Source organism: Sorghum bicolor, chromosome 10 (assembly GCF_000003195.3).
Source record: "Sorghum bicolor cultivar BTx623 chromosome 10, Sorghum_bicolor_NCBIv3, whole genome shotgun sequence".
In the NCBI taxonomy this organism is placed as follows: domain Eukaryota; kingdom Viridiplantae; phylum Streptophyta; class Magnoliopsida; order Poales; family Poaceae; genus Sorghum; species Sorghum bicolor.
This window is the reverse complement of record NC_012879.2, coordinates 5,910,011-6,037,311: the sequence shown is the minus strand read 5'-3', so window position 1 is coordinate 6,037,311 and position 127,301 is coordinate 5,910,011. Positions and strand designations below refer to the sequence as shown.

The window sequence follows — 127,301 nt, the reverse complement described above, 5'->3', positions numbered from 1 at the left end:
CAGCGAGCAAACTGCCACCGTGCTTGGGCAGCCGACTGCCCCAGCGGTGCCCTGTGCGCTGTGTGTTGGCGAAGAAGAAGAGGGAAGAAGAGCAGAGGAGAAGTTTGAGGAAGTTCGGGGTGGAGGCCTGAAGCTTGACAAGCGGGGACCTGCTGCTGCTGTTGCTCTGTAAGTGAAGAGGAGGCTCTTGTTACTTGTGCGTACTAAAGTGATTTAGACTTGCCTGTGGGGGAACAGATTTGGGGAGGAAGATGGATGCAGGGAAAGAGACAGGAAAGCCAGGAGATGGTGAGGGTAACAGCGGAGGTGAATCACTAGTTACTAAGACTGAGTTGAAAGAGGAGATAAAGTCGATGATTCAGGGGCTTATATAGATGAATCTGTTTGGCCCTAGGGAGGTGCGTGAGCTCAAATTGGAGCTCATCCCAAATGATGTGAAGTTAGAAGGAAGTAAGAATTATTTGAGTTGGGCTAGAAGAGTGCAGGTGATACTAGGAGGAAAGGGGTAGAGAACTATTTGAGGGAGGATTGTGTTGAGCCAGCTAACAAGCTCAGCCCTGAATGGAGGGCATGTCACACAACAAACTCTACCATAGTGGCATGGTTACTGTCATCCATGTCACCATCTGTTAGTAAAGTGGTGGAAGCTATGCACACTGCAGCACAAATATGGAAAACTCTGAGTAACAGATATTCTAAGCAGGGAAATGTAATGGTGATGATGGAGATTCAGAACAAGGCCGATGCAGTGAAACAAGCAGGAAGATCAGTGGAGCAATATGCGAGTGAATTACAGTACTTGTGGGGAGAGTTGGATCACTATGCTCCACTCAACATGAGAGATCCACAGGATGCCCACGAGGTTCAGAAGTGGATTGAGGACAGGAGGGTGACTCATTTTCTAAAGAACTTAGATCCTGAGTTTGAGAGCAGAAGGGCTGCGTTTTGCCACCAGGAGAGTCTCCCTACCATGGAGGAGGCTGTGTCAGCCATGGTTATTGAGGAGAGCAGACTGAGGATGATGAGTAGTAACAATCCTGTAAAGTCGGCCTATACCTCAGTGGCGGAGAGAAAGTGCTACAATTGTGGAGAGGAGGGACACTTGAGCTATAATTGTCCCCTTCCCAAGAGCTATGGTAGTAGAAGTGGAAGTCGTGGAGGTCGTGGTGGTGCTCGTGGTGACCAAGGAAGTCGTGGTGGTCGTGGTGGAGGACGTGGCAGAGGCCGTGGTGGTACTCAGGCTAATGTTGCTAACTGGGAGAGTGGTTCTCAGATCACTACTGCTACCGCAGGAGATTTTCCATCTGTCACCCTAACTGGGGAGCAAGTCAAGCAATGGGAAGAATGGCAAAAGATGAAAGGATCTGAAAGTTCCAAAACCACCTCAGATGGTCCTATGATTGCCACCACCAGTCACTTTGGTAACTTTGCCAACTATGCCCATTTGGGCAAAGGTACTCAGGCACAGGCACTTGCATCCACATATAGGCATGGCATAGAATGGATCATTGATTCAGGGGCATCCAAGCATGTCATAGGCATATCTAGTTCTTTTAAAACTTACACTCCTCACTCTTATTCTGAAACTATTCAAACTGCTGATGGCACATCGCAATCCATTCATGGTGTAGGATCTGTAGAGTGCACCCCATCACTTTACTTATCATCTGTCTTGCATGTTCCTTCTTTCCCAGTCAACCTCCTCTCTGTTAGTTCACTGGTTGATCAATTCAAATGCATCGTTATATTTGATGAAAACATTTGTATTTTCCAGGAGAAGGGGACGGGGAGAGTGATTGGGACTGGAATCAGGCATGGGTTGTGGATTATCAACCAGCAGAACTCAGCATTGGCAACAGTTGTTGGAGCACAGGAGCGGGAGATCTACTTGCTTCATTGTCGGTTAGGACATGTGCCTGAGCATGTAGAGTTATCCCTTGCACAAAGTAGAGAAACTAGATCTAATTTTGGAAAACCTCCTGTGCGATATGGATTTGAGCACCTTAGTACAGATCATGACATTGCCAACTTCCTCTCATACTCTCACCTTTCACCTGCATATAGAGCTTTTATTGCATCTTTACAAACAGTGCCTATTCTAAGGGACTGGAAGTGTGCAAAACAGGACCCCAAGTGGAAGGCAGCAATGGAGGAAGAGATGCATGCTCTTCAGAAGAACAAGACATGGGAGTTAGTCCCACTTCCAAAGGGAAAGAGAGCTGTGGGGTGTAAGTGGGTCTTCACTGTGAAGCAAAACCCAAAAGGAGAGGTGGACAGATACAAGGCAAGGCTAGTTGCAAAAGGGTATAGTCAAACATATGGCATTGACTATGATGAGACCTTTGCCCCTGTGGCAAAAATGGGTACTGTTAGGACCCTAATCTCCTGTGCAGTTAACTTTGGTTGGCCTCTACATCAGATGGATGTGAAGAATGCATTTCTTCATGGTGACTTACAAGAAGAAGTCTATATGGAGATTCCACCAGGGTTTGCTAACAACCAAACCGCTGGCAAGGTGTGTAGACTAAAAAAATCACTCTATGGATTAAAGCAATCACCCAGGGCTTGGTTTGACAGGTTTAGGAGGGCAGTATGTGGTATGGGCTACACTCAATGCAATGGTGATCATACGGTCTTCTATAAGCATAGGGGATCATTCATCACTGTTATGGCGGTGTATGTGGATGATATTGTGATTACAGGGGATGATGTGGAGGAAATCAGATACTTGAAGGAGAATTTGGGAAAAGCCTTCGAGGTGAAGGATCTTGGACCGCTTAAGTATTTCCTTGGGATTGAAATTGCTAGGTCACCTAAGGGGATAGTTCTTTCTCAGAGGAAATATGTTCTTGATCTGTTGACAGAGACTGGGATGCTTGGATGCAGACCGAGCAGCACTCCTATTGATAGGAATCATCAAATAAGTGCTGAGTCTAGAGATTCTTTCAACAAAGAAACGTATCAAAGGCTAGTTGGAAGATTGATATACCTGTGCCATACGAGACCTGATATTTCTTATGCAGTGAGTGTGGTAAGCAGGTATATGCATGATCCTAGAACAGGACATATGGAATTGGTCCACAGAATATTGAGGTATCTAAAAGGAACACCTGGAAGAGGGCTATGGTTCAAGAAAAACATGCACTTGGATCTGGAGGGATTTTGTGATGCTGATTGGGCAAGCAGCAGGGATGACAGAAGGTCCACATCTGGTTATTGCGTGTTTGTGGGAGGTAATCTTGTCTCATGGCGCAGCAAGAAGCAAGCAGTTGTGGCGCGGTCTACTGCAGAGGCCGAATATAGGGCAATGGCATTGAGCCTGTGCGAGATGTTGTGGTTAAAAGACTTGTTGAAGGAGTTGCGGGTGTTGAGGAATGAGACCATGATGCTTCATTGTGACAATGTTGCTGCAATCAATATTGCAAATAATCCGGTTCAGTTTGACCGCACCAAGCATGTTGAGATTGACAGATTCTTCATTAAGGAAAAACTTGATAGTGGGGCTCTAAGGCTAGAGTACGTAAAATCACGTAGTCAACTAGCGGACTGCTTTACTAAGGGTTTAGGACCTAGTGAGAATGAGTTGAGTTGTAACAAGATGGGCATGATAGATATCTTTGGTCCATCTTGAGGGGGAGTGTTGGTGTAAATAGAAACTTGTAAGAAGGTCCTTATGTAAAGTGGAACAAAATGAATAGAATGAGGGTGGGTGTCCAACACACCACCAGAAGCTTCCTAATCTCCAAATTGCAACATTAATCTCCCATCGCCCTTCCATTTATTTCTATAGGGTGGGAAGTACTACTACAAAATCGTAGCATGGTAAAAAATCAATGTCTATAGATAGTTTTCGCAGCCGCCTCTACCCAAGAGCTGAGCAGGTGTCATTATCGACTGCCCTTGAAAATTAATTTCCAGGAATGGTCAATATTATCAACCGCCATTTGAGATGCATATTGAAGACTACTAGGATTATTCCATTTAACTACTTAAGCCAGGTCGGCCAAGAGAATGATAAACTAGTTTAAATGGGGTAATTGGGGCTGTCCATCACAACAAGTTCATCAACATATATTATGTCCTATCCTTTTCGCACAATCAAATTGCCATTTCAATGTGAACTCACCGTCAAACTTCTCCCTTGCATTTCATACGAGCTCACTAAAGCTAGGTGGCATATGAAACAATTCCACCTCTTACATCGCCGTCGTGGTGCGACACAATTGGGTATGAAATTTTTATCATAGTTCAAGCATATAATAATAAGTCTACCATATAAATTTTACCACAATTGAACCATAGGAACTACATATATGAATTATTTGAATTAATTACAGAAAAATATAAATTTAAAGTTACAGCAAAAACTATGTACTAAATTATACCATATTATATATTCATTGTGTAGATCTACTCATCAATAGTCCAACAAAATTATATTTTTTATTTTATGTTTTCCTATGATTTAAAACCACTCTCTAAACCACTCGATGAGGTTATTTGACAGGGGTTTTGAAAATTTAACGGGTAGAATATCCAGTTTTATAATTTTTGGGATGAAGTATTTTACTCTAGATATTTTGGGAGGGTTATGTAGACTTTTTTCGGCTGACGAGTGACTGCTAGTAGATTATACGGCGAGGTGTGATCTAGACTCTAGTGTACGTGTACACTCTCATGGTTAGCTTGTTCTTTCTTGGTCTCCCCGGCCGATCAATCGAATTCGTGTCGTGACTCGTGAGCGTACGACGAATGATCCGGTTCAAATCGTTTGGAAGGCACTTGGGACAGCTGGCCGGTAGCGACGCCATTCCCCGCTTCTTTTGGGGACGGAACGGAGGGGAGACAAGGAGTGTAGGTGGCCCCGCCAAACCATCGAGTGCGACCGATCCCTCTTTTTTTAAAAAAAAAGCCATCCTGCAAGCTTTATTCATCTGAAAACATTGTTACATCGTTTGATAAAAGAGGAATAATACAATTAGAGGGTTCATCGACCCAAATACATGAAACTTTTGACATAAACCCTTGCTGAGCTAGCTCATTGTCCAATTAAACATGATACAAAGACCGATTCCAAAATAAATTAGAATGCAACGTGATTCCACGGTCCACCACTCTCTTCCATACTTGTACGAGTTATATATGTTCATATATGGTACAAAGTTCGTTCACAGTGCATGACACTATTTATTCTTGATAAATCTCTTAAGCATTGCTACCACTGAAATGCATGACACTATTGTTGATAAATCTCGAAGCGTCGCTACCATACGAGTAAAAGCAGTGCGGTGAGTGCAGTTCCAACCACAATACGAAATTCGATTCTCAGACGAGTAAAATGCCTGACGTGATCACTAGAGATCAGTCGTAAGTCATCCATGTAATGTAACCACCCAAACGTGTGATCACTATAAAGATCAAACGTGTCGTAGCAGAGGGCAGAGGTCTTCCAGTGCTGCCGAAAATCAGAGCTCATTACAAGTCTTGCAACTATCACCAAACGTTCGGCAACAAGTAGCTATTGCTAATCAATTCGTCAAATGGGTACGGAACAGAAGTCCAGATTCAACCAATGAAATAGTAAGAAAACAGCAAAGAACCGAGTGACTTCATCACACCCAAAATATCCTTTGTAAAAACAACCGAGTGAATTCACTATCAGATGCTGATGTTTATAAGCTCACAGGTAGCCCGTAACTCGTGTCGACCCAAATTCTAGCCGATTGTCCGGAACAGTATCAGCATTTTGTGATGATCACCACAAAGCGATCGTTTCATACCACTTCACAACTATTGGCTGCAAACTACAGAAAGAGCTGGAAACGCAAGGCTTAAGACAGGACAGCCATCACATCCGACGCTCTCAACACAATGTAGCCCGTGCCATCAGCGCCCTTGAACTCGCTCCCTGCATACTTGGAGTACAGTACCGTGCTGCCCGCCGGCACTGACAGTGGCTGCCTCTTGCCTTCCTCGTCCAGAGGACCCGGGCCAACAGCTACAACCTGCAGCGACGAAACAGAGCTTTAGCTCATGCATTCGCCTTTTAACGTCCAGACCTGAGCTTTAGCTCATGCATTCGCCTTTTAACGTCCAGACCTTGAATACTTTGCTACTGCTATCTCCTATACTTGTAGTATCTTGAGGTATCGAATCCTGCAAGCTGCAACTTACACAACCATAGAAGAGAAATACAGGCAAACTAGTGGCAAGAACTCACCGTTCCGATGGACGGCTTCTCTTTAGCTGTTTCAGTGAGGATAAGGCCCCCAGGAGTTTTCTCTTCAGCTTCTGCAACCTGTCACGGCATGCCACGAGAAATGTAATTAAAGGCTAGATATGCTGTACAAGAGCAGAATATAGTAACAAAGACAAGTAACAAAACTTAAACCCAAAATATAAACATCTGTGAGAAAATTGTAAAGCGACAACATCTCAGTTCAACAAAGCGCTAGAGTGCAACAAGTTTAAACCAACGAGACGACAAAACTATTAATTTATGAATACCTTGATGAGAACACGGTCATTGAGAGGCTTCATATCCTTCGCATCATCTGTCTCAAGAATACCGATGACATCGTCTTCCTTGAGAATAAGATGCTTTGAGTCATTGAATTCAACCTCAGTGCCAGCATACTTTGAGTATACTACTTGTGCTCCAGTCTGAAAGACGAAAGAATACACATTAAGGCCAAGCATTTCATGGGCAAAGAAGGAAAGAGTGGCAAAAAATAAGCATTTAGGCAGTAGTACACATGAAAACTAGGCTGACAGCATTACATTAAACATCATCCAACTAGTCTGCTAGTAAATTTAGACATACTTGCTACACTAAAGCAGTCAAAGCTACAGCTAAACTGCAGGAAGCAACTTTGGTAAAAACAAAATTTCCTACATAGGCTGAGCTTGGTTTATACTAAACTCATTCTGTTGCCACAAGTCCCTAACTTGAATGCAAAAAAGGAGCATAAGCGTTAAGGAACATATTTGTACAACATGAAGTTCAACTCATAAGCAACCAAATATCCATTTGCTCATCTTCAGGACTGCACTAGAGACATTTCTCTCAGCCCCAAATTAACACTATTCATCAGGAACTAATACAAATTTGTCAGTTGCAATTATAATAGCAATTATAATAGAACAGAATGCAAAGCTCTTTCTGTGCATCAATCAGCAGAGTTAGTTTTGAGTTGTGCATCCCCGGTCCCAGAAGATAATCTGATTTGACCAAGGCATAATGAATGGTTCTTAATATGCAAATGGAAAATTGTCAGGCCTTTTCGAGAAAAGATGTTTTCAGTCAAACTCATCCTTATCCCCCACCCCACCCCCACCACCCACAAACAGAATTTTAGAGCTGCCTGGTCCAAAGCATGGCCAAAAAATTAGGGTTCAAGCCAAAGTATAGAAAAAAGCTTTACTAACCCAAACTTGGTAGTACCAACACATGCACACGCCATATTGAGATGGACTGGAGTCCAAAGCAACCGAAGTACCAAACTAAATTTGGCCAAGAATTTTACCCATGTTTACTTTTGTCACGTTTAACTAGTCCAAATTTTGGTGGGTATTTTCAGCACCATTTGTAGGACAACCAAAATGTAGCTTGCTCCAAAGATTGTATTAAGTTCTAGCTTGACATTATGTGGATACGAGAACCTTGTCTAACTACAACACAGTGCAGTTCTATCCATCCAATTCAGGTGTATGTTCTGTAAAGATCTTGAGGATTCCTATGTGCAAACCATATACCTTTTCGAAAAGCTTGGGAAGGTTATTTCCACACACAATAAACGGTGTCACGTCATAAAAGATTGTGAGCAATGTGATGCAGACACACAGAAATTGCTATGTAACTAAGAGTTAGCACAATTGAGATAGAGCAACCCCTGAGTTTCCTTGCTAGTAACACTCACTTAGTCACTTGAGATTCTTGTGAGAGGAACCATGATCTATATAGCTAAGAACCTGGCAATGGGGTGGCTGATTCCATGTATTTAGAAATAAACTAGGGGTAGTTAGCTATAAATATGCTGATGTAGTGATGTGAGGGTTGCTAACTTGATTGCTGATCTAGCAGTCTAGCAAAGGAACTTCAGGGTTACTCAAACTCAGTTATACTAGCTTGCTGTTGCAGATACACCATGCAACGAATTAGCTATATCTTTTGCTTTGCACTTCCAATGACTACTCTAAACTCAGTTATACTAGCTCGCTGTTGCAGATACACCACGCAACGAATTAGCTATATCTTTTGCTTTGCACTTCCAATGACTACTCTAAATCTCACAGGTATGGCTTGTATCTAAGCAACATGTAACAAATTAGCTATAAGGAGGAAAAGAATAGTTCTATAGTACAATTATCAGATACACAAGAGTACCTACTAACAATAAGAAAAGTAGGATTATATAGGTATCACATGACTTTTCCAAGGAAAAAACTCCAATTTTACCATTCTCTTGACAATTCAGCATTTAAATTTAACAGTGTGTTCTTGTTTATGCAATATGAAGCCTACTAGTGAGCATCAAATCCTGGTCAGCACATTGCATTAAATTAAGTTATGGCTACGAGCATGGAACCTCATCTAATCATATCCATATTTACCAATTACCACCAGCAATTCAGAACAGGGGCATATGTATTAGACATTAAAAGTTACTAATCCACCAGAAACAATGATTTACCTTTATATCAACCGCTACTTTCTTGTCTCCAATGGTCCTTCCCTCTCCAACAGCAACAACCTCACCTCCTTGTGGTTTGGTCTGGGCGGTAGATGGAAGCAAGATGCCACCAACTGTCTTCTCCTCTGCGGCACCAAGCTTCACAAGCACCCTATCTCCCAGAGGTTTCAGTGAAGTGTACTGCAACATGACATCACATTAAACTCAAATGCTGCAAGCTATACACAAGCATACTACATTCAACAAAACACTTGGAAGTGAATCGTGAGCATTCATGCTAAAATTGGGCTCACAGTACAACCCAAATCCACAGACTACGGCTGTATACCTTTGGGGTGACGACGGTGGCAGCCTTCACGACCAGGCTACGGACCGAGCGCCTTGACGAGCAGACCCGGAGAGCTGCGGGCTGAGAGACGAGGCTCTTGTTCGTGAAGGCCACAGCCGCGACTCCGGCACCAGAGAGCTGCACGGACGACATTCTCGAGTGCTCTCTAAACGATTAGAAGCTGCAGTTTCAGACAGACAGACAGACAGACAGACAGACACTAACTGAGCTTAAATTGGTCAAAAACCAACCTAATATTGAGGGCAATCTCACAACCATCGAAATCTCAATTGAAAATGAACTGCTCATTAGTCAACCAACCAATCCCCCCCCAACATTCACAGGTAGAGCAGATTAGAGTCCACTCGATCCACGCACATATGAGAACTCATCAATTAAATCAAAGCGCGCCTAGTGCAGTACCAAAACACCGAACTGAATCTACACGCCGATCCACAGAACGAGAAAAGAGGAACCCCCAATCGGAATCGGATCGGAGTACGTCAAACTGAGCCCCCCCAATCCCACTCCTAAGCCCGCCAAATCCAACGCCAAACAAGCGAGAATCCCAGCGGGTGGTACCTTATGCCTGGGGTTGCTTCGGAATCCGGCTGCCGTGTGCGAGAAGCGAGTTGGGGGGGCAGAGGATGGGAGAAGATAAACCCTATGCTAGGAGAGGAGAGTATAGAGAGGTAGAGCAGCGGCGCTGGCGAGCTAAAATCCCAGCCCGCACTTTTTATCCCCAACGCTATCGCGTCCGCTGCGCCGCGGCCGCCCGGTTACCCTGCTCCGATTTGGGCTTGCGCACGGGAGTTTCGATGGATTTGGGCGGGGTAAGCTGCTCCGGCGGTGTATGGTAGCGGCCTGTGTACCGAGCGGGGTTAACCGCTTGGCCTGTTGGTTGGTTGGTGGTGCCTGCCTGGTGCGTACTGCGTAGAGACCGGATGGTTCTAGAACGTCCTGGGGACTGCATTTGAAATGGGCCAGACGCAGCCTTGTTTAGTTCACAAAAAATTTTAGGTTAGGCCTTAGGCCTTGTTTAGGCTCTGTTTAGATTGAGGATAAAAATTTTTTTGGGTGTCACATCGGATATGTCGGAAGAATATCGGGAAGGGTTTTTAGAAACTAATAAAAAACAAATTACATAGCTCGTCAGGAAACTGCAAGACAAATCTATTAAGTATAATTAATCTATCATTAGCACATGTGGGTTACTGTAGCACTTAAGGCTAATCATAGAGTAACTAGGTTTAAAAATTCGTCTCGCGATTTTTAACCAAACTGTGTAATTAGTTTATTTTTATATCTACATTTAATGTTCTATGTATGTGTCCAAAGATTTGATGGATTGATGCAAAATTTTTGAGCGAGTAACTAAACAGGGCCTTAGTTCCACCCAAAAAAGCCAAAATTTTTCAAGATTTCCCATCACATCGAATCTTTAAACACATGCAAAGAATATTAAATATAGATGAGAATAAAAACTAATTGCACAGTTTGGTCGAATTTTACGAGACGAAACTTTTGAGCCTAGTTAGTCCATAGTTGGACAATAATTACCACAAACAAATGAAAGTGCTACAGTGTCGCGAAATTTTTCCCACAAGGAACTAAACACGGCCTAGTTCACTCCAAAAACCAAAACTTTTTCAAGATTTCCCGTCACATCAAATCTTGGAGCATATGCATGAAGCATTAGATATAGACGAAAATAAAAACTAATTGCACAGTTTAACTGTAAATCACGAGATGAATCTTTTAAGCCTAGTTAGTCCATAATTGGATAATATTTGTCAAATAAAAACAAAAATGCTACAGTGCCGAAATTCGAAATTTTTTCGGAACTAAACTAGGCCTTAGATATTATACTACTTTCATTTATATTTAGTAATTATTATCTAATTATAGACTAACTAGGCTTAAAAGATTTATCTCATAAATTATAGACAAACTGTGCAATTAGTTATTTTTTATCTATATTTAATGCTCCATGCATACGTCTAAAGATTCGATGTAAACGAGAATATTTTTTTAAAAAAAAAGTAAACCGGACCTTAGTTCTAGCATGTAAATTTTTGGAGTGTTAAGTGTTACATGGGATGTCACAAAAGGTGTTTGGATATTAATAAAAAAATAAATTATAGAATCAAATCATGAGATGAATTTATTAAGCCTAGTTAATCTGTCATTAGCACATAGGTTACTGTAGCATTTATTATTAAATCATGAACTAATTGGATTTAGAAGGTTCATCTTGCAAAATAGTCACAAATTGTGTAATTAGTTTTTTTTAGTCTATATTTAATATTTTATGCGTCAAAATATTCGATACCATAGGATATAACTTTTGAGGAATGGATTAAACAAGTCCTCGTCTTTTTCTAAGAACATCCAGGAGCTTTCAAAACACACTACCGATCTTTACTTTTTAGTAAGATAAAAAAATTGCTCTGCAACATACTCTCTCTGTCCTAAACTAGAAGTTGTTCTTGCTTCATGAGAAGTCAACTTTTTAAAATTTTAACCAATTATTATATATAAAAGAGTATTAATATTTATAATATATAATTAGTATCATTAGTTTGATAGTTGAATATACTTTTATAATAAATTTATTTAGAGATGTAAATGTTGTATGTGATTTTTTATAAACCTAATTAAATCTCATAATGACTTTTATTATAGGACAGAGAGAGTAACTCACAATCTTTCCGCACCTAGTAAAGTTCACCTAGTCGCACAGAAACGTATCGATCAGCTAGGGAGGTGGAAGAATATAGAAAAGACATACATATATTGATAGGGGTGAGTATGTGTGCATATTGTGGGTGTCTGCGTTGTACTGTATAATTCTAAAAAAATGCTCCTAAAAAATTTAGCCACTTGAAAAACTCATTGATTTGCCAATTCTTGTTTTGAAAACTACTACCTCTATGACAAAATAGAAGTCATTATCAGAAGTTAGTTTTTCTTAACTTTAGCCAACTATAGATAAAAATATTAATATTTATAATATATAATTAGTATCATTAGATCCTTAAATATACTATCATAATAAATTATATTTTCTATAAATCTAGTTAAAGTTGAGAAAGTTTACATGTATCTCATAACAATGAAAAAAAAGCTCCAAATTCTTTTTTTCTCAATCTCTTTTCTATTTTTTATCAAGCTCCACTCTCCCTCAGAGAAAGAGGAGACTACGATAAGTTTTTTTTTTTCTTTTGTATTGGTTCCTAACGTGGCCCGTTTGGAACTGGACCGTCCAATCGATTCTCGCCAACAATAAGAATGAAATCAGCCCAGTAGGTTGCAAGTCCTCTGTATCCGGCATAACGGCTCCGTCGTAATCGTAATAGGTTTGCAAACAGAGGCTGCGACTGAAAACATATCCCAGAATGCACGCTAGCTCTGCATTTCTGCCTAGGTGACTACGGACAAGCGGGAGTCAATGTTCTGTACTCCAGGATTCAAGACTTGATAGTGGGGCCATCTACAGAATGCTAAAGGCTAAGGACGGGAGTCAATGTTCTGTACTCCATTATTCAAGGCTTGATAGTGGGGCCATCTACAGAATGCTAAAGGCTAAGGGACAGCCGGCATCTGCAAGTGCTACCTTCATTTGGAAGTCCTTTGCACCACCGAGAGTACAGCTGTTCATGTGGTTGCTCTCACAAGATAGACTCCATACCAGAGCACTCCTAATGCGAGAGCATATCATTGATCACTCAACTTGTGAAGTCTGCGGGCAGCATGAAGAAACTCAGGCACACATCTTCTGCTCCTGTGGTTTTGGCAACCCAACTTTGGAATTGTCTGGGTATCGCTGCTCCCCTTCAACCAGACAATGTCACTTCCTGGCCGCGCCCGGATATGATCCCAAGTGAAGGCTTCTCTACCTTCATCGCCCTATGTTGTTGGCAATTGTGGAAGTCCAAAAACAAAAAGGTCTTCAGGAATCAAGCCACCGGATTGAATCAACTACTGCAGCAATGCTCGGCGGTTTCAGTCCAATGGGGGTTCAGACTCCAACCATCCAAGCGCCATATTGTGCAAGCATGGGAACTAGCCTTCGAGTCGGCGAGACAAGGGGAAGGATGAGTGTCTTATTTTACTAGATTTCGATCTGAACTTTTCTGTACGTATCTAAACTTCATCAGTTCGATGGAGATGCAAAAGTTCAATGACATTAGGCCATTCAGGGCCGATATGAAATACAAAATACTCAGGTGGGGAGCGACTCCCCCCGTTGACACTCAAAAAAAAATATTGTTCAACGGTAGACATTTCAAGTGTTATTACGGACCCATCTAAACTGCAAATATATCCGATACTGAATCAAATTCTGTTGCAGATAGTCAATACAATTTCTAATTTTCTACTAGTACTTCAGTGGTGAAAGTAGCACACTGGAGCAATTACAATGGGGATTGCGAGTTGCAAAATCAACAATTACAGTTATACAGCACATATATACACTGAGATAATTAAACAATTCTGTAAGATTACAATGAACGTAGGTCCCAATAAGCACAGTAGATTCTCAACTTCAAAGAAGTCTTATATCCCCCCACCCACCCAACATACAGACAAAAAAAAGGAAAACTAATATGATTATGTTGAGTAATTACCCGATTTCAGTGGAACAAAGCGTCAGCCGTCAAGACCTCTAAAATATGGCAGCTCGCTGAACAACTTCTGCAACAAGCTTTCCATCGACTCTGTCAGTGAGTTGGCTCTAAGTAATACTTCGTAGTTAGTTAGACGTGTATTTCACTTCTTTAACCCTAACTCTCAGTAGTATCATTTAAAAAAATTGGTAAGAAGCATATTGGTATGTACGTCAGGCCCTCCATGCATTTGCGTCATCAGAAGCACTACAGGCTTGAGTTTGAGGGATGCAACCAAGGTCACCATCCAAGCTCATTTGTTGTACTTCAGCAGATGATAATATTTTAATGCTCTTGACACAGCTTACAAACTCCCTGCAGGCCAGGATTTTCAGATCATCAGAAATGTAACAGGTTAAGGAAACACCATGGTTAGGATGTACCAAAGAGATGAAGGAAACAGAAGTAGGAACTTACTCCCAGGGGTCATCCCCGACAAGAAGGATGTCATTTTCATGATCAACATAGACCAGCTTCCAATCCGTTCTGTAGGGGTCTTCAAGCTGCCCTTGAATACCAAACATGCATGCAAGATCATGCCGAAGATCTTCATAACCTCGATATCGTGTTATATCAATTGATCTCCCAACAGATCCACGCTTTTGAACCTTCAAATCAAGATGAGTGTAAATATGATTGCACTATTATTGGATAACTGCACCACTGGGTATCAGTTTGGCACATCGTAACAATTGAGGAGTACTTAGTAAATATAATGAGCAGAGTATTCAACCGAAGACCAAAACAGGGTCGTAGAGCGGTAATGCTATCACAAACCTTAGTATAGACACTTCAAAATACTCATCAATGCTATATGTATGGGAGTAAATAAAAATTCATCGTCCAGCTTAGGCCCTGTTTAGTTCCCCACCCAAAATTTTTTCATCCATCCCATCGAATCTTTAGACACATGCATGGAACATTAAATGTACATAAAAAAATAAACTAATTACACAGTTTGGTTGAAAATCGCGAGACGAATCTTTTAAGTCTAGTTACTCTATGATTAACCTTAAGTGCTACAGTAACCTACATGTGCTAATGATAGATTAATTATGCTTAATAGATTTGTCTTGCAGTTTCCTGACGAGCTATGTTATTTGTTTTTTTATTAGTTTCTAAAAACCCCTCCCGACATCCTTCCGACACATCCGATGTGACACCCCAAAAAATTGCATCTCCAATCTAAACAGGGCCTTAGAGCTACATGCACCCTACATCAGGTCACAATTTATCCCATTTATGCAATGCTGGAATGGGAACTCCAAGGTGGCATGCAAATATTTATGTTCCTTAGTGCCATCCAAATGGCTTTCTAAACACTAAGTATTCAACTACTCATTTGCATACACTGATCAGTTCAACCCAAAAGCTTAAGCTGATGATGAATGGTGGAGAATTCACTTATGCTTCAACACTACCCCTCAAATGAAGGCTCGCTCCAGCCTCATATATGAAATAGGAGTGGGTAACAATTATTTTATTTAATTGTGCTAGCCAGGATTGGAATTTGAGACCTTTAGCACTAATGCCATATTGAGTAGCATGCACAAAAGGTTTACACCTTTGACCCTATGGTACTATATTGAATTGCATGAGCCAATCAGTTTAACCTAAAAGCTTAATGATGGAGAAGGGTGGACAATTCACTTATACTTCAACACTAATACTACACTGAATACACACCTATTTATTAGTTGGTGAAAACAAGGTTTTCTCATGAATTTGCAGGAAAATGTTCAAATTATTATTAAGAAAATAAGCATAAGAAGGCAAGCTATTATGACTCCACTAGATCTACTACTAAGAGAATATTAGAATACTTCATGGTTTTGAGAGCGTGACACATACAGGTATGCATATATAAATGCATTCTTAGGTAAGTGTTACCAAGCAACCAACCTTGGTGAAGGTTCTCATCCGTTGTGTTTGACTATTCCACAAACCTTGGCTTGCCATTCCACCATCAGCAACAGCAACATCACTTGAACATCCAGGCTTGAAAGACATGTCAGGCACACCAAATGACTGGGAGCTGAATGCAGCAGAGGATAGCTCGTTCTCCACATCCCTATGATCCCTTTGTCCAGTAGGTAGATTGCATATACCCTTTCCAGACGACATCCCTCTTGACAACAGGGCATCGGGCATTAATGTATCCACATTTTCCGCAATAAGAAAATTCTCTCTTGGATCAACTTGAACATTGTTATCCAAACAAACTGGAGGAAAGGAAAAGCCTTCTCGTGGGCTCTCATCTAAACAAAAGGAGGTAGCAGATGACGCATCAAGTTGATCTGAAGCTAGATGACGATTAGGTGCATGAACCGTTTCTTTACTACCTTGTATATCATTCTTGATTCGATTATCTGATTTACATTGAATTTCCTGAAGCAAGTGCTCAATTTGGGGTGTTGCTGGCATCTCAGGCAAGTTTCTGCTTCCTTGGTGTGCTCTACTCAATGAATTTATTGGGGAGATACGGCTGCCAGATGGAGCTGTTGAGCTGGATGGTTCTTCACTCTCAGCGAGTGCTGAGTGTGATCTTACAAGTTGCTGGGGTGTCAGGGATCCCGTCGTATGGTTCAAAGGTGTTTGCTGCAAATGTTTGAGCTGACCCATGGCATCAGCACCACCCACCTGATGTTGAAGAACTTGTTGCTGGAGAATTTCCTGGCTTTTCTGAGACAATTGTTGGATCAGCTGGGACTGATGCTGTGGGTTCAGTTGAGATAGCAGATTTTGTTGTTGAATCTTTTGAAGCAGCTGCAGCTGCAGTTCTGATTGTGATAGCTGTTGTAGTTGAGGTTGTTGACTTTGTAGGAGTGCCTGCTGGTATTCTGCTGTTTGTTGCAGCTGTGAAGTCTGAGTTAATTGTGATTGCTGCAAAGAACCCATCGCTGTTAGACCTGGTAACCCTGGGCGCTGGGTAGGTGACTTGGGTAAACCCAACTGTTGTAGCTGAGATGAAGATGGTTGCAAAATATGGTTTAACAATTGTGCTTGTGAGACAGCTTGTCCACCTGAAGGCTGTTGCTCTTTCAGCTTGTGCTGGTCCGATGACTGAAGACATGCAGTAGCTTTCAACTGTTGCTGCGGCTGTGATTGTTGCCGTTGGAGTTGTTCTTGCTGCTGCTGCAAGTGAATGGCATTTTGCTGCAACAGCTGGGCTTGCTGTTGCTGTAGAATCGCAGAACTTTGCTGCAGCGGTTGGACCTGCTGTTGTTGCAATACATGGTGAGGCTGTTGCTGGTGTTGAGCTAATGAGTTAATTGCAGGGTGGTCCACTTTCGAACCAGCCTGTAAATTAGGTAAGCCAATATTTTGGGCCTGCATACTCAATCTTTTTGTTGGATCTTCACTGACACTGCCTATCCCATCCTGCATACCCAGTGCATTAGAGGTCAAGTACTGCGACTGTACAGCAGGGGCAGCAGTTGCTAGCATCTGAGGATTTTGCTGCATAGCCATCCATTGAACTAGGCTCAGGCCTGGAAATAATGCATTTTGGACATCTTTCAGGGCAAAGTCATCAGCAAGCCATGGCATCGCTCTTTTGAAAGCACTCTCAACCTCGCTTTCATCATCTGCAAGATTCGTTTTATAGAAGGACAAAGTATATCTTCAGAAAAATGAAACAGTGCAAATAATAGATGCATGAATGTTGAATTGTTGATCAAGAAGTGACTCCAACACAAAGATGACAAGCAAGTAGGCCAGTATTCCTGCTCATAGTTAAAAGTCTAGTTTATACATGAACAAGAAGCAATGACATTTAGGAAAGGGAATCTCCGTGTCTATGCAACTTATTTGTGATTTTCAACAAGAAAACAACACTTCTTGCTGGTAGTTTATGTATCAAGGTTATAGACAAGAAAAGGTAAGAACTAAGTTCATGAAACAAATTTTCGCCAACTTAAGTATACAGGGTCAGGGCCACATGATAGTCAATCGGTTTAACAAATGCATGACAAAACAGAATTAAAAAATATGATAACGCCAAATTGTGTTTTGCATTATTTTTTGTATGGTCACTTTTTTTACAGGCATGTATGTAATCCTTTCATCTGAGGTGTGTGCGTGTGTGTGTGCACCCGCGCGCAAGTGTGTGTTGTCCTCTCTTCTATCAATGCAATGATGCGCAGCTCCCCTGCGTGTTTGAGAAAATTATTTCAGATACCATAATATTATTTGTACCTGGCATTCCTGGCTGCTTAGGAAGCTTTGGCCTGAAAAATGGTGGTGGGCATATATAAAATGGTGTAGCAACTGGTTCAATCTCCCATATCGAAACACGGGTGCGCCTCTCAGATGCAGTTGATTCATCCCAACCAACCTGAAGTGGAAAAGACAGATGAAGTCAGATGAATCTGCCATCCTTTTGTGCTAGTCTTTGAAACTCATTTCCTTACAGTGTCAGGTAAATCTTATATAAAATCTAAACATCGGGGTTGACTCGTGTAACTCCAACTTTACTTCTTGACCCAACTAATTTCTTACTGGATGTAGCTGAATTAAATGGATATCGCTGCAGATTAACATGAAAAGGAAGTTGAACGACATACCTGAAGGTTTCGCCAATGAGAATTCTTCCACCGCAGTGGATCTAAGTCGCCAATGCCTGTGATCGTGCCCATGTATCTTCTTACCCCTGAATCCTCTGTCTCAAAGAGCATTCTGAATCGCATTCCAAGGGACACTTGTGTATACAGAGCCTTATTGTATTTTGCTAAAGGGATGACAAATTCCGATGGGCTTGCCCTATCCGAAGAATAGTATGATTCATTAGCCTAAGTACTGGCTGAAAGTTCCAATAAGGTACAATTAGCAACTAAAATACCTTGGGTTATAGAAAATAGTAAATGGGCTACTATTTGCAGCAGCATGGGCTGCTGCTGCCAGGATTCCAATGTGCATGCTGTCGCATGATAAAACTGATGATGACAGAGCTGGTTGGGGTCTGCTAGCACGCCTTATACCTAAGAGAAGCTGAGATTTCTCATCCCTGGAAAAAATGTGTAAGATCAATGTTTTCTGTAACTATCTAGATACACAAACACACTTTTTAATGACTGGAATTAATTATATTACCTTATAAAGAGAACTGAATCACCAGCTAACAACCTTTTTGTACTGACGAAGACACTCCAACCGGTTGTCAAAAGATGCCTCTTCGGTTGACCTGCATGTGCAGGTACAGTATAGTGATAAGTACAGAGCACCTCTGATTTATCAGACATCATGTCCTAGTACAGATTTCCTTAAAAGTTTCATGAAAAATTGGAATTCTAATATCTGCTAAAGGCCAAACATAAATAGTGCACACAAAAAAAAATCCGGCAGCGTGCATAACAATTCACATCCATTACAGTACAAAGTTGTTGTATTATTTCAGTGAACGGCAATTTTCAGTACCTCGGTAGATATGTCGAAATTTCCATGAAATATCATGCAGATCCTTGGCAATGAGCTCTTGGGCTGGTGGTTGCATCGTAAAGTCCTATCGAACATGTTACCCTGGTAAGGGAGGTATTTATTGCATCTGATAAATTCATAGATCCATTAAAGTTATTCCAATGTTATGCAGAAATATTGCATACTAGTGGTGGAAATATCTTCTCAGCTGCACGGCGTGGCACTGAGAATCCCCCATGCGTACTTGTGTCGCTTGCTGTCAGCGTCTTGCAAAAGAATTCTGTTGGTTGTTTGTTTTGCTTCAGACCCAGTTCAGATGCCAGCATTGCGTCTCGATCATACTAGATGCATTGAGAAAAATAATTTTCATTTCCACTTAAGAAATCAACAACGAAAATAACTTCTCTCAAAAAGAATGCTGACATACTTTGTTCACAGGCTGAAGCGTCATCTGGGCATAAACTTCATCGGTTTCAGAATCTGCCTGCACAAGAAATATGTTTGGTGTGCCCAATTAGTAAAACACATACTGCTCACCTCCCAGGCTGTCTCGAAGAACCGGGTAAGGGTGGTTTAAAAAATAAGATGCAGCACAAGAGGATAAAACTAGATGCAGCACGAGAGGATAAAACTAGCATTGACATACATGTAAGGTGAGACTTAAGAGCTTGCAGATCAACTTAGAAGGCAGAGATGGGTAGCTGGGGATGGTGTCCAGCTCCTTATGCATTGAAGCAGCAACCTGATACAGAATTACCAAAACAAGAAAATTTTCAGAAAATATTCCCTGAATCAACTCCATTCCTCCTACACACTGATAAATACTGCACCTGCTCGCTATGGCCCTGCGGGAAGTACACGACGAGACTACCCACCGGGGGCAACGACACCAGGGGCCCGGCACAAGCATGCCACAACTCCGAGTTGATGGGTTTCTTTTCCCCTGGTTTTTCAAATAAAAAAAAAGGAGCCAATTATTACACTGCATCCCAGATCAAGTAAAGAAGAATCATGAATCAAATTCCTCGCAATTAACCACAAGCAAACAGCAGCAACAAGGAGTAATAACTGCGATTACAGACAGGTGGACAGCTCGACTGTGACGATCATGAATCATGGAAAGATCACAAGATGTTGTGAATTGAGCAATGTAAAGGTGGCGCTGAAATCCATGAGAAATTGGACTGCAGCAAGCAAGCAAAGCAAGGAAAACCTCACCTTCGGCGGGGCTGGGAGTGACGCCGCCCGATCCCTGATCCTTCATCCCGCCGAGATCCTGAACCAAATCCCACGACAGGATACGCGAATATTCACCCCCACCTTCTCCTACCACCACCACCACCACCTTTTACGAACTGCTAGTGTCCGACGCCCTGCTTTTCGACGAAAGTGAGAGCGCGAGGCAATTCGGGGTACAAAACTCGGATCAGCGGAGGAGCAAGGCCTAATAAACTCAGGCGCCGTGAGAATCCGGCCAATGAATCTTCGCCGCGCACCAGCACACGAGCCGCCGTGCCAAGGCGCCAGCTCATCCACGGCGCTCTCTGAAGCTTCCGCCGCCTCTCGCGAGCCAGGCCTGCGCGTTACTCCCGGCGGTCTCAACACGCCGTCGGCCGAGGCGCGGAGGTGGTCGGTCGAGCGAGCGCGCGTGGGATGGGGGGAGCTGCGCGAGTTGGCACTGGGAAGCAACGGGGAGGGGAGGGAGAGAAGGCGGAGGAGGGAGACAAGCGGGGTTTAAAAAAATGGGGGACGCGACGAGGGCCGCGGGGCGCGGAACCGGGTGGTGGGGGCGGGGCTGGCGCTGTGCCGCGGCGGCAGCAGCGGCAGGGGTGGAGTAAAGAAATGGCCGCGGCGCGCGCGAGGGGGGGAAGCCAGCAGGTGGGCGCTGGCGTGCCGCGCGCAGCGGCAGGCGGCAGTGGCGGCCTCCGGACTCCGGTGGTTAAAAAATACGGCTAGTGGCGCCGTGGTGGCTGGTAGCTTCCGCTTCCGCCCCACGTACGCGAGCGGCGGGCACCGCCGCCGGCCGGGCGCCGGGGCCCGGGAGGACGGCCGCGACCGCGACGGCGACGGGTGTGGGGGTGGTGCCGGGCGCTTGTGCGGGCGTGTCGGGCCGGTGCCGCGCCGAGGAGGGGGCGCGGACGGCGACGGGCGGTTTTGTTGGCTCGTGCCGGTGCGAGGGGCAGGGAGAGCGACGCGTGCGTGTCGTGGTCGCGTGCGGGCGAGTCACACGGGCGGCACGGCGAAAGCGTGAGGGGTGGGGCAGCAGCAGCGTCGTGGTCTAGCGGCGCACGGAACGGGCGTGGCGGATGCGGCGTGTCGATCGGTCGCGCTCATGTCACAGGCGTGGCGAGTTCGTTTCGTCTGTCTGGCCGGTACCGGTTACATCTATTTACTCGTCGTTGCAGATGCGACATGGACGAGGGCAAGACCGTCATCTCGCAACTGTGTGATGGATGGTTTTGAGCATTTTCCCGACTGAAATTATGCGTTTGCGCGGTTGCGGCACTAACATGCATGACTCGGTACCTGAGTGTGTGCTGCCTTGATTCACCCGATGCAAGATACTACAGTCTACAGGTAGTACACTTGCTAGCTTCAGATGCACTGATCATGCTGTGATGCAGTGCAGTACAACGAAAGGTAATCTCTCCTTTGGACTGGATCCGCCCCACGCCACGGATCAGCAGGTGAGCGGTGCGAGCACGAGCACCAGCGCGTCAGTCACTGCGCTCGCTCGTCTCCCTCTCCGAGTCTCCGTACGGCGCGCCCGGGCTCGTGCCGCTCCTCGTGGACTTCCCATGTCAACGTGCACCGGGCGTCTGCGCCCGCCTCGTCATCAACACACGCCATCATGGGCCCATGCATGGCGTGCCGGCTGCCGTCCCGTGCGCATACCGGAACACGCGAACGCATGGCGGCGCTGCTGCCGGTGGTGCGGTAGTACTGTTTATTGCGGCTCCCGCACGCCCCGCGCGCGGCGTTGGACGACGTACGGGGACGGGACGGAAGCGACGTCGGCAACGGTGGTGCCGTGCTAGCTGGTGCTGCGTCGTCCCGCGCCGATGCGTGCGCCTGCCTCACGAAACCACTCGTGCATGCATGTCACGGGGCAGTGGCGGACAGTGACAGGAACCAGCGAGTTCGATCAAGGGATTGAATAAATATGACAGTATTTTTTATTGTAATAAAATATACATAATATATATTTGAAGAATTTTTTTTAAAAAAAAATATTACACTATTTTTTACCAAAATCATTATTTTTGAAAAAAAGAGTGAAATTGATATTTCTTTTATTATAAATATTAATATTTACATAAGTATTTAAAGGAGCGACTGGACTTAGAGAGTCACTGCCTATGCTAACCCTCCTGGTTCCGCCACTGGTGGAGCCAGCCCGAGACATGGTATTCGATATAAAAAAATAATACAATATGTTCATGTAATTCATAGCTTGAAGGATTTGGTATAGGTGCGGGATCTTTTTTTTCTTTTTCTTTGTAGCTTTTCTTCCACATTACGAGACAGACATGCTAACACCTATAACACTGTAACACATAAGGAAACCGTCCCTGCATGAACCAACTCCAAACTACGGATGCTCTCGGTATCGAAATAATTGAATTACTACCTTTATTCTAAATAAAGGTGCACTCTCGATCTTGAACCAAGCAGTTTTCCATAGCTACCATTATCATCTACTAGAATTTTCGTATAGAACCCGCCCGCTCAACCGATTTGTCTCAAGTTGTGGGGATGAAACAAAATTTATCACATTCACTCACACTTAACATGATATTTCTTTTTTCCTCCCAAGGCCGCAATGGTGCTCGAGGTAGCTGCGAGCAGTGGCGGAGCTAGAGCAAATACGAGATGGGTGTGTTTGCCTTGTGAGTGCATAAAATTTTACTGTATGAGTGTGAATATGGTGAAAATTTGATCATAATCATTGTTTTTTGATATTTTTGTGGGTACACTATGGAATTCCTTTCATGGTACACTAACATGCAACCGTAGACATATGTTGCAACCTCTCATTTTCAATTTGTTATATTCATGTCCTCATGGTTCGTGTGATCGTCTAGCAACTTATACCCCGTATGGCATTTCTCGGATAATTGTATATTAACAAAGGCAAACGACTTCCATATGGCATGTCTCACCATTTTTATAGATGTCTCTCTTGCTGCCTGGCTCTGTTAATCTAGAGATTGTCTTTCAACATCCGTTTTGTAGTAGCGAAGAAATTGATGGAGTATCACTTACTCCCCCCCCCCTTCCGTTGATGCTATACAGAATTTGATCTATAACCTAGTTTTCCCGTGAACATTGAATGTGTAAAAAATCATAATAACTAGCACTTCTTTCTATATAAATTGTTTTATAATTCTAGCTACTTTGTTTTTTAATATATGGAATCACACTCTGTAGGATTTAAACCTACGACATCGGGTTGAGACCCACGTTGGGCCTTGTTTAGTTCCCAAAATATTTTGCAAATTTTTTCAGATTTTCCATCGCATCAAATCTTTAGACGCATGCATGAAGTATTAAATATAGACGAAAATAAAAATTAACTGCACAGTTTGGTCGAAATTGACGAGACGAATTTTTTGAGTCTAGTTAGTACATAATTGAATAATATTTGTCAAATACAAACAAAAGTGGGTACTATTCATATTTTGCAAAATTTTTGGAACTAAACAAGGCCCAAATAAGAGCACTTTCAAAAAAAAAACTTTTCTATTCCTAACGTTAGTACACGTGTTTGTAGGAAGTGAGTCTACCTCAACTAATTGGGTCGGAAGTGTGGTCACACATCCAACCAACTAGGTTAAAGTCCTCTCTCAGCTTGAATTTAGATGTCTATTTGATCGTTTTAACAAACAGAGTATATAAAAGAGCATTATACACAAACTCTATCTTCTAAATTTAAACTTTTTTAGTCATCTCGAAGGTAACATGCATCAAATACCAATCATTGACCCCCATAATTTGGCCAGACAGCGCAGACTATGTAATCAGTATGAAGAAGATCTTAGACCTGCAGGCTCCAGCCTTCCTCTGTTCTCCACTTCTCCTCACATGCCGAATCCAAGAAGATGGCCTAGCTGGAGAGCAGCAAATAACTAACAGGCAGCTGCAGAACCCCCTTCTTACTCTTTTACTTTCTAATCATCTACGTAATGGAAGATCAAATCCGGTGTGTTTGGTAATGATGCACACCATGTTTAACTAATCTGTGTTGTCCAAATCATCATCAGAGGTAACAAACCGACACATGATGATATTTATAGCCCCTGCTGTACTGCACTTGTAGTGGAATCTAAGTACACACAAAGTGCCGTTGCCCAAAACTATTGGTTGTTTTTGTTCAGTCCACCAGCTGCCCAGCCCGAAATGGCCTAACTTCAGCACACGGTCCTGAGCCAAAGAACGAACCTGGAGGAGGCGGGATACATTATTACACATGCATGCGACGATTCCTGCCTGCCCTGCCTGCAACGTACCGTGCACGCGTCCGAGAGGAGGGATATCGCGTTAGTGCATGCATGCAGTGGAAATCCGCGCGCGCGTGCAAATATGCCCGTGTCCGGTCACGAACCCGCAGGCGCGCTCGGTGCTCGGAGACCTTGTCCCGGTTCCCGTCACTTTCCGCGCGCGCGCACCGCTGCCTCGTTGTTTCACGGCAGAACGAACATGCGTGCATGCATGGACGCTGGACATGGACTGTGCGTGCCGTGCATGTATTTGGACCAGATTTGGGCCTTGTTTAGTTCTCAAAAGATTTTGCAAAATTTTTCAGATTCTCCATCACATCAAATTTTTAGACGCATGCATGAAGTATTAAATATAGACGAAAATAAAAACTAATTACACAGTTTAGTCGGAATTGACGAGACGAATCTTTTGAGCCTAGTTAGTCCATGATTGGACAATATTTGTCAAATACAAACGAAAAATGTCAATTTCACAAAATTTTTTGAAACTAAACAAGGCCTTGGACAAGCTGGTTTGCCCCGCGCGCGGCGAGCAGCCTGGAGCCTCGACGACGGCGTATGTAGCGCCAGGACAGGGCCGGTCTAGCGCCTGTAGAGCAGGGACCCGGCAGCGCATGTGCGGCGGCGTCAGACAGACTGCCAGAGGGATCGTCGTCGCGCGCTGCTCGCCGTCTCGCCGATGGCTGGCGCCATGTGCTGCGCGCGCGGGACGCGTACAGATACGATGCGTGCGTTGCGTTAGGACTTGGACCACGGCTTAATTTAATTTAGGGGATGATGGAGCAGTTAGCTAGCTTGATCGATCGAGCAGCTGCTTTCCGGGTAGGGTGGTGACCTGGTGGTGGCCGGGGTGGTCCGTCCGTTTGTCCCGCGGCTGCTACGCGGATCCACGACCTTGTGCCGCCGGCGTGCCGGTGCTGCAAGAAAGCGAGCTAGGCAGCTTTTTTTTTGCAGGGGTTGGTTGGTTTCCCACCTTTTGTGACATGTCACCTTTGCAATTGAACTCCCTCACCTCACCTCACGCATCTGGCATCTGTTTCGTTCTCCGTAGCCGGAGCGAGGCGAAAGGAGCTAGACAGTACGGATGTACGTGCGGGCATGTGCGGATGTACGTACGTTCTCTTTCTGTGACGTACGTACGGCTTTTCAGCTGGGATCTACTACTTTCTGTGACGTAGGTTGCTGGTTTCGTTTGAGATTATCTGTTGAATTTATTATTTATTTAGTAATTTTTTTTATAAAAAAATCAGTAAATAGTATTTTCAGCTATATTTTATCAGCCAAGCGAATGAGTTCGGGTGATTATATGTTATATGTTCAATTATTCTACGTGTTTCAGCTGCGGAGAGCTGTGTGTCGTCATGTCGGCATGCTGACGATGCATAGCTAGTCACTGTTAATCCAGACGTACTAGCTAGCTCAGTCTGTCTGTCTTACCGTACGTACGTTGCAGTAACTGCAAGCATATGTGACCGTGGAAGAAATTAATACCGTTGCGTTCAAAAAAAAAAGAAATAATAACCGTTGAAACACACCCCTTAATAAACTGCGACAGAGTTTCAGATATCGCACAGGAAGCAGCAAGATTAGCTAACGCAGAAATCGTAAAAAAATATATCTGCATTTCGTATCGGAATCTCTTAAGATCGATCTCAACAGCTGAGTTTTGCTAGGCTGTATGGTCTGTGACCACAAGCTAATGCTCCAACTTGGTTCTAATCAACGAGAGACAGGTGAGCACTGCAAGCACACCGTCGTTAGTTGTTGACTTTTGACCCGGCCGGATCGGCACGTCTGCATACTGCATGCATGATTCGATCTTCTGACAAGATGAACAGTGCGTGGCACAGGACGCAGCAGGTCCGTGGCGCAGGTTGCAGGTAGCTCGCCATGCATGTGCCATGTGGAGTACGTGGCATTTTCATGACTTTTAAAGGCATTTTTAGACGCCTCCAGTAAACAGTGTGGTATAGAGATCTCTGTACCCATATCGTTGCAGGCCGAGCGGCAAATCCTCCCAGCAGATGAGATCGACACGACGGCACCCGAGACTCGATGCATAAAGTGGTAATGTTGCATGCATTGCCAGTCCTCCTAACCGGGCTACCCGTCATCTTGTCCTAACTCTTAAGCGCTTGATCTGGGGACCTTTCGTGGTTAATGCTCCGGCTGGTGTCGTCTACCTCTCTAGGACTGTAGCTCGATTGGTCGACCATATGGGTAGCTAGGCCCATGCTGCCCTTTTCAGCCCGGCTATATGTTCAGGTTCAGGACCTCTATATAGTTAGCCCTTGACCTTCGTGCATGCATGCATGGGCTGTCGAGAAGAACTGTCAACTGTGCGTCGCCCCGCTCGTGCATGCGAGTGACATCTGAGCTACTCTAGTGCTCTCCCTCACCCTTCAAAAAACAAACGCATGGTTTAGTTTCCAAATTTTTTTTTAAGATTTTCTATCACATCAAATCTTTAGACATGTACATAGAGCATTAAATATAGACAAAAATAAAAACTAATTATACAGTTTGCCTGTAGTTTGCAAAACGAATCTTTTGAGCCTAGTTAGTCCGTAATTGAACAATAATTGTCAAATACAAATAAAAGTGCTACAGTAGTCAGAGCCAAAAAATTTTGCAAACTAACAAGGCCAAAATGTATAGCTTTTTCCTGATACAATCACTATTCGGCGCACACGACGCCCCCGCACACCAAAAACGAAGAATGGGGCGGGGCAGGGACGGGGACGGGGGCAGGGGCGAGCGGTGGGCGGAGCGGTCGACAGCGGTGGATGAGGTGGCAGCAGCGCTGCCAACGAGGGCAGAGGTTAGGGTTAGGGTTAGGAATCTCTCTCTCCTTAGCTATAGATTTTGGTCGGCCGGCCTAGCGGTGGCCACGACACAGAGGTGGTGGTGGGTTGGCCGGCGGTGCTGCCATGCTCGGTGGCAGGACAACCGGATGGGCGGGATAGGCGGCGAGGGCGAGTGTTCGACAAAGTTAGGGGAGGGCGGGCTCGTCTAGCGGGGGTTAGGAGGTGGGCGGGGTGGTCAACGACGAGGTCTCCGGTGGCCTAGGCAGTGGTCGAGGTGGGGCGAGTGGGGCAGTGGCTCGCTATGGAAGATGAACAGTAACACAGGGGAGGAAGCCGAGCGGGGTAGGCATGTGTTGCAGCTATTTGTCCTAGCGCGCGTTGAGAAAGAGTCATGTTTTCCTAAGAGCAACTCTAACGGTTTTGCAATTAAGTTAGGCATTCTTGTTTTTTTTTGGAAAAAGTCCAAAAGTTACTCTCCAACGGTTTGGCAATTAGCATTGACAAATTTGGCAACTTGACAAATGGAGGGTCAAACTGTGCATATATGCAAAAGTCTGCGAGGCCTGGCATTGGTGTTTTTGCGCGTGTATCCTTCTCCCGCGCGCCTACTCCTTCTCCCGCTCGATTGGTCTGTGGTATCGCCATCGCCCACCATCCAAGTGGTCGGCTAGATGCAATCGCTAGCAATATCGCGCGGATGGCGGCGACGGAAAATAGCCAAGACCTGGCGACGATCAAGGAAAAAAACCACACGAACTGGCAGCGGCGTGCGAGGAAAAAAGACATGGACAACGTGTGGGTCCATAATTCTATTTCTTTAGAAAAGAATTATGAAGAACGGTTGAAGATAAACTCTTTTTAGCTTTGTCATATTCATTTGTGAGTTGGCAAACTCCGTATTTTGCCAAAAAAAAAAGCAAAATCGTTAGAGTTGATCTAAGCAAGTCAGTCTCAAAGATGACTGGACCTAAATCTATGCTAAGAAATCGAATATCGTTAGATTTATTATTAAATATATTAACCTAATTTCATACTATTTTATATGAACTTAGTTATATTTAAGAAAAGTTTACTTAGCCTAATCTATAATTACTTCTATTTTTGGAACGGAATGCTACATGCTAGGGCCCGTCCAGAGAGCTCAATTATCGTCATCTCATCAAAATCAAAAGAAAGAAAAAAAAAACAGACCTCATACTTTGTGCAGTTGTGCTGTGCTGCCTGAAAGCCTGGATTTTGGGTTCGGAAAAAAAAAGACCACTTCGGTACGATGTTCCTGTAACGAAACCAAAGCAACAACACAGGCAGGCTTCGGCCCACATCGTGTATACTTTGGGCCTCCGTTTCTGTCGTGCGATGGGCTCAGAAAGTGGCGATGCATAATTTTTTTTTTACTTTTTAGCCTTTGTTTTGAAAAAAATTCATATTTAAACCCTCTGAAACTTAAACTCATATTTGGACCCAGTAGGTCAGCGCGCAGGACTCGTGGCTCCGAGTTTACACATCTCGGCGCCACAAATCTTGGCTCTGAGGTGGTTACTCGCGTATAAAGTGGCAGCATATGTGCCGATGACGTGGCTGGTACCTCGGAGCCACAGATCTTGGCGTCGAGCTCGGAGCCAAGATCTGTGACTCCGAGCTCTAATTTAAAAATCATCCCTCAGCTTCTCTATCCGACCGTGATCTTATTGTTATACTTCCTTGCTCTCCTCTACCTGCCGAATCTCTACTAATCTATAAATTTAGCCTTAAAAATTTGGATTTGATCCGTAGATCTTTGCTAGCAAGGTAATCTCAGTTTCCTCCTTATTTTTTACGTATTGATTTGGTATATATTACTTGTATTTTACAACCCTAAATATATTTAGTCTTGACAGTGGTTATTTATTTTTGTATTATGTAACGGTAGAATGCCAAAGCGTGGGGAAGCTAGTAACATAAATTTAGTAACATAAAAACTTGGATTTGGTATCGCTTTATATAAATTTAGTTAATTTTATTTTTTTAAAATTTTACAATACAATTTTGTGGAAAAGAGGAGCCGAGGAGGCGTGCTGGGATTCGAGATTGCTCCGCTGCTAGCGCTATGCCCGTTGTCGCGACTCGCGGACGTGCCCACTCACTTTTTGTTTGTGATATTTTTCTCTTGCACATATTCATTCCTTTTATTTTCGTTTCATCCTAATTATTTGCTGCCACTTGCCATGCATGAACAAAAAAGTTTACTAATCGTTCTAAAACCTTTCAATACGATATGAAATAGTTATAAAACTTTTTTGAAAAAAATATATAAGCTTGTTTATATTAATCCATGCTCATGCATGATATATAGTCATATAACACGTAAGTATTACAAATTTATGTTTAATACCTACTGCTGATAAATTTTGTGTTGTTATGCATAAATAGTTTATTTAAACATGCACCAAATCGTCAAATATCGGTGGTAGACCTTGAAGTGAAATATTGAGAGGCTAATGGTGCTACCATAAAAAATATATTAATATCTAAGTGTGCTGTTCACTAATTAGTCAATAGAAAAATCTCAATGACTAGGTAGGGCAATGCCATCTTAGGTATATACTAACCTCCTTTTCTGCTCAATATATGTTGGATTTTTCTTACCAGAGAAATATATTTGTTTACCAATGTTTAAAAAACAGTGAGTGCTTACAATTATACTATCTATATTGATATGTCAGAACATTTTAGTTAAGAAATATATACTTGTCTAAAGAATACTTAGCCATAGACGTGATCATCCATGATGTATCGGAAGCTCAACAAAAAAAAAAAAAGACAATTTTCATCATAAGCAACTACTGAATTAAACTATCCTAGGTTCATCAAAAAGGCATAGTTCTGAAAACTTATATTTGAATGACTTTTTTCAGGCATGTTTGAACACCTGAAAACTTAGATGTATAAAAGTGTCCAAAAAGTATTTTCCCCGGTAGTTGAATAACCAAAAACCTATAGGTTCCATGTAAAAATTCTCACAAACAGAAGTTTTTCCAAAGAAGTTGGCATGGCGACATTTCATGGAGAAAAAAAACTCCTGAGAAGTTGTCTGGATAAGTTTGTGGAGAAAATGCATGGTGGTCCATAGACCATAGAGAATCACTCGCTGATTTCCTGGTGCGCGGGCGCTACAGCTACCATGGGCCATGTCTGCTTTCGGTCGCTAGCCCGCTGCCAGCAGCATCTTTGAGAACTAGTAGTAGCAGTTGTTCGTTTGAGCTTCTCAGCCGAATCTATTAGCTATTTAATAAAGTTTTTCTTTCCCAACAAATCAGCTAATAGTATATCGTGGTTTATCAGCCAAACCAATGAAGACCTACAGATGGCAGTGAAATCTTGGTGGCCTGGGTCCGCTCGTGCAGTCCATTCCAGTTCCAGCTAGCCCACGTGTCGAGCCGCTCGAGCCACAGGTGAAGATCCGTCATGGAATTCTCAAATCAGCCTTCCGGATCCGGATCCGTCATAGGTGTGCTGTGCTGTCCTGTCCAGCAATTCGTTCCACAAAACTCGATCCGTCAACGCCGCTGTTAACGTACTACACGGTACACCTGTTGGGCCGGCCGTGCTGGTTCCATCCCGCAGGTTTGCTGCGTGCGACCTCTTTTTTGGGAACGCCGGAACGGCCCAGGACGGAATGGAACACACGTAGTACGGTGGTATACATAGGGCCTTGTTTAGTTTCCAGAAAATTTTGTAAAATTTTTCAGATTTCCCGTCACATCGAATCTTTAGACACATGCATAGAGTATTAAATATAGACGAAAATAAAAACTAATTGCACAGTTTGGTCGGAATTGAGGAGACGAATTTTTTGAGTCTAGTCAGTCCATGATTAGATAATGATTGTCAAATACAAACGAAAATGCTACGGTGTAGATTTTGCAAAAATTTTTGGAACTAAACAAGGCCATAATCCTGAGATCAGTTCCGGTTTCTCCCGTGGCGAAGACGAACCCAAGGCCGCACAGTCTTCAGTAACCAGTGGCAATGCGGGCCTAAACATCTTGCAAAAAACGAGGCAAGTGCTGACCCACCAAATTAAAACAGACACAAGCCCTGTAATTAATTCGACAGTAGTACTTACTACTCCAGCAGTGAAGACAAGAGAAGCCTGCAGTACAGTACTCCAGTTTCGCTGACAAATTCCTGCCCAACCCAACCGAACCCACCGAACATTTCCTGCCGTTCATGACGCGCCGCCGCCTTGCCCCAATTGAATGCTGCGAGTGCGGCCGGCGCATCGACGAGGCCGCCAGCAGGCCACACGCCGGCTCGACTCACGGATCCCCTACCAAACGTCATGAACGGCAGGAGGAATGCTTCCAATTGCGGAGAAACCGAGGGAACCGGTACAAGCATGTGCTGCGTCATGCGTGCACGATATGGAATGATCAACGACAACTGATTGTTTAGTTCGTAAAAAATTTTGCAAAATTTTTTAGATTTCCCGTCACATCAAATCTTTAGACGTATGCATAGAGTATTAAATATAGATGAAAATAAAAACTAATTGCACAGTTTGGTCGGAGTTGACGAGACGAATCTTTTGAGCCTAGTTAGTCCATAATTGAACAATATTTATCAAATACAAACGAAAGTGCTACTATTCATATTTTGCAAAATTTTTTGGAAGTAAACAAGGCCTGAGCGAGTGACCACAACCGTCGTAGGCCGCATCATGTCAGCACGTCGCGAAGATTTCTTGATTGCCGTACGTCTGTGAATTTTATAACTTCCATATGTCAGCACGTTGCGTAAATCTATCTATCTATACACCTAAATCTCGGCTGACACCGTTGCCAAACGGCATAGAGGTGAAACGTTTCTAGCAGAAATTAACGGTTCCAAGTGATTCTCACTTTTGTGCCTACGAATATGCATCACTGAAAACGTGGTTTCGTGGTGATTCTAATTTTATAGACGAATGATTTGGTGATTCTGATTCGTGATCCGAAATGTTTTTTTTTTGAGAAAATATGGATTTGAAACGTTTCTATGAGAATCTACGAGGCACCGTACCACTATGGATTTTATAACTTCCACATGCGCCACTAAAATTGCTAAATTATCTTGTGAACCACTAAAAATTAATAATATATCCCATGCGTACCATTTCTCTTTATCAAAAAAAAGTGTACCATTTCTGATGTGTTTCTGTGTTAAGGTGGAATTAAGTTGCTACGGAAAAAATGCATTTGCCTCTCCAATAGAATAATGAAGTAATATTTTTTTGTTTCCATTAGTTGCCATGTTCATATTACACAAATATGACAACAAAATATGTGAAGCAAATTGAGAGCTAATAATATTACTGAACTAATTAATAACAATATAGTCCAACAGTACTTAATCTTTTACATGGTTGGAGTGATGCCATTTTCTCATCTAATGTAAGAAATGATCAGCAAAATAATATGTCGTTAGACAAGCACATGGGCCACATGAGTACAATACGTTTCTCATCACACATGCCACATGAATGTTAGTTTTTGATAACATAATGGCAACCTAGTCTCATCACAGAGACCTAGACAACTATGACAAGACACATATGCGACAAGAGTGCCAATTTCCTCTATCACACAAGACACATGAATACTAGTTTTTGATGATCTAATCTCATCGCACAGACCCAACAAAATAAGTCATTATTAGTTGAGATATTCATTATAGAAGTTTTCTTTTGCTTCTAGTAGACATTGCATCGCTTTCACGAGTCTTCCTTCTGGTGCACGTTGCACGACTTTGTGGTGCTCTCAAAGATTGCTTCTTCTTTGTTTGAGGTGTACCCTATGTCTTCTCTGCCTTTGCCTCCCCTTTCGCAAGCAAGATAACAATTTATCCTGAGGTTTGCTTGCTTGCCGCCAACTTAATCCCCGTTAAGGCGGACCCTATTAGACAACAACCTCATTAGCCTTGCAAGCACACAAGGTCGGCCTTTACGACATAAGCACTAGAATAAAGCCGATTAATCACCAGGGATCTCTCCGAGCCTCCTTGATTTTACTAGAGTTGCTCTTATGAATATCCCATGGGTATAGGCATAAAGTCCCTCACAAAGCCACCGATCGGAGCCCTCGCACAATCACCAAGCGATACTCAATGATCCACCACGACACCAAGCCATCTAGATGGTGACAACCACCAAAGAGTAATAAGAGCTCCACCATGAGAACAAAATCTCTAGTGTCACGAGATGCAGGCACTCAATTGCAGTGTAATAGATCCTCTCCAACCTCACGGGAATGCGATCAGAAAGTGTGCAAGTGAGTGGGAGGTGTTTCTCAAACACAAGAATATGTAGGTATCAGCCCAAGTGTCCAAGAGAGTGGCCAAGCTTGGCCAAGGGGGCTATTTATAAGCCAAACATTCAACGGGTCGTTCGAAGATACTGCACAGAAAGTGTATGCACCAGAGCTCACAATGGAGAGCCTCAATGGTGCTCTTAATGATTATACAAATGAAAATACTACAGTACCTATAATTTTTTTCACCCCAATAAAGCCAATCTCAATGGGGAGTTTCATATCCCAATTTCCAACGCATCTAATTTTGGAAACAATGCAGAAGAGTTTTATGGGGATGAAACTCACTCTGCTCTCATGAAACTCTTATCATCTCTTATTTCATTAATACAGTGCCACATCAGCATATTTAATGCCCATAAAACTCTGATGAAATCACAATGAGACCGGTCTAACTAAACAAGGCCTCAGACACTCACTATGCTCTCGTCTAAAATGTCAAAAACAGCACCTGCAAATTATTAAAGAAAAGCTTACTAAAATTCAAAAGTTGCATTGAAATTTGCCAACCTAACAGTGTTTTCTTAGCTTTTCAAAGCACTTCGTTTTAACAAACAATGGTCAAAATAGGAGCGAATATTACTATTCTCTTTATTTTAAATTATAAGATGTTTTAATTTTTTAGAAATATTATTTTTACTATATATCTAGACATAATATATATTTAAGTGCGTAACAAAAGCTACGTATTTAGAATAAAAAAATATCGTTCAGTTTGTAATGAGGAAGTACAATAAATTATCCAAATTCATATTATAGAGGCATTCATCATGGATAAAAAATAGCCTTTTTGTGTGGAAAGGAGCACTCGACGTATAGCACGATCCAATTATGGTACATCTCTACGTTTAGAACTTAGCAACCATGTTCCTCAAAGAGAATGAGAATGTGGAATAAGAACTAGAACTTGAGACGATATTTGTGAAAATCTAAATATTTTTAGAACAACTTTTTTTTTTTCAGAAAGGAACGTGGTAATGTTTCACTTTTCCGGTTGCTAAGGTTAAGGCCATATAAAAATGATGCCAACTGAAACTCAATCGAGAGCCAATTGATGAAACTCAAATGTATCATCATCATCTGCGAAAAGAAATATAAAGGAGTGGCTTGAGCGTTCCGTTTTTTTTTTTAAGAAAGGCAAACCAACCACATAAACTTTGCAATGCAACACGCATCACAAGGGTAAACAAGAAGTTTCCGTTGCAAAGCCCGCCCCGTTCCGTTGAGAACGAGGTCCGTCTCCGGCGCCTCCAAAGACCAAAGTCCCACAGCGCCAAAGCCCAAACCCCCTGTGGGCCCACGACCCCATCCTCCATATACACACGGGCAACGCTTCCGGCTCGCAGCCAGCAGGACACCACTCATCTTCTTCCCCCCCCCGCCTCGTTTCCATCGCCGCCACCCTCTCCTCCTCCTCCCCCGTCCCACCCCCTCGCCGCCGCCGCCACCGCCGTCGCCATGCAGAGCCTCCTCCTGCCCACCGCTGCCGCGGCCCCGGTGGCGGCTCCGCGGGGCCGGCGGAGTCTCCCGGGGCGCCTCTCCGTGCGCGCCTCCGCGACGGCGGCAGCGGCGCCGCGGCGGGAGACGGATCCCAAGAAGCGGGTGGTGATCACGGGGATGGGGCTGGTCTCCGTGTTCGGGAACGACGTAGACGCTTACTACGACCGCCTGCTGGCCGGGGAGAGCGGCATCGGGCCCATCGACCGCTTCGACGCCTCCAAGTTCCCCACCCGCTTCGCCGGCCAGATCCGGGGCTTCTCCTCCGAGGGCTACATCGACGGAAAGAACGACCGCCGCCTCGACGACTGCCTCCGGTACTGCATCGTCAGTGGCAAGAAGGCTCTCGAGGCCGCCGGGATTGGCCTCGGCTCCAAGCCCATGGAAAAGGTAGCTAGCACTGGAAACACACCTCGGACTGCTTTTGTTTTAAATGCTGCACTTTTACTACCAAGTAGAGCTGTCAATTGCCTAGTTACGTTGTGATCTTTCCGTCAGATATAAACTGTCCTGTGGTATTGCGCCTTTTGATAAATCAGGGGACGTTGGTTGGTTCATTGTGTGGTGGTGACTACAATTTCCTTTTCTTTGGATGGAGATGTGATCTCCGGGGATAGTGAGATTCGTGACCTTGATGGGCTTAGATGCATTGGCGCCGAGTAGTGGCAGGATATGCCATCTTAGCTTGGCCCGAGGAGTAGCACTTGTGTTCAGTCTAGACTCTGAGATTAACCATCTTGATAACACATATAGATATCGTGCGGCAAGAAATAAAATGTGCCATCCTGGATGATCGAATGGAGTTTGAAGTTGACACGGTTCTTCTGGGTTTTCAACTCTTTGGTGCATAGTAGGGGAAGAAGATGAAGCTTTTCTTAGGGATCGGAGTTGGTGAATATTAGTATTTGTTTTTTTAGTGCTAGATACTGAAATAAGGTGTTTTGGTTGTAAATGGTCTCTGAATTAATTCTTGTCTGACTCCTGAACTGGGGAGCATTGCTTAATCTAAAGAGCATTATGACATACATTTTCAGCAGCGAATTGATCATGTCTGGATTTGTGCAACAATGCTAAGTTTTGTCTGTTTGGCTAAATGAGCACATCAATTTACATTGCAACCGTGGTGTCTTAGAGGGCAAAAGGGCAAATGTCTTACAGTTAGAATGGTATTTTTGGTGTGGTATCTGATATAAAAACAGGGTGACTCTTAAGAGCACTCCCAATGCAAGACTCTATCATAGAGTCCAAGACAATTAATTACATATTATTTATGGTATTTTGCTGATGTGGCAGCATATTTATTGAAGAAAGTGGTAGAAAAAATAAGACTCCAAGTCCACATTGTTCGAGGTAATAAATAACTTTAGACTCCATGATAGAGTCTGCATTGTGAGTGCCCTCATGGCATAGATAATAAGGTGTCCTTTAATGTCACTCAAAGCCAATTATGTGTGTATTGGAAGTTAATATTGTGATGTGAGTAACATGCCTTCGGTTGGTTCTTACTTTCAAGGTAAAAAATGGAAAGATTACATAAATCATGTCTGCTACAGTGCCTTTTGAAAATTCATTTAAACTTAGTTGAACTCAGTATGATATATTTGTGACTAGTCTTAACTGAAACAAAGTAGTAGTTGTACTGTTGCTTTCTAAAAAGCAGAGGAATTTTCCTCCTTTAAAAAAAAACAAAGTAGTAGTTTAATTAAAAAGAATGATTGACACAACAGGTTTAATTCATAGTAACATATGAGGTTTGCGAAAATCTGTTGTTTCATTCGATGATTCAATTGCATTATGGTGATTTTTCTAGCAAAATATTCCCTTCTTCCAGGCATATTGTTGAAGGATAATGTCATCAAAAGTATATTTTAACCTTTATTTTGTCTTAGAATATTGTCAATCTCTACAAAACCATTGTCGTTTTAAAAGTAGTTCGAGTATAAATCTATTGTTGTAACTTTTGTACCCTAAGCACAGATAATTTGACTAGTTGTTGGTCAGGTTTACAGTGTTTGAATTCTTCAAAATAAATCCCCTACAGGTCAGAGGGAGTAGCATTTTTGGATTATATCAAATTATTTTCTAGCACATCAAACTTTAGTTTGTACAGTGTCGATAGTAGTTTGATCTGCTAGTTTAATATTTTTACTAGTCCTATAATATTTTCACACTGTTGATACTTGATATTACATTTTGTGCTAATTGGTAAAACATTCTCTCCGACAGATTGACAAGACCCGGGCTGGTGTGCTTGTGGGCACTGGTATGGGTGGCCTCACGGTGTTTCAAGATGGTGTTCAGAATCTCATTGAGAAGGGATACAGAAAAATAACTCCTTTCTTCATCCCATATGCTATAACAAACATGGGTTCTGCCCTGCTTGGAATGGACATTGGTTTCATGGGTCCAAACTACTCCATCTCAACTGCCTGTGCTACCTCGAATTACTGTTTCTATGCTGCAGCAAACCATATCCGTAGAGGAGAAGCTGATATAATGATAGCTGGTGGCACTGAAGCTGCAATTATTCCAATTGGTGTTGGTGGCTTTGTTGCCTGTAGAGCACTGTCACAGAGGAATGATGACCCGAAAACAGCATCCAGGCCTTGGGACAAGGATCGTGATGGTTTTGTCATGGGTGAAGGAGCCGGAGTCCTGGTATGATATATTAACATTATCTGATATTTTGTTAAGCCTATAAACTGCAATTTTTTTTGTTTAACAATTTGTGAAGAGTAACTTCCATTCAGTTCTAATGCACCCAGGGTCTATCTCTGCTGCTCTAATACTTCAGTTGCGATGAATGTTTTCTATAATCTATATTGAATTGATAATTCATCTTCTGCCTTGTATATTCTTATGGCACAATGATAAGATGTTTCATGCTTGTCATTCCTTTTTGCCATGGAATTATGAATTTTCTATCCATTAATTAATATTCTAATTTCTAGTTCTTTCAATCAATTTGGCAAAGGTCATGGAGAGCCTAGATCACGCAATGAAACGTGATGCACCAATAATTGCGGAGTATTTAGGAGGTGCTGTGAACTGTGATGCTTACCATATGACTGACCCGAGAGCTGATGGTCTTGGTGTTTCATCTTGCATCAAGCAAAGTCTCGAAGATGCTGGTGTGGCACCTGAGGAGGTAGTATGAATTTTAGTTGTTAAAAATACTTCTTCATTTCATATTTGTTCCATTATGCTTAACCTTGTCTGTAACTCTGTACTTTCTAGAGTGACAGTTGTCCATGATTCTTAAATAGTGATCCATGGCATGGTTGTCACACTTTTGGTTCAGATATAATTTTCACTCATCTAGCTGGCATGTAACTATACACTGTAAATGCCAATTCCTTGTACATTTCACAGTTATATGTTTTGCCTTGATAAGCTGGTTCTGACTTCGCGAATCCTTTGAGGAATCTTAAGTAAATGGAACACTTACAAACTATTTGCAGGTCAACTATATTAATGCTCATGCAACATCAACCCTTGCTGGTGATCTGGCAGAGGTGAATGCCATCAAGCAAGTCTTCAAGGACCCATCTGGGATCAAAATAAATGCAACCAAGGTATTTCAGCTTATCAATATTATTTCAAATATTTATTCATATCCCCTTCCTGATGGTTGATGTGATCTTCCATTTGCAGTCCATGATAGGACATTGCCTTGGTGCAGCAGGCGGTTTGGAAGCCATTGCTACTATTAAAGCGATAACTACTGGATGGGTGCATCCAAGCATAAACCAATTTGTAAGTAACATCACGGTAATTTTAGCTATCATTCTATTAGAATCTGTTTGCCACTAAATCTGAGCTACATTCTCTTTTGATTACAGAACCCCGAGGAAGCTGTTGAATTTGACACTGTACCTAATGTAAAAAAGCAGCATGAAGTGAACGTTGGTTGGTATCAATTTCAAGGCACATTAACCCCCCAAACAAAACCTCTCTCTCTTATATTTGTTTGTATTGCCATGCAGGTATCTCAAATTCCTTTGGATTTGGAGGTCACAATTCTGTTGTAGTATTTGCGCCATTTAAGCCATAAGGTGTTCCTTGCCTCACAGATCTTGGTCAGAACAGTGGAGATCTTTTCTAGGGATTTCTGCGTTCAGTTTTCACGTGTTCTCTTTGGGGGAAGTAATGTCAGATTTGAGCCAGCAACGTTACAAATGAACTAAAGCTGAGATACATTGCATTTTAGATAACTCCATGTTCACTTAGATTGAGCGCGGTTGTACAACGTTGCTTTGAATCATTTGTAATTGATTGTACTGTTTTTCATGTAATGGAAGAGGGTCCTGTAGAAGCACATCTGGACCTTCTAGTTCAATACCATACAAATGAATTTTCAGGGCAGGAATTGTGTCCCTATTGCTGGGATCTTGACTCTTTTATTTGTGCAATCATTTTTTTGAAATGGCTATAAATAGATACATACACGCGCGCTTGAATGAAACGTGCACTAAATAAATGATGCAATATCTTCAATATTTTTCCTGGGTAAGTGCCCTGGTTAGCTCTTGGCTAACTTGGTTTCTTCCTATTGTAACACTACTACAAAAATAATTTTACAAGATACTGCCCAAACATTAACACAAGCGGTAACAAAATGGAGTTGTCTCCTAAAATACCTAAGGATTTATGGAGGCGGTTACAATTCATTATACCATCTCACAAAATGTATTCATTATACCATCTCACAAAATGTATTTTCGAAGACAGACATTTTATTTAAGGAGGCAGTCAGGATTGACCATCTTATAAAATCAATTTACATAGGCAGTAAAAAAGTGTCCGTCTCAATCCTAAAATTGATTTTGATTTATGGAGACAGGCCTCTTAAAAGGTTGGCAACTGAAAATAGAGATAATTTCCGGAGGTGGACCGCCTCCATTTTTGATGGCCGATCGCTTATCAGACCCGCCTTGATATGTTAATCATGTCTGACCCTACTTGGCCCATCATGTCTCTGTAATAGTTTGTAAGTGTATATATGCTTACAAACCCTAGGGACTAGGGAGCCCACCCATCTCAGCCGCTCCATCTCTCTTCCTCGCTCTCTCTGCCAAGCACACCAAACTCTCTTCCCCTCTCTTTGCCAACCACACCTGAAACCCTAGCGACTCCTGGCGGTGGATCCAGCCAGTGCGACTCCCAAGGACGCGACTCTTGGTGGAGGGCCACTTGTGCCCCAGTGGCATGTCACGCGAGATCCGGTGGCAATGACACGGAATCCCCTTCTCCAATGTGCATAGGGCCTGACCCTTCTCTGCAGGGGCCTTCTCCAGCGCGCATGGCATGGATGCGATGGGATCTAGTGACGATGACAGTGACGACATGCAGATCCAGCAAGTGGCAGTAGCAGCGGCACGTGGATGAGCTTGGCGGGCTTGTCCATGTTTTTCTTCTTTTTTGTGGGGTTTCTCTAATTGATCTTCATAGACAGGCACTATGTCCGTTTGTGAAAATATTACTTAAACGCAAGCGGTTATTTTCAGGCGAGTTGGATGCCGCGTCTGCAGAAACTTATTTTTGCCTGTCTCCAATAAGATATGTGTAGTAGTGTAAGCTATCTTTTTTTCTTTTAATAAAAGTGTGAAGGACCGAAACTAAAATTCGCGGAAGCAATTTTTGTAAAATCAGAATAAAATCTGTTTGCAATTTCCAACACAGATAAAAAGACAGGAGTAAGCAAAAAGCTAAATCACGTGATAAAGACACACTAAACAAAATATTAAACAAAAGAGCACACGGGTGCAAACTGGTTGTTTAGTGTTCCTAGAAAGTGACCTCACCTTCCCTGGTGCATGCGTGAGTGATGTTTCTAGAAGCAATATTAATGTGTAATATTGAAAGTGCTAATGAGAAGGAAATTTCCAAAGCAGAGACACGACCTGCAAGTCTCTTCGATTGGCATGATACTAGGAGAGGTCACCTTCAGGCGCATGCGTGTGCTGTTCGAAAGCAGATCGGCTGTTCCTGGCTGGTCACCTCCCTTGGACGGGACATGCACAGCAAAATCTAGAGACGTGCACTTCAGTAGAGCCGGCAGCGGTCGAACTAATCGTACGAGCTCATCGGCAGCCGGCTCTGGTGCGACGCTGCGAGCCATGGCTGACCGCCAGGCGCAGACCTTGTCCTCTCACAATGATGCTTCCTTGCACAGCAAAAAGAAAACAACCAAAACGGCGGCGCAAACAATGAAAACAAAGGGAACGGAGGAAAATCGGATCTCGCACGAACATAGAACAAATCACAAGGACGAATGATTAAAGTGTAATTATTAGGCCTTGTTCAGTTCCCCAAAAATTTTGCAAAATTTTTCAGATTCTACATCACATCGAATCTTTAGACGTATGCATGGAGTATTAAATATAGATAAAAATAAAAACTAATTGCATAGTTTGGTTGGAATTGACGAGACGAATCTTTTGAGCCTAGTTAGTCCATAATTGGACAATATTTGTCAAATACAAACGAAAATGTTACTATTCCTATTTTGCAAAATTTTTTGAAGTAAACAAAGCTTAATTATTCTATAAAGGTGCATCTAGCCTCCACCCGATTGTCCTCCCTCTCTTAATTGGAGAGATCGACAAAAATCCATCGCTAGGATTGAAACCCTAGGCTAAACCAAAAAGCGAGAAAGCAAGAGAGCCCTCTCAACCCTAGGTACCACATATTTATATCCTTGGAGTGGCATGACCTATTTACACATAACCCCCTACGCTAAATAAATCTAACGTAGAGGCGTAAATTCCAATTACGTCCTCCATGGTAAATTCCGCGATGTCCGCGATCCCTCCATCTCCACGACGTGATCTTCGCGATGTCGCCGCACGACCATCCGAAATCGTATCGCGATCGTCAGAATTTCCATCTTCGGCTAACGCCTGCTGCACGGGCGTCCCGGTACGATGCATGGCTTTGTGGCTCAACCAGCGAACCCCGGATTTTGTGGCATAATCCGAAAACCTCCCTTGACGTCCTCCTGCAGTGTAGCCAGGTACAGTAGACGTACACCGCACGATAGCCTATCCCTCAAACGCAAGCCTCGATCCGCCCTTCTCCGCCCCCGCGGTTTTTCGATGCGGCATCCTATCTTCGTTCTTCACTCGTCGCTGCATGTACCTTGTCTCCACTCGCCACCTGCAACCACACCTGCCAAGAGACACGTCACACGCACACCGTGTTGTCAATCGCTCATCACTAAGGTGCTAGCCCACCGACATCTCAAAGTGTTGGAGAGTTGTGTTGCACGGTTGCCTTTAAAAAACTATGTAATAATACTATGACCTAGTTGCAACATAGTTTTAGCTTTTCCTTAATTAATTTTTTATCATGCCTTGGAGTGTTCTTTGCTTTATTTCTAGACCATAAAATATGCATATTTTGCTTAGCTTGGTAGAAGTTGATTATGTAATGGGTTTCTCTCTGCTCGCGTGAAGTAGGAGTTGCTTTTTTTTTTTGCGAAAGAAATAGGAGTTGCTTACTTAGCAAATAAGGAATTAGAGGAGAAAAGAGTTAAAAGTTGATCATGAGGCCCCACGAGGAGTAAGATGCTGGCCAGCTATGGTCTGAGATGACAATATAACTAGCTTGGGCTGGTTAAGCAGTGAATTTTGTAGAATCAGTATTACCACCTAATAAACCTAATAACGTACTTACCAGTTATACCACATATATCTAGGCTTAGTGTTGAGCCGAGTATCATGTTGTGAACGGTTCACCTTGTGGATTTAAATTTCACACATCTTTAAGCTAGCTAGGGGTAGCCAAGTAAAATGCTGGTAGCCTGACCATCACGACCATTTACTGGGTGTATACGCCAAATGTGAGAAATGTTGAGGCGATGAGTTATGGACCCATGAGTCATATATATGGGAGATATGGACTCGTCCTTGTGTGGGAAAGTTATACACCCTTGCAAGATTATCAATTATTTTAAAACGTTGTGCTCTCGGTTATGGGCAAGATCATTATTTTTGGCCTCAATGTACAGCTGTCGAGATGAAAGGACTCATGGACGATCGAGTTGCACCCTTATGCTCTTGTTCATGTATATGATTAATTATTCCTAGCTTATGCGATGACTATTGTATATTGCAAATCTATGGTACATGATCATCTTCACTTTATGCTTCAAATGCGTTTATGCAACTCAATTGCTATCGCGTTAATGCTTGTTCATGTGTATTATTTTGGATAAGTCATGCAGAGTACATTTCTTGTGCTCAAGCTGTCGTTGCTAAGTTGTTTCATGTGACAACTCCCCCTACCCCCGCCCCCCCAACACACACCCAGCCCCAACCCCCACAGGTGTAGTAAACTAGTTGAGTTTTGTAAGTAATAACTTCTGGTGAACTATGCAATTTGCATGTGGATAGCACAATGGTGCTATTTTACGGACTAATGGATAAATAGTGTTAATAATATGATCAATGGATGATAACTTGATTTAGTGAAGATAATTAGAGAGTCCTTGCATATTTGACTTTGTCCTAAAATAAATTGATCCCTAGTTGAGATCAAGAAGTGGCTATCACTTATTGCTTGTAAAACTAGAGTCAAAGCTATGGAGCTCCGTATTTTAACATTGCTTTGTATGCATCTCGTCTTGTAGCACCAATTCGACACTCAAAAAATGAACTTGTTGTCTAGATCCCTCTGCATTGCTACATCCTTCATTAAGGTTTTTCTTACACAAAAAATAATTTCCATCATACATTTCTCAAATGAATTGCTTAAAACAGAATAACAAACTCCCAATGAAGCACACAGTGCCTGAAGTTTAATTTATCAATGATATGAGAGGACCATTGTCCTCCCAACTAAGACAACAGATTACCAATTCTTTTGAAGGTAGAATTGGGCATGCACTTAGTAAGCTTACATGTTCATGCACAACATATATAGGGCGCTACCAATTTTAGTTCGACCACACGTGAAATAAACCTCTTTTGTTCCCAGTATAGATTATATGCCGCTCCTCGTCATACAATAGTGTTGTGACATCCTGAAGAGCCTCATGAAGAATACTTCGACTATTTGTCATGTTATTGCCGCTTTCCTTTCGTGTAGCAATTGCCAGGTCTACATCATCACAAGGGTTGATCTTCCATACAGACTCTCCATTGAAGGTGTTGAATATGTTGATTGATCCAATAGAAGAAAATTCTGAATATAATAAATTCAACAACCTTATTGCACTTCTAATTGCTGAAATGAAATTGACATCTGCTAGTAGAAACATGAAAAGAAGATTACCTCGGTGTATATTAATACCCTGTCTGGACTTCTCTATATGCTTCCTTGAATAAATCATTGCATAGTTATTATCCCTAGTAACATATGTGTCCGAATCGATGCAGTCATTGTCCTTATAATTTCCAGGCACCTCATTGTCTTCAAGTAATACCACTTGCTCATCATGAGAGTTACAAGATGCAATAAGAATATTTTTATTGAACCTCAGCAATAACCGTTTTGCATTTAGGTCATAGACTGATAAGAGCTTCTGATGCTTATTAGTTTGTTCGATGAGGTTCACATCGTCATCATTCCAAATCTGGACAGAGACCACCATGTTAGGACCATGCAAAAGAAAGTAGAAGTAAGAAAGATTAGAAACAGATGAGGTACTTAACACACATTAATCATGTGTATTGTTTCTTTGCCCTCTTCTTTCATAAGTATAATATCCTGACATATCCAAATTAGCTCAAATCCACTTGGAGGCACCGCATAGTTGATTTTTTTCAGCACTGCCCAGTTTTCAGTTGACAATACTTCGATTGGGGAAGATAGGTCTCGGTCAACATATATGCAACAATCAGAATGCCAGGCCTGCCAAACAGTGTGCAACAGTTCATAACGATTGGAATATTAATTGTATGAGTACTGTACCTTAACTGATCATCATATATAAGATGAATGCTGTGAGATGGTCCAAACCTGCTTGGTGTTACAAATAGGCCGTCCTTGTTCGTAAAGTAATGGACAATATTATAGTTATTCATCTCATGAACATTGCACACAGTGTAAAAGTTGAAAATTATTAGTGCTTGTCTAAGCTTTCGCTGCTATCAAATGGATGGAAATGGTTACTAGCTAGCACTGCTATACTTACGATGTACTGTATGGAACTACTGCTATGTTGCTGTCATAAAAAAAAGACAGGAATGCGTGAAGTAACTGGAAATATTTGAACTCCATTATCCGAGTGGCCATTACATCTTCTAATGCTTCTACAACACAGTATTAGAAATCATTGCAATTATAAATTACTCTCAAAATAATTAGGAATAAGTACTCACGAGTACGACTGTAGTTTAAAAGTGTATTATTATAGTGCAGTCCATAAAATATAAATATACTTTATCATCTTAATCACATAGGAATTAGTATTTCAAAAGATGACATAAATGTTGTATGATATTTCATACTCTAATGGGAGTGCTCTCGTTTGGTAGCCAATTCCATGCCTCGTCAAAGCAACAATAATAATGGAGTCGTTGATTTTATTATAGAATACAAGCTTAATACGTTCACCAAGATTGTTGAAGTACCATATCTGCCCGTCTCTTCCTGTCAAGACCGTTATACGCCATTTCAGCACCGGTAAGAAACTAGACAAAGTTAATAGTAAGTAAATCCAAAATGTTCTTGATAAAGAATTCCACATACTATATGGAGCAATGGAACTGTTCTTGGTGTGCCGAAATGCCATGCAAACTCCAGACGAAGCAACTACAAAAATGAAATCATTTGCTGCAGTAATTCCAGTAATTGAAGTTGTCGTCCCTAAAGGGCGGTGCTCCATGCCATCGTGGACAAAAAAATGTTCCTGCGAAAGAGGGTAAACATATGTCAACATCAAAATATAACTTAATCCTGAAAAGGAGACGCAGTCTCTATATGCATCTATATGGAAGCATGTAAATCAAAAGTCTATTGAATGCTTATATACATGCTCAACCCTAGGCCCTCTATAGGGAGAAGATAGAGAACCCCTTTGATCATCAGTGGGCTAACATGCATATATAGGGAGAGGATAAAGGTGGATTCAGAGATAATATATAAGTGGACGAATATAGTATGATATACTTACCATTTATATCGTGTACAGATATTGCAGCATATATATGCATATACAATTGTGTAATACTCAGCTTAAACTAGTACTTGTATAGTACCAGCAAGCTTTTTCTTCAAGGGGAAAAAAATCACAAGTGCTACACTGTTCCACTCTCTATGCATAGCCTCCTTTATCTTGAATAAAGCGAACAAAAGTTTCTGGCTAAAACATTTGTACTTCTCTTACCTTTTGACCTTGAAATACGTACGTACATTGATACTGATCTACCGATCGATGCCAAAATAAAATCAGTGGCGGAGGGTGGACCAAAACCAAGGAGGGGCAAATTGAAAAAAATATTGCTGCTCCTAGCTATCAAAGCTTTTAAGATATGACTATATATAGCTGTGTTCTATAAACATCTATGAGATTACACTCTACCAAAGCTAGAATTAATAACTACCAAAGCAGAGAGGAAGGGGGGCGGAGGCCCAGTTTCGCCTCCATGAGCCTCCACCCCTAAATAAAATGATGATACCCAACCCAAGGACACAAAAATCGACAATTTCAGGTTAGTCGGGCCAGTACATAACAAGTGTTTGAAGTGTTAACCGGGCAAAATGTCCAGATGCATCAAGCATGATACTAACAAAAACTTCCCTGTGAACAGTTCCCGGTCATCTCTCGGCATCTCGCAGTGTGTCATCGATCAGTATCTCATGCACTGCGTGCGCTCGCGAGGCATTCCTACGTATAATCGCATGGCTATATGGACTATGGTCGATCTACCGTACGTCTACGGATCTGTCATCTATATATGCGTCTGAGAGACAACAACGCCAAGTACGGCCGGCCGGGACTTGCAGGATGGGATGTAAATGGTCGTCTCTATATATCTAGCTCCTCTTACCTCCGGCTTGAAGCGCCGGAACTTCTCGGTACAGAAGTTCACGTCCGGGCGGGGCGGCATCCGGCCGCGCAGTTGGCCGATCTCGCGGCACATCAGCTTGCGCGCGGTGTTGCGGCCGCCCAGAAGCTCCCGGTGCAGCACCCTTCCATTTGACGCGGGCACGGGGCGGGAGGAACGTGCACGGCTGCCGTCGGAGCCGACGACCCGCCACCATTTGTCATTGACATCCTCGACCTCGACGGCGCCGCCTTCATGGCGCTGCGCGTTCCTGCGTCTTCCCATTGCCTAGCTTCTCTCGCAGTAGTCGCAAGGTGTGAGTCGGGTCCGGACTCGGGATTGCGGCGCGGGTCAGTGGCGGCTGTGGATGGTTGGGGAGCGATTATTCCTAGGGTTCCGGCGTGAGTGTGTGTGTGTGAGAGAGAGGGGAATATATACATATGGGTGTCCGGTTTAGGCAATCAGCAAGTAGGGCTCGAGAGTGGGCTGGATATCTGTCACCAATTGAAAATCTGAAGAAAAAGCGGCCCGCTGTCGGCGTGCGTCAAAACGGGCAGCTGATGTCACCGGTTGGTCAATCGATGTCTAGTCTGAGCGCCTAGGAAGTCAGACTGTCCATTGAAAATTTGAACAGCTTTCCTGCAGTAGTAAACCTGGCAGGATCGGGTTCGCACCCACCTCGATGTCACAGGTGATGACGTGAGTGTTCATTGCTGACCTATGGCAGCAGCCCAGGTTTTGACTTTGCAGATGCATGTGCGTGATTACGAGCTGATTGCTGCTGGCAACATAAGTGCTGACACTACGGGAAACACTAGATTTGCCTAGAGCTTTGAGGTTTGCCGAGAGCGTTCTATCGGGCTCTCGGCAAACACGAAATTTGCCAACCGTTATTCTCGGCGAAGAAATACTCTCGGTAAATAGGTCTTTGCCGAGAGTATAACTCTCGGCATAGGCAGACCCTCGGCATAGTGGACTCTTTGCCGAGAGCCTAGATAGAGCTCTCTGCAAAGAGCCTGACGGGGTTAACACCGTTTCCTTTGCCGAGAGCAACGTTAGGCTCTCGGTAAACTTGTGCCTGTGCCGAGAGCCAGGGCTCAGCTCTCGGCAAAGAGGTGTATTTGCCGAGAGCTAGGGCAAGGGCTCTCGGCAAACTTCCTTTTTTTAATCTACCAAACTTTTTCTCTGACCTTCCTACACCTACTGTGACAACATGTCAAAGTATGGATTAGTTTGTAGACATTTTGCTATATTTCTTGCTTTTTTCGTTTAAGTGAGTTTGTTGAAAAATATTGGTAAGAACTTCAAGTGCATGAAATCACGCGTTTCTATGCACGAAATGTCGATATTCATGGTACTTACGCTAATTCAAGGCCGTGTGCACGAAAACACCCTAGCTCTCGCACGTTTCATTCGCGAACCCTGACTTTTGAGACGGTGCGGAATATGTTTTAAATTATAGAAAATCCAAACGAGTTCAAAAATTCGCAAAACTTTGTGAGGTGTCATAACATCTCATGTGTAGCTTGTGGTAAAATTTTGAGAAAGTTTCGTGCACGGCGTCACGTCGGACCCTGAGAAACCCTCAAAAAAAATTTATTACTTTGCCGAGAGCCCTCCTGCCAGCTCTCGGCAAAGACCTTTTCTAGAAAAAAAATTAAATTTCTTTGCCGAGAGCTTGGTCAGGTAGCTCTCGGCAAAATCGCCGTCATCCGTCAACAGCCGTAACGGCTACTTTTCTTTGCCGAGAGCTAGGTTTGGCTCTCGGCAAAGCCTTTGCCGAGAGTTAGGTTTGGCTCTCGGCAAAGCCTTTGCCGAGAGCCAGATGAATGACTCTCGGCAAAGACCTCTTTGCCGATAAAAAAAATGTGTCGATAGGCCTTTGCCAAGAGCTACTCTCGGCAAAGGCTTTGCCGAGAGCAAGACTGCCTTTGCCGAGCGTCTGAGGCTCTCGGCAAAGCCCCTGTATGCAGTAGTGTGATGAGTACTCGTAGTTTTTTTTTGGAAAGATGATAAGAAGGGAAGAATTTTTATGTAGATACAAGGCACATTTTGCAAAAAAAGAGCAAAACCGTCCGTGCATATATAACAACACGAGGTTTTTTCAAACTGTTCTGACGAACCTGCTTGATCGCCACCCCTTTGCTATCCTAGGCTGTACTGTTTACATGATTAATCCAAGGAAGCAACGCTGCTTTGGCGTTTTAGCCTACCTATGCTCTGCGTGTCCTACGTTCCTCCTCTCTCCGCTTGAACCAGTGCTTAAGTTGAGTCTCAGTCTGATTCAGGTTATGGTGGGAGAAACATCTGTGTTTCCAGTAAAATACCAGGTTCTCGCTTCCTCTTTGATCGCATATATGCCATGCATCTCCATCACTGTGTGGCTTGCTTGCTTGAAATTTGAATTGTTGTTATTGCGCTCCCAGCCTCCTCATATTTGCCAGATTGTTAGCTAGGGCTATGGCCAATGATGACCTTGTTCCCGGTCTTGTCGCCCCGCTGTCACCTGCTGTGTTATTAGCCCAAGGAACCATATTTATGTGGTCTCATCATCAAGCCTTCAGTGAGAAGGTAGGAGGGATATCCTCCCTGCCTAGACTGCTACGGTGCTACAGCTCCCCAAATCCACCCGCCTTGCGAAGACGCATTTCTAGCTGGAAAAGGTGTGTCATGGTCTCAAGGTTTCTAAAGCATAGTTGACAGAAATACTTATTTGGTCACTCTCTTATTAGGCCATGCATCCGCTACCGTTCTATTATTTCTTCAGTTGTGCATGGACGGCTGTAGGAAGATTTGCGGGAGCCTCTCCATGCAGCTACTTCGATGTCCAGAAGGAGGCCTCGCATGCATTGCCTACACTACTGGAATCTCGCGCTTTACCTAGTGTCCAGGGCACTCGGCAAACGCTAAAAAACACACGACAAACCGTTTACCAAGTGCCACACTCGGCAAAGCCAAGACGGCACAAAATTTAACGGTAAAGTAGGCTTTGCCGAGTGTCTTTTTTCGGACACTCGGCAAAGCCTTTGCCGAGTGCTAGTTTGACACACGGTAAAAAAAGTAGCCATCACGGCCAAGCTAATGGACCGAAGCGGTTTCCGAGTGTCCGGGTATCATACACTCGGCAAAGACATTTTTCTAAAAAAATAAAATTCTAGGTTTGCCGAATTCTAGGTGGCCAACAAATGCTGCGTTGAATAGAGCTTTATCATCTTCATCGACGGGAATGAAGTTGCAGGCCTTTCCATGGACAATATGTCTCACCCGAAGCAAGCCAAAGCCATCTAAATCTCAGCACTTGGCCGATGAGGTCCATGTTAAAATTGTTGAGTCCCCCTCTAATGCCCCACACCATTGGTGGTGGGAGGTGTTGGGCTGTCCCACCATATAGAGGATGATCATGAGCCCAACAAAGCATCCCAAATGTATCTCATAGACCTAGTTTATGTGAGTCGCTGATTTTGGTTGCAATCAACGGTGGAGATTGATCCTTGCAAAGAATTAAAAATCACAAACCCTAGCCTCCATTGTTTCAGCTTCTACTGAGAGAGAGAGAGAGAGATCAGAACACAAGAATACGACAACATGAGAGAAGAGAGAAAGAAGGAGAAGCAAATATGGCCAGATTTGGTAGCTCTGGATTGTCATCTTTAAGTCGGTGATTGGAGGCTCAAATATGATTTGTTAATCTCACTCACTTATTAATCTGTTCAGTTGGTTTGTGAATCGGTTGAGTAGGAGCACCGTATTGTGGAAGGGGTTTTGTCAAATTAGGTTACAACAATTTTAGGATAGAGCAATTTTGGTAGATGATTGTTTTGGGTGGTGAAGGGAGTCTGCTTGAGCTGAGACTTGGTCAATGGTTAGGGGACTCTGATAGGTCGAGATGGTGGACTAGAGAGGGGTGAATAGTCCTTTATGTCAACTAACCAAAACAAATGTAAAATTTAAAACTATTCAGTCTAGCCAAGACTACACCCTTCTATCTAATTTCATAAGACCTTACAAAAGATATCCTAATTGAGCAACTAAGGTGCCAGGCTAGGTAGAGCTGACCTGCATAATTCTAGTTTATAAGATCACATAAACCTAATGCAACTAGTACTCAAGCAACCAGAGAGCTCCTACACATGCTAGTATGCAAAGTGCATAAAGTCTAAGCTCACTAGCTTGCACTACTCAATAGCAGGGCTAGCTACACAAGCCAAACTAGAGAGCTCAATAATTACTTAGCTACACAAAGTAAGCAATATATCTGGCAAGGCTACGGAAATCCAACTAGTGACTCAAGAGCGCTACAACTATGCTACACCACCAAGCTCTACACAAGAGCAAAGCAACAACACTAGCACAATATGAATGAGTAAATATAAGCTTGTGTCAAGAGTAAGAAAACCAAGGGAGTAGGTGGTTGCCAACCGCCTACTCCCCGTTGAGGCAAGCCCAAGGTTGTCGCCCTCTTGCTAGTGGTGCCACCGGTCACACTCTCCCATATGAAGTGCTCACCACAAGCTCTAGCACTTGTGAAAGGTCCTTGTTTGGTTTTGGTAATTGAGTGACAACTTAGGTGGACTAATAGTGTTTATGTGAGATACACAGGAGATTAGTCCACAGGTGATGTGATGATGGATGAGCTCATTGCATATGAGACATGACATGGAGTCATGTGACCAAGGTGGAGAAGATCAAGATGAGGCTTGGCTCGATGGACCGGTTGCAAGAGTGAAGGGCAAGTCGAAGGCTTTGAAGCGAGGGACCGCGTGTGACGGTGAAGCTTGAGCAAGACTTGGCGCCGATGGACCGAGGCAACGGTGAAGAGCAAGTGAGGTCAAGATCGATGAACCAATACGGTCACGTGATGATATGAAGTGGATCATATCATTTGGTGATTGGTTGGTGCATGTGTTGCATCAACATTGGAGTGGATGGAATGGAAAGCGCAAGGCAAAGGTATAACCTAGGGCTTTTCCATTTCACCGGTCATAGGTGTGTAGAGAAGTTTATGACCGGATTTAGGATAGATGGCCGTACTATCAAGAGGGGCAAACTTGTTTGCATATCGGTCATCTAGTGCCACTTGAGCGATCTAACTTTGCATACGTGTTAGGGAGTGGCGTGGCAAGTTGAGAGGCTAACTCATTTGGAAAAATGTTTGTGAAAATGCTAACACACTTGTAGTTTTGTGGTGGACAATTGTTGGTGTTAGCACATTTTCAAAGGAGGTGGAGTTCCTAGGGTTGAGAGAGGTGTGGGTTTCTGAGAAAATTAAGTGCATATTTTCTATTGCGCCGGTGGGAAATTTGGAGAAGTCATGAGAAACACTCACCGGACGCTCTGCGCGGAGGCACCGGACGCTAGCCTTTAGCGTCCGGTGTGCTGTCGGGTGTAGCAGAGTGCACCGGACGCACCGAAGTGAGTCCGGTGCTCAGCGTCCGGTGTAAGGGCGGTTTGACGACCCTCTCTGCGCATGAGTCCGGTGAGCACCGAACGCTCAGGGTGCGTTCGGTGGCTCGCGTCCGGTGACCGTGCGAGTTTGCGGAGCTCTCTGCGCACGGATCCGGTGTGCACCGGACGCGTCCGGTGTGGACTAGTTGAGCGTCCGGTGGTGCTGTGCAGGCGCGCGTGCGCAGTAGCCGTTGGCGGCAACGGTCGACTTCAAACGGCTAGTGACACGTGGCGGTTAGCTGAGCACCGGACGATGGGTGTTGAGCGTCCGGTGGCTCCTGTGAGCGTCCGGTGCCCACGTGTTTTGCCCAGTAAAGGGACAACGGCTAGTTTAGCCCTTGGGGCTATAAATAGAAGTGGTGGCCGGCCTTGGCTGGTGCTGAGCACCCTTGGGACTTAGTGTCCATGCTTGGGGAGTGCTAGTAAAGCCTCTAACTCACATATGCTTGATAGTGATCATCCGATTGTGTGAGTGAGCAATTCTAGTGCGTTGCATTGAGAGATTGCATCGAGTGGCACTAGGTGTTCGTGTTGCAAGCCGGTGGTGCTTGTTACTTTTGGAGGTTTCCACCTCCTAGATGGCTTGGTGGCTTGTGACTCCGTCGAAGCACGCAAGGAGATTGTGCGGTGCTCCGGAGAGGAGATTGTGAAGGGTACGGTGCTCACCCCGCGGGGATCGCGAAGAGCAACTCTAGTGGATTGCTTGTGGCTTAGAAGATCCACATCTTGAGAGTGGATGTGCGGCACCCGCTAAGGGTTTGGCTTTGGAATGCCAATTAGCTCGTGATCCATCAAGTGGGTGTATCGCCACAACGAGGACGTAGCTTGGTGGCAACCAAGTGAACCTCGGTAAAAATCACCGTGTCAACATTGTCTACTTTTCTCGGTGTTTTGCTTTCGCTATACACGAGCTTGTATTTACTTTCTTTATATACTTGTGCTTGTGTAGTTGTTCTTGTAATTAGTTAGCTTGTGTAGCTTGCTAGTTACCTTCTTGCTTGTGTAGCTAGAAGTAGTTCCCTTGCGTGACTAATTTGGTTTGTGTAACCTTGTTAGTCACATTGCTTAGTTTGTGTAGCTAAGTAAGTTGCGCTCTCTAATTTGGCATTAGTTGCCTTGTTATTGAGCTTGCTAGTGAGCTTAGGCTTTGTGCGCTTTGCCTCACTAGTTTGAGTAGGAGCTCCCCCAGTTTGCAAAGTACTAGTTGCATAGGTTTGTGTGACCTTGCTCCTAGAATTGGTTAGGTGAGCTCTTGCTAAGGTAGCACCTTGTTTGCTTGTTTAGGATCTTTTCAAGGTGCTAGAGAACTTAGATAGAGGGGTGTAGTCTTGGCTAGACCGATAGTTTTAATTCGGCATTTGTTTCGGTTAGCCGGCGTAATATTTTTTAGAAAGGACTATTCACCCCCCCTCTAGTCCGCCATCTCGACCCTTCAACTTGGCATAACCAGAGTATTTTATGCTCTTCACACCTCTCTCAACTAGAGTTGCTCCTTGTGTCTCCCATGAGATGAGCACAACACCCCTCATAAAGCTCTTTTTTCGAAGCACTACACAAGCTTCTTGTGGGATTCATGATGGAGATCACACCACCAAGCCGTCTAGAAGGTGGCAACCTCAAAGAGTAATAAGAATCACCGGCTTGCAACTCGATCACCTATTGCCAACACATGCAATCTTCTCATCAATGCAACACACTAGAATCACTCACTCACAATCGGATGCAATCACTATATGTGCAAGTGGGTTGGACGGCTTCGAAGCACTCGCAAATAAGTCACAAAGACCACCAAGGTCCTGAATAGCCAAAGAACACTTCTATTTATACCCCTAAAGGCAACAAAACATTTGGCCAAAAGATGCACATATGCGTAGCTTCAGACCCTTGCGTCAGGGTGTGACGGTCTCACATCACGCCACGTGTCCTAATAACCATAGTCGACCATTGGAGACTCAATGACTACCTACTGCATAGAACCATCTGGGTCCAATGGTCTACATGTAGCGTCAGACCGAACTGTGCCCATGGTCTGACACCCCTCAAAAATGATACCGAGAGCACCTAAGAGTAGTAGATTGGCTCAGACCAAGTCTGATGCTAGCTGTCAGACTAAAGGCCACGGTCCAACGCCTCTCTGCACTGCACCATTGTGCGTCATAAATCCATCCACTGATGGATAGTGTGTATGACCAGTCCCGCCGTCCGAGGCACTCCCACACTAGGGTTCAATGCTCCCACATCCTTCCTACACGTAGCGTTCGAGGCTCCCACGCCCTTCTTGTCACGCTCAGGCAACCATCGGACTCGACCTTAACTGGTCTGATTCTCTAAGGACAAGGTTCGACTCTCACAGAGCGCTATGCACCTCTGTTTGCTGTAGGCATTGGATTGTCCTACGTGTAGGGTACGACACCCCTAGGCTCAGGGTCCGACACCCACATAAAACATCGCCTTGCTTCTTTCTTCCAACCCTTTACAAATATGCCATCTCCAAAGTGTCCCAAATAGTTGTGCATGTGAGTTAGCATTTTCACAAATATTTTTAAAGGATCTTCACTTCTCTTACCATGCCACTTGATCCTAGCAACGTATACAAAGTTAGATTGCTCAAATGGCACTAGGTGACCATTAGCAAACAAGTTTGTTTCTCTTGATAGTACAGACATCAATTCTAAACCTAGTCATGTACTTCTCTATACACCTTTGAGCTATGAAATAAAATGTCCTATAAGTTATACCTTTGCCTTATGCATTGCATTTCATCGCCTCCATTGTTGATGCCACACAAGCACCAACCTCCATCAACAAATGATATGATCCACTCTATGTTATCATGTGAACTTTGGTTCATCAATCTCAACATCACTTGCTCTTCATTGTTGCCCTTGTTGAAAGGTCCTAATATGGCTAGAGGGGGGGGTGAATAGCCTATTTAAAAATTCTACAAACTCACTAGAGCAAGAGGTTAGTAAATAACAAAGCGAAGCTTTTTGCTCTAGCTCTAATGGGGTGTTTGCAAGCCACTTATCCAACAATTCTAGTTGATATAATCACTAGGCACACAAAAGCTATGTCACTACTTACACTAGAAAGCTACCTAAAGTTTCTATATAAGTAAGTAAGCTACTCTAGTTTGCGGGAATGTAAAAGAGATGGTTTGAACTTTATACCGCTGCGTAGAGGGGATGAACCAATCAATAATATGAAGTCCAATCACCGGGAGAAATCCAATGAACAATCACAATGGAGACACACAATTTTTCTCCCGAGGTTCACGTGCTTGCCGACACGCTACGTCCCCGTTGTGTCGACCAACACTTGGTGGTTCGGTGGCTAAGAGGTGTAGCACGAACCTCGTCCTCACTAGGACACCACAAGAACCTACCCACAAGTGAGGTAACTCAATGACACGAGCAATCCACTAGAGTTACCTTTTGGCTCTCCGCCGGGGAAGGTACAAAACCCCTCACAATCACCGGGAGATGGCCACGAACAATCACCAACTCGTGCCAAAGCTCCTCTGCTGCTCCAAGCCGTCTAGGTGGCGGCAACCACCAAGAGTAACAAGAAAACCGCAGCTAAAACGATCCCCAAGTGCCACTAGATGCAATCACTCAAGCAAATGCACTTGGAATCACTCCCAATCTCACAAAGATGTATAATCTATGAAGGAGATGAGTGGGAGGTGTTTGCTTAGGCTCACAAGGATGTTATGTATGCTAGAATGCCAAGAGTGTGAGCCCCAAGCCGGCCAAACACGTATTTATAACCCCTCAAGCAAATAGAGCCGTTGGCTCTTTCACTGGGCAAACTGCGGGGTCACCGGACGCTCTTAAAGGGGCACCGGACGCTCAATACCAGCGTCCGGTGCTCCAACGTCAGCCACGTGTCACGCTCGTGTCAGAATCTAACGGTCACCTGCAGTGCACCGGACGCTGAGCAAGTGAGCACCGGACAGTCCGGTGCACACCGGACTCATGCGCAGAGAGCTTCGCAAACTTGCAGGGTCACCGGACGCAAGCCACCGGACGCACCCTTAGCGTCCGGTGCTCACCGGACCCATGCGCAGAGAGGGTCGCAAAACGCCCGCACACCGGACGCTAACCACCGGACGCTCAAGCCAGCGTCCGGTGCCTATCGTCCGGTGCCTTACCCTAGCTGGACCAGGCACTGTCTGCACCGGACGCTCAGACACAGCGTCCGGTGCGCCAGAAGCCAGCGTCCGGTGAGTGTTTTCTCAGCGAGAAACACTCCCGCGACTTCTCCAAATTTCCCACCGGCGCAATAGAAAATATGCACTTCATTTTCTCCAAATTTCCCATCCTCTCTCTACCTTTCAAACTCCACCTCCTTCTCAAAGTGTGCCAACACCACAAAAGTGTAAACCAACTTGTGCACGAGTGTTAGCATTTTCACAACCATTTTCTTCGAAGGAGTTAAGTTAGCTCTCTAGGTTCTAAATGCATGCACATGAACAATGACACCTAGTGGCACTTGATAACCGCTTAGCCAAAGAATTCCCCTCTTTATAGTACGGCTATCTATCCTAAATGTGATCACACCCTCTATGGTGTCTTGATCACCAAAACCAAAACCCTAAGCAATACCTTTGCCTTGATCTCCATAGGGTTTTGTTTTTCTCTTTCTTCTTTTTAAAGTTGAGCACTTGATCATCTTGTGGTCGTCACCATCATCACCATGATCATCACTTGCTCCATCACTTGGCATGTACCAACCTCATTAAATCTACACACACTTAGTATAGAGGTTAGTATTAGGGTTTCATCAATTATCCAAAACCAAACTAGGGCTTTCACTTGTCCATCTGCACCAAATCCTCGCCCAAGCTTCTTCGCCACATGCGGTGCATTGCTCCAAAGCATTCGACTTTCCCTTCACATTTGCAACCAGTCCATCACAACCAAGCCATGTCTTAACCTTCTCCACCTAGCCACATGACACCATGTCATATCTCATATATGATAAGCCCCTTCATCACAACTAGTTGAGCTCTGCAACAAATCTAAGCCACTCCATTACTATGTATCAAATAGCTCACGCTAGTGTACCTATGGCTAATCACCTGTCTATCTCAATATAAATACATATCTATCATGGATCTATATGTCTACCAAAATCTACATGTCTTGATTGTTAATTAAGATATTGAACTGATAGTAGATGTCCACCTAACAATTCATCACCAGATGTGAGATTAATTTTTGCAATGTTTCTACCCTTTTATCCCAACACTAGGAGGTCATGACCAAGTTGATGGAAGACCACCTGACCCAACCATTCTCCTTCAAAATCAAGTGGCAAGGGAGCCCTCGGATCTAGCAAAGACCTCTTCTCTCTCTTTTTTCTCTTGATCTGTTGTGCGGTTGCCACCATGACTTTTCTGCCTTTCCCACCTTGGATAGGTGTAGCCACCATCAAGTGCTCTATGTCTCTTCTTATCTCACCTTCTCTTCGAGGTCCAGCGAGGGCAGCCTAGAGCAGAAACAATATTGTATAGTGTAGCGAGTGAGCAATGTGGTAGATCCATGGTTGGAGAGCACCATTGCTACTCTTACGCCCGTTTCTTTTCCTCTTTTTCCAAATAGATTCCTTTTCTCATTAGTTTTGTTCATAGTACTCTGTTTATTAGATTTTTGTTATTACATAAATTTATTCATAATGTCTTTTCTTGATTTTGTGTTAAAAATTATCTATAAAATTTTTGTATGATAAACTTGTAGATATAAGCTATGCTCATAAATTTGCGCACATGGTTTGTTGTCATAAATTTGCGCAAAAAATTTTTTGGCAAAATTATTTTATATAAAGCCTAGCTTGTTAATAGTTCCCATTTTTATATAATTGTTGTACCTAATTTCATAATGTGAATTTTATGTTATAAAAATGATGTGCAGAAATCATTATTTATTTAAACATGTGTCATACAAGTTTTTGTAAATACTTTATGTGTATACAGAGTTTTGCACATAATGTATATATATAACTTGTGTTCTATAAGTTTGTGCTATATAAGTTTTCTATAAATAATTTTGTGTATATAAATTATTCTAAATAATTTTATGCATATCCTTGCATATAGCTTATTATATAAATTTTTACATATAACTTAGACTGCAGACATGTAGCTAAACGAACATCGAAGTGTGGAAAGAGAAAATGTCCTCAGATGCTAATCACAAAATAAAACCAGTCTGCATAGATGAGCACATCACATATTTAGGTGGATAAACGGACTTGCCCAGAGATTGGACTAACTTCTAATGCATCACTGAGGAATACATGCTCTTAAGTAACAAGAATTTGTGTATGAGGAAGTTCATACATGACCTCATGGAACTATGCCGTTGCCATGTATTCCTTGAATTCATATTGTGCATGGCGAGACGCTTCGAGTTATAGGTTTCCTATAATGTTCTCTTGCAGTTTGCAAGCTTTGTTGCAATGACAGTTGAGTATCTTAGATCTTGGTTGTGCTGCATTGCAAATTGTTTTCTTGAAATTAGTTGAACATTGGTGATGATCCTTGCAGCACTGGCCTTGTAAGGGCATGTTTGAAACATTGATCTTGGTAAGCCTAGAGTCTTGCTTGCTAATTAAGATCGTCTTACTAATATTTTCTCCCTCTCAATGAAACCATGTGCTTAGGGTGCTTAGGCATGTTAGCAGATAAATTGTTAGTACAACTCAAGCTATGCTACAACATCCTTTTTATTTTGTTATTTAGATATTTTAATGCTATATGTCTAGCAAACTAATGGTTTCACTTTACACCCCATGTTAAAACCAGCTCTTTGATCTCCTATTAAATTTCCGTGATAATAGAGTATGAGACATTGACACATCCAATTAATCACTTGCTTCTATATATACATTGGCACATCTCATTAATTCTTACAAAAATAATAGATTAAGCATATAGTCCTCCAATTGTGGACCTAAATCACACATTATGACTTATAAAGTATAGTATAGACATTTTTCTCAAGGATATATATAAGACAATAGTCATTCTAATAGATAGAATGGATAGTTCATGATACTTCTATGGATATCTAGATCAAATGGAGAGTACGGGATGAGTGAGCTTGTATATATACAATGCACTATGTACCATTTTATTTTGACAACACATGAACAATGCTATTCCCAGTATGGATTCTAAGCTGCTCTTCATCTGCATAAAATAATGCAATGCCATTATCAAGAGATTCATAGTTAAATACTTTCATTAATATTTTTCATATTGTTCACCACCCTTTCTTGTACAACTATGATATTTATTTCATCACAAGGGTTTTATATTTACAATGGACTTTTCCATTAAAGATGTTGCATATATATGTTCATTGTGGAAGAAGTTGATCACACGTTGATAAGAACTGAAAATTTGCTTTAAGTATGAGAAGTTTGAGATACCTTTCCAATCAGTTCCACCCTCACTTGGCTTCTTTATATAATTCCTTGATTTTTTTAATATATTCTCATCCTAATTAATCAATTTTGTTGACACTCCAGTTTTCTCCTTTTTGAGAATACTACTTTTGAAAAGTAGTTTTTGAATGTATATGCAACAATCAGTGTGTGCTAGACCTAGCAATAGTGCTATAACAACAAAAAGCATTTCCATAGGCAAACAATCCTAGAAAATGGTCTCTGATTAAGGCCTGTTTGGCATAGCTCCACCAAGCCAAAAAGTAAATCTAGATCTAGGGTTCCACCAGTCGACGTGGCCGGTGGAGATAGAGGTGTTTGGTACTGTTCCACCTCCCTCTCCGTCTCACTACAATCCTGGGCCCACATGTCAGGAGGCATAATATAATAAAATGAATAAATAAGAAGGACGTTCTTCCTCTCACATCTCATGGCCGCTCGGAGATTGGCTCGAGCATGTCTCGGCCGGGCATGAGCGAGGGTGTGGCCATGGTGGCCAGCGGCATGGGAGGTGACCTCACGGGTTTAACTATAAAGTTTTAGATGATATCGAGCACTATAAATTTGGCATAGGGTGTGTCTCCATCTAGGATTGTTTGAAATTGTCAAGAAAATGAATCTAATATCAAATTAAAATGAATATTTGAGATTATAAATGATTTCAAATAAAATCTTGTCAACTAGAAAGTTATAGATCATGTGAACCACTATAACTTTGGTATTGAGCATGTCAAGATTTGAAGTCATTTGAAATTCTTAAATTTAAACTTATAAATTTGAGAACTTAAAACATATATTTGACTCTCTAAATAAATTCAAATAAAAAAGTATCAACTACAAAGTTGTAGATCGCACCGACATGTACAAGTTCGGTGTAGGCTATGTGAAAGCATCTAGGATCCTATTTGGGTTTTGTTAATTAATGACAATGCTTGCCAACTAACATTTCATGTGAGATGTGAAGGTTAATGATGTGTAGCCCACAAGGGTGCTTTGAGCTAACATGAATATCATGATGGAAGATGGCATGGATGAAGGGTGAATGACTCAAGGCAAAGATAAAATATAGGGTTAGTCATAAGGTTATTAGGTGATAAAATATGACCGGAGTGGTAGGCTAGATAGTCGTAATGGATACATCATTAATAATATTGAAACTAATATTGATATTCATCATAAAAATTACTTTTAAATAGTTTTATTATGCGCATATTTTTCTGACAGTCAAATATTCTATTATTTCTAAAAACAAAATATGAAATAGAATTATATACATCGGTTCTAGCATCCCTATCAGAAATGGATGTGAATACATATATCTATAATCTAATATTAAAAACCAAATTTCACTTCATATAATTTTTAATTCTTCAGCCCAACCCCACGGTCCCCGCTTGTTCAGCCCACAACCCCACTCACCCTCTCCCCCGTCTCTCCTGCATGGTGCCCTTCTCACATAGCGTTTGAATACTCTGACTAAAGTTTAGTCTCTATCACATCGGATGTTTAAACACTAATTAGAAATATTAGACATATATGGAGGCTAATTTGCGAGACCTAGGATTAAGTCTAATTAGCCGACAATGTAGTGCTACAGTAAACATATGCTAATTATGGATTAATTAGGTTTAATAGGTTCGTCTGCCTAGCTAATTAGTTTGCTCCTGTGCAATTAGTCTTATAGTTAGCTCATATTTAGTTCTTCTAGTTAGTATCCAAACATGCGACCAGACATGGATAAACTTTAGCCGAGCGGGCTTATCACTCTTCTCGGTTCCCTCTCTTGCCTCGCTAGCTCTTCCGCCATGCTATTATTTAAGTCTGCTATAGCAGCTATTATTTGACGTAGCAGTCCACATAGCGGCTCAAATCCAAAACATAACTAGTTCATTCTTAATTTAAGATATATTTGATCGTGAATCAACTCTTCAAATACAATTAGATTCTATTTACACTATTTAAGTTATACGTTTATTAGTCTATCATTAGTTTGTATTCAGTTGATTTGTTAATATGTAAAAAAATTTACACATATACCTAAATTATATGAGATTATCAGATAATATTATTTGAACTTAACGTACGTGCTATATGTAGCGCCCGCTGTCTGCTATGCAGATGACATTGATCTATACTCACGATTTGTGTTTCTCTGAGCTAGAACAACTCGTATAGACGATCATACGATATTTGAATCCAAGCCATATTGCCGTTTGCTAGTCCATATTCAAAATTTTATTATATATATCATATATACGGACAAAACTGGCAACTGACATCCACTTCCATCGTGCTGCTTCGGCCCACCCCCGCTTGGCACCAACACGAACGGCCCACCAAACGAAACTGCCGATCCACCGCGCGCGCGCGCGCGCGCCACACGTCAACCAGGAGTCCAAGGCGCGCTCGTCATGTTCCGCCCGGCCCTGCCGTGCCGCGCCAACCGTGCCGCGCCCCCCACGACCGCGTCCAACTCCAAGCACAAAGCCCACCACCCCCGTGTCACGTCACGTCGTCGCACACGTAGCCGCGCGAGCCGCGAGCGCGGACCGCCCCTAGCTAGCTAGCTAGCTCACCATCATCGACGCCAGCAAAAGCAACCGCGCGCGCACGACGCCGTCACGCCAAGGCGATCCAAGGCGGCGAGCCGGCGACTAGCTCTGTCGTCGTCGTCGTCGCGAGCGCCAGCTGCAGCGACGACGACGACGACGACCATGCCGCGCGCGAGCGAGACCGCGGGCACGGGCACGGACCACCTGTGGGCGAAGGCGGCCGAGCTGGAGCGGGACTTCGCCGGGTACAAGCGCCGGCTCGCCGAGAGGAGGGCGCAGGCGCAGCACGCCGTCGCGGAGGCCGCGGGTCGTCGCGCCGGTGGCGGCGGCGAGGAGGACGACCGCGCTGGGGACGCGGCCGGCAGGGGGAGAAGGTACGAGGAGTACGTGAGGAGGAGGGACGAGCGGCTGCGCCAGGAGTGGCGCGCGCGCATGGAGCGCAAGGAGGCCGAGGTGCAGGCTCTCTGGGCGCGCCTGGACCGCAGCCGGCGTGGCGGCGGCGGCGATGATGACCATGACGGCGGCGAGCTCGCGGCAGCAGCCACCAGGCACGCCAGAGAGGTAAGCTCTCGAAAATGCGTTCAAACGCCTCTTTCTTTCTTTGGCTTCCTTCCTTGCAGCTGCAGCTCACATGGAATCGTTTTCCAATCATACGGCCGGTGCCCGGCGTTTTCTTGCATTTTCTTGTGGCAATTTTGTTCTGAGGATTCTTCACAGCAAATGACAATTTGCCGCTTCATTCATGTCTTTGCTCGAGAATATTTGTTTGTGTAACACCTTTTCGGAAGATGCAACTAACAACTATCACGTTTCCTCCCGCGCTGCTGAATCCTTGCGCTGTAGGCATGCTTTTGTGCCTTTCTTGTGATCCATTGATCAATTAGTTGAACTATCGTACTTACACAAACCTTTTGGCCAAGAGGCTCAGCATGTTCCACGCCTTCTACGTCTTTTTAGTTGATCTATCATGGCCATCCACTGAAAACTTAGCTAACAGCATACAGCAGGTACTTTCTATCTTATGACCATCAAAATTGTGGTCACAATAGAGCTTGTTTGGATCCACCTAGCTAATAACTTTAGCCAGCTAAAAGTTTTTCTAGCTAAATTTTAGTTGGGGCATTTGGATCCTCCAGCTAATAGACTCAGTTAAACTTTAGAGCATCTCCAAGAGCCTTTCCAAATCTCACTCTCTAAATCATCATTTAGCGAGTCATTTACATAAAAGTTGCTTTTTATATCTTTTCACTCTCCAACAGTTTTGCTAAATCTCATACACACTCTAGAGAGTTATTTTTGTCTTCTATATTTGGCTAGCGAAAATTCCAGAATAGACAATGGCTATATTTAGATGACCATTTAAAGAAGCTGTTGGAGGATAATTTTTTTTATCAAAATCTCTATTCTTAGTATTTGGGAAGAATATAGAGAGTCTCTTAGAGATGCTCTTAGCTTAGCTGGTCTTTTAGCTAGGCTATTTAGATCCTTAGCTGTTAAATTTAGCCCGCTAATGTTTAGTTGGTGGATTCAAACAGGATTCATTCGAATTCTCGAAAAAACATTTTCTTGTTTCAAGTGTAAGTGTCGATCGAGTGCTAAAAAGTTCTGCCTAAAACAACTACTGTTTTCAGGATCAAGTTAAGCTGCCGGAGAAGCCCGGGAACTTGGTGGTGAAAGTGAAGCCATCCACCCCCGTCACGCCACGTGGCAACCCGGGTCACCCGCCGTCCACGAAGCTGGCACGGCCCCGGACCAGTGTGCCGTCGTCGCTGGCGGCAGGCAGCCCGGGCCTGAGGCTATCCACCCCCGACCCCAGGCGGCGTCCGTCGCACCTGCACCGGGTGCAGCCGCAGCCGCAGGCGCAAGCGCAACCACCAGCCACGCCACGGAAGGAGAATAACAGGCCGCCGCCGCCGTCCGTCGCGTTGGCCGCCGCGGCATCACAGGCGGCCACGCCTAGGCCGAGGACGACGACGATGATGTCACGGAGCAGGAGCATGTTCAAGGACCGCGGCTGCTCCTCCGTCCCCGTCGGCGGTGAGAGTCCCAGGCCACCGCGGTTCCAGTTCCAGCCCCCTCGGTCGAGCTACGACGGTGCCAGTGCAAGCAGCAACCTCAAAGAACTGACTCCGTCGCCGCGCGCCAACGACGCCATAGCCCTGGTGCGGAGCAGTTCCTGTTCCAGGGAGCAGACGGTTGTCGCTGATCGCAGGAAGGCATCTGCCGTCGCTCCCGAGCCGTTTCTTGTTAAAAGATCAGGCAACGACATCGAACCCACGCCAGCGCCTCCGGTGGTTCCGAAGGACCTGCCTTACAGCGGCGAGATTACTCCGGCCGGTGGTGCAAAGGCTGACAACAAAAGCAACCAACAAGAATATGTCGATCAATCTTCAGACAAGTTCGGGAGTGAAGAGATTACCGGAGACTCTGACACCGAGCCGAGCTACGTGTACATCAAGAAGGACAGTGACGAGCAGATCCCGAGGCCTCCTCAGGCATCGGCTGGTGTCGGGACATGTCCAGGGCCTCAGCCACGATCTGACACTGACAATAAGGAGGACAGCGACAATGTCGAGGACACCATGGAATCAACCGGCAGCAATGAGGTCGCCGGAGAAACTCCAGCAGCTGGCGCAGACGACGAAGAGCTCCGAAGGGAGAGCTCTGAATCTCTGTACTCAAACGTTCAGTCTTCCTTCTCCACAAGATCTGAGCTCGACACATCGGTCACCGGCTCCCCGTTCCCCAGCGCCACTGAGCAATCGCCGGAATCCAACACTTCGCCATGGACAGGGAAGAAGAGCACGGAAGTGGAAGTTGCCGAGAAGCGGCCACCAACCCCGACCACCCCGAGGAGCAGTGTGCAGTCACCGATGGACGCCGTCAACGGGCTCAAGCGGCTGCTAACCTTCGGCAAGAGAAACGGCAAGGCCAGCGAGGCGGCGGCGCCGGCAGCTGTTGAGCGCGCTCTGCGTTCCGTGACACCTGCTCCTCCGGCGACGGCGGGTGATGATGGCAGCGTCAGCGGAGAGTGCCCGGCAGGCGGTTCGGCCAAGCTGACAGTGGACTCCTCAGAATATCTGGACAACAGTTATGTCATCTCTCCACACGGTAATTCTTCTACCTCATCTGGTAAGCGAGCAGCATTCGGACTAAAGCAGCTGTGGCTTTTGACCTCTTTGATTGGCTTTTGGCTTTTGCAAAAGCAAAAGCAGGTTCAAAAACCCAACCAAAGGAGGCCAAAGAAGCACTGTGCATAATAGATTCAGATGCTGTTTGTCTGAACAAGTGATCCTCTGCATTTGGATAGTAGCTGAATATTTTTCCATGGTTAAACATTATACTCAGCAGAGAGTAACTGGATAACTGGACGCCATACTTACCAATTATTACCACCACTGCACACAAACTCTAGGCTGCCAGTTTTCCTATTCCATTTGGTGATCCTCTGCTATAAGAAACAAGAAATGCCTGTGTCTGTTCCAAACTAGGAAAACAGGGTAGAAGATTGTGATGCTCCCATTTGTCATATTTTTCTACTGGCAACAAAGCTTATGTATTGTAAATTGTAATGTTGTGCAGTTGGGTCCTTGCAAAGCATTGGGTCATCTTACCCTGCGAGTTCTGAACTGAAGGAACCTGTTCTGCACGCGAAATCACCAAGAGGTTCTTCCTTCACGATTTTGGCATGCATCGTGAACAGATCCAGTTATTTCACTGACACCCTAACTGTGGCCTCTTTTTTTGTTTCGTGATTGCAGTGCATCGATCGTTCTTCTCGTTTTCATCGTTCAAGTCTAGAGCAAATTGATGCTGAACACTGGCTTAGGCGGTTGCTGTGCATTTCAGATTCAAGGGTTTTTGTTGCTGTCTTCGCATCTAAAACTTCCTGGATCACGTGATACGGCAGTTAGTGATATTTGAAATTTATTCGTTTACAGCTCGGCTGACGACAAAATAATTGGTCCTAAACCTGGATACTGTGCCATGTTTAAACTTTGATTCCATGATACTTCTACAAGATACATAAACAAGGATTCAAGGAATGCCATTTCTAACATTTGGTTTTGCTGAACTTTTGGAAATTGACTACCAATTACTTCAAAACATTATATTAAACCCATAAAGTTGTGTAATAGATTTTCCTTTTACCTAGTTTTATAATATAGAGTTAAATCATTCGACGAAGGTCCATTAACTTGCGAGAGGATTTCAATGAGGTTCATGAACTTTCAAAAGTGAATTTTGGATCCATAGTTTTTCATGCTTATTACTAGGCTCCATGGAGCAGCTGTTGCCACCGGCCAGGTGATCGCCGGAAAGAAAAAACCGTGTGGCTGCAGGACTTTGGCGCGATGGTGAGTCTTATTCTTATTACTTGTGTTCTTAACAAAACGCCGACCGAAGAATCGTCGGTAGTGCTAGCGCCCGGACGTTCGACCCTGCTAGCGTCCGGACGCTCGTGCTGCTACCTTGTCTGTGTGCTCGCCTGCAACCCTTCCGCTCCCCACACACACGCACATGAGCTTAGCTTCCATCAGGACACCCCTCGCACACCTGACATGCTCCAACCTCCCCCCCCCCCAACTCCACCTCATCCCAATCCCCATCTGTTCGCCTTGCCCCTGCAGGAGTACCCCCATCCCATCGTGCCCCCCGACGATGGCCTCCAAGCATGCCACATGCCATATCCACCGGCTCGCCGCTCCCTACTTCTCGATGGCCCCTGACTCTCAAAACAACTTGAAACATGTGCAATATGAAACTCGAGTGCAACATACATCTCAAAGAAATGAAACATCTAGAATATGTACTTGCAACATATGTGAAACACATATGCAACATCCAAAAAAGAACACTTGCAACTTGAAAACACTTGCTGCAACAGAAGATTGGAACAGAAAAAATATTTTGGAACATACTGTTGCAACATATATGTGGAACATATACAATATCCATATAAAAAATGCTTCAACAATACGTCTGGGACATCTGAAACACTCGAAACATCCTATTGCAATATGCCTCTGAAAATAATTGCAACATATACAACATCCTCTGATCTACTATTACAACATCTATATGATTCAACTGCAACTTACCTTTGAACCTTTTGAAACAATTGAAATATACAATTATAACATATGGTGGGAGAGAAATCCCTAGCGTAGGGAGCACCACGGGCTGTCAGATCTGTGGGCATTGGGGGCTCCCGGTGGGGGAGGATGCCGGTGTGAGGGGAGGGGCGCCACCAGGGTGGGTGAAGGAGCCGCCCGGGGTGGTTGGAGTAGGACGCCGGTGTGGGTGAAGAAGCCGCTGGATCTGCGACCATGTCAAAGTCGCGCTCATCCCCGCACCAAAGTTGAGGCCGGAGGTGACCGCGCGGAGAAGAGAAAGGAGCCACCGGGGTTGACCGTGTAGATCATAGCTCGCGCTCGCGCCGAAGCCACCTCCACACTGGAGCAGGAGAAGGGAGAGGGAAGCAACGAGGCGTACAACTCGGGCGACACGCGTGGGGGCAGAGGTGTGGCTTTTTAGAGAAGCGTTGTGGCACATACGCATGGAGATGCCATGGCGCACGAAGGGAACGGAAGGAAGGAAGGGAGCGGAAGGAACGAGCGGTTACGGGAAGAGTCCGGAAGGAACAGGTAGGTGCGGGCAAGAGGCGTTCGTCCGTTCCGGACGTCTTAAGTAGAGCATTACCGAAGAATCGTGGCAAGCCTAAGTGCATGTATAACGTGCTGTGGGGCTAGCTTATTTGCTTGGCTGATAAGATATGATTAAAAGTATTGTTTGCAGATTTGTTGTGAGAAAAAAATATTATTAAATGACTGACATATTCGGTAAATAAGCTCAAATAAACAAGCTAGTCTTCTATATCCTGACATTTTTCATTTAGAAAAAAAGAAAAAAAAAAGACTCTCGCGAACAGCTATCAATGAGGAGAGCGAGCGAGCTCATCGTCTCACGAGAAGACGGTAGTGGCACCGCCAACTCAAGTCATGGCAAAGTTAAACCGTTGAATTTATTATGGGCTAGGCTCTTTTAGATTTAATCAATAAACTTTATGGTGTGTAACTGTGGACAATATGAGTTGTATCAAATTAGACTTTCAAGAGTCCTTAACTTATATGGTGGGAGTTATTCTACTTAAATTGAGAAATTAAGAAAAGAACAAAATCATGACGTGGCGTGGCAGGCAAGCAGCAGACGAGGTGTGGTGTGGTTGTGTTAATTTTTAGCACCCACTAACTACAGGAGTTTTAACTCACCTTTGCGGGTGTTTCAACTCATTACTAAGGGAGTTTCAACTCTGAGTTAAACCCTTCAAATACTCATCTCCTCAGCCGCCAATTGAGAGTCCCTTCTCCTCCTTCGTTCCACTCCAGCCACAAAAATAAATAGGAGACTCTGATCTCTTTGGTAGAACGAGAGAGAATAACTCAGAACATAATTTCGCAGCAAAAAGAAGGTATTTCCATCTCGTAAATTCCCATCTCGTAACTCCGCGCGCACGGAGGAGCGAGAGGGTAGGTGCTTCCGAAGCCCTTGCCGTTCGAGACCTTGCACGGAGGATCGATAATTAGGTTTTTGGGGAGCGTCATCGCGACTGGCTAAACCGTCGCTACCGTTCATGGTCGTGTTTCGAGCGCCGTCATCGTCCTCCTCACGCGAACGCGAGCAGATTTCTCCTTTCCGATGGAGAGATCATCTTTATTGTCTACATCATGGAAGTTGGACAAGGATCGGGATCCTCGGAGCATATGAGAGGGTATGATCTGTTCATCTTCCTGCTATGTTTCGTCTTTCAGATCGTACATGTTTCAGTAGTTCATCCATGTTGTTTCGCGTTCTGCCCTGAGTATGTTTCATATGTTCAATCTTATAGTTTCTGTTTATATCCTGTGTCTGTTTCTGCTATAAGATATATGCTCTGTCTGCTTGTTTCGTTGGTTCAGTCAAGTCGTTTCGTATGCCTATCTGTTTTACTAGTTTTGTTTCATCGTTTCATATGTTGTCTCATGTTTATCACTATTATGAAATATATGTCTTGCTTTGTTATTATGTTTCATATATTATGCTTCCATACTTTTAATAATCATATGTTTCACATGTTAATACATGTTCTATATTGCTATGAACATGTTTAATATCATAATTTCTATGACTAATAATCTTTTATACGTCATCATCATAATGTTAATTTATGGAATTAAAATGATATAAAAATTGTCTATTTATCTAACATAAACATGGTTTGTCCGCAACCTTTGCATGTGCTCTGGTGACACAATTATGTAAGCATCGTTTATTCCCATCCATTGTGTGTCTTAGACTTCTGGTGTCACATATTTGCATGTGTTTAGGACAATGTTTTGATTAAATATTGAGAATATAAATCATAAATAACTTTTAAGTCGTTGAGTTTGGAAATTTGAAAACTATATGAATAAATTTGTCTTGAAAAATGTTTTCATAAAAATATATATATACCACTTTTTGATAAATACTTTTATAAAAATAAAAAGTCAAAGTTAGACTTTGGAGACCGTACCGTTACTTCGTTTTCGCTTCCCAAGAAATAACTTTAACTAAATATATAGTAAAAAAATATTTTTGTTTAGAGTACATAATTAGTATCATTGAAAAGATCTTTAAGTCTAGTTTTTTAACAAATTTATTTAAAGATACAAATATTACATATATTTTGTACAAATCGAGTCAAACTTGTGATACAAAAATCTACAACAACACCCTTTTTGGAATGGAGGGAGTACACCCTAAAGACCACAACCTCCTAACAGTACCACTTTGGAGCTTATTTCAAATAAAATACAAACTGAGAAAACAATACTTGTTAATTTTTCTTCAGAGGTCCAGAGACTAATTTCAGACTTCTAGGCATTCTAGAAAGTTGAAAAAGTAATAGTTTATAAAGAGTTCAAAAACGTGTGCTCAATCTAGTAAACCCAAAAACCAAAAACTTTTCAAAATTCTTTATCACATCAAATCTTACGACATATGCATGGAGTATTAAATATAGACAAAAACAAAAACTAATTACACAGTTTACCTGTAAACACGAGATGAATCTTTTGAGCCTAGTTAGTCCTTAATTAGATAATATTTGTCAAATAAAAACGAAAATGCTACAGTATCAACATCCAAAAAAAATTGAAACTAAACAAGGCCTAATATATATGGCGATGTATCGTTTCATGTATAATCTTTCGTACCAGTACATGAGAATATGGTCTAAAGATATAGTACTGCCGATCATTTAGCTAAAATATATTCATGACATGTCCACAGATAACTTAAACAATGAATCAACCAACTAGCTATATGGATTGTGGAATCTATTATGACTCATACGTAACAAGTCACACAGCTCTGCAAATAGATGGCTAATCCATGCTCCCTCCTTTGTATGTTTCCCCTCCAAAATCTACCGACAATCCAGTCAGAGGATTTTTTTTGGGAAAGAAAAAAAATCCAATTCTCCTATATGTATCTCTGGTTGTGGCACATCTAAGCATTATCAACTGAATTTTTAAACAATCATTTAACAATAGCAATTCAATTCCAAATCATGCAGTTCATTCTATTGAAAATCACCCAAGTTAAGCAGTTGATTATACTATGAACTACTAAATTTAACTACGGTTGCAGGCTATTTGGTGTGACACCCAGGATTAGAACTCTGAACCAATCTTGGACAAACAATAACTGGATTAGAACTCTGAACCTGAATCTAGGAGAAGCAAAAAATAGTAGCAATTGATTGGTGACATTGAACACATTATCAGTTTCACTAAGGACCTAAGCAACTAATTGTCTAAAACCAAAAGTGATAATTCCTGCCCCACAGCAGCACAGAGGGAGAAGAGAATCCATGGTAAGCCACTAATTGATTAAAATCAAAAAGCATAATTAAGAGAATCCCTGCCACGTAGCAGCACAGAAGAATCGATGCTGAATCTCAGACACAATACAGACTTCTCAAGTAGGAGAGATGAATAACTTCGTACCATTCAAGAGAAATTAACACCAGAAAGCTAATATATAGTAGCCAAACCAATTCAGAGCAATACATGTATAAACTAGCAAAACTGTGTCTCAAGAGGACCCCGATACAGCAAGACATATTTCATAAATAGTAGCACAAATAAGTGCTGGCTGAAGACAAAAGCTCCCGTTTCATCAAATTGTCCACACCAAAGTTGCACCAGTCCTTTACTACCTGCAATAGTAAAAACAGAAAAACTCTATCAGGACTCAATAATAGAACAAAGAAAGCAAGACAGGGAAAACTCAATATCGGGACAATAGTAGAAAAGAAGAAAACAAAGACAGAAAAAACTCAATATCAGGACACAATAGTAGAGCAAAGAAAGCCAACACAGAAGTTTGATTGCAAAAAAGACTAACCAGATACAATGAGGTGCTGAGCTTATCGCCTGCTTGTCTTTCCAAGAGTGCGTTTCCCAGAGAACAGATGCTTTGGTTTCAAAGTGGGAATAACACGATCAGCCTCTCCACGGCGAGCCTCCTTGTTCCTGTTCCTAGTAGAGGCCTTCGCTTTCTTGATAGCCTTCTTCTTCTGCTCAGAGTCCTTGAATCCCTCTCCAGGAATGACCTCCTCAGGAGCCCGTGACCTCGACCTAGACCTTGATGTCCGACGCAGTTTCTTGTTGGATTGCTGGCCATCTATCTCCATACTGTCACCATCAGCTGCAGCTCTGCTCAATGACCTCTCACGCTTGCGGCCCCTAGACTTGCTGCGAGCTCTATTCATGGCAGCACTAGGATCCACACCCATGGAGGAAAGCTGACGTCCCATCCTATCAGTTGTGAATTTCCTATCTTTGTCAAACTTTCTAGGGACAATAGGACGGCTTTCTGCAGTTCTCTTCTTCATTCTATGTTCTTGGATGAGTAATGCCTTCTTCTTCCTAATCTGAGCCAAAATCTCCTTCTGTTCCTGAGTTAGTTCATGACCATCAATCTGGAAAGCATCTTCTGCAGCTTGTTCTTCCAGACGAAGCCCTTCCTCTCTTTCCAACTCTTCACACCTTACTAGGATATCTGGATCCAGAAAATCGGCAACGTTGTGACCATCCAGTATCTCTGGAAGAATATCCTCCTTCCATTCATCATTGGCCAATATATAATGTTTCTTGAGACTTGCAGAATACACCCCAGCACCTCCATTCTCATTCTCAATGTCCTTCTCAAGCTTCTTCTTTTCCTTTGCAGCAGCATTCGCCCTAGCTTCCAGAACAGCCTGAGGGATGCAAACAGGCCTCTCCTTGTTGTCACGAGGCTTTGGAACAGCAACATGAAACCTATTCAAACAATCCATCATCTTCTTTGACTTCATCTTCACATCCACCCTCTGTTCAAGCAGCCTCTCGCATGCAGCATTTTTGACAGCCATTACACCATCATCAGTTAAAGTGCTCATAGTCAACAAAACACCTTCTTCATTAGGACCACCAGCTTGGGTTATAGTCTTCATAGCCTCTGCCTTCATCTCCATGACTAGCTTCATGTCATCCTCAGAAAGCCCTTCAAGCGGCTGCAAGTCAGTCTTGTTGCACACAATGACCAAAGGCTTATTCATGAACAGAGACTTTATACTGTGGAAGAGTGCAGCTTGCTGAGCAATACTGTATCCACAAGATCCAGAGATGTCCAGAAAGAACAACACCGCAGCCCTCAAATGCGCCAGAGCAGTGATGCTGCACATTTCTATGATGTTCCTATCTTCAAAAGGCCGATCAAGTATACCTGGTGTGTCAATCACTTGGTAGCGCAGGTACTTGTAATCTGTATGACCAACAAACAGGGATTTTGTTGTAAAGGCATACGGTTGGACATCCACATCTGCCCTTGTAACCTTGTTCATGAAAGAACTCTTCCCCACATTTGGATATCCACAAATCAGAACAGTACGGGTGTTCGGATCTATGGATGGAAGCCTGGCCATGTGCTGCCTGATCTGCTCTAAGTAAGCCAAACTAGGACTGATCCTCTTCACGACAGTGCACATGCGACCTAGTGCAGCCACCTTCAGACACTTGCACCGGTACAGGGTGTCTCCATACTTGAGAAGCCTCAAGTAGTCCTTGGATATCTTTGCAATGATGTTCCTAGCTGTGTTGATCTGACCCAGGGCAAGCTTGTAGTGATCCTTGTTGTAGAGCACATGGAGGAGATCACCATAGAAAGGGTGGATGTCATCCAGTCGAGGAAACTCATCGATGATGGTGGAGAGCTTTTCATAGAAGTTCTGCTGGGAATACCTAACCTTGCGCATATAAAACTGACGAATGCGGTTGATAGCATATCCCTTGTGGACAACAGTCGGTGTCTGCCTTTGGGTGCGGGACAGGATTATGTCAATGAAGTCCTTCCCAGGAGGGACAACAGTGATCTTCTTGAAATTGTACTGCACCATCTTGGTGATACAAAACTTGAATACGATTCCTGTAAAACAAGAACACTGAGAATACTGCACAGCATAATAATAAGGAATAAAAAAAATGTAAGATGACATTACCAACAAACAATGTTTGCAAGCATTGGTTTTGATATGATTATAAAAAAGCGATAATGTGCATCTCCACAAGAAGCAGACCAAACATAAAGACAACCCAATTTCCATATTAAGTTGAGCATGCTATTGGCGCACTAAGAAACTATTACTTTAGAATACTCCATGGCAAGGAACCAATTTAAATCACACAGCATCTTGCAGTGACGCACAGCAATGATACTATCAGAAAAGCAAGCGTAACTGGCATCATCAAAAAATAAGATAGAAGAGACTACATGCATCCTTTGCATGGCTAAGAACAGAACAATATCGATTGGCTGCACAAAATCCACACAGAAAAAACAGCACAATACTAATTGAATAATTGAAGGCTGCAGTGGTCATGCTCGAATAACCATAGTATTCGTACACCCAACCTGAACATCAATTCTCCCATGTCACGTCTAAGCAGCAACTAATTGATCGCTAACGTATCAATCGATCAAACAACTATAACTCTCGCGCAAAACAATGAAAACCATATCCAACTGATTGCTACGAATTACAGGAAACAGTACACCAGATCCCTTAACAAAATTACAGCTCCGATCGATAAAACCATAGAGAAGCACACGCGCAAAAGAGAAAGGATAAGGTATACGCGCACAGCGCGCTGCTTACCTTGTGAGAAGCCCGGAAGAAGAGGACCGACTTGTCGCCGGGAGAGGTCGCGTCCTCTCCGGCAAGTGCTGGTGGAGGCGGCGCAGGTGTCCCCCTCTGGCGGCGGACGGGGAGAAGGGAGGGTTAGGGTGGGTTTCTCCGAGTCTTATAGCCTGGGCGTTGGTGGGCTGGGCTTTGTTCGGCCTATATACATATTTCCCTTAATGGGCCATTCGGCCCATTTCCTGCGGTGGCGGCGGCTTGTGTCTCCAAAGTCCAAAGTCCGAACTCCTCCACGGCACGGCGGCGTCTGACGGCTCACCCCAACTCGTCGCCTTCCCCGTCCTTCCCGCCGTCGTGGAGAGGAGGTCGCGCGGCTGGCTCCCGCCGCTTCCGGACGGTTCGGTCTCCCAGCTTCCGCGTGAGTTCACCTTGTTTTTGTGGCGCCGGCTAGCTGAGCCCTGCTGATTGCTCGCCCAGCGCGCTGTGGTTGTTGCGCTGATTCGTTGTCTTGTGAGATGTTCTAGGGTTCGGAGGGAGCAGGATCAGCTGCCGCGATGTTCCCCAGGATCTCCCGGCTCGGGGCGCGCCTCCTGCGCGAGTCTAGAGCCGAGACGAGAGCTGGTTGGTATCTTCACTTTCCTCTTAGCTTCATTTCCCTCTGTTATTGGTGGCATACTCGTTTATTGGCTTATTGCTCATCAATTGTGGTGAAATTTTGCTAACTTCGACCAGCCCTATGATTAGTCTTGCAGTTGATACTAATGTTTCTTGCATTTTGGGTTTGGGATTCTCCTGAGTTTTTGTATTGCTAATGTTGTAACACTGCAGGCTTGGTGTCTCCTTATCTATTGTTGATTGATTATTGCTAAATTTGTCTGGCAGGAAATTTGCTAAGCAGTCGAGGCATTTTGTATCAAGGTCATGTTAACCGGCATTCGACCCCAGTGATGACCCCTACTGTATTATCGTTGGTAAGAATTAAAGATTGGCAGTGGATTATTTATTTAGATGAACATGTCCCCAGTTACCCTTCTTTCCAGCTAAGTTTGAAGATATTACTAGTTATTGATTTGCTTAATCAATCGACATTGATTTGGAATATATAAATTTGGTTTTTATTCGATAAATCTATTTATACATTCCCCATTCTGAAATGGCTGTTGCAAAAGAAGATGGGCATTATTTTTCCTCAGAAAGTTAGCATCTTTTAGAGAACTGCAAACAAAGCCTTGTATTGCAGGAGTGATGATTTCTGTCTCAAATCTATTTGTATTAATTTTTTGTTTATATTTTTTAGCGGAATGTCCTTTTGTCAACTGCAACAAGTGGTGAGCAGGATGAAAGCAGTCAGCCAAAAGATAAGTAAGTGCATTTTTCTCTTGTTTCATCCTCTTATATATCACGAAATTTGAACTCCCTAGTTGTCTTTGTATCTTGGAACCAGGTAATAGCTTAGTCCAGATCCTTCTAACATGAAATTCTTTTGTTATTGTTGTCTCTCCATTTAAGGAGCTGCTCCTTCCACATCTAGAGGAATAGATGCCACTAAACAATAGCTTGATCAGTTTTACTGAATTGTTAGTGTTGAGCTTTCAAGAATTATTTAGGGTAGAGGCAGTCCTCTGATGATTGATGAAGCTATTTTCACCATACTGTGCACAGAATCTCAGTAACATTTGTCAACAAGGATGGCTCAGAAAAGACAATAAGTGTTCCAGTTGGCATGTCCATGTTAGAAGCTGCTCATGAAAACGACATAGAGCTTGAAGGTACAAATATGTGCACTTCCCTTATAGTGTGGTTATTGCTTGCCTTTATGGTTCTGTAGTCAGTTCATCCTTGGTGATAAGAATATACGTATCTTTTTTTATATAAAAACGAACTAGTCATGTTGAATCACCTGGCTCCATGGTTTTACCATTTTTCATCAATAAATTCGTTCTTATATTCTATCAACTAATTTTCAGCTGTAGTTCATGCTGACCTTCCCTGCTATTGTGGCTACTGCAGGAGCATGTGAGGGCTCACTTGCGTGTTCTACTTGTCATGTAATAGTAATGGTATGATTGCAATAATACTTTTTCGAATTTGTATTAATATATACTATTAGTAATAAACTAATAATGCATTTTTATTTTATACAATGTTTTTTTTCCTTTGAGCTGGTGGCTCATGTTGGGTTTCATCTCTAGCAGTCTAACCTGCCCTAATTTTCTTGTGGTTTTGTTGTTGTTGTTGCCGTCGATATTCTAGTGTCACTGCTAACTACAATTCTTTATTTCATCCAGGATGTAAACTATTATAACAAGTTAGAAGATCCAGCAGATGAAGAAAATGATATGCTTGACCTTGCATTTGGGCTCACAGAAACGTAAGTCAAGATCCTCCTAACAGAGTAACTTCTCTAGTTCTCTAATTATATTATCTCCTATATTTTGCAATCTCTGTATAACGGAGTCAGACATTTCAATATTGGAGTTGCTGGGAGTAATTGTCAGAATCTGTTCTAAATTTATGACTATGGGTGTTGACTGTTGATGTAACAAAAATGGTGGGCCTTGGACAAGATCCAGTTTTTTTAATACTAGTCTTGAAAGTTTCCAAAAACAGTTTGTAGTCTACATGAACTAACTGCTGTTATAGTGGCACTGGCAGCTAGGCAATAGGCTTAATAAGTATGTACTACGTTCATGAACAAGCGAAACTATGACAGCTCCAACTAGTTTTATAAGAAATAACTAATTTGGTCTGTGTGTACAGATGGTTCAGAATGTTTTTTTACAATTCATATATACAACGAAATAATGCATTAGATGAATCCCAACCATTAACAAATTCATGCAGGCCCCACCTAAAGCATTATTAGAGGTGGGTTGCCATAGGTTCATCACCCTAATCTGACTTGTCTTAACTGTATTCAGATCACGCCTTGGTTGCCAAGTGATCGCGAAGCCTGAACTTGATGGTATGCGGCTGGCATTACCTGTAGCCACAAGAAACTTTGCAGTAGATGGCTATGTACCGAAACCACACTGAAGAGACAGTCATCTATCCACCAAACTGAGGAGGCAGTCATCTTGGGGAACACGGATTCTTACAACAGTCAGTTTTGTAGTTTATAACCTGTAACTTAACTACAGCTTTGTTTACTTGTAGTCCGGCTGGCTTCGGACTACCTTTTTGAGGGAGGGTTTGTTCATTGATGAACCCCCGGGTTACTTGCTGAGAACAGTGCTTCATCTGGGCGAATAAACATAGTATTTCGTTCTTTGTGCAGGGCGAAACCAGCGAATAAACATCTTTCGTTCTGTGTGTACTCAGAAACAATTGCATCATATTTTGCTCCCAATATTTGGTCCTTTGCAACTTTGGCCGCTGTTCCGAGGCCAGAAGTACAAGGATGTGTCTTTGTTATTACATATATATTCTGGGTGGGTTTACACTTGTTTGTTAGGGGAGGATATATTTATTTATCCATTATATATAGCTTTCCCCGAACTCACAACCCTGGAGTGCCTCTACGAATGCATTGACACTGGTGTGCCTCACAGAGTCACAGAGGCTCTCCTTGTTTAGTTTTGAAAACTGAAAAGTTTTCGGAACTGTAGCACTTTCGTTTTTATTTGACAAACATTATCCAATTATGGAGTAACTAGGCTTAAAAGATTCATCTCGTGATTTACAGGTAAACTGTGCAATTAGTCTTTATTTTCGTCTATATTTAATACTTCATGCATGTGGCGTAAGATTCGATGTGACGGGGAATCTTGAAAAGATTTTGGTTTTCAGGGTGAACTAAACAAGGCCAAGGTGGTTTGCAGCCCACACCGGTAGACCCAAACCACCGTGGCCTTGTTTAGTTCCGAAAAAATTTCGGATTTCGCTACTGTAGCACTTTCGTTTTTATTTGACAGATATTGTCTAATTATAAACTAACTAGAATCAAAAGATTCGTCTCGCGATTTACAGTTAAACTATGTAATTAGTTTTTGTTTTCGTCTATATTTAATGCTTCATGCATGTGCCGCAAGATTCGATGTGACGAGAAATTTTGAAAACTTTTTGAATTTCGTGGTGAAATGTCTTCCTGCGCAAGGGCCCTGCCCTCCTGAACCTACTACTACTACTATGTCCTCCAGAATTCAGCCGTCCAGGTTTCAGCTCGAGGTCCACCATGTCTTCCTGCTCGATCGCCCGGGACGACGACCGTGGATGGGGCCATCTGGCAGCTGCTAGCCTGTCCATGGCCGGATCGGAAGACGAGCGGGAAAGCGAGTGCGTTGCACGGGCCGCGACCACGCGTCCACGCCACAACGGCCACCGCGCCGGCGGTGGTGCCTGACGTCGCGCTCGCACGCCGACCGTGCGGACGACAAAGGCCATAACCATACACCACCAAACCGCTGACGCCCTGTGGCTGTGGAGGCAAACGCCATCTCTCGTCTCTGGCACGATGATATCGGCGACGTTTGTCTCCAATAGTTTTAACCGCCACTACAGTGTGCAGCTGAGAGGCGACAACAAGGTAGGCGACGACCGACCCACCGACCGACCTGCCCCACCACGAGGCACGTATGGCCGTACGTGAGTCGAGAGCCACAAGCTAGAGCTAGAACACGGTACGGCGGCACTGCAGCCGTCCATCCACCGCCACCCGTTTTAGACACCACTGCAAATAGCCAGTAGTGGCCATTGTTGTTGCTGTTGCATCGGCAACGAACATTTTGTGCCGCCCGTGCCAGTAGTACGTCTAGAGTGTGCGTCTACGTACAGTCTGGTACTGCTGCGCACGGTCACGGCCCGCACCGCCAGAGCAGGATGAGAAGTGAGCCTCGTTTTGTTTCCAATAATTTTCAAGATTCTTTATCACATCGAATCTTTATACACATGCATGAAGCACTAAATATAAACGAAAATAAAAACTAATTGCAAAGTCTGTCTGTAATTTATGAGACGAATCTTTTGAGCTTAGTTACTCTATAATTGAATAATAATTGTCACAAACAAACAAAAGTGCTACAGTAATCAAAGCCAAAAATTTTCGCGAACCGAACAAAACCCGAAGCAAGGGAACAATCTACTCGATGTGTCGATGTCGTTGCAGCCTCTTCTGGCAAAGACACGCCGCCGGGCACAAAAAGGGTTCGAGGGCCCGTACGTCTGGGTTTAGGGGGTGCCTCACTAAAATTATTTTTTTTTAAGAAATGGAGAGAAAATTATTTGGCCTGACAACCAACCACATACGCATGAGGCCCTCATGTTGATCATCGGCAGCGTCACGAAAGACGGAACAGCGCCCCGAAACCGAATTCGTTCAGCTCCCGACACATGAAGCACCATGGCCGCATGCATGGGGGTGGCTGACTGACCAAGTGACCAGTGATCGACCAGACAAAGCTGTCTCAGTTCCTTGCAATGCATTGGCACAGCTCGTCTCCGCCGAGCTTGCCTTTGTCCCCTGCACCGCCATCGGCCATCGCGATTAGAAAGGAGACACGAGACAGATTGTACCTTTTCATTCAGCGGCAACGGCCCGGGCACATCACATGCCCCATTGCCCCGCCCGGCACCAAATTTACCAGCAGCGCGCCGTGCGCGGTTGGTACTGGTACTCTTTGACTTGGAACAGCAGCAACAAAAGCGCGCGCGCGATCGACGGACACCGCGAGTTCAATCGGTGACGGAGCCCAGCTCGCAGTCGCGGCAACAGGTGTACTGAGCTCTGACACTGCCGGTCAATCGGACCGGACATGTGGCGCTTCATGGCACAGGCAAGCTGCCGGCCTGTTTGGTTCCATTCCTTAATTCGTTTTGTTCTGTTTGGCTCCGATACAAAGGCCGAGTTTGGTTCCACCAACTAAATTTTAGCTAGCTAAACTTTAGTCATTTTAGTAGCTAAAGTTCCAAACACATTGACTAAAATGAGCTAAAATAGTTTAATTCCATTAGTCAGCCAAGAGTAGCTAAAATAATTTTAGCTAGCTAAAATTTAGTTGGTGGAACCAAACAGGACCAAAGTATCATTAGCTAATTTATTATGAGAGAAAAATACTACTAAATAGCTGGAAGAAAACATGCTAGTCTCTATCATATCGAATGTTTGATAGAGACTTTTTTTAAGTTTGCTTAGTACAAGGCCTTAGACACTAATTGCTACAATAATATATGTGTTAACGTCGGATTAGTTAGGCTTAATAAATTCATCTCACGAAGTACTGACGAAATCTATAATTTATTTTTTATTAGTACGTGAAACCATCTCATATAAGAACAACCATAATGTAGTAGAAAAGTAATGTCCATAGGGAATAAAATACTTTATATCAGCTAGCTGAAACATTGTGGAGATAATCCATATAGTAGTCTATAACAAAAAGATACTCATAGCCATATAAACTATCCATAAGCAATAAAGAAATGTTATTTTCTCTCTTTATGCTATCTCTTGTCGTGATACATGAGATGGTTGAAAAGAATAATTTTTAATCTCTAGTAGAACCCACCTTATGGACTACTTTGTTGACTGAATATTGTAAGAGCAAATGATAATAACTATAGACTACTTATGTAGATCTTATGTATATAGACTACTTAGTCCATATATATTGAGGTTGCTCTAATATTCAATGCGGCATCTATTAAACTTCAGTCCCCCGTAACGAATGGCATGCGCAGGATAGGAGGAAGAAGAGAGAAAAAGGCTTCTGGAAGGCTGCAAAGGTAGGTGAGGTGAGGGGTGAGGTGAAGCACATTGCACATAGAGGCGCGTGAAAGCGATTCCTGATGGGGATCTTCTCCTCCGTCTCGCTCTCGCTGTGGCTGTGTGCTCGATCATGGATGGGAACAGACGTCATGCTCATGCTGCTCTACCCCGTCACCACACCAGGCCTGCTGCTGATCCAGCCAAACAGAAAGAGAACACGAGCATTGATGTGATGTCGTTTGAAGGTGCCAAAAAAATTAATGTGATCGATCGAGACGAGAGAGCATAGCATCTGTTGTAAATGTGATCGAGAAATGCGGATTCATCGTATTTACATGTTGGTACAGGTTCTACTAGCTGGAGCAGTGAACAAAACAACTGCAGAATCTTATCTCTATCTTTTTCCCCCAACCACAAAAGTGTCAATTTTTATTGCTCGTCTGGGCTTTGGACGTTCAGAAGGCCGAGACGACGGTGCCGGCGACGACTCGGCCTCGCCGCCGCGGGCTCGCCGTCGGCGTCAATCCGCCCCCGGCGCCCTGATCCCACAGCTGCACCACGCTGCTGCCGCTGAGCGCCGTCACCGTCGGGCTCCTCCGGTACCGCAGCCCCATCTCCTCCGCTGCCGCCGCCGTCGGGCTGAGAGGCAGCCGCAGCGGCCTGATCACCACCTCCCCCCACCCGAAAGGATCCGCCCCATCCGAAACGAAGACGTCGCGGTCGCCGCCGTCCTCGCGCTCCTCCGCAACGTCGTTGTCTTCCTCCTCGTTTTCGTCGTCGCCGTCTTCGTCGCTGCCCGCGTCGCAGCACCCGACGCAGCCGGCGTCGCGGTAGTACGCCGTGTACCTCTCCTTTGGCGATGGCGCCGCCGTCGACTCCGCGGCCGGCTTCGGCGGCGACCGCTGCGACGACGGCTTGGACAACTCCGGCGACGACACCTCCGCCACGGGAGACGGATCCAGCTCCAAAGGCTTGGTGGAGACGGCGACGGCGACAGCGGCGGGAGTGGACGAGCGCAGGCGCCAGAAGCCCGCGGCGGCTGCGGCGGCCAGGACCGCGGCGAGGCAGGTCCACGCGGCGGCGCCTGTGGCCGTGGAGGCCGCCTCCGGGATCGGGAGGGAGTAGAGGCGGAACGCGACGGCTTCGAATGGGTGCTCCAGGAGGTCCATCGATCGCGCCGGCGAGCTGTGCGCTTCTCTCGGTCTCGGCTTTGCCGGACTCTCTCGGTCGGTTGCGTTGGACACTTGGCTGCTCAGCTGGGTTTGGTAAGTGGTGGAGTGGACAGGGAGAGGAAGGAAGGGGACGACGAGGTATTTAATGGCGGAGAGGTGTGGGGTGGGAATGGGGCGTTGATTGAATCTGGGCCGTTGGATGCTGAGATCGCGAGCGCATCTAAACGGGAACATTCTGGGTATCGGAAGGTAAAACCCGGGAGATGCTGCGATGGATGCCGGATTTACATTTTGTTTTCCAATGTCTTTATTATTTTCTTAATTCCGTTCCACTATTGAGATAATAGGAGTATATACCTACCATGGCTCCATGAGAAATACTGTTATGTATATCTACTCCCTTAGTCCTAATCAATCAAACTTTACTAGATTTGATCAAATAATAAAAAAATAATGTTTATAATATGAAATAATTATTTATACTTCTAGAGCAGTTGAATAAACATGGAAAAAGATTTATCACATCCTTAAATCTCTCCCCCCCCCCCCCCCCTTTTCCTTCCGACCTTCCTTCTCTCTCCATGAATTTTCTTGTCAACTCATGACTTTATCGAAACATTTGTCCATACCACAAAAACAAGTATTGCTAGTCCTATAACATTTATTTATAATTAGACATTTTCGTGTTGTTTTCACTCTTCTCACTGCAAGTTCAAGGCACTCTCTCTCTATATCCTTCCTAATTGTAGAAATATATATTTTTTTTGTGAGAAACGCCCTCAAACAACTTCTCTAATTATTCAAATATAGACATCCTCTAGTATTTTTAAGCATCTCCAAAAGTATTTCTAAATCTCACTCTCTAAATCATCATCATTTGAAGAGTTATTTACATAAAAAAACATTTTCTACATTTGTCCACTCTCCAATGTTTTTTCCTATATATTGTGTGCACTCTAGAGAGTCATTTTCGTTTTCTATCTTTGGCTAGCCGGAAATCTGGAATAGAAGAATTTGGATAACCAAATAAAGAAACTGTTGGAGGGCTTTTTTTTATCAAATCTCTAATTCTAACAATTAGGAAGGATATAGAGTCTCTTGGAGTTGCTTTTAGAGCATCGCATCTCCAAGAGCCTTTCTAAATCTCACTCTCTAAATCATCATTTGGAGAGTCATTTGCATAAGAACGCCTTTTATATCTTTTCACTCTCCTATACTTGCACACTCTAGAGAGACAGTCTTGTCTTTTATTTTTGGTTAGCGAAAAATCTAGAGTACAAGATGACTATATTTGATAACCATTTAGAGAAGTTGTTAGAGTATTTTTTTTTTTTCTTCAAAATCTCTATCTCCAACAGTTAGAAAGGATATAATGCTCTTAGAGCATCTAAGTAGCCAAAGATGAAGAGCAAGGTTGACTCTCCAGACACAACACATAAAAAAGTTGTTTGGGAGTGGAAAGTATAATTTTTACTTGCGGTGACTCTATGAGCTGGTTTATTTTAAGAGAAAGATTATGACCCCGTTTGGCATAGCTCTACTTCACTAGTTAAAGTTGTTTTTGAGGCTTCAGCTCCATAAACAACTCTATTGGTGGAGCTAGAGCCACTTTATTGAATTGTTTGGTAAACAACTTCGCATATAGAGGTTCTTAAAATACATACACTCACAAAACGTCATGTAGCAAGAGATGAAGTTAGGAGAAGCTACTATTTTTGGCTCCTTCTCACTCAAAACTCTGAGAGCATGTTTGTAAGGATTTCATCGGTGGAGTCATTTTATTTCATCCCGTTTGATAAAAGACGGCTCCAAGCAGCTTCTGAACAAGCTCTACCAGATGGGTCTATATATTGACAAACATCATGTGAGTTGTTTTTATGCACCGTGAGATTGGCAGATACAAAGGAAAACGAGGAAAGCGGTTTGGAGTTCAGAGTCCAGATCCTCGGAGATTAGCAGGCTTTAACTGATGCCCTCTTCCCTCTTAGTCCTCCTGGTGCCCGGTGCCCCAATCAAATTTGGGAGCCGCCACCGTCAAGTCGGTGCAGTCCGGTCGTAGGAAATCTTTCGGCGTAGGAGTATTCTCTTGCGGCGAGGCGAGAATAGCGAGGACGAGGACGACTCGCTAGTGACGGGGTGACTGGAACCAATGCGCACGGTCGCACGGCCGGGGTTGCATTGTGTAGTTGGAAAAGCAGCCAGGCAGGCTTCACCTCGACAGATGGATGTGCCGACTGTGGAGCACAATTCTGACAGCGTTGCGCTCGTAGATTTTCCAGGGGCAGGGGGGCGTGTGAAAAACAGCAGCAGTATGTATAGAGGGTAAAAAGTTTCAGTTTGAGACGTGCGTGCGTGTGGACGTGCCTTGTAAAACCTCGTTCCATCATTCATTTCGTAGCGTGTCCGTCTGTGATCTGTCCGTCAGGATTTGCTGAATTCCGCCCTGCAGTGTCGAGGTCAGAAATCTCCCAGCTCCCGTGCGTGGCGTCTCATTGATTCACAAATATGCCGCGCATACAGGTTTCACGTTGTCTATTTTTACTTACAAGGGAGAAAATTGCACCTTGTAGTCTGCCACGTGCATATACAGAAATAAATACCCATTTGGGTTCAACAAGCTACAAACATCTGAGACTGCCGATCACACACACACACACACACACACACACACACACACACACACACACACAAACGTTACAACTGAAACTGACCGTGACAAACAGGAAGAGGGTGGTCGGTCGATCAAACGAAACAGGGTCCTCTGATATGAATACGATACGATAGACTGAAACTCTGATATGATAGACTGAAAGCAGGATCGATCAAATTATCAGCTCTTGATTACACTACATACCTAGTCCCGGAGCAGCAGCAGCATGGCCCACCCAGAATCCCACTCATCAGAGGCTCTGCAGGATCTTGAGCGTCTCGCCGATGTGCTTCTCGGGCTGGAACTGGTTGTTGTAGATGTACTGCACGACGCCCTGCTTGTCCAGCACGTACGTCTGCCGCCCCGGGAGCGTCCCGAACAGGTCGGCGGGGACGCCCCACTCCTTGCGCACGCGGTTCCCTTCGTCGCTCAGCAGCGTGAACGGCAGCCGGTACTTCTGCGCGAACGCCTTGTGCGACGCCGCGTCGTCGCCGCTGATGCCGATCACCTCCGCCCCGGCCTTCTTGAACTTCTCGTACGAGTCCCTGAACGCGCACGCCTGCAATTCGCATTCGCATTGTGTTGCATGCACCAACTAGCGCAGATTAGAGGATTGGTGGTGGTGGTGGAGGTCAGATACAGACAGACACACGCTGATTTCAGGCAATTTGCCGACTTTGCATACATCGGTTTCAGGAGTGATTTTGGCTGGGCTTTTGGGAGCTGCTTTTGAGCTTTTTCTTCTTCTATATAATAAAGGTCAAAAGTCAACTAAAGGGATGGAAACCACAAGCTGCCTTTTCAGATGCAGCTACTTTTGGGTCAATCTTCCATTGGTTGCTTCCATTCTACAAATTGACAAGCTTTTGCCTTTGCAACAAAACAAATGATTATACGAGTACTACGCTGCATTACTCGCCGCACTGGAATGGGTTCAGAGCTTCTTGCTATTCTTTGGAGGCAAAAAAACAAAACAAAACAGACGCATGGTTTCAGAGTTTCTTGCTGTTTCTTGGAGGCAACAAAACATATGCATGTTTTCAGAGTTCGTTTCAGTAAAGTGTCGGCTCAGGCATTTGCGCAGGAAGGAGGAAGCTGACCTGCTTTGTGCATCCGGGCGTCTCGTCGGCGGGGTAGAAGTAGACGACGACGGGCTTGCCCTTGAACTTGTTCAGCGACACGGGCTTCCCGTTCTGGTCCTTGAGGGTGAAGTTTGGTGGCACGCTGCCCTTGCTGACCTGCAACCAAACCACGACTATCAAATCAACCAATCACAGCCAAAAAACCATTTCCGCGGGGGCTATGGCTACGAGGCCACGTACCTTGCCGCAGACGATGCCCGTGGACGCCGCCGAGCGGCGCCAGCGCGGCGGGGCCGGCGCGGCCCGGAGGCCGCGGAACGCGGAGGTGGAGGGCGTGCAGAGGAGCGCCGCCGCCTGCGCGCGGGACGACGCCGCCCGCGGCGCCAGCGCCAGGGAAGGCTTGCAGCAGGCCGTAGCGGGCGTGAATGCCATGGCGGACGGAGCTTCAGGTGAGGCCTCTGCCGCTGCTCTGGGAGCTATGGTGGCCCTATTGGCTTCTCCTTTCTCGTGCTACCACCGCTGGAAACAAACATCTTGCGATGGTTGGCTGATAGGGGAGGGGATATCAGGAATTCAGGATGAGATGTGTGTGCCGACGTGGCACACCTTGCTGCCCTTTACTGCTGGCTGGAGTTGCTGCTGCTCGTGAAAGGTTTTGGTTGTCCTCAGCTTGTGGCTTGTGCCATGGCATCGAACCCCCTTCTTCTAACCCATCATCATCAAACATTTAATAAAACATGTTTTTCCTAATAGTCAGATACCTGAGTTCTCAGGCGATACCGTATTCACTCAAGATCGTTGCCTGAAAACATACTATATTTCAGGCACCTAATATAGCAAGTTCCAATAAAACAACAAAAACATGGTTATTATAATAATTAAAACTATGAATAGAACACTGAACCCAAACTTTCCAAAGAAAAAAAAGACACGAATTAATTCATAATAAGAGCACCTGTACCATAACAAGAGAATGTCTAGATGCGCAATCAAGGTTTTGTCTAAGAGCATCTCCAAAGGCTTTGGCAAATTGACTTGGCATTTGTTGTTATTTGCAAACTCTCATAACAAAATGCAAAAGATAAAAATAGGTCATCTCCAAGGGAATTGGCATTTGGACTTGGCAAATGATAAAAATAGAAGGTCTCCAGGCGTGCGCGCTTTCCTCGCGCGTGACTTTGCTCGCGCGATTGGGTTTGCAAAGCCATCCACAACTTGGCATTTTTGCCAAGTTTGCTCCCTCATTTGCCAAGTTGCCCAAATTGCAAACTCCAAATGCAAAATCGTTGGATACCTCTTTTAGAGCTTTTTGACAAATTACTCAAATGCAAACCTCAAATGTAAAACCCTTTGCGATGCTCTAAGATATGGACAATTTTGATTCTATTAAATGACAAGTGGTGCTTCTAATGTAAGCTTCCCACCATTGACCAACTATGTTAAGGTAGGTATGTTGTACTTGCTTCGTCCTTGAAAACAATGCAATTCTCAGTTCCCAACGAGTAAACCCCTTTCAAAATTGGCCAAAAGAAAACATCTATGATACATCAATTACGTTAGGATAATTATGAAATATATTTTCTTAGTAAACCTATTTGAAGACATAAATGTTGATATCCACTAATCAAACTTAACCTGGCATACTTTTTTATGGAGGTTGTAAGATGTTAAGATAGGTATGTCCAATTGAGATTACATCTGCTATCACATCCTCAATCTCATAGAAGAAAAAATACATGAAGTCAAATTGTCTGTCTGTCCAAAGTGAGAGGAGAGGCCACTGCAACAAACCCGGTTAACAACTCCCTATTGCCTCCACGAGACAAGACTGTCTCATGTATACCTGGGCATGCAGCCCGAGCCCGTGAGCACGACCCAAAGCCCGTCATTTTGGCCCGCCCTAGCCCGGCCCGACCCGAAGGTCATTGGGCCTGGGCTGGCACGACACGGGGGTGCAAGCTATGCTTGGGCCGCACTTCAGTCCGGCCCACCAAATAACAACAGGCCCGGTACCGGCCCGCACCAAAACAACATTGCACAAACACAGCTCGTTTTGATATCTAAATCTATTCTCTACATCTGTCATCTGTATTTGAATGTGTTCTTTATACTGATGAAATGATGAACTGATGAATGTGTTTGAAATCTGCTTTTAAATCTGTGTTTATTGATATGTTATCTGTTCAATGGGCTATGGGTTGGCCCGACCCTCCATTTTTGTCGTGCCTGACGGGCCAGCCCGGTACGCAAAAAGGCCCACGGGCCTGTACCTGGGCTGGAGGTCAAACACGTAGGCCGGTAAGGCACGGCCCGTAGGACACGACGTGCCCCCTCGGCCCGTTAGGCAACGTGTCGTGTCGGCCCGGTGTCGTGCCGTGCCGGGCCAGGCCGGCCCGTTGCCCAGGTATAGTCTCATGTGACACCATGTGAGGAACAAAGGTGCCAAGAAGCAGTCGGTCAAGTGTACATAGAGAGCTGTCGACGAAGGGTTGCTAGAAAGCTAGCATAACTGTTGGTTTGTAAGAAAAGCAACTCTAGCTCTGCCATGAAAAGGAAAGTGTTCATCTCCATAAACTATATGTTGCAATTCCATGTCTGACTCAAGAACTTCAATGTCTACTTAAGTGTATCCTAGTACAAGTGGTGTGGCTAATCATATCTATAGTATCAACTAAATAAACTCTTGTTAGTGAATCCACACTATACTATAGAACCGACGAACCCACATAACGACAATCGGGTCCACCTTACTAGACAAGTGAATTAAACCCTAAAACGTCTAGAATAGGGGATGGATCGATCTGCTTGCTGCTCTCTCAAGCTCTTACCACCCCATAGCCTATGGTCCGCCAAGTAAACCCCTTTGTCACTTGTAGAAGTTGTCCTAGGCCCAAAAGTGTATGCCTATGTTGTACTACTTGACCTATGGGAACCACAAGTTAGGAAGACAAAACAAGATGCCATGTATCTTCATTGAGTTGAACCTTTGAAAGTCTCAAAACACAATGTGTGGGTATTGTGTCTACTCTAGTTGCTCTTGACCCTTCTACTTAGGCTGCTGAACCTCTAACTATCTCTTGCTCATCTTCCTACAAACGGTGGCAAGGGTCAAACTACCTCGAGATTGAGAGTGCAGGCAATGAGATGTTAGGCGACATCGCCTTTGGGGCAAAGTGAAGCCTTGACTATAATGATATTCTCCCATTTGCTCCGTTCGATCTTGAGTAAACACTTTCCCATCTATCTCCTCTATCTATGTCTATTGACTACCAAGTGTCTACTCCTAGTGATGCGCTTGTTCGGTCTACCTCTCAAGACTACTCAAACCGTACTACAACACCCTGCCTCGTGTGTTCGTCATGGTTAAAGGAAGATGAAGAGCAATTTTATTGGATTGGAGGTGTGGAGAGGTTCTTTGGTTCTATCGGTCTAGAGATCAAGTGCTCATGTCGGAGCCAACCCTGTCACCAAACCATGGGATAAACTTTAATATCTCCATATGTGATTAGATTACTTGAGCTCTTTACATTCAAGCTATTTACATTCATAGAAGTATGTCTACTTGATCGTCACCAAAGAATTGCAAACCTCAACCTAACGTAGGGAGCTTATGATTTTAGTGCTTGGGGGTGTAGTCTTGTTTTGGTCATTAGTTTTAGTTATGCATCTTTATCAACTAGGTTTCAAAGTTTTAAAATCGACTATTCAACACCTCCCTCTAGTCAGGCCTTTTGATCTTACACTCAACCATATTCCACCTCATACTTCATAGTTTAAAGTACATCTAAGCACCTAAGTGGGTTTTGGCGTGTTGATAACAACGTAATTAAGGATCTAAAAAAATTGTCAAGTATGGACATGTAACAAATATGCAGAGGTGTATGACAACACGTGAGACAACCCCCCCCCCCCCCCTCCCCAAAAAAAATCTTTTAAGTGTTATTGAATCCATGAAGTCTTACTTTGCTTTTTTTGAATTTGAGTATAGGAAGCATCGTACTATAAAAGGGGGACAAAAAATGCAAGCTTAAGGGGAATCATGTGCTCTCCCAAACCAACAAAAACCCCAAAGCCAAAAGAAAGCCAACTAGACCAAATTCCTATTTAGTTCTGGCTTGCGCAAAAGTTATGCATCTGTTCGCGGAAGTACCGTATCCAAATGTGGCACTTACGCAGTTTAACTATACCGTTGGAATAAAAGTGAAGGGGTATTTATACCTCCCTTCTTCCCTAATGGTTGTCTGCCACATTCAAACTCACACCAACCTACAAGCTCCCTCTCCTCCATTGAAGGTCACCCAACCTACCCATTGATTTCTTGGTGATTTCCATTTGTGAGGTTGTGTTTGGGAGTGAGGCCTACAGCAAGAGCATAGTTAAACTGCGTTGAGGCCCACAGCTTCGTTACTTTTAAAGTTGACTATTTGCACCCACCCCGTCTAGTCAGCCTCCTTGATCAGAAGTAAAACATCAAATATTTTGGAACAGAGTAGACGGATTGTGTTTGATCTGAACTATGAATTTTTGCTTAATTAGCCGCTACATGAGTCATTCCTTGTTGCTAAGATGAATCTGTATGTACCAAATTTGAATTATATTTATTGCTCTGATCACAATGATGTATTATTTGATCTCTCCTAAATATATACCCACCTGATACCCGGCAGAGCCTTCGCCGGTGCAGGTACCTCACTTTAGCCGACCTGCTACCCCTGGATAGGTCAATTGGAGTTGCTCCAAGATACATCCAACAATAAGAATGGCTCGTCAAAAAATGCAAAACATCAAATGAACAGATTACATGAGATTAGGCTGATAAGTGATCTGTTTTTACCACCTCCGTCGACAGTAAACAGATTACATGAGATTCAAAGAGCATCGTAAAGACAAGAATTCAATATAATCAAATAAACAAAACATGGCAAATATCTGAATAATTACTCGCTAGACACAAGAATAGCATATAAAGCCTCCACAGCTGGGGCCCCCTGGGCTCGAGATATTCTGCAACATAGTATGTCTGCATCTCCCGGTAGGGGTACAAGCTCCAGCAAGCAACAAGACAGACCCCAACCAGCAAGCCAGCAACAAAGCACAGTGCTGTATTGCAATTGCACCAAACGAACCTGCAGAGTATCAATACCAAACATTGATACAAAAAGGAAAATGTTATTAACTGTTCAATCTGCACATCGATTGCAATTGGGCCACCCTTTTTACTGTTTCAACTTTCATATTCAGCAAAGCCAACGGAATCATTTACATCCTTTACCTCGTTGACTTGTTAACAAATGAATTAGATCTAAGGGATGACTGCTTCCCACCAAACAACTTGGGCAAACAGCTTTCCCTGTTCTAGCATCAATTTCGCTGTACACGCAAAAGGGATGCAATATAAATAAAAGAAAAAACAAAAGAAACAATCTCCACCATTCACCATTCTGATTAAAATGACATGCTATGCAATTTACAGCTGCTTTTACCACCACATGCATCAACAAGACCCATCCATCATCTTCAGCCAATCCAAGGCAAACCATTCTCAACCCGCAGAATGGTAGTTCCTAAAAAGAAGGTAACTGGAGTATTTACATCATGCAGGATCTCCTTCAAACTGATAGCTAGTTCCAAGGAGCTATTACTTCAGTCGGAAATCACGTCTAAATGCTGTCAGGTTTTGAGTGAATCTGTCGCGATTCTTAGGTTCCAAGTTCCTGTTGACATCCGTCATCAGCTTATCGAAGCACTGTGAAAGGCGTTGTTGCTGGTCCACAGTCTGTAAATTAAACTTGCATCAGATCACTTAAAATAATCACCCATTTTATAAAGCTATTTGGGGCATCCAAAAGAATGAAAGGTTCCAACAAATCAGTGAAGATTTCTAAATGCTAATGGAGCAAAAAGTAGACCGCTCCCCTCAATGTGTTCTTTTATATAATATAAAGCGTACACGCTGAAGGTGATCTACAATATTATGACACTAGCCCAATTTGAACCATAGGAGCAAAACCAAAGAACCAAGCAAATTATGAGAAGGTCCCAACATAAAAAAAAAGGTACCAAAGGCTCTAATGGAATATGGAACTTCAAACAGAGGACTGCTCTAACCTGTGATGCTAATATGTGTGCTCTGAGTTCAGTGAACATCTGTACAAAAAGAAATAAACAAATCAAAATAATAAACAAGCTTAAAGCATAAAGTAGAAAAAAAGTATTATTAAAATAAAAAATAAATGAAGGCACCTGTTCACTGGTCATTATCAGGCTCAATATTGGTCGACTCAGACTCCATTGATTACCAGCATCCTCAAAGAGCATGATCTCAAAAAGTGTCTTCAGTATCTACAGAACAACAAAAAAAAACCTTTAAGTCACAAGCAAATTCAGTATCTATCACAAATAAAATATTATTGTATTACTTTGAAACATTTCAGAATATGGAAAACAGGATTTGACAACAAAACCTGAGGAAACAAATTGGGGCACTCTCCAATATGCCGTGCCAGATTTACTGAAGCTGGTGACGGAGGTGAGTCACCAGATGTAATGTTGTTAAAGTAAAAGGCCGCCAGGCTGTCGATGGCAGAAGCGCACTGCCCAAAGGAGATACTCGTGACATAAATCAGCCCAGATAATGTAAAAGCCAGTACAGTTTCAGTCTATCTACTTCACTAAACATATTATATAATATAGCTTCATCACTCAAGATGGAATATTTGAGACGAACCTGTGTTGATATCCCTGTATCTAGACCTTTCAAGCCAGATTCGAGTGAACTGACAATATGTATGAATGTGTGTGTGTCCAAATTGAGAACAAACTTGATATGGTTGTTGAACAGAACTTCCATATACCCAAAGTACGCCTTCGACAGCTGAAAAAACAATAACTCATTCTCACTAAGGTCAACAGCTGAAAATAATAACTTCACACTAAGGCTACATAAGTACAAGTGAAACCGAAAAAATACAAGTGTCTAGGTGAACAAAACAAGTGTGGTTGACATAAGCCCTGGCTCATTTTGTTCAGATTGCAGGTTACTATGTGACCAAGATTCTGGAAGCATAAGACTTGGACCAAGCAAAAATTATCTTGCATAGAGGTATCAGATGGTAGTTTCCTAGTCCTGGGGTTTAGCTAAATAAATAAATTATTAAGAGAAATTGAGCTATCGATCCATCATAATCAAAAAATGCATAGAAATACACACATAAGGTACTGCTTATTATGGTATTTGCTTATGTTTCAAGAACCAGAGTTTGAACCCCAGCTTGCACCTATGGTATGACTGACGCACTAACACAGCCCTTCTGCATGGGGACCCACAAGCAAAATTGTCAAACACAAAAGTCAATGCCTCAATGGTAAGAGCAAAACCAATTGACCAATTCTGATTAGCGAGCAATTATCTCCTAAATTGATTTGCTTGCATGTTCCTGCCCATGTTCTATGTGAGAGAACTTTGATGCATGGAACTAAGTGTTCTGGGCCTTGCAGCCAGCCCTTGTAGCTGCTCTGCGTTGGATTCCTTGTCCAGCAAGGGTGTGGATTGAGTTGTATATGGTAAGGATACCAGAGGTCGGTTCTGTTTCCATAAGCCGCCCCCTATCTCTACCTATGTTTATACATGTATCATGTAATCCCATAATCAATCTACTATTATACACTGCATACCTTCTTTCACTAAGCACTAAGACAAATTAAAATTGAATTGATATGAATACCTTTCTGAATGCCAATATATCAGACAATGGAACTGAGAGGGTCATCTTCAGAGATATATCAAGGGCATCAGCAAGCGCTCTGTCACCATACAGCTCAAATACACCAAAATTGACATAGTTCCCACACAAAGCTGGAAGTTCCAGGTAAAATGGCAGTCAAAAGAACAATACATAATCACAATAAGATTACAAAATCTTAAGCCCACAAGAAATAAATATATGGTACAACTATTATGAGAAAATAGGTCATAGTAGAATCTTAAAAATGCAAAGAAATCTAAAAATCAAAAAGTAGCCAACATTTACAAGATAAGGACCAAGATATACCCCAGTGTGTAACAAATCCTTGGAAACCATCCAAGAACTGGTGATTCACAAAGTTAGCTTAAATTCTTTGGAATTCGTTACTCATTGCATAAGAAATCAAAAGCCATTTGGGAATGAGAGAGAGAGAGAAGCAGCCCTTTTCAACAGTTTTTCGAAGCATGTACCCTAATGAAACAGCCAGCAAGTTTGCAGTTCAAAATGATAATTCAGCAATCGTAACATCTTTTGTTTTTGGGTTGGGTATGGGGGTTGAACATAAGACTGCGTGAGATCAGGGAGAAGGCGCGGCTGCTGCTGGTGGTGCGGTGGCGCACAGGTGCTAGGGCGACCTGAACGGGCAGAGGGGGGCGCGCCGGGCTAGGGCGGCGGCGCCGGAAAATTAGGGCAGCAGAAGGGTGGGGACACAGGGAACCCTAATCGGTCCCGCCTGATACCATGTAGGGAGGTAATACACTGCACACCCTTGAAGGGGGGGTGGCCTTTCATATATATATATATAGCTGAGAAGGCTTGGAGTACAAGTTATGTACGTACAAACAAGTCAGGCTATACATATCTTAGTCTATCTCTAATAGTCTGGCTCTCTGGCTCTTCGCTTGGATGCATGTGAATATGTGATATGTTGACATGGTAGAAATGTCAAACCCATAGTGTTTTGATGTTATTATGGCAGTGGCATTGTTAGCATTTTTTTATTAGTGGCTCTTAGGCAGATTAGATCAAATTTGTTGCTTTGTTAGTGTTATCAGTTAGACTTGATGACTACAAACACCTAGACGTATCATTAGTTGTAATCAAGCAGGAACCCTAAAAAGCTATCAGAGCCTCAGAGGATGAGCTTATTCTTCCTGCTATATTCCATCTTGCCCCAACTAAATCCATATCAGTGAACTTAGGATAATGAACACTACAATTTATTACAGCAAAGTCTATTACAAAAGCGCCAGCAAATAATCATGTTTCACATTCATGTAATCAGTGATATCGAGCCTTCTGAAATATAGTACTGATGAATGCAACCAGCTATCCACTATCCGGCTGGAACCTATAGTCAACACACCTGAAGTATATCAAATTAGCAGGTCAAATGACATAATGTTTACTCACCCCTTGAAAGAACAGTCAGAGAGATCCATATGCCTTTGTATTTACTTCCATAAATGTCTGTGCCATTAGGAAGCAATAGAATTCGCGACCCGTAAGCCACGATTATTTTGCTAACCTCTCGGAACAACAGGATCCCATTTGGTGATGATGAATCAAACGTCAGTCTTTGAGCTTTGTTCAAAACAAATTCATACATGAACTTGAGCAAGGGTGTAGTGACCTGCATGAGGTGATATTTAGAGTGACTGAAGACAAATTATGAAACCTCAGGTTATGAGTAGCTAAGATAGGCTTAGGCGGCATATTTGAGCAAAAAAATGCAATAGGAGCACACAGATATAAAGCTGTTTCTAAAAACAAAGGCTTATACATAATAAAATCAGGAAGATATGAAGTGAAAAAAAGTTTAATATGTGCAGGGGCATAAAACTGTTTAGAGAACAAATTGGGAACAGATGACAACCGCTGGTTCATCCGTGCAGAGTGAGATGGCTCTCAACAGAAGGGGCATGCGAGATGGATACAACCAGTCAAATAGGAGGCCATATGTCTTGCGGCTGGATCACATCGGTAAATCAGTAAAAATAGGAGCTGTAATACCCTCATAATGAACATGATCAGATAACACACCTGTTGGTGGCAATCGCTATGCCACGTAGATCTCTCATCAAACCAATAAATGCATGCTTAGCAACATCAGTTCGAAAAGCAGCATCAGGAGTTGCCTCCAGGTTAAATGCAACCTAAGGTAAAAAAAAAGAATAAAGATCACATCAAATATTAAAAACTACCAATGTTTCCCTCAAAAGGATTATCTACGCACCTGCTGAAGTGGTTCCATGAAAGTCCTGAATTTCACAGGGCTATCTTCCATGAAGACTAAGGAGCCAAGGATGTAATAGAACGTAGTTCTACTACGTGAACATTTGTATTCTGCTAGAAATGGGAAATTCTCCGGCTGGAAGAATACAATAAGAAAGAATTATCTCTAAACTGAGCGCAGGGATGGAAAATAAATAAAAGCTAGTGGGAAGATTTTACAGAATGATTTGCAATGATGAACTTCACACTCTCCAGCTTAAGCAGCAGCTTTCCAGTCATATAGCTGACTTGGCAAGGAAAAAATGAACTGTCATCACGCAATAAATGAGAAAAGGAAAACTGAAAAAACATAGTCACAACTTTACCCAGTTGCCAGATCAAGGAACAGGGACAGAGTATGATCAATAACATCCTCACTCTGTAACCACAGCAAAGGTCAGCAAAGCTCAAAGATAAAGCTAAAGCCAAAATAAATGAATAGTCACCTCAGCATAGCACTTCAGATTTGTAGCAATTTTCCCAACAATCACATTGAGAAGAATTAAATGGTCACTAAGTCCTAGAAGCTCAGACAATCTTCCATATAACTGCTGCAGCAAAGAAGCACTGGTTTATGGAACCTAACAAGCAGGGACATCTGCCACACTTGGCCAAATATCAGCGAGAACATGTACAGGGAATAAACAGAGGCATAGGCTTGCAAAAATTTTAGCAACCATTGGCACCAGTGCCAAATTTTTGCAGGGCTGGTTCCAGCACAAACCAAAAGAAGCCCATCAAAAGAGAAAATAAAAGAATAGTTGTCTATTAACCTTTGAAGAATGCATCGCTTGGTCTCCTACATATGACCTTCTGAAACCTTGTACAAAGACGAGAATAGCTCGGTCAAGCCTTTGCTTGCTTAATTCTTGATATCTCTGCAAACACAATAAAGTCAGTTAATGTTCACACAATGAACCTGCGACAAGACTACCAATTCCCAGCGGTTTCTCTGCAAACAAAGGTCTGTAATATTTTTGGGTCAAGTATTTATCATAATTTTGAGTAATTAGTCTGTTTGGAATAGGAACAATACTACTGGTAATCTGTTAAGAGTAAAATATACCAAAATACCAGTGTGCTCCCCAAACTTTGAGGTGGGCATCTAGGTCCCTAAACTATTAATATGCATTTTTATGACTCAACATGTTAAATGATCCGCCTTAGGTTCAAAACCAGTGAAATTTTCTGCTGGTGACGTGGAAGCTAACAAGACATGCTATGATGATGTGGGCACTAAGGGTGTGTTTGCTGTGACCCTGGAAAACCTGCCAGGCACAGGGAGGAGCTCCAAGGCGCACGATTTTCTGAGCCTGGGGATTGTTTCCTGGCTGCTCAGCTGCCTGGCAGTCAGAATCCCAACAGGCCCTAAGGCCCTGTTTAGTTACTCACCTAAAATTTTTTTATCCATCCCATCAAATCTTTGGACACATGCATAAAACATTAAATGTAAATAAAAAATAAACCAATTACACAGTTTGGTTGAAAATCGCGAGACGAATCTTTTAAGCCTAGTTACTCCATGATTAGCCTTAAGTGCTACAGTAACCCACATGTGCTAATGATAGATTAATTATACTTAATAGATTTGTCTTGCAGTTTCCTGATGAGCTATGTAATTTATTTTTTTATTAGTTTCTAAAAACTCTTTCCAACATCCTTCCGACACATCCGATGTGACACCCAAAAAATTTTGGTTCTCAATCTAAACAGGGCCTAAGGAAGCGTGAACTAGAGAGGAATGAGGAACAATATGACATTAAGGTCCCACCACAATTTAATGGCATGTGGTGCCCAGCGCTGGCGATGATGTTGACATGATGAGGTGGCAAAATAAGGTGCCATGGATGACAGTACATGGCAAGTGGCAGACTAACAAGGATTGTGAAGGCTTTGGACCTTAGGTGAACCACTTTTAGGGGCATATAAACTGCTAATTGATAGTTTCAGGACCAACATGACACCCACAGACAAGTTTATGGACATCTGGTGTATTCCACTCATTTGTTAAATTGTCCCAGAATATATGATGAATCATATTAGAAAAATGGCCAATCACTCGCTCAATAAAATAATGAAGAGCACCAAAACTGTTCACTAGCAAATAATTGTCAGCAAACATACTGAAAATGATAATAGAAGTTAAGAAAAGCTCAGCAAACAAAAATTGTATCTGATAATATAACATTTAAAAAGGGAAAGCAAAAGGACATCTAGCTGAGTTAAATCGACTCCCCATGAAAGCACATTTTTAGGCAGAGGTTTAAAAAAACCCATCGTCTGTCCCAATGCCAAAGCAAAGGTCTAAGGTGTGGCCCCAGCTGTGGTCGTTCTCACATGGGCTATGGTCCCGCTCCGTATGGGTGGGCCAGGGGTTTGGGATCTTGTTCGGGATCTTGTCATTCTTGAAGAACTTTTATTAATAAACCAAGCCACGACAAAAGAAGTGATATTTTGCACAAATTTTTGAATAAGACGAGTGGTCAAACTTGGTGTCAAAAAAGTCAAACATCTTATAATTTGGGATGGATTGAGTACCTTAGTTGGGATATCACAAATTTAAGTTCCAATGCTCTTCTCAAAACAGAGCTGACAAAAGCTTAGATTTAAAGGCAATTTACAGTTACATGGTGTTTTGTTTCATATTGCCAAACCTAGATAGTACAGCAGTCTGTACTATATCATTGTAGACTTGTAGTATCTTTTGCTATTATGGATCCAAAAAATTCATTAAACTAAATGATGTATCCAAAATTAGAAGTGTCCTTTTGAGCTTTATATCGGCTGTTAAAAGCATCCTTATGGTTATGAAACATGCTGACCGTAAGGCCCGCAAAAACCTAACAACCCAATGTGGATGCACAAATATAAATGAACTCTATAGCGGTAAGTCAGGCCTTGTTTAGTTACACCCAAAATCCAAAAACTTTTCAAAACCCTAAACCCTAAACCCTAAACGAAAGTGCTACAGTATCCAAATCCAAAAAGTTTTTGGATCTAAACAAGGCCTGAATCCAGCAAGTAAAAGAAACACCATTTCCTATAATGTAGGGTGCTTGCTTTTGGAACAAACAATAATAAGTCAAAAGTTCAAAAGCCATCTTGAACTGTAGTTTGCATTAATTGCGTAGCGATTCCCATAACTGTGTGTGGGCTGGACACCAGAAGGAAAACTAATAACAATGTTGAGTATATGAGTATAGGCCCATGAGGCTAGGCCCATGAGGCCCATGTGTATGACACTATATTCCTAACCCTCTAAGGTTAGCCAAGTTATGGAAAATTACAACTCTAACAAACAAGAATGTCATTTCTGCCATTCTGATCAAATTCATACAATTCCGATGGGAAAATGAGGGGAAGGTGCCCACAGAAAAATGGTAGTTATATGTAACGAAAAAGTTCAAACTAACACATTTTGCACTACTACAATTCCAATTTTCCAAATTGATAAATGAGTTTATATTGTGTTACTGGCAAAATACTAAAGCTGTTAGCTAGTTAAAGTTCAGCAACAACTGTCACAGTAAGAGAATTTCCGACACTAGACATGCACTTACTTTCTACATTAACAAATAATTCTCAGTGGAATTATTCAACCTGCGAATACACTAGCTGATTATTCATGTTAAGTGGATAAATCATTTTCATCTAACCTGAGCATGCGCTCCTGTATCAGTCATACTTATCAACTGCAATACACGGGCAGAGAGTTCTGCATCAATTAACTCTTGTGTATCTTGGCTGCAGAAGATGGAAAATCTCATCCATGAAAAGCATATAAAGAACAAAGTTTACAAAACTAGAAAAAAAATATATTGCTCACCTAGCACCTGTTACCTGCCTAACTTTGACAATGGCCGCAATTATGTGAACCATCCATGCGATTTGGCCTTCAATGACAGACAGCTCATCAGCATCACCAGGAGCTGGTAATCTGGACCTTTCCTGTAGTAGATATTAATTTTTAACAGAAATATATTAAAAAAAAACTGTGTGAAACAACACAAACATACCGTATAAGCTTGCAGAAGAGGTTCCATGATGTTTATGATGTACAGACTACTACTTTGGTACTGCAACTCATTGAAAGAAAAGAAGAATCAGGTACTGTAATATGAAACATTGTAGGAAAATATTATATTCTGAAGTCAAAAAAATAATAAGGGGTCTCATTTATCCAATTGGTAGGAAGATTACTTATATTTTTTGCTGATTTAATTAACTACAAATTATCCATAAAGTTAACACATACAAATTGGAGGCAAATTAGATCCAGATTCAGAAAATTTTTATTTAGCACCATTTTCCCTAATAAGGTGGAACAGAGCATATCTTTTACAGGAAGATCACAAACTAATCAATTAAAGATTTATTAAAGGATCTTATTCCCTATTTTATTCAAAGAAGAGAACCAGATGAATAGTTTTTTATTTTAAACACTAAAAACCAAAATTAGTTAACAGAAACCTGGAATCTGCAAAGGAAGGGAAGAAACTCCAGCTGGTCCTGGAGAACTTCCACACTATCCAAAGGATTTTCCAGTGAGTTGTCAGCAAGGATGGCCTGAGATGTGTAGAAACAACAAATGATAAGAATGGTAAATAAATAAACAAATAAATAATTATTTAGACAGAAATAGGAGTAGAAGCATTTGGTATGAATATACCTGAACAGAATTAATTCTAGAAGTGATAAAACCCTCTGTGATCTTGGGAACAGTTTTATCAAGAAGACTTGGTGTTTCGCCTTTCAAGTAAGGCACAGATGTCACCAGCCTTGACCAAAGACTTAGAAGATAGTAGACACTGTTGCTGGCCCACTACAGAAAGAATAATCAATAGTCATAAGCCTCACCATACTTCAGAAAACAAATGGCCAGAAGTTAAGCAATAAGAATTAAGACAAACCTGCCATGACAACAAGGATCTAGTTGTAAATTCAGCTACTAGACCAATCCACTCACCATAAAACTCAACATTCAGAAGCTCTGCCAGCTGCACAGCACAATAACTTAACTAACATATAATGATAAAAGGGCTCATTTCTAGCATAGGCTAGTCAATTATAATGAAAAATATTGCAACTCCATCGGCAGAAGATCTACACACATGAAGTTATTTATCTAGTATTTATTGTCAACGAATGACAACAGTCAAATATAAATCGAATCATCTGGTAAATGTTGTTGATAATTCTGAGGATGTCAAAAAAAATAACAGAAAAAGAAAAGGAACAAGCAAAGAACAGTTTGATTGATTCTGCTTTAATATGATCAATAAATATAAGGTACATAGTTGTAACAGAAGAAATTTCCAAATAAAAAATAGGTGTGGGTGTGAGTCCTCACACTTTTTTAACAATATATTTCATAATGTAATGCCTTAATAAATTCATTATTTTGCACTTCAAACCACACCAGGGGGTATTCACACATTTTTGGATAAAATGGGGTTATTTAGGTAATATTTTGATTTTTTTTTCTATGAAGTTTAATCATAAGAAATGACAATACCAAAAAAAACATTGCTAGTTGGTATTGACAACATTTGGAAAAATAAAACTAGAATAGCCTCCCAGTTAAGAACAGTAACTTTGGTACGAAGTGCCCATGAGGCAACGGGGGTTCAGAAACAAAGGTCCCAAAAACAATGTCAAGCATAACACTTAACACATTTCCTCATACATGAGGTGGGCATAGGAGTAACTGCTATTGGCAAAGAAGAGAAGGATTGTCAATATATTGTGCCTGTTCCATCATTCCAGTGATGTTTTTATATGGCTACTAAATAAACAGCAACACTAAACAATAGCAGTCATGCCAAGTAGTTGCACATACTAATATATTAACATAACCAATTAACTGGTTATTTTCATTGGTATAAAACTAAAAGATTAAGAAAAAATACAAAAAAAAACAACAACAACAATCAATTTCAGAAGGGTGCCAATTCTCTTATTATACTAGGAGCCTGGACATTATGGTTGCACCACAATAGGTGTGTGTTTGATGGGGCATCTCCTAACCTGGCTAGAGCCTAGAGATCTGCTGCTAGCTAATGATGGGCTGCATTTGTGAGGTTTGACAGAAGCGCAAGGCATTTCTTACCTCTTTGCGCTTCAGCTGGACAATAGTAGAGTTTAGGTCATGGTTGCTGTTTTTCTCTGTAATAGGCGTGTATGGCTAATTTGAAACCTGGTTGTGTTGTGTGTTGTGTGTTTGTAAGGGCTCTTACCCCTTTGACATGTATAATAAATAAATAAATAAAAACTACCAAGCAACACAAAAGAAGACACAAATACTCTGTTAGTCTATTTCATATCACATGCTAAAATGAAAACAGATAATCGTTAGAGAAAAAATGAAAACAGATAAAGAGAATATTTGTTGCCAAAACACCAATAAACCAAGTAGGGTGATTCTTCATTCAAGTAACAAGATTGCAATTTATTCACGTCCTTATAAAAAATTTAAAGTATGTTTTAAACTCTAAACCATCGTAATTTCACTGCTATGAAATAATGAAACTCAAGCTATGTCCATAGCGAAAAAGGAACAGGATTGCAACCTGGTAATTCACTTTGAAACGTCCCAAAAGACGGCAGAACTCATGGTAATTATCATGATCAGCAAGTCCTGCAAATTGGAAACCAATAAATCGCATAACTATTTTGCCTGCGTCAGTGCATCAAGAAACTTATCTACTTGGTAAGAGTAGCAACTGTAAACAGACTTATCTGCTAACAAGTTTGCATTCTCTTACAATACACAATGTGGTTGTGGCAGTCAAGTTATCCGATTAACAGAAAACAAGATTATTACTTCATGTACAATGTCTTCAATAGAGACCATTATGCTTTTATTTTAGCAAAAGAGACTATTATATTCTCATTAATTTGTGAAAATTGTGAGGAACAAAACCAGCATCAAATACAAATTCACAATGAAAAATCTTTGTGTAGTAAACCTTGGCCAGTTAGAAGTATCTCCTTGGTGCCTAGCATCAGATGAGAAAGAAACTGGGACCTTGCAGGATCCTCCACAAAAATACTGCGCCTGACAGAAGCAAGTCGCACCAGACACTCCAAAGCCTGGAAAAATCGAAGGGTTTGCACATATAAGTACAGAAGGAAAAGGAAGAGAAAAAATATACGAAAGGTTAAATACAGGTATAACGTAAGGCACTAGCCAGAATAAATTTCTAAAGAAGAGAGAAGTCAATGTTAAAATTACTAACAAGGGACCAAAGAACATACATCTAAGAGAATAGGGCAAACATTATTAAAAAAAATTCTTGCTGCTGCATGTCGCAGCAAAAATTTACAGTTCTTGAGCAAGAAAAAACCCACTAAGAATACCAAAATAGCAGGCTGCCAGGTTGCATTAATGACCAAGCCACCTCAGAAGAAGGTAAATAGTGATTGGTCTTCAAAAGGTAATATAGTGACCGGTCTGTAACAGGATACTAGAAATACACTGAACCAACCATAAACAGAATATTATACTTTAATAACTTTGCTAACATGCTAGAGAAAATGTCGTTCCGGATCCATTCTTCGCAGGTTTACCGAGGGCATAAAACTGTCATAATTATGTGCACACGAACATGAACATCACAAGGTAACTCTTTTCGAACACGTGGAACAAAACAAAACTCTCTTGAATTATGAATTACCCAAATCACCATGTCAGTGTATACCTCTTTTGAAACTCGTATGTCATTGACTTTGTAGTAATCAAAGAAGATTTGGAGTGTGGAAGGATCTTGAAGAAGAGGCCTCCAAGATGCAGGAAGCTGCACCAAAATAAAATATCCAATTATTGAATAAAAGGAAGAGATTAAGTGTGGTGCAATGACAGGTTAATCAAACCTATGAAGCTAATAATCGTGTAACTGATATACCTGCACTGTTCCAAATTCTTCAGAGCTTTCATCCACCGGAGAACCAACAAAGTCAAATGATAAGCACTTTAATGCAAGGTCAAGAGGAATATGTCCAAATTCATCCGGAGCTGAAGTTTAAGAAGGGAAAATATTAAGAATTGCAATAATCTGCTGGGAAAAAATGCCAACTAGACATCTTGCGCATACCTTCACTCTTTAGTTGATTAAGTGAGGTTAATGAAATTTGGAAGATCTGCAGAAGAAATTGGTCCTTGAATGAACTCGCAATTTTCCTATGAAGCGTCAAAGGCATCGCAGGGTTTGGCTATATGATAAATCAACATATAAACATCAAATTAAAACGGGTATGATAATTCAAATGTACTAAAAAATGAAGTCGGAAATAAAAGCTTGATTTCGGGTGAAGTTAAATATATGAACCGAAAAGCACAAGGTCAGACTGTAAATGTATACACTAGTATATTACTCCCTCCATCCCAAATTATAAGGCATTCCAAGAATCTTGGAGAGTTAAAGCATCTCAAGTTTGACCAAAATTATAGAAGATCAAGTGGATATACTATGAAAATATAATAACATAATTAATAAAGAACCTCATGATACTTAGTTGGTATCATAAATATTATTATTTTATCATATAAATTTGGTCAAACTTGAGATATTTTGCCTCTCCAAGATTCTTGGAATGACTTATAATTTGGGATGGAGAGAGTACATACTAAGAAAACTCTTCATTCAAGAGAGGTGTTCCTTTAGGAGGAGGGGGGGGACACAGAAAGAGAGAGAGAGAGCAAGTATGGAGACCACTACAGTTGTTTACCTCCATATTAACCAAGTAACATTGTGTTACTCTTCATGTTAGGTAGGAAACAAGCATATTGGAACTATCTCAAGCAGTAAGACACACAAGGTCTTCACAACAGACACAATTATATATGACAAACAGAAGTACACTCAGAAGCAGAAAAAAAACCTTTTGCATGTCCATTTGTATACATGTTAATAAGCCAATCACACATAGACATACTTAATATCCCTGCTTCTTAGTACTAACATTAAGATTATACATGATGACATGATGTTCATTTGCATGGTTCTAGGCGCAACTGGTTTTGCATGAATTCACTCCACAAGATAGTGTCTATGTTGATCAGCTGTGTTTGTGCATAGTCAGCATTATGTATGGTGGTCAAAACAACATTTTCATATTTTTTTGCTATGACGGTATGTCCACGCAACATGAGCAAACAACACAATTTGCAGCCTGGTAGAACCAACCAATCAACATTATTTTTGAAGCAACACTGAGTTAAACTTTAATCTATCCATGTTTGAATCAAAATACGACCCAAAATCAAAAGGAAACTATAACCTAAGCATATACTGAACAAATAATTGTGTCTCACCTGATTCATTTCTGCAACGAGATTGTTTAGTATCTTCAAGCCTATGAAATAATGATCCTGAGATGCCTGAAATGATGTAGGCACAACCAACAAAGATAAGAAAAATGCATCACGTCGCATGCAAAAGAACTTGGAACCAAAAGTATACCACCTCCGGTCACAAAGACATGTCACTTTGAACACATGGTCTCCAAAATTGCATTTACAAGACCAGTACAATTGTAATATTATGGAAGTTATTCCCATGACAAACCTAAACATACAATATGCATGGTCCCAAGGACAAATATTTCAGAAATTAAAATCTACTGTCAATTGAAATTTTAGAAATTTGACTGCAGGCATGTGCAAATGACATCTGGCGACAGGAGGGAGTATTATATTGCCACAACTGCTTCATTACAAATTTCATTAAACAGATTCGCTTTAGTAATTACTAATGTAGCAAAACAGTAAAGATGCCTATGTTTTAGCTCAAACACAAAAGTTAAACTCTCTTGTTACTCCATTCCTCCTCTACAAATGATTGAGGTTTCTAAGGCGTTGTGGCACCCAGTGCCATTGAGGTGTGCCTGGACACATAGGTGCTGCCACGTGCAGGTCCTACTAGTGTTACTGTTCGCAGGAACAGTAACCTAGCCTTATAGCCAGTGTGTCTAATTGTTATCTTTAGTTAGTTAGGAATTAGAAGATTGAATAGCAAGGATAAGATTAGTTCAGATCTCAGGGGTTTGTTACCAGTAGAGATAAGATTATATTTGAACTGTTAGGGCTATGCTAGCTTTATAAAAGGAGCAGCTGGCAACCATGGGGAAAGCAAAAAAAAGAACATCAATCTATTAGGCTTAGCCCCCTTCTACCCATGCTGTTGTGCTCCGGCTGCCAGCTACTGGCTGCCTGGCTTAGGGCCATCCAGATCAAGGTTCATGACAGGTGCCATCTAGTCAATGCCTAGGAAATATAGTATAACTAGAACCATGTAGCATTTAATTGTTGCCTCATAAATCATGCAAATGATGTTTTAACAGACAGAACAGTTCATTTACAAGTAATGTTCTCCTGTTTAGAGGGCAAGATAGATGTTCTCAAATCGCTATGCAACTGTGCATACTATCACTGTAACAGACCATTAATCTGGGAGAGACTCTTACGTTGTTATTAACTGGTCCTTAACTATAGACTTACAAACTGGTGGAAGAAAAAAAAAACTAAACAAATTTAGAGAACAATAGAAGAGATATTTGTTGGTGTACGATAACAACCTATCTAGCACACATTATCTTAATATGTGCATGTGAGATAAAAAAACATTTATGGGAAAACAGTGGGGGTCTATATAAAAGATGACAAAAGGGATGCAGAAGGTATAGACGTATATAGTATAATGAGCAACAGTGTGACTGTTGTGGAAAGTTTACAATAACCTCAGCAAAACTGAAAGGAAATATTTTTCTTTTTCCGTGAGATGAGGGTTCCATTAGCAAACAAGAAGCCTAGTTTGAATAGTTATGGCAACAGTACATCACCGATTGGATCAAGTTACTCCATAAAGTATTATAATTTTAACCTACATAAATAGCATAGAAAAAATTCTTATCTAAGTTTCAACTGAAATAGCAACTTCCAAATTTTACTAGCATATTTAGCACAGGATCTTACAACCTGCTTACCAAATGGAACTTAGACCACTAAAATGGATATCACCAGGAATACAAAATTGAAACAACAGATTCTCTGATAAATTACTAACATTATCAGAGTTCTTAATCGTACCGCTCAAGTGCTCAATGATTTCTACCAAGGCTTTAGGTCTTATAAACATGAAGTCATGAACAAATTCATGTATGACCTCTATGCATGTAAGAACAACATGGGTCCAGTGGGGTGGAAACAGTCTGTATTTTCCTTACAAGTTACATTTCTCTGTGTTCAAAAGGTTAAAAAGTTCAAACTCACTGGATCCATGTGTATAGAAACAGGAATGGTGTATGCAGATTTATTTGGTGCAAATAGTTGTCTTGTGTGTGAAGTTCAATTAATTTCAAAAACAAGTTTCACTCATCAAACTGGCAAGGTCTTATGTGATGACAGAACTCTTAAATACATGACAAGCAATCAGAGAATTCTTATCTCAACACATACAGCATGCAAACATACTTACAAGACCTAAGAAATCAGTCGCTTCCTTGACAGTCTCTCTGAATCTGTCATCATCAAACCATCCAAATTTTGTAATTCGACAAACCAGCTGAATTAGGGACACAATGACAAAGTTCTGCAATTTAGGCCCCCTTGTGGCAAGATAGTTTATGACATAATTCCCTTCACACAGATTACAAAAAAGGTTAGGCATAAATAAGCAACAAGAGATATACAAAAGCAGGTAAGGAAGGAACAGACACAAATACTAATTTCATCTATGATGATGCATAAAGAACGATAAATGGAAATAGTTATCTTTCCAGCAACGTCACAAAAGCAGACAAAGAAAACTTAAGGAGAATAGGAAACTATATAATTTACAATCTTTAGATATGTCGCGAGTATAAGGAAATGAGTCGACAAGAAATAACAAAAGCTTATTGAAAATTACATTGGGACTATGCTGTATGATTGCATGCTGCATAAGTCACAGGCTCACAGCTCGTATTTATTCAACATATAGAGACATAAATGCTAAAGAAGATGCAACTGAACAAAAGCAACACAGCTAAATTTGATAAACATAAAGGGATTTTAATGCTAAAATGTCACATGGATGCAACAGAACAGAAACAATAAAACCTTAACTATAGATGATGCCATGAAACAAGTGTAGAGAAAGAAACATTACGTATATCGAGACGGAGATTCAAAGAAAGACTGCGGTCGGAAACTTGCTTGAGCAAGCTTGAACTCGCCAGCATCAGGGCATATGGAGTTGAGGCATTGTCCAATATGTATTGGCACTGCGAAATGTACTCGCTGTTCTCTGAGAAGCACTTGAGGGTGCTTTCCGCATGCGCTCTCTCAGCCGAGTCTCTAGAATTATAAAGCTTTTCACACAACACCTCTAATTGCGCTAGGCTCTCCATTGATGACATGAAAATGAAGCTTCGAGTTTGCAGTTGACCAAGTATCCAAGATTAATATGCCACCAGGTTCTGAATTAATATCCACAAATTTGCATGAACGCTTGTCACAAGCACCGAATTAATACATTAGGTATTCGGTTGAATAGGAAACTTGAGCTTAGAAGCTAAAATATGTGATTCTAGCATAGGATGAAGGATTGTCACAGTACATTCATATTATTACAGGAGAGAAATATTTGAACAAAAGAGTTTTCTCATGACAGTCTTTTCAATGACGCTTAATCAAAGACACAAGACACAATATAAACAGCTAACTAACGCTTATATCGCCAATACCAGCCACAATTCAGCCTGGGTTACAGTGATCTGCAAGAATGGAAATGCCAAACTTAGCGACGGCCAAACCAGCAAAACAATAGCATAATAACAAAACAATGATTGCTTTCCACTTGATGACACATAAAAACATAGTTACAACAATCTACGTCATACCATAATAATCAGCTAACAATAGCTGCATTTGCTGAGCCATTGTATTTTGTTAGTTCATGCAAAAAATGATAAAATCTGCACAGGTACTGCACAGCATAGGTAAAAGACTATTTATAGCGACTTAACAGGTATCACATAACACAAGAAAAAGGGATAAAGCGACACATAACGCAGGAAAAAAAAAGATCAAAGCGAGTTATGTGCTGCACTTTATAAGACAGTCTACTTGATAGGGCTCCCCTACATTCCGGCATACATATAAACACATAGCACAACAAACAATGAGTTGATCAAAAAATACATGCTGCATTCCCCTAAACACTAGATAGCCTATCATCAGAGATCAGGTTGCATGACATGGAAATCGCTCTAGGATGATGCTCATCCCAGGGGTGGAACCATGCATGGAAACGGCTCCAGGATGATGCTCATCCCAGGGGCAGGGGCGGATCCAGTAAACGGACATGGGTGTACACATGTACACCCAATAATTTTTGCAAAAACTTCGAAGATAGAGGCTTGTCAAATAGCTAAATAGCTTTAGGTTAGGGTTTCGGTGCTCAGCGTCGCACAGCATAAGAGAAGGGAGGTGAAGGGGTGGGTGCTCGTCGCCGGGCGCCGGCAAGACACCAACGAAAGCCTCAGCACCTGGCTTAGGGCGGCGGCGGCCCATCAGTCGTCTGAGAGCGAAAGGGGAGCGCGAGAGAGAGAGGGAACGAGGACGGATGTGGGGGCGATCAGATCCGAATACAGATAGCCAAATAGCTTAGCTTAGGGTTCGTGTGCTCAGTTTGGCACAGGAAGGAAGGGATGAGAAGCGACAGGCATACCTTGTGCGGTGGATGCGTGCTCGTCGCCGGCAAAGCGCGGGACGAAGACCTGAGATGCTAGGCGAAGGGCGGCGGCGGTCGCCCTAGTTGTCGCTCAGACGCTCACGCAAGGTGAACGGGAGAAGAAAGACAGCAAACAGGAGTGAACGCGCACGGGACCATTTCTTCCGGGGCTCTTTTACAGCTAACTTTTCTGCGCGCTAATGGGCCGATGGCTCTCTTTCCTTTCTCCAGGTTTTCTTAGGGCCTTGGGGGAGAGTCAGAGCGGCCCATTAAACTGGTTTAGCACTGTTTGTGTTTGATGAGGAAAAATTCCACCTAACCTCCCTCAACAATTATGTGTCCGATTTAGAGGGTGTTTAGAATTGTTCTGCTCTGCTCCATGTTTTTCAGTTCCACTCTATAGTTTTTAGTTAAACGGTTTAGCTCCAATCGAGAAAAAATAGTAGAGTTATGAAAGCACCTAAAAAGATACTCTACAAACTCCAGTGTTTTATAGAGCTGCCCCACGGTGGAGTTTGTGGAGCAGTCCCAAACATCCCCTTAACTTCCTCAACTAGAAATTTAGATTTTTATACTTCTCTAACTAACTCTTAAAACCATTCAATTATCTTCTGAGCGATTTTAGCTAGTGTGGTATCATGTTAGTCATGCTATGTGGGGCTACATCATCCATGAAAAATATAAACAAATATAAACCGGACTATCTCGATAGTTTTAGAAGGTCAATTAGACTTTATATAGAATTAAAGAGATAACTCTTAGGAACTATCGTAATATTTCTCTGAAAAAATATGCATCAAAAATACAGAAATCTAATTTAATATTATAAAAAATCATAAAAATATTTTAACTTATATGAGACCAGTTTTAGATTTGTCTTAAAACCATGTTATATTTTTTTCTTTCTTGCTTGCTTCGATTTTTTTTTGAATCTTATATGGTCTCTTAAAATTTTAAAATAGGACAAATATGAAATGAAGAATGCAAACTAAGACAAATCCTTATAGACCGCAGCATGAATCAACGCACAATCCGTCATGCAAATTACAAAAAAAAAATGCTCAAAAGCAATGTCTTGCTTAACCATAGATATGTGCATGGAAAATTAGAAATAAAAACTATATAATTCAAGTTCTAATTGCATAGTAACAATATGTATAACGTGGTTTAGCTTTATAGCAACATATTGTCTTCTTCACGAGACATCACGACGATAACGTGTGCAGACTCATTGGACCTTTTGGTGTGTCACTTCTCAGACTCCCAAAACAATGCATGTAACTTGGGCAACAATATCCATGGCCTTGTTTAATTTCAATTTTTTTTGGGAAAACAACATTGTAGCACTTTCGTCATGGAGTAACTAGGCTTAAAAGATTCGTCTCGCGATTTATAGACAAACTGTGTAATTAGTTTTTATTTTTATCTATATTTAGTACTTCATGCATATACCGCAAGATTCAATGTGACAGAAAATCTTAAAAAGTTTTAGATTTTAGGGTGAACTAAACAAGAGTATGGTTCGTCATCACCATCATAGATCTGTGCATGTACCGGGAGCACATGATCGATAAGGAAGGCAATTTGGACGGGCATAGGATGTTGGACTGCATATGTTTCCAAAAACCATTGTGTACATTATGGTGCCTAGCGGCTAGCTTAGAAAAAGATAGAGTGTTTTAAGATAAATAAGAAATTGGTTTCATATTTTTCGAGTTACAACAAAATTTCTATGATTTTTAATATTTATAAATTAAAATGTAGTACTCTTAAATACTTATTTGTTTCCAGATAATTTAGAATTTTTACAAAAAAATATTAGTATTTTTTATAAAGTCTATATGACCTCTATGAAGTATCGATTAAGTCCTAATTACTCTCCTCATGGCGCTATGTTAGCCAAGGCCTTGTTTAGTTCCAAAAGTTTTTGCAAAATCGACACTGTAGCACTTTCGTTTGTATTTGACAAAAATTATCCAATCGTAGACTAACTATGCTCAAAAGATTCGTCTCGTTAATTTCAATCAAACTGCACAATTAGTTTTTATTTTCTTCTATATTTAATACTCCATGCATGCGTCTAAATATTCGATGTGGCGGAGAATCTAAAAAATTTTGCAATTTTTTTTAAGAACTAAACAAGGCCCAAACCAGTTTCTAAAATCGCTCATAGAGGTAAATTGTACAATGTTAAGAGCTGGAGTCTAGAATCTGGTTTTGTAATTGTGTGCAATAAATCTGACTTACTCAGTAGTTGAGGAAGGTCATATGGACTTTTTTGCTTGATAAAGCTTCATCTTTTCTAACGATTTCACCTTAAAAAGCTAGAGATGGCTTCAGCTTTCTAGTAAAGAATTGACATCTCCCCGTTGTAGCTTTCTCTTGTAGAGCCATTTTTCAACCTAGTACTCGTATTTTCTAGAGGTTTTTCCAAGAAGCTAAAAAAGCCAAAGCTAACCTTTTTAGAAGCCCTGACAAAGCGAGCCTTATTCTTTTCCATTTCTTTTTTGGTCCTCTATGGCAATATAGTTTTTCTCATGTGCAAACCAATTTCACTTCGTAATTTGTTATTGATAAGAATACTACTATTTTTATTTTATGCTTATAGCTATTAAACTATGGTTTGGATGAAAAGCTTCTGCAACCCCTAGGTAGTACTTGTTTTATCCATTATCTAAAAAAAAGGTAGTACTTGTTTTACTTGGTTGTGTGGGTACACTATCACTGACTTTAGACGCCAGCCATAGGGTTGAACGTTGGTGTTAATGGTAAAAATGAAATGTTTCGACACCATGAAAACACTATCGACATAGCATCTCTATCTCTATCTCTATCTCTGTCTCTATCTCTATCTCTATCTTTATCTCTTTCTATGTCTCTATTTCTATCTATATAACTCAAAATATAAAGAAAATCCGTCTACCCGACTGTAGTGAATACTCACACCAAAAGTTCTCGCCCCGCCATGGTGAAACCTCTCTCGAATAAATTCTTGCCTTGATATTGTGCACCTAAAAATGGCAACTAGGCGGGGCGAGGTCAAATGTTGTATCCGTGGACTCGCATCCGAAAACCCAAAAACGAAACCTGAACCCACCCCGACAGATTCCATGGAACCTGGGAACTTGGATGGACCGGCAACAGGGGTGAGCATGGGGTGGTGGCCTAACCATTAGAGTTAGGGGCGAGCGATGAACCAACAGGACCGGAGGCGAAGAGCTACAGCGTGTGGTGTTGTGGCGGTGTGGACTGCTGGTGGAGGCGCATATCTACGTCTACTCATCCTCGACCTAGGGGGCAGTATCACATAGAGCCTGTTTGGTTCCCTTCTCATCCCAACCAGGCCAGCTCTAGGGAGCCAGGCTGCCTTTGGCCTCGCCGAATGTATGCAGGAAGCTTAGTTTGGTTGCATGCATATGTAGAGCTAGGCTCGGATTAGATGTTGTTTGGTTGCAAGTACGAAGGTAAGCTATATGAGATAAAAATATTATAAGAGTATGATTATAATTTGTATTTGTGTACGAATACATTATTACAGGTCTTATTTTATCTAATTATATCTTAATCAACTTTAAAGTACACTAATATCACTTGATATTTACTAATCACACACTAATACACCGTTAGCCACGTAAACGGCTGCATATGCCCAGCCTGGCTGGCTAGGAACGGCCGATTCGGGCGTTCCTCCTCGGCATGGCTGAGGGCTCATTTTTGCATGCTCACAGTCTGACCCAAAGCTACATGCAGGCAACCAAACAGGGCTACGCTGCATCTCAAGATGCATATATGGTCTCATGAAGGCAACCAAATAGGGCTTTGTTTAGTTCACCTCGAAAACCAAAAACTTTTCAAGATTCCTCGTCACATCAAATCTTGTAGCACATGCATGAAGCATTAGATATAGACGAAAATAAAAACTAATTGCACAGTTTGTCTGTAAATCACGAGATGAATCTTTTGAGTCTAGTTAGTCTATAATTGGATAATATTTATCAAATAAAAACAAAAATACTACAGTGCCGAAATCCGAAATTTTTTCGAAACTAAACAAGGCCTAGACCATAGGAGATGGCGAGCCAGGACCACAGGGCGCGGCGATTAGTGGAAGGTTGCAGGGGCATCGAGAGAATAGCCGACGGCGCAGGGTGAAGACGTGCCAATACGCAGTTCGAAGATGTGGTGATGGCGCGATGTTGTGTGCCCCAGCACTCGTGCGGTTGAGAGTGGGTAAAAAGCCAAGAGGAGAGAATAGAGGAGTCCATCAATGATTTTTTTTTTAAATATAGCTAGGGCTGTAAATCCTTAATTGGGCCAATTATGATGGGCTTTTTTTTTGCAGCAGGCTGCTTAAACTTCGGGTCCTGCACCCATGGGCCGTGGGAGAAAAACAAAACCCGACGACACACCCCATTTTGGGGAAAAACATATGGCCATGCAAAAAATGGAAAAAAAAATAGGTTGGACCCAATAGCATGTGGGTTTGCTCATAAAGTTGTTAGGGCCATCGTTGATCATTTTTAATTTCTCCTACCAAATAGAAACTTATGAAACAATACAGCAGAGCTCAGAAAAGATCGAAGAACGCAACAAGATTTTCTCTCTCTCCTCTTTCAATGTGTTTGACTGGCACGAGCCAGCAAGTCAATTAACAGTGCTCTAATCAAGACTTAGAGGCCATACACTGCAACAAGTTTTTGCTGCTTTGGCCCTGCAGTGAGCGTGACATCCCACCACCGGAGACATCGCGGCTCGTCGACAACCTCTGCTTGCCATCGGTGCTCCTGTCACCGTCGTCACTGGCCCATACCGCTTGCCTCTCCTTCGACTTGCTCATCTCCTTACTCACCTGCACGGAAGATAGTACTGTCATTACCGTCTAGGTTTCAACATTGAAAATAGAACTATAGAAGCATGCAAGTTTCATGTCTGAACATGTTTGCAACTCAACAGGGCCGGGGATGAGATCTTTAGAACTACAAATTGCAATAGCAATGGCATAACGTGTCCAATGGGTAAAGCAAATACCCGCTCGTGACAACTGACAACACCTACAAAATACTATCATTTTCACCCTCGATACACTATGAGTGCAATTTTCAATTCATACCCGCAATGCTTGCATTATAAGTAAAGAAACTTAAGAAAATAAAAGGTTAAAGTATATATCACACATCTAGTTAGTTACCACATATTATCTGAATGAACCAAAAAATTAAGACTCAGTTGTTAAATATATTATTAATTTAACGACTAAACATATAGATACCTAGTTGTATGGAATGTTCCTCTTATTTCTAGCCTCGATAGTCATCTACGGCTGTGATTTGGATTATGGTGAAGAACTAACGAGAATCACTTCTCTATTTACAATATAAGCTACTAGAAGCTAAAAAATCAGCTCCCCACAGCGTCCCACTAATTCATGTTCAATTGCCTCTAAAATCACTTCAAATTTAATTCTCACATATTCCCCACCTTACTCCCCCTAGAGTTAGGCCTCATGAAAGAGAACTCTACCAAACTGACCTGTTACTTGTTCATCGTCAACAAAATAAAATCTCATTTTAAAGAATAATTACAAAGTTTAGTAAAATATATACAATATAAGTACTCCCTCTATTTTTAAATGATAAGTTAGTTGTTTTGACTTTTTTGGGTACATGTATCTAGTAGATATAATATAAAAATAAAAATATGCCTAGATAGATAGCAAAATTAATGTATAAAAAAATCAAAGCCACCTTTTGGAATGTATGGAGTATTACTAATTATCCATAATAAGTAACATGAAATCCATTTTAATAACAAATTTATTTAAAAAGATGTAAACTTACTGATTGTTTGATTTAGACCTTGTTTAGTTCTGAATTTTTTTTGGATTTCGGTATTATAGCATTTTCGTTTTTATTTGACAAAAATTGTTCAATTATGAACTAACTAGGCTCAAAACATTTATCTCGTGATTTACAGAGTTTTTGTTTTCGTCTATATTTAATACTCCATGCATATGCTCCAAAATTCGATGTAACAAAAAATCTTTAAAAGTTTTTGGTTTTGGGTGAACTAAACAGGCCTTGTGCTAAGCGAGATTTATTTTTCTTTTGGGCAGGGAAGTAGTAAAATAACAACTGCGTGTCAAGTGCCAATGTGCCATCACATTCAGCGGGCCTGCGGGGCTAGGTCGACTAGCTTACCATGAAGCAGAATCCGGAGAGGCCCAGGTCCGATTCCAGGCCCGCCGACCCGTTGGGCCTCGGCCGTTTCGCCGTCGACGTCGAACCCCGCCTCTCGACGCCTTTAAACGACGACGACGGCGTCGCTTGCGGACCCTTGCTTCTTCCAGCGGCAGGCGTCGGCCGCAACGGCGACGACGACACCGACGGCGGCAGCGAGGTGCTGGGTGCCTGGGCCCTGCGGCCCGTCGTCGGAAGCCCGCCGAAGAAGCCGGCGTCGTCCAGGTCGTCCTGGAACATGTCCACGAACACCTGCTGCAGCTCCTCGAAGGTCTCCTGCACACGTTGGCATCAATTCGGTTAGCGCGCGGATCTCGACGCGCGAGGGACGGCTCCAGATCATCAGCGGCGGGGGCTTTACCGTTGGCGTGGCCTGGCTCATCATGTCGGCCATCTCTCCGAGGAAGTCGCCCATCCCCGACAGCTGCGGACGGGGACGATGCAAAGCGAAGAAAGAAATCCGTCAGCAATCGGATTCCCCTGACCAAATCCCCCCAGGAAAATTAGAGTATGATGAGATCGAGTTGGGCCGAGTAGTTTACGTCAGCCTCGTCGTCGTCGCTGTCGTAGACGCCGACGTCGTAGAGGAGCCGCTTGTTGGAGTCGGAGAGCACTGAACATTCGATCGGCATGGAATGTGAGGAATTCGCGTTTGCGCGGCGGCTAAGCCCTAAGCTATTAATGATCGATCAATGGAGGAGGAGGAGGAGGAGCAGGGGAGAGGGAGGGGGAGACGGGAAGTGATCACCGGAGTAGGCGCCCTGGATCTCCTGGAACCGCTCCTTGGCCTCCTCCATGCGCGCCGGCGAGCTGCCGGACGCCGAGCACCTGTCCGGATGCCATATCTGCATGCGTGCGCGATCAGAATCAGGTGAAAAATAAATGAATAAATTCAGCGAAGGATCCTCGATTCGGAGCGGTTGGTTGGAAGAAGAGGAGACGAGCAGCATTGATTAGATTGAAACTCGAAGGGGAAAAACGTACCATGGCGAGCCGCCGGTACGCGACCCTGAGCTCGGCGTCGGTGCACTCCCTGTTGAGCCCGAGCACGGCGTAGAGGTCGGCGGCGCCAGGAGCCGAAGCTTCTTCGTCCTGGTCCTGGATGTTGCCGCAGTGACTTGTAGCAGCCATGTCGGCTGGCGCCGGCGCGCGCAGAGGCTGCTGCTCTGCTCGACGGCTCAGCTCTGTTCGGGAGCCGCGGGCGGGGGTTTGCAGAGTGGCGTGCAGGAGAGAGAGAGAGAGAGAGAGAAGGGGGGGCAAAAGGGGGCCCGGCCAGAAGGAAACAAACAGGGGCCAGGAGAGGAGAGGCGAGGAGGCGCGCGAGGAGGCCGGTCGTGCAAGTTGCTTGGGTGGCGCTGCGCTTCCACGCGAAACGCGAAGGCTCCAGAACCGGGACCGGACACCGACGCCTGCTTGTGTGGTTTTAAAGACGAAAAGTGTGTGGTCACATCACCACCTGTTAATTAACATTAGTTATTATGCTAACGCTAACAAAGATATTTACCGTAGTGAAAAAGGGCATGCATGATTCGGAAAAGACCAGAAACACAGGTACGGCTTTCGCACAAGTGAGCTTGTTATTAGGAGAGAAAAACACAACTTAGCAGTAAACGAACAGAAAACATTGTCCATCGAGATCACTGGAATCGGATTATGGAGTAGTACTAGTGGTAATTAACAATCGTCCTGTGGACGGGGGCCCGTTTCTGGAAGGATCCTCGTTTGGGCAAGTTGTTATTAGTGGGACGACTGTGGCGACCGCGTATGATTATGCCGACCGCGTGCTTTGCCGGGCTTGATCGAGGCCTTGTGGCCTTGTTTAGTTCTAAAATTTTCCAAAACTCTTCAAAATTTTACGTTATATTGAATCTTTAAACATATTTATAGAATACTAAATAAAAATAAAAATATTAATTAATTGTATAATTTACCTTTCTAGACGAATCTTGTAAGCATAGTTAGTCCATAATTAAATAATACTTATTAAATACAAATGAAATTGCTCCAATAGTCTAATCTAAATTTTTTCACTAACTAAACAAGACCTTAGTCTAAAATTCTTTTTCTATTACATCGATTTTTTGATGCATGTATAGAGCATTAGATATAGAAAAAATAATCAATTATATATTTTGTCTATAATTTACAAGATAACTTTTTTAGCTTAGTTAATTTATAAGTAGATAATAGTTATTAAATATAAACGAAATGAAAGTGCTATGGCAGTTGAATTTAAAATTTTTCGTAAACTGAAGAAGGCTTAATTAATCCACGAGCTGATTGATGATCGAATCGAACCGAGGCGGAAGGGACAGGGACGGTTACTCGGGCCTTGTTTAGTTGAAAAGTTTTCGGCACTGTAGCACTTTCGTTTGTTTGTGACAAATATTATCTAATTATGGACTAACTAGAATCAAAAGATTCATCTCGTGATTTCTAGCTAAACTGTATAATTAGTTTTTGTTTTCGTCTATATTTAATGTTTCATGCATGTGCCACAAGATTCGATGTGATGGGGAGTTTTGAAAACTTAAACAAGGCCTCGGTGAGGGCGTGATGACTCGTGACGAGGGCCTTTGTTTAGTTCATCCTGAAAACCAAAAAGTTTTCAAGATTTCCCGTCACATCAAATCTTGTGGCACATTCATGAAACATTAAATATAAACGAAAACAAAAACTAATTATACAGTTTAGCTGTAAATCACGAGACGAATCTTTTGATCCTAGTTAGTCCATGATTATATAATATTTATCACAAACAAACAAAAGTGCTATATTACCGAAAAGTTTTCATTTTTGAACTAAACAAGGCCGAGGCTCGGGTCCGGAACCCGGCCGCGCCAAGATATTTTTGGGGGCCCGCCTCGGCGGCCCCGGCGGGCTCTGGAGAGTTCTTCCCTTCCGCATCTGGGGCACTCGAGATTTGACTGACCGGCCCGCATTTGGCGGTACGAGGCGTCTAGAGAAAAGCCTACGTGGTTGTCAGGGCCGGCCGCGACGCTGACGACGACCCAAAAAGCGCATGGCAGGGCAGCCGGCCCCGCCGCCGCAACGCCAACGCACACGGTCGGCAATCGGCACCGTCGTCGGCACGGCTGCGCACTGGGCTTGGGGAAGCTTTCCGTATCCGGCAAGAAGAGCCCATGCGATTACTCGCCCCGGCTGGTTGGGACGGGGTGAAAATGTAAGGCCTTGTTTAGTTCCGAAAAGTGAAAACTTTTCGGAACTGTAGCACTTTCGTTTGTTTGTGACAAATATTATCCAATCATGCACTAACTAGGATCAAAAGATTCGTCTCGTGATTTTCAGCTAAACTGTGTAATTAGTTTTTGTTTTCGTCTATATTTAATGTTTCATGCATGTGCCACAAGATTCGATGTGACAGGGAATCTTGAAAACTTTTTGGTTTTCAGGGTGAACTAAACAAGGCCTAACAGTTAGGCCTTGTTTACGCTCTGTTTAGATTGTATATGAAATTTTTGAATGTCATATCAAATATGTCGTAAAAATGTCAGGATGAATTTTTAAAAACTAATAAAAAAACAAATTACATAGCTCGTCTAGAAACTGCAAGACAAATATATTAAACATAATTAATCTATCATTAGCACGTGTGGGTTACTGTATCACTTAAGGCTAATTATGGACTAACTAGGCTTGAAAGATTCGTCTCGCGATTTTCAACCAAACTGTGTAATTAGTTTATTTTTTTCTATACATTTAATGTTTCATGCATGTGTCTAAAGATTCGATAGGATGGATGAAAATTTTTTGGGTGGAGAACTAAACACGGCCTTAGTTCCTTCCCGAAATTTTTTTGCGACATTGTAGCACTTTTGTTTGTTTGTGGTAATTATTGTCCAATCATGGACTAACTAGACTCAAAAGATTTGTCTCGTAAATTTCGACTAAACTGTGTAATTAGTTTTTATTTTTGTTTATATTTAATACTCTATGCATGCGTCTAAAAATTTGATGTGACAGGAAATCTTGACAAGTTTTTGAATTTTGGGTGGAAGTAAACAAGGCCCAACTATTCTTACGTCATCTATATCTACAGTATATATGAAAACGATTGCTCATATGGTCAGAAATCTTCATGTTTCATCCCATGATAACTACAGTGTTGTCAGCGTCTTGACTCGTGGTTCAGACACTAAGACCAGTCTCAATGCATAGTTTTATGCCACTTACCAAAACTATAAACTAGGTAACCGAGCTATATGAGTTTCATAGAGATGAAACTACTCTCTCATCTGATGAAACTCTTTCATTTAATGACCCTGCCAAGTTAGCAATTTTGCTTATGTGGCACCCTATTTAATGTGCATGACACTCTCATAAAACATGCACTGAGACTAGCCTAACGAGTAATACGAGTCTGCGTGCCCCTTATCCCAGATAGTGATGCAAAAAGAACACGAAGACTTATACTGATTCAGGCTAAGTGTGCCCTACGTCCAGTGTGAGAGGGGAGTCTTGTATTATGCTGCACCCGAAGTGCTTGTAGTAGGGGTTACAAGTGAGTTACGAGAGAGGGAGCTTGTCCCAGGTCTTGGCTTATTGGGATGTGTGAGTCTTGGCTCGTGCGTTGGATTTGTATGGCGTATCTTGCGTCTCTCTCTCAAATGAGGGTTTCCTTCCCCTTTTATAATCCAAGTGGAGTGGAGTAGGTACATGTGTTTCTGTCATAAAGTCATCGCGTCGTGCAGGAGGCGAGGTGGTTCATCCCTGATGTTGTAGCTTGATCGTGGTCCCAGCATGGTTGTTTCTATTGTTCTTATCGAGCCATGCCTGACCTTGTAGGTTTGAAGTCTGGTCCTGTTCATGCCTTGCCGAGCCCTTTTCCGTATCAAGGTAATCTCCCAAGGCGTCTTCCTTAATCTGCGTTTAGGTGTGTCGACGGACCTTGTGGCTGTGGTACCCAGGACTCCATTCTTCCCGACTTGGTCATACGCATAGTGACAGGCGTCAGGTGATGCATTGACGGGAGTGGGTGGAACAGCAAGTGCCATACCCTGCCGGAGCAACATGGGGCGCAAGGACATGCCCCGCGTCCCATTTGTAGTACGACAGTCATGCGCAAGAAGCCTGGTAATGTAGCCGCGAGAGAGGATCTGAGCGCGGACTCGGACAAGGTTAATCCAAGGCCTAGGCTCGGGCGAGTCGGAAGAATTAATTCGAGGCCTAGGCCTCGAGCGAGATGGAGAGATGGTTCGAGGCTTAGCCTTGGGCGAGACGGAGAGTGGCTCTCGTCGTTCGACGCCCGCCCTAGGCCGGAAATAGAGTGGTCATGGCCCAATCTGGACACGCTGTTTGAAAGGCCCAGCTGTCCTCCTTCCCAAGTCAGGCGCTTTGAACCTTGTCCTTTATTTTGAAAAGGAGATATGTGCTTTTTTACATTATTAATTTAAGTATCCCAGTTTATGATATCCAACAAGTATGATAATAAAGACAAATTAAAAAAACTAAATTTTGTATGTACACTTGGCTTCTGCATTTTTTTTTTTAAAAAAATGGGTATCGTTTTAATTTAAACGATAAGAAACTAGTCCTGGTAAATATGGTTTTGGTTATTACGGTTTTCATCATCTTTTTTATGGTTAGTTGATGGGAGACCGGGGGTGTCGTCGATTCCACGTCTCCAGACGCGTACCCATGTACTGAGGGAGTATTGTAGTATAATGGAGCTTCGTGCCTTGTTTACATAAGCAATCCAACGACCTATTCGTTTGGCCAAAAAATATAGTTAAAAATATTGTTTTTTAATTTGTTAAAGAAAAAATACTGTTGAATGACATTTAATAAATAAATTTAAAAGAACACGTTGAGATCCGCATTTATTAACAAAAGCAAGCAAAGGATCCCGGTACGGCAAACCACATAACATGAATTAAAAAAAAAGGCACAGGGTAAGTGCGAGAGGGGTGAACTAGGATTGATTTTTCTTTGTAAGGGCTCCCTCCCTTTTAAATTATAATAAAATATTTTATTTCTTTTAGATATATAACTTTTACTGTACATTATGAACCAATCTTAGGAGAATGCACAAGGTCTAAGAAAAATAACCAGTTTTAGTTCTAATCATGTAGTTGCTCAGCCAGTCTCATCTATCTATATTATCTAAGAAAATATTGATGTAATAAAACTAAAATTGGTTTAACTTTTTAGTCGCATGGGTTGTTTATGTAGAAGTAAATAAATGACTTAGAAAGCAAGAAGCTTTCCTAGAGATAAACAAAGTACTTGTGATATTATGACTAATACTAAACTAATTAGGTCTAAAGAAGCTTAATATACACTACATCAAGTCGTCAACCATCCACCCATTATCAAAAAAAAAATCTACTGATCTACTGCCTTCGTTGTAAAATAATAAATACACATCTAACTTTTTGAGTAGTTATCGTAATTCCACTTACCTCGTTAGAATTTGAGGCCCAATCAGTATATCTCCCACTACTAGCCCAGCAAGGGCAAGGGCCCAAGGCCCGGTTGGACGTGTGGGCAACGGCAACACCAAGACCCAACAAGTATTTGAATTTGCCATGGCGGCATGGCCCACGACCCAATATCTACTGCAGTTTTGCAATCTTTGATTTCCTTAAATCTAGCAATCCTCAGACAATGCCCGGTGACATAAACACCTATTTTTGTATATTTGTACTGTTGTACTAGAATAGTGGAAGTATAGTTGTATCTCCATATTTTAGAAGTCCATCTTCACATGTCATTAGACATTAGTTAGATTTTTTTACCACTTCTAGGTTTTCAAAGAGTTTTATGTTGATTTAAGCATCAAATCGAAATATCATGTGAAATCATGCATTTTATGCACTACTCCTATTGTACTCTGTATGTTGCAGTCCATGATTCGGTGCACATGCTTTAAGTGACTAGACAGTGGACTACGAAGCCGGTAGCCATGATTGGTACAGGGGCGTCCCCCCTCTCCGCATCCAAGATATTAATTTCTTGTTTATTTAATTCCAAGTCTCGAAGAGTGATTACATAGCCTATTGGGCGATCAACAAATCAAGCCCTCTAAACGACCAACAAATATCTTAAATCTTAGGCATAACATATGTTTTCCCTAACCCTAACAGACTTAGGGCCTATTTGGATCCCCTCATCAACTTTAGAGATAAAAAAACTTTAGAGCATGTACTATATAGCTCCACTTTTGAGATCTAAAGCTCTAATGTGAGTGAGCTAAAGTTTAGAGCTAACTTCGAACCGCCTGTTCAGAGACTTTAACTATAAAGTTTAGAGTTCTAAAGTTTAGAACAACATATCCGTGTTTTTATAGTGGTTTCTCCTATTGTCTGCCACTTGGACTCCATTATTCTTTTGTGTAAGGGTTGTAACCAAACTACCAAACTATCCTAGAAAACACATCTTCTATCGAACAGAATATAAGTCCAAAAAATAAAAATCTAACTCTAGTTCATATGTTCTTCCCGTCAGAAATCAAGGTCTCTTGATTCTCATGATCTAAATTGAATCAAAATCAAAATTGATGAAAACTAACCACCTCAGACTCCATGTATTAGTCTTCACCTGATGTTTCATCATTGAAAAATCCAAATCAAAATTAAAACGCATAGATATCGTACTACATATACATACACATAAAAAGGTTCAGAACAAATATTCACAATCAAAGTCGAATTCCTATGTTAATAAGTTGTCAATTTAAACGTTAAAAGTAGGTATCAGAGAATTTTAACAATGAACCTTTTATAAACCAAAATCTTTTGATGCTATTGTTCTAAAATTCATATCTTCGAATGCTATAAATCAAATTTACAGCTAAAAGAAAAAAATGTCCAAATGATATAGTTTAATATTTCAATCATATTCTGAAACAAATCATTAAGAAAAAAATAAACAATTGGATATTTATTAAGAAGCTACATTACTAGCTATTAAAGAAAAAAGATGTAGTTTCCTGCACAATTTTTAAAATTAAAAACAAATATAAAACACAAGATGAAAAATAAATCATAATTCATACTACAAAATGTAAAATAAACTAAAAGCTATTATGTCGTGAATTATTCTTCAACAAATGAAAATTAAAGGCTAAAGCTAAAAAAACACAACTAAAAAATAATACTAACCCCTAGCAATGCACAATATAATTAAATGAAAAACAATTAAAAAATAATAATATTAACCCGTAACAGCACACTGACATATTTACTAATAAAACATAAATCTAAAAATTATTATAGTAATCAGGATGAACCATCAGACATTATGAAAATAGTCTAAATTTACACAAGAAATTATCAACGTCTAAATTACCCACCTTTTTTTATTGTGAAACTACTTCTAAAATAATCCTTTAAAAACTTAGATGGCAATGATATTATACAGATTGTGTCTAGAGGCCTTGTTTAGTTCACGATAATTTTCAGGTTTGGCTAAAGTAGTACTTTTGTTTGTATTTGATAATTATTGTCTAATCATAAATTAACTGGACTCAAAAGATTTGTCTCGTAAATTTTAGACAAAGTGCATAATTAGTTTATATATATATTTAATCCTTCATGTATATGTTTCTAGATTTGATATGACTCTTCAAATTTAGTAATTTTCTATCTTACCTTATTCGCTCTCTACTTTTGAATAGTCTACCTCACTAGTCATCATTTATAAAATCTGTTGAAGTATTTTAATTTTTTGTTAAATCTATTTTAAAGAGTAGCTAAATCAATAAATTTGACTAATTTTTTTGTCAATCTCTTGAATGCTGTTAGGCGTCTCTCCTTGCAACTCGGGGATCCAAGCCGCCTTCAAAGTCGGGCGGTTCGTCACGTCACCTTGCCAAGTTTGGATCCGTTCAGCTCTCTGCGCCGAACGGGAAGCATCGACGACATCGCTATTCGCGATCCGTAGATAGTACTAGCTATAGCTAGCTTCAGCCGATTTTCTTTCTTTCACAACAAATCAATCAACAATATTTTCCGTCAACGCTTATCAGTCGTTTGGTTCCGACAGATGTTCCATCGCTGGTAGTCCTCCTCCAGCTCCAAGAGTGCCACCGAGAAATGGTCCAGCGCGCCGGCGACGACAGCGACGGTGCCAGCCCAGACGCCACCACGACAGACCGAAACAACGACGACAACGACGTCGCGCCTTCCGCCGCTGACAATGCTGTCAGCAGCAGCAGCAGGAACCCGTTGCTACCGCCGGCGTCGCATAGTGCCGCGAACAACGACGACGACCGGCGGCGGCGCCTGCCGCGGGTGCTGGTGGTGGAGGAGCGCATCAGGCTGGGAGGAGGACGCGGCGGCGGCGTGCGAGTCGCCGATGACCCCCGACGCGCCGCCCTCGGCGGACGTGTCCCGCGGGGTGCTCTGCTGCCTCGTGTACGTGGTGCCTGGTGTACGTAGGCATGCCGGTGTTCCGGCGGCTGCTAGAGAAGGCAGAGGAGGAGTTCGAGTTCCACTACCACGGCGGTGCCGTCACCATCCCCTGCGACACGAAGGCGTTCAGGTACATCCTTGTCGTCGTCATGGACCGCCACCGCCAGGGCCTCGTCGACGACGGTACGTTGCCCCCGCCGCATCTCGATCGGGGCCAACGAGATTTTTCCTTTTTGGGAGAAAATTGGGCCGTGGAGGCCTGCCGCTGGAGTTGGGCCTAGCCTAGGTGGGCTGCGGCCCATAAATCTGATCCATTTCTTTCTTCTTTTTTTGAAAAAAGTTCAATTTAAGTCCTCCAAATTTCACGAAAGTCTACTTTTCATCTTAAACTCTAAAATTGAACAAAATATATCTCTCAACTTTTAAAACCGTGCACATTAAATATCTAAGAGCATCTCCAAGAGTCTTTGTAAATTTCACTCTCTAAATCATCATTTAGAGAACCATTTCCGTAAAAATCGCTTTTCTATATTTCTTCACTCTCTAACAGCTTTTTCTATCTCTCGTACACATCCTAAAGAGTCATTCTCGTCTTCTATTTTTGACTACCGGAAAATATGGAATAGAAGATGGTTATATTTACATAACCATTTAGACAAGTAGTTGGACGATAATTTTTCACTAAAATCTCTATTCCTAGTATTTAGGAAGGATTTAGAGAGTCTCTTGGAGTGGTTTTGAAAGCATTTTTTATTTTCTTTTTATTTACTTTGATTAATTTTTTGAAAAATTATAGTAAATCACATAAAACCCATAAAATGGAAAATCCAATTTTGTTGGACTTTAGATGAGTAGATCTATACATTGAACATATAATATGGTATGCTTTAGTACAAAGTTTTTGTTGTAGCTTAGATCTATGTTTTTCTGTAATTAATTAGAATAATTATAGTTGCAGTTTCTATGGTCCAATAATGGTGATTTTTATATGGTGGGCTAATTATTGTATGCTTGAGTTGTAGTAAAACATAGATTGCACAAAAATAAAATTGGGAAAATTGGATTTAAAACTACAACAAAATTGCATTAAAGTATACAATAGTGTATATTTAATGTGTAAATCTACTTATTTGGTGTCTAACAAAATTGGATTTTTTCTATTTTATGAATTTTAAGTGATTTTCTATAATCTTTCAGATATTTAGCCGAAATAAATGAAAAAGATAAAACTGTCTTCAAAACCACTCATAAGTCATAACCATGTCGGGACATAATATACATGGTTTCAAAAGTTGAAGTATGTATTTTGCCCGATTTTAGAGTTCAGGAATGAGAAACACAAAAGTTAGAAGATCTAAAGTGGACTTTTCCCATGCAGATGGGAACGAGAATCACTCGCAAGCCGACGCGTCACCATGGCATCGCAGGCACTATAAGATCATCTCCAACAGTTTGGCAAATGACTTTCA

At 42.4% G+C, this 127,301-nt stretch overlaps 10 protein-coding genes across 18 annotated transcripts; 3 read left to right on the top strand and 7 right to left on the bottom strand.

Moving 5' to 3' along the window:
• LOC110431055 (20 kDa chaperonin, chloroplastic-like) lies at positions 5,579-9,871 on the bottom strand. 2 transcript variants are annotated; one of them, XM_021449646.1, is made up of 7 exons: positions 9,604-9,781; positions 9,022-9,202; positions 8,694-8,873; positions 6,508-6,663; positions 6,221-6,298; positions 6,100-6,156; positions 5,579-6,005 (listed from the first exon to the last, which is right to left on the bottom strand). In XM_021449646.1, exons 2-7 carry the CDS (start codon positions 9,172-9,174, stop codon positions 5,832-5,834), a joined length of 798 nt encoding a protein of 265 aa, XP_021305321.1. In that variant the 5' UTR covers positions 9,175-9,202; positions 9,604-9,781; the 3' UTR covers positions 5,579-5,831. The 2 variants fall into 2 exon arrangements, with proteins under 2 accessions (XP_021305321.1, XP_021305322.1); XM_021449647.1 differs by lacking the exon at positions 6,100-6,156 and having other exon boundaries at positions 9,604-9,871.
• On the bottom strand, positions 13,333-20,912 carry LOC8065457 (auxin response factor 16). Of its 2 annotated transcripts, XM_021450013.1 has the most exons (13): positions 20,325-20,912; positions 19,937-20,049; positions 19,753-19,848; positions 19,534-19,590; positions 19,292-19,447; positions 19,107-19,191; positions 18,783-18,873; positions 18,532-18,696; positions 18,257-18,452; positions 17,889-18,027; positions 15,594-17,278; positions 14,109-14,299; positions 13,333-14,006 (listed from the first exon to the last, which is right to left on the bottom strand). In XM_021450013.1, exons 1-13 carry the CDS (start codon positions 20,368-20,370, stop codon positions 13,865-13,867), a joined length of 3,162 nt encoding a protein of 1,053 aa, XP_021305688.1. In that variant the 5' UTR covers positions 20,371-20,912; the 3' UTR covers positions 13,333-13,864. The 2 variants fall into 2 exon arrangements, with proteins under 2 accessions (XP_021305688.1, XP_021305689.1); XM_021450014.1 differs by lacking the exons at positions 19,534-19,590; positions 19,753-19,848; positions 19,937-20,049; positions 20,325-20,912 and having other exon boundaries at positions 19,107-19,208; positions 19,292-19,430.
• LOC8077306 (3-oxoacyl-[acyl-carrier-protein] synthase I, chloroplastic) lies at positions 35,090-39,638 on the top strand. Its single transcript, XM_002437964.2, has 7 exons — positions 35,090-35,627; positions 37,464-37,895; positions 38,212-38,385; positions 38,699-38,812; positions 38,892-38,993; positions 39,080-39,146; positions 39,224-39,638. Exons 1-7 carry the CDS (start codon positions 35,199-35,201, stop codon positions 39,289-39,291), a joined length of 1,386 nt encoding a protein of 461 aa, XP_002438009.1. The 5' UTR covers positions 35,090-35,198; the 3' UTR covers positions 39,292-39,638.
• On the top strand, positions 62,185-66,737 carry LOC8065455 (mediator of DNA damage checkpoint protein 1). The gene is made up of 4 exons (XM_021449097.1): positions 62,185-63,240; positions 64,311-65,790; positions 66,262-66,345; positions 66,441-66,737. The coding sequence occupies exons 1-4, from the start codon at positions 62,842-62,844 to the stop codon at positions 66,488-66,490; spliced, it is 2,013 nt and encodes a 670-aa protein (XP_021304772.1). The 5' UTR covers positions 62,185-62,841; the 3' UTR covers positions 66,491-66,737.
• Positions 71,580-75,046, bottom strand: LOC110430935 (nucleolar GTP-binding protein 1-like). Its single transcript, XM_021449174.1, has 3 exons — positions 74,903-75,046; positions 72,112-74,172; positions 71,580-71,923 (listed from the first exon to the last, which is right to left on the bottom strand). Exon 2 carries the CDS (start codon positions 74,141-74,143, stop codon positions 72,134-72,136), a length of 2,010 nt encoding a protein of 669 aa, XP_021304849.1. The 5' UTR covers positions 74,144-74,172; positions 74,903-75,046; the 3' UTR covers positions 71,580-71,923; positions 72,112-72,133.
• Positions 75,122-78,282, top strand: LOC8077305 (2Fe-2S ferredoxin). 2 transcript variants are annotated; one of them, XM_021449176.1, is made up of 8 exons: positions 75,122-75,281; positions 75,409-75,505; positions 75,767-75,855; positions 76,182-76,246; positions 76,547-76,653; positions 76,895-76,944; positions 77,173-77,255; positions 77,806-78,282. In XM_021449176.1, the coding sequence occupies exons 2-8, from the start codon at positions 75,439-75,441 to the stop codon at positions 77,918-77,920; spliced, it is 576 nt and encodes a 191-aa protein (XP_021304851.1). In that variant the 5' UTR covers positions 75,122-75,281; positions 75,409-75,438; the 3' UTR covers positions 77,921-78,282. The 2 variants fall into 2 exon arrangements, with proteins under 2 accessions (XP_021304851.1, XP_021304850.1); XM_021449175.1 differs by having other exon boundaries at positions 75,127-75,302.
• On the bottom strand, positions 81,879-83,116 carry LOC8077304. Its single transcript, XM_002436595.2, has one exon. The coding sequence runs from the start codon at positions 82,991-82,993 to the stop codon at positions 82,043-82,045; it is 951 nt and encodes a 316-aa protein (XP_002436640.2). The 5' UTR covers positions 82,994-83,116; the 3' UTR covers positions 81,879-82,042.
• Positions 85,275-87,037, bottom strand: LOC8077303 (peroxiredoxin Q, chloroplastic). Its single transcript, XM_002436594.2, has 3 exons — positions 86,732-87,037; positions 86,510-86,647; positions 85,275-85,968 (listed from the first exon to the last, which is right to left on the bottom strand). The coding sequence occupies exons 1-3, from the start codon at positions 86,921-86,923 to the stop codon at positions 85,660-85,662; spliced, it is 639 nt and encodes a 212-aa protein (XP_002436639.1). The 5' UTR covers positions 86,924-87,037; the 3' UTR covers positions 85,275-85,659.
• LOC8077302 (exportin-7-A) lies at positions 91,684-110,390 on the bottom strand. 6 transcript variants are annotated; one of them, XM_021448776.1, is made up of 30 exons: positions 110,220-110,390; positions 109,217-109,263; positions 108,657-108,966; positions 107,985-108,145; positions 105,824-105,889; positions 104,604-104,721; positions 104,415-104,524; positions 104,211-104,306; positions 103,479-103,602; positions 103,080-103,147; positions 101,421-101,507; positions 101,180-101,332; positions 100,981-101,076; positions 100,527-100,586; positions 100,337-100,458; positions 100,167-100,254; positions 97,284-97,388; positions 96,957-97,061; positions 96,837-96,889; positions 96,691-96,754; positions 96,473-96,607; positions 96,280-96,392; positions 96,113-96,206; positions 95,650-95,869; positions 94,216-94,346; positions 93,219-93,365; positions 92,956-93,084; positions 92,735-92,833; positions 92,600-92,638; positions 91,768-92,267 (listed from the first exon to the last, which is right to left on the bottom strand). In XM_021448776.1, the coding sequence occupies exons 3-30, from the start codon at positions 108,904-108,906 to the stop codon at positions 92,130-92,132; spliced, it is 3,171 nt and encodes a 1,056-aa protein (XP_021304451.1). In that variant the 5' UTR covers positions 108,907-108,966; positions 109,217-109,263; positions 110,220-110,390; the 3' UTR covers positions 91,768-92,129. The 6 variants fall into 6 exon arrangements, with proteins under 6 accessions (XP_021304450.1, XP_021304451.1, XP_021304452.1 ...); XM_021448777.1 differs by having other exon boundaries at positions 109,234-109,263; XM_021448775.1 differs by having other exon boundaries at positions 91,684-92,267; positions 108,657-109,263.
• On the bottom strand, positions 114,699-117,857 carry LOC8065454 (dnaJ homolog subfamily B member 6). The gene is made up of 6 exons (XM_002436591.2): positions 117,443-117,857; positions 117,207-117,303; positions 117,001-117,071; positions 116,820-116,882; positions 116,420-116,734; positions 114,699-115,071 (listed from the first exon to the last, which is right to left on the bottom strand). Exons 1-6 carry the CDS (start codon positions 117,587-117,589, stop codon positions 114,886-114,888), a joined length of 879 nt encoding a protein of 292 aa, XP_002436636.1. The 5' UTR covers positions 117,590-117,857; the 3' UTR covers positions 114,699-114,885.

Excerpts from the sequence above, each read along its gene's own strand:
- LOC8065455 (XM_021449097.1), top strand. The coding sequence starts at position 62,842 with ATGCCGCGCGCGAGCGAGACCGCGGGCACGGGCACGGACCACCTGTGG. Across the intron at positions 63,241-64,310 it reads CCACCAGGCACGCCAGAGAG|GATCAAGTTAAGCTGCCGGA; the intron begins GTAAGCTCTCGA and ends TACTGTTTTCAG. Across the intron at positions 65,791-66,261 it reads TTATGTCATCTCTCCACACG|TTGGGTCCTTGCAAAGCATT; the intron begins GTAATTCTTCTA and ends AATGTTGTGCAG.
- LOC8065457 (XM_021450013.1), bottom strand. The coding sequence starts at position 20,370 with ATGAAGGATCAGGGATCGGGCGGCGTCACTCCCAGCCCCGCCGAAG. Across the intron at positions 19,591-19,752 it reads TCTTAAGTCTCACCTTACAT|GCAGATTCTGAAACCGATGA; the intron begins GTATGTCAATGC and ends TTTCTTGTGCAG. Across the intron at positions 18,697-18,782 it reads GATTCAGTTCTCTTTATAAG|GGATGAGAAATCTCAGCTTC; the intron begins GTAATATAATTA and ends CATTTTTTCCAG.
- LOC8077305 (XM_021449176.1), top strand. The coding sequence starts at position 75,439 with ATGTTCCCCAGGATCTCCCGGCTCGGGGCGCGCCTCCTGCGCGAGTCT. Across the intron at positions 75,856-76,181 it reads CCCCTACTGTATTATCGTTG|CGGAATGTCCTTTTGTCAAC; the intron begins GTAAGAATTAAA and ends TATATTTTTTAG. Across the intron at positions 76,654-76,894 it reads AAACGACATAGAGCTTGAAG|GAGCATGTGAGGGCTCACTT; the intron begins GTACAAATATGT and ends TGGCTACTGCAG.
- LOC8077306 (XM_002437964.2), top strand. The coding sequence starts at position 35,199 with ATGCAGAGCCTCCTCCTGCCCACCGCTGCCGCGGCCCCGGTGGCGGCT. Across the intron at positions 38,386-38,698 it reads CTGGTGTGGCACCTGAGGAG|GTCAACTATATTAATGCTCA; the intron begins GTAGTATGAATT and ends AACTATTTGCAG. Across the intron at positions 38,994-39,079 it reads ATCCAAGCATAAACCAATTT|AACCCCGAGGAAGCTGTTGA; the intron begins GTAAGTAACATC and ends TTTTGATTACAG.
- LOC110431055 (XM_021449646.1), bottom strand. The coding sequence starts at position 9,174 with ATGTCGTCCGTGCAGCTCTCTGGTGCCGGAGTCGCGGCTGTGGCCTTC. Across the intron at positions 6,157-6,220 it reads AGAAGCCGTCCATCGGAACG|GATTCGATACCTCAAGATAC; the intron begins GTGAGTTCTTGC and ends TGCAGCTTGCAG. Across the intron at positions 6,006-6,099 it reads GCAGTAGCAAAGTATTCAAG|GTTGTAGCTGTTGGCCCGGG; the intron begins GTCTGGACGTTA and ends TCGTCGCTGCAG.
- LOC8077304 (XM_002436595.2), bottom strand. The coding sequence starts at position 82,993 with ATGTTCCCGTTTAGATGCGCTCGCGATCTCAGCATCCAACGGCCCAGA.
- LOC8065454 (XM_002436591.2), bottom strand. The coding sequence starts at position 117,589 with ATGGCTGCTACAAGTCACTGCGGCAACATCCAGGACCAGGACGAAGAA. Across the intron at positions 117,072-117,206 it reads GATCCAGGGCGCCTACTCCG|TGCTCTCCGACTCCAACAAG; the intron begins GTGATCACTTCC and ends TCGAATGTTCAG. Across the intron at positions 116,735-116,819 it reads TGAGCCAGGCCACGCCAACG|GAGACCTTCGAGGAGCTGCA; the intron begins GTAAAGCCCCCG and ends CAACGTGTGCAG.
- LOC110430935 (XM_021449174.1), bottom strand. The coding sequence starts at position 74,143 with ATGGTGCAGTACAATTTCAAGAAGATCACTGTTGTCCCTCCTGGGAAG.
- LOC8077302 (XM_021448775.1), bottom strand. The coding sequence starts at position 108,906 with ATGTCATCAATGGAGAGCCTAGCGCAATTAGAGGTGTTGTGTGAAAAG. Across the intron at positions 96,608-96,690 it reads TCATCATTGCAAATCATTCT|CCGGAGAATTTCCCATTTCT; the intron begins GTAAAATCTTCC and ends GTATTCTTCCAG. Across the intron at positions 92,834-92,955 it reads GCCCCAATTTGTTTCCTCAG|ATACTGAAGACACTTTTTGA; the intron begins GTTTTGTTGTCA and ends GTTGTTCTGTAG.
- LOC8077303 (XM_002436594.2), bottom strand. The coding sequence starts at position 86,923 with ATGGCATTCACGCCCGCTACGGCCTGCTGCAAGCCTTCCCTGGCGCTG. Across the intron at positions 86,648-86,731 it reads CGGGCATCGTCTGCGGCAAG|GTCAGCAAGGGCAGCGTGCC; the intron begins GTACGTGGCCTC and ends GTTTGGTTGCAG. Across the intron at positions 85,969-86,509 it reads CGCCCGGATGCACAAAGCAG|GCGTGCGCGTTCAGGGACTC; the intron begins GTCAGCTTCCTC and ends TGCGAATTGCAG.